General features: G+C 34.1%; 2 protein-coding genes and 1 pseudogene across 2 annotated transcripts; 2 read left to right on the top strand and 1 right to left on the bottom strand.

Moving 5' to 3' along the window:
* Window positions 1-11,998: 11,998 nt before the first annotated feature.
* On the bottom strand, window positions 11,999-12,922 carry LOC149534421 (DELLA protein RGL3-like). The gene has a single exon (XM_089806023.1). It carries the CDS (start codon window positions 12,920-12,922, stop codon window positions 11,999-12,001), a length of 924 nt encoding a protein of 307 aa, XP_089662149.1.
* A 47,873-nt stretch (window positions 12,923-60,795) lies between these two features.
* Window positions 60,796-94,891, top strand: LOC149534420 (cytochrome P450 94A1-like). The gene is made up of 6 exons (XM_089806022.1): window positions 60,796-60,904; window positions 60,987-61,186; window positions 69,721-69,814; window positions 69,901-70,123; window positions 90,979-91,147; window positions 93,908-94,891. Exons 1-6 carry the CDS (start codon window positions 60,796-60,798, stop codon window positions 94,754-94,756), a joined length of 1,644 nt encoding a protein of 547 aa, XP_089662148.1. The 3' UTR covers window positions 94,757-94,891.
* On the top strand, window positions 94,790-95,221 carry LOC149534419 (cytochrome P450 pseudogene; annotated as a pseudogene).
* Window positions 95,222-144,179: the final 48,958 nt, after the last annotated feature.

Here is a 144,179-nt window from a genome sequence, read left to right as displayed (position 1 = left end):
AGCAAGTGAATAAGAAGGATGAGTAGAATATCCTTGTTGAATTGCATAGATACATTCGATTAGTAAGGATCAAGTACACAAACTAAAATTTAGATCCATAATCAGCAATTTAGTTTCATCAGAAATCAGGTCATCTTATTATTACTCTCTAACTATTGTAGCAGTGATTTAAATATCTTAACAGAGTTGGCTTAAGTAGCTATTTGTAAATCCTCTAGCAAGGGGGCATTTCTATTGAAGTGTCTAAAGACCTCTAACAAGGCCACTCCTAATAGGGTGATTAAATCCTCGAATAGGGTCACACCTAACAAGTGTTGTGTAACCTTTAACAGGGTTGGCTCCTAACATGGCTCACGTCAGAAGAATGGAAATCAGTAATTAGTTGCAATTGGTAGCTTTTTCCAACTTGAGTTTCCATCTTAAATCTTGGTGTCAATTATTTTCTTGCTATTTCTTTTATGTGTATGTAACTAAGTTAAAGTAAGATTAACCATAGATAATATCTTAATATTTTCATAATAAACATTTGTTGAGTTATTTTAGTATTTATCGAGTTACAACATTTTGCATGTGTGTTTGTTGAGTTACAAAAAAGTTCATTTTTCATAGAGTTTTGATTTGTATTGTCATCTAAGGGATCTAGAATTTGTTTTGGTGGTAATTGATTCACCCTCCCCTCTCAGTTACTCCTCTTATATTTCCAACAACTTGAATGGATGTAACTTGTAGTATTATTTTATCTCTAGTACTAGGTTAATCATCATATAGTTGTACATCTATTCACTTACATAAAATAGGGCACGATTGTAGATAATTTGGTATGTGCCAAAGAATTCTCCACTAGGTACATTGTTCTCCTTGTTGGAGCAGTAGATTCAATAGGCTATCACCATTATATAAAAACTTGAATTTAGGGTTTGGTATGTCATTGATGGAAATTGATCATCCTTCCTTTCTTGCTCTAGTGACTTTTGTAGCTTCATCAAGCAAAACCTTACCTATTGTTAATTTTGTTCCAGAGTCACTAAATCCATTTATCCTCTGGATGACTTTCTTTGTGAGTTTATATGATCTTTCAAGCCACATATATTCACTTGTACTATGCTCAGTATAATTCTTACTTGATTATCCAAAAGTGAGACCACACTTCTTGTAGTAACCCATATAATAAGTGAACATACATTTTCTAAAGTATAGTGAGAACCATGAATATGCAGTAGAAAATGAAAGATCGAATGCACTTATACTATTATTTCCTTTCACTATTATAAGAATTATGATGATGAACTATATCTAATTCCAAGAAATTGTTAGCATCAAATACTCATGAGAAATAAATGATCAACATGTGGATTTTAAATAGAAAAACATATCAAAAAGCTATATCAAGGTCCCATGGTTTCTTTATTGAGTTTAGTTTATTATGGCGATACAAAGATATCAATGCTAAAATTATCAATTTTTGTTGATTATATTATTGTTACTCAAATCATTAAGCATGTCAAATAATAATGTTTTCCAAAACATTGAGTAATATTTAACCAATTTTCTGCTTCTATAAAATTACTTAGAGCAGATTGTTCATGATCCAAGAAGTGCAATAAAAAAACAAGAATGATAATAATAGTGATACCATATGAAATAGAGCTTCAAAATGTAAAGGTTCATTCATTGCTTAAGACAAGTAAATCATGCATTTAGAAAGTTATTGGTTGATCACGATAACTACGATATGAACATAAAGTAGAATATTTTGTGAGTTAATGAAAAGAAAAAGTATATGATCTCATATGTCAAACAAATGTGTCAATAATGCAAAAGAACCATGGAGAAGGTTAATCTGTAGGATTCCTTTTTCATATGGAATATAACATTATTTGATTGCATAAACACAAATAAAACATTAACAATATTAACACACACTTATGGAATAGAGAGTCATCTGGTCATAGAAGTTCTAGAAAGATAGCCATATCAAAATTAGAAAATAGAAAGATCTTTTCTATTTTAAACTCAATATTGAATCTTGTAGTACTAATGTGTGTGTGAGTTAGGCATGCAAGATGTACATATCTTTACAAATCATGATATTATACTTACAACTAAATACTTGTTGGAAGAGGTCCATGAACTCTTTTTAAGAGACATGCCTAGGGCTAAGAACACAGTGTATATATTGCCCTAGATCATACTTGCACTAAAATACCTAATTTTTTAATTTTTTATTAACAATTAAAGAAAAAGGCTTGTTTTATTACTTCAATAAAATGAAAAGGAAGATAGTAAAAATCAATGTTTTGGCTTCCTTTTAAAGGAGATGGCCAAATACTGAGAGAAATGTCGAATACCAAATTTTATGTTTCAACTATTCTTTTATCACTATTGGCCATTAGATATTTTTTTCCATGGGATGGAACTTTGAACCAACTCCAAGGTCCCTAACCAATTTACACTTTCTTCTATTTCTTTAAATTAGGCAAGGGTTATGTCGCACATAGGATTGGTTAAGCATCACACATTAAGGCTAACAGTCTTAAATAGTCAAAGTTGACTTATGTTTCCAAGCTCAATTTCTTCCTTAGTGTGATGTTTAAGGGTGGTTATTGTAGACAGCTCTTGTTATTTTAATACTATTTACTAATATCATTCTTCATAAAATCCATATATAAAATACCAATTTATTGTTCTATAAGATACATGAAATTCAAAAAATCCTAACATGCTAAACATAAAAAAATTATAAGTGACATGTAAAATAAAATGAACTACATAATATGTGATGTGCACACTTTTTGTATATGTACATAGAGAGAGAGAGAGAGAGAGAGAGAGAGAGAGAGAGAGAGAGAGAGAGAGAGAGAGAGAGAGAGAGAGAGATTATTGTTGCTTGGGCTTCACAAACTATTGACTAAAGCAATTTATAAGTGTAACCTGAAAGATTGTAGCCTTCAATTCCAAAGAAAATTCCTTGATATTTTTTCCATTATGTTTCATCGAAATGGGAATGTAAAGGGCACCAAATGTAACATCTTGAGGGGGATTGCGTAAAACTTAGTTTTCAAGTAGGTCCGTAGACATTGGCTGTTGTTAAACATCACACACTAAGCTTTGACTACTATGGTGGATGTGGGCCCAATTCTACTTACCCTCTCACTCCCATTTAGTCTTTTGTACTTTTTTATTAGTTATTTTGTTCCCCTTTCCAATCACATTTAACTATTACTATATAAGTTAAATAATCATGATCTACATAATATTTTTATATATGAGGCAGCAAAATAAAAAATGTTTAAGGTATGCAATCAATGTCACTAGATTTGTAAGCAATTCTAATGAAAATTGTGTCACATTATTAAAAAATTAACCATCCTTTAAATCATATAAGATAGGAATTTTTTACTAAGTGGAGAATTTTTTTATGAAAAAACATAATAATTTTGACTTGCGCAAATCCTAGAAGCTAGCGTAGAATGAGTTTGGCTCTAAAAGGAAGTCTCTTTTGCTCATTTTATGTGAATAAAAAGAATAATGTAGGCATGAAACCACACAACTTTTTTTCCCTATGCACCATCGCACTACATTTTTCCTTCTACACAAAAGACCTGTGATGTTGTGGAATCACAAAAATGCACTTTGATGAGAGATCACAAGATGAATCCCCTTCTTCACAACATACCTTTGATCATGTGCAAACACAAAAATGCACTTTAGCATTACATCACAAGAAGACTTATCTTTCCTCTCATAGGCCTTGCGATGTCGTACAACACAAAATTGCACTATAATGTAACATCACAACATAAATTTCCTTCTTGAACACATGCATGCAATCATGCAAGAAAGCACAAAAATATCCTAGAGTTTTGACCTAGACACGCATTGAATAAGAAAAATATGTCAAATGAGCATCATTATCTTCCTACAATGCCCAAATTCATTCAATGCACAAAAATGCACAACTATTTTGACTTGCACGACATCACACTAAGAAAGCTCCTCTAACAATTTGACCTAAGATCATGCGCAGACATTAAAATGCACTGTGGTTTTGACTTGCGAATGTCAAATGAGAAAGAAAGTTCTCATACGAAAAGTAAACTCATCGAAGAAACTCCTACGATGCCCAAAATTGAAGTGTATTTTCCTACTCTACACGATATCACAAGTCTTTTGTTCAAGAAGAGCTTTCTCCTTGCAAAGTTGTGCCATTGTATTTTTGTGTCTACATAGGATTGCAAGTCAATTGTGAAGGATGAAAAATCATGTTGCAATGTTGTACCAGTTCCTTTATGTGCTTGTGTGACATCGCAACGTCAATTTGAAGGGATGAATAGTTTAGTGTGATGATGCAAAAGTCAAAACTATGACCTTTTGTGCATGACCACAAAGCTGTGAGAAAGAAGGGAAATCTTGTTACGATGATGTAATATCATTTCCAACCACACTTAACTATTATCGTGCATTTTTAGGCATCATAGGAGTTGGTTGAATGAGTTTGGCACATTGTAGGAAGTCCTTTTTGTTCATTCGACATTTACAAGTCAAAAACATTCTGCATTTTTGTTTGATAAAATGTGTGACATACTGAACATAAAAAATCATCCATTTTGGCAAAACGCAGGGTACATGAGGTATTAAATGGTTCGATGAAAAATTGATATTAGCTAAAAATTATTTTTGGCTAAGGACATCTCTTCAGTGTCTATAATCACCCCTAGAATTGTCTTGGCTTCCCAATGTGGCTCACCAAAGAAAGTTCTTAAATCTTTTTCAGCAAACCAATTTTTTGCTAATATCCTACAAACATATGTTCCACTACAACAATGTGCCAAACAGTTCAGGTGCCCATATTTTGCATATGGTACTGTAATGGTATTATGTAAATAATTATTCAAGACATTAAATATTAGTTAGAGCAGGTGTCTTGTCTATGCTTCCACATTTTGTTACATGTCTGTAGCATCTGGGAAAATCCCTTCTTTTCGTAGAAGTCCATGCAACATTCAAAAACTTCCATTTTGATATATGGAGGGAGGATCCTAGCTAAGATTGTGACCTCTGGATTAACACCTGTCAATTAGATTAGAGAGAAAGTTTATGAATCCTTGTGCACAAACACATTTTGGGCATATCCTACAATCAGCCAGCCTTAAACATCACAAACCAAGGAAGAAATTAATCTTGAAAAAATAAGTCAAACTTTAACTATTTAACACTTTTACTTTAGGAATCAAGTCTTAGCGTGTGATGTTTAAGCCATTCGCAATAGCAGTAGTAAAAACAACACCCTGTCAAACATTTCTCATGCCTTGTCTACACTTCCACAGTTTGCATGCGTGTCTGCCAATGCATTTCCAGTAGAAATGACAAACGTCCATGCACTCTATTCCGAAGCTCCCATTTTAATACAGGCCACTCCAAATGAAAAATGTTAGGAAATCTTTTTGTTTGAGTTGGATATCTGATGGGCAGTTAAAAATCATGGAAACAAGTTTGAAAATTTCAGCGGGATTAAAGCAACTGAAAATGGCAATCTCAAACAGCGAACAAGATAGGGTTGGAGAATTGTTGGACTATGTAATTAAAACGTGAGGAGTGGTTTGGAACAGGTACACAATATGAAAAAGTTTAGGAGGAAGCTATGTCCGAATAAATGAAGACCATGCTGACCGAAGCCCGAAGAGTGGGTAAGGACAGTAGAAATACTATTTAATCAGCAAATTATTGTTTCATGGAGATTATATGATTACTGTACCGATTTCATACCTTTTCCACTATCATTCAATCTGTCAATGGGATGTCATTGTTTGCGAATTAAGTGTAAATTTTGCTGTACAAAGTTACGCAATTGTAACATTTTTGTCGATTCAGAAGCCAACGCAAAATATTGTCCCCGTTAAATATTGCACCATTAGGTAGTAGAAATATTAGCAGCGCTTCAGTCAGTCTGGATGTATTGAAGAGTACAAGCATCGAGAATTAGTATTTGGTATCTATATATATATATTACTATTTAAAGGTGCTCTGATTTCACAATCAAAACAGAAGTTCAGATTATACGCATACAGTCCGATGACAAGGAAGAATTGATCAGAACTAACAGTGTAATTACTTAATATTTTGGGACTTAAAGTTCTTTAAAAACCACGTCAAGTTGTGACAGGGGAGCCATCAGAAACTAAGGAGCAAAAATGAGACCAAAGCACAAACCCTAATTATTGGAACCGTAGATATTATGTAACCATACAATCTTATATATAAGAACAGCTTGGAATGTTACTTACTCAGGAAATAGAAATTAAAACCTGTACATGAATGCTAGAACACTCTAATTCTAGCATCTTTTCGCCTTCTGTGAGCACGACACTCTTTTAAAACTCTATTCTCTTTCTAGTTTTACCAACAGTCCAGGCCGAAAGTGCAAATAACGGTGTTCCTTTCCACCTTACAACGATGGCATGGCCAGTAGGTTCAAGAGTATAATAATTTCCGGAAGCATATTCCATCAACAATCTCGCCTGGTACAAGGCCTGAAAGCTGAAGTTCATTTGCGTGAACCCCGCTTCATTGAAGAAAACCCTCCACACGCCAGTTGTAACAGTCCTAACTCTCCTCTCATTCCCTTCGTAGACTATGATATTTCTTATCTCATTTCCTTCGATTAATTCTTCATTCCGTACCCTCCCATTTGAACAAAAACAGAGAGATTAACACAGCAGAAAAACTCAGGAAATGAGCCACAACATATCAATCCAAACTTGAGCGCTGAAAAACTCCAGGCCCAGCCAGTCTATTTATAGCTGAATGTACAGAGCATTCTAGAGAAGAGTTTGGTAATGTTTTTAATGAGAGTAGTTGGCAGTTGGAAGGATGGCCGCCTCTAGAAACATCTTGGTCGGTGCCGACCATACTGTGTGGTGCAATTAATTTATGTTGACATCCTCCCTAAATTAATTACAATAGCTATACTAGATATCTACTATGTAAATATCCCCCCATAATCTACATATGATGGGTCCCGGCCTAAAGCCTTGTTAGGTACCCATTTACAATCTATTATCTCTTAAATACAATGGTTGGAATTCATAAGAATCCCCCCTGAATGACAACCATGAGACAATTATGTCACTGCTCTTAAGCCCAAAAGATGTCGAAGAGATACAAACTTGGCTTCACTTAAAGCCTTGGTGAATAAATCAGCAATCTAGTCCTCTGTCTTGCAATATTGAAGATGAATCACTTGTTGTTGGAGGAGATGCCTGATATAATGATGATAAACTTCAATATGTTTGGTGCGAGCATGGAACACGGGATTCTTAGACAATGATATGGCACTTTGATTGTCACAAAGAAGTAGAGAAGGCCCTGCATGATGTTGCTTAAGAACTGATAGAATAGCTCGTAGCCAAGTGATTTATGTTGCTGCTTCGTTTGCCGCAATATATTCGGCTTCTGTAGTGGATAGAGCTATGGTAGATTGCTTTTTACTACACCAAGAAATGGGACCTGCACCAAGATAAACAACATAACCTGTAGTGGACTTACAATCATCCATGCTTCTTGCCCAATCTGAATTTGAATAGCCAATAAGGGAAATATCTCCATGAAATGAATAATAGATGCCCATTGTTAAAGTCCCTTTCACATATCTTAGTATTCTTTTAGCAGCTATCCAATGTGGGACTTTAAGTGAGCTCAAAAATTTTGAAACCACACTAACTGCAAAAGAAATATCAGGACGAGTGTGTGTTAAATATACAAGACTACCAACCAATTGCCTATATAAGGTAGGGTCAACATCATCACCTTCCATGTCTTTGCTTAATTTCAACCCCGAAGCAATTGGAGTAGATACACTTTTATAGTCTGTCATTCCAAACCTCTTCAATATGTCTAGGGCATACTTAGTTTGAGAAAGATAAAATCCATCATCCTTTTGCCATACTTGTATACCAAGAAAATAGTGTAGAAAACCAAGATCTGTCATCTGAAATGTATTTTGCAAGCTTAACTTTACCTTACTAATTTTATCCATGCTATGTCCTGTGATAATAAGATCATCAACATAAAGAGCAATGATTATGATATCACCACTAGAAAATTCCTTCACATACAAATTTGGATCATGAGGACTATTATGGAAGCCTTGAATTTGAAAATATTCATCAATTTTAGCATACCAAGCCCTTGGAGCCTATTTGAGACCATATAAAGACTTCCTTAATTTGCAAACCAAATGTTCTTTCCCTTGTATTTGAAATCCTCAAGTGGCTGAGTCATATAAATCTCTTCATCAATTTCACCATTCAAAAATGCATTTTTAACATCCATTTGGTGTAAAGGCCACTTAAAATGAGCTGCTAATGCTATAATAACTCTAACAGTACTAATCTTTGCTACTGGGGCAAAAGTTTCTTTGTAATCAATCCCTTCTTTTTGTGAATACCCTTTGGCTACAAGTCCTACCTTATGTTTTTCAATACTCCCATCTGACTTGAACTTGGTCTTATAAACCCACTTATTGTTAACCACATTCTTACCTTTTGGTAACTCTACCATTTCCCAAGTGTTGTTCTTTATCAAAGAATCATACTCATTTTTCATAGCTTCTTCCCATTCATGTTTTCCTTTGGCCTCTTCATATGTTTGAGGATCATTAGTTTTCATTATGGTGGTCATTAAAGCATAATTAATTTGATGAGTCCTTTGATAAATTTCTTGAATACTCTTGGTCTTTGGGGAATGACTAGATTCTTCATCCATGTCAAAGGGTTCCTTAGAACTTTCACCAGTTTCAAAATCATTAGGATCTTCATGATTCTTAATGGTCACGTGTGGAATAGGAGTGGATATTGGCATATCATCAAACCCCTCATTAGACTTGACATCCCTACTTGTAAACACATCTTCTACACTAGGATCATACAACCTATATCCTTTCCTTTGGTCATCATACCCCACAAAGATGCACTTAATGCTTTTCTTATCAAATTTATTTTCTCTAATCTCATTTGGTACATGGGCATAGGCTTCACATCCAAACACTCTAAAATACTTAACATTAGGTTTTCTTCCACTCCAAGCTTCTTTAGGAGTAATGTTTTGCAAAACATTTGTGGGAGATCTATTCAAAACATGAGATGCAGTATTAATAGCTTCAGCCCATAAAAATAAAGGAAGATTCTTAGATTGTAGCATACAACGTGCCATTTCCACTAAAGTCCTATTCTTCCTTTCAGCAATACCATTTTGTTGAGGAGTATATCTAATAGTCATCTCTCTTTTGATCCCATGATGCTCACAAAATGATTTGAACCTATTGTTTACATATTCTCCACCATTGTTAGTTCTAATTCTCTTGATCTTATTTCCACTTTCATTTTCCACAAGAGCTTTAAAAATTTCAAATTTGTTAAACACTTCATCCTTTTGTTTCAAGAAATAAATCCAAATTTTTCTTGAAAAATCATCAATAAATGTGAAGATATACCTAGCTCCTCCCTTTGATGTTGGATTCATAGGACCACACAAATCACTATGGATAAGTTCTAGACTTTTCTTTGCTCTCCATCTAGACCTCTCAAAAGTGTCTCTATGTTGTTTACCAACCATGCATCCTTCACACACATTTGTATTTAATTTTATCCAAGGTAATCCATCAACCATATTCATCTTTGAATGCATAGCCAAACTTTGATAATTTAAATGACCATACCTTTGATGCCATAACTCACTTAAGGATGATCTTGTAGTGATATAAGCCTTCTTAGCAACACTAGCTTGAAATTTATATAGTCCATCATTCTCAACTCCCCTAGCAACTATTTTGTATCCATCATTAATATTCTTGATTAAACACTTATCTGAATAAAACTCCACCTTATATCCATGTTGAGTTATTTGACTCACTGATAGAAGATTTTTAGCCAACCTAGGTACAAAATTCACATTAGTTATCTCTAAATTTTTACCATCATTACCTTTCATTGAAATTGTACCTATTCATTCTATGTCATGTGAACTATCATCACCAAGAAATATTTTTGCACCTCTTGTTGCTTCTAAAGAGCTAAAAATATTTTTGTTGTGAGTTAGATGTTGGCTAGCTCCTGAATCAATATACCATGCATTATTTGAATAACCTTGAGTAGCCAAAGAAGCTATCATTATATGATGATCACCCTCTTCTTGAACAAAATTTGATTGCCTTCTTTGATTAAATCATTTTTGCCATTTCTTAAAACATTGATCACTTTTATGCCCTTCTTTTCCACACTTAAAACATTTGATAGTATTTGCTCCTTTGAGATTATTATTGTAATTTCTCCCTTCATTTTGTAGCCTTTGATAATTTTGCCTATTTTGATTATCTCTTTGTTGAGACCATTGTCTTTGATAATTTCTATATTGATTCCCTTGATTAGGTCTTTGATTTTGATATGTTCTTTCTTGATTATAATTCTTGTATTTCCCTCTAGCTACAAATGCTTGACTCTTACTAGACTCACTTGTAAACTTGTGAAGCCTTTCTTCTTCATTTAACAAAGCACCATAGACTTCTTGCAATTTTATATTTTCAAATTTTTCAGTTAATTCTAAAGTGCGAATGAAATTATTATACTCCTCTGGAAGACTTTCAATTAAAAATTCTATGATTTCATCATCTTCATACTCAACCTTCATCATTGCAAGCTGATTTCTTAAGTTTTTCAATCTGGCAATATGATCATTAATGCTATCTCCTTCTTTCATTTTCAAATGAGTTAATTGCCTCTTAATATCCATTGTTTTTAACTTGTTCTTTCATACATTTTTTTTAAAGTTTCCCATATTGCCTTTGTTGTTTTTAGACCTTGAACATGAGGCCTAATCCCTGGACTAATTTGCCACAAAAGTGTAGCACGTGCATTCATATCCTTTTTATTCCATTTATCAAGTTTATCTTGATCCTCAGGTTCTTCTTCTTTGACTAGTTCCCATAAATCTTTCATTTGTAAAATTAACTCCATCTCACATTTCCAATTAGCATAATTTGATCCATCCAATTTTTCACTAACCACAAGACTAGACATCTCATTGGCAGCCATAGTTAAATTCCAATCAATTACCGAAAGACATGCACTCAATCACATAAGCATCAAGTATCTAGCAAAGACCATGCCTTGATATTGGCCTTCTTAAGAACCTATCAAAACAAAGACTTCTAAAATTACCACTTTCAACTTCCCACACAAATCTTTCAAAGTGCTCTTTATAATATCTTTCAAATGTACTTGAGTACTATATCACCAAACAACCATTAAACACAGACAATTTGTATCTTCGAATGAAACAGTCTCAACCACATATAGTATCTCAAAAGATTAGTAAAATAAAAAAAGCATACAACACTCGAACTGTGTTAAAAATCTCCGCAGAAGCTTAACAAATAGTAAAATTCTGCCCCAAATAGCAACTTATTTCTCCAATATTTTATAAATCAAACTATTCTCCAACTGCACCAACACACATATCTATCCATCAAAAATTGTTTAGCTGAAATCAAACGTACCTTCAACACTTTCCTTGATTCGTTTAATTCTCCCTCAGCTCACAGTGTAAATTGGTATTCACTAATCGCCAATGCAACTTTATAATGGGGGGCAGCCTTCTCACAGCGATCTTCCTTAACACAATCTCCTTTCTTCACACTTCTAATCAACCAGCATTTTTCAAAGCAAGATTTCACATTGATCACAATCTTTCAATCATGGCTCTGATACCATGAAGAAAAACAGAGAGATTAACACAGCAGAAAAACTCAGGAAATGAGCCACAACATATCAATCCAAACTTGAGCGCTGAAAAACTCCAGGCCCAGCCAGTCTATTTATAGCTGAATGTACAGAGCATTTTAGAGAAGAGTTTGGCAATGTTTTTAATGAGAGTAGTTGGCAGTTGGAAGGATGGCCACCTCTAGAAACATCTTGGTCGGTGCCGACCATACTGTGCGGTGTAATCAATTTATGTTGACACTATTATCATTTCTGTCTGGAATAGTAACATCTAACAAATCAAACAAGGCACTGTATTTGTAGATCACCTCACTCAATCTACTCACAAATGATGGAGAATTAAGCTTCGCTTCTCCTTCGACAGTCACCATAATCCGAGGCCTTAGTTGCTTGATAACAGATAGAACTTCTACCAGCAGAACTGGGCTATACAACAAATTTCTCAGGATGAGTGGAGCATAAACGGCAACCGCTTCGTTTGTCTGTACAGAAAATATACCTGGCTTGATTTCCTCCATGTTTTGGATCTCCAACATTTTGTAGAAGAAACGAATACCCAATGACATCGCCAGCTCTTGAAGTGTACTCCCAATTTTCCTAAGCTCTTCGCCATTCATTCCCACTGCTGTAATCTTCAGAATCTGAGGCCTACATGTAATATTATAACCACCTGCTCTGTGTGCAAGATATTGCATTAAAACTGTCCATTGTGACCCAGTTCGTATACCCAGATCAATTACATGGATTATCTTCTCATTCCCTACTGCGTCTATTATTGCCTGCACTGCAGTGAACTGCAGCAGTCTAACAATACACTTTCTGTCAAATTGAGAGTCGATATCGCGGAATCCAAAACGATTTGGATCTGATAGAGCTGCGTTCGTGGAGATGCGCAGGATTCTGTGGTGTAGAGCATCTGAGACATAATAGGCGAGCCTTTCCGTAGGATTTCCTAACTGGGAAGACAACTTCTTGCATTTACTCACAAGCAGGGCAGCGTGTTCATATTCCCCGTTGCCTATCAATCCACCGGATGCTAACATAAGCTGAACTAATTCCAGCCTCTTTTTCTCTTCGCCCCCCAACCATTTTCCGCCTTCAACAGCCCCGTGCGACTTCATCATTTGATCAGTCCAGTTTGGTACCATCTCATTAAAAATTTATGTTTCGTGGAAGGAATTTTCAGGCGCACCACTGGAATTATCTACTGCACAAAAATCTTCTACCTTCAAAGGCAAGATATCACTATTTACAATTTCATTGTTCAAATGAAATGTTTGAAATAAAAAATCCTCCATGGGATCCTCTCCGAAAGAAAGCATTTGATCGTCTGGCAGAGCAAATTCACGACCATCTCTTTCCACCAGAAATGGATTAACTGAGCAATCTGACAGAGCCCGTGGATTCCCATCATTAAATGCACTCATTCTTTCTCAACTCTATGCAATGGCTTTCCGAAATGCCCGTGGCTAAATAGCCGAAGAAATGCACCCGATGTGACCCTCATTTTAATTTATTAATTAATTTAAAACTCAGACCAATTTATAATAACGATGGAGTTGTGTCCTAACTTGATAACAATATAGTTGTCTTGAAATTTATCACTTAATTGAATGATGTAATCATTTCACATCCGGGGAATCCAGTCGGCTCATGGAATCCGCTGAAGACAGCTTTTTAAAGAACGTAAAGCAGCCACCGAGGAGATGACAAAGACACGATAGGTAAGACGGGAAGGTAGATAGCGTACAGCTAGTAGCTTAGGATATGAAAAACAATAACAATGTTTTCGTCTTTTGCTTGGTATAAAATAAACAAAATATTGTGATAGAAACAATGTTTTCATCCTTTCCTTCAAAGGAAATAAACAAAATATTCAGATGAGATAAATTTGATATCAGCTGGTTTATGGTTGGTTTAAACATCACATATTAAGTTTCATTTTAAAACTAAAAGTGTTAAGTAGTGAAAGTTAACTTATTTTTCGGAAGTTTAATTTCTTCTTAGTGTATGTTGTTTAAAAATAGTCCTGGATTGTTCACTGGCCACCATAGCTACATAATTAAGACCCGAATTTTATGAAGGATATTTATTAAAAAAACATGCGATGTCTATGATTGAATTGAATTTTGTAATGGTATTGATCTTATGAGTATAATACCATATTTGAATATAGATGATTGATGAGTTAGAGATATTGTTTTTAAATGTTAAGACAAGTTCTACCATTATAATAAAATTTGATTCTTTGTGGGACTTCTTGATGTTCAAAATTAGAAGCATAAATATTACTTGGGATTGCAAAAGTAAATATTCAAATTGTTAATATTTTTCACTCTGACTAACATGAAACTATTATTTATAGTGCACTCAGAGAATATATGACTAAAAAATGCACAGTCTATAATCCATTTCTACTTAGATTTTGGATCCATCTATTTTAATGTCATAATTATGTATTTCTATTTATCTAAATTTTGAATAATAATTTGAGATTTTTACAACTATTCTTTAAAATTAATTAATCTTAAAGTAGTAATTCTTATGACATTTAAAAATAACAATAGAACTAATAATACATTTTTAAAAATAAATAGTGAATTACTCGAATTAATTTCAAATTCAACTATTATAATTATTTGCTATAAAATTCATAACTCTTAATTATACTAATTAGGTTATAGTATTTTGTCTCCTCGCAAGAGTAAACAAATTTATTTTACTTTTCTTTACAATGTCGAATTGAGATTTTTGCACTTCAAGATGTTAACTTTCTCGAATTATATTATTTGTATTTAATATTCAATGGTCATTTGAATTCACCCTTGAACACCTTAGATAAAGTAAATATAACATATAAAAACCTACAACATCCATTAAGAATGTTGGTTACTTCAATTGCTAGTGTTCCCCATAAACAAGGCCTAGACTCTAGTTGATGCAACCAAGGATAGTTAAGCTCCAAAGAAGATGTCCAAGCTTGTGACTAGAGTAAGAAACAATGGAAATGCACCAACAAACTTACAAGAAATGAACATAGTTGAGGGAAATATCACTAGATTATTATCAAGTTCAGGTGCAAATATAGATCTTACATTGCCATTATTATTATTGAATAGCTAACTAACAATATACATTAACTATCCTCATTAACAAGTTCATAGTCGACCATCCATTAATTTTTTGTAATAGACTTCAGTTATTCTAGTTGCTTGCTAGACTAATCTACCTCCTAATCATGTAGCATGAGTGTCATTTCTTGTAATACCTCTCACTACCTAAAACTAGAACCTATATGCTAATTATGTACAACATCATCAACCACATCTCAACTTATCCAATGATTAAATTCCAAGATTAAAAAAATATATAGGTTAGGATAAAAATAATAAGAATGGCCCAAATGAATACGCCATGTTGTATAAACATATATGAGGGTCGAAGAAACTTATTATATCATAGAACAATGTTCCATTGCATGTTACATGTGGTGAATCTCCATCACAAGTTGTAACTTGTCATGTTGAACCTTAGAACAAGTAATCTAGTATAGGACCAAACCAATCTTAACATTACTTCATTTGAAAACATTAGTACACCATGTCATGCTAGACACATGATCACTATGATACCTAGACCATGCCATAAGGATCTCATCACAAAATGAGCCTGTTGGATCTATCATAACATAAACAATAGGAGAATTGCTCAAATGAATATTAAACATATAAACTAAAATTGAATTTCTTTTGGGTAATGCAATATTTCCGACAACACAATGATTCTTGTGCATTAGACACCTTCAGCAAATAGAAGATGCCCCATAAAAGGAATTTAACAACATCTAACAAGATTCAAAATGTAGAGGCCAAGTTCAATCTTCACCCACTTGTCTTTTCTATATGAAGAACTAGTACTAATCTAATTCTTGCCATGACAATTTATAATATGATTGATGAAAGTATTCCTAAAATTTTCAATATATTAGTTCCCTCTCCATTAAATATCCCACCATTGCTATCACTGCAGTGACCTCTACTATTAATTGTTCCATTTTCCTCTACCTCTTCTATCACTACAATAAGCATCTTGTATCTATATTATTTTTGGTTGTTTGGCTCAACCTTTGAAATTATTCAACTTATTCTTAGCCTTCAATCAACACTCCAGGTTATGCTACTCACCTAATGTAATACCCTTTTAACCCTAATAGATTATTGGTAGTGCCAAGAGTTGAAGTTTGAGACATGATAGGTTTTCTTGTTATTGTTGTTCCTAAATTTTATGTTCCTTGGTTTAACTTGATAGTGATATTTATAAAAGAGAAAGAGAATGTGCTACTATAAGATTGATTTTAGGTTTACTTATTTGGACCCCCAAATATTCTTGGCACAAAATAATCTCTTGTAGTATATACAAATTCTCGTATCTACTTGGTAACATTCTATATCAATGAAAGTATCTACAATGAGATAAACAATCATATTATTTTGTTAGGATTGATGAAATGATTAATAAATTAGAGATATGATCAGATAGTACACTCATATTCTTGTGATATAACATGCTAATAATTTAGGCATTACCCCTATCATTGATGCCACCCTTGTGCCACTACTATGTGATTTGAATTTGCATATGATGTTTGAATCTTCTTTTGTATTTTGCATTAGATAATGTTTTATATAATCCTTCTATGATGCTCTAATGATACTCTAATGAGCTAGTTATCTCATCATGCCTTATATCTGTATTCTCTTCTTGGTATGCCTTTGAGATGAGGGGAGGCCATTATAGTCGATCTAACAGTATATCTAGATGATGTCACACTCCTTCTTCCTTTCCTATCATTGTTTATGTGTGTGTGTGTGTGTGTGTACACACACACACACATATATGTATATATTTATATATGTAAATATGTATATATTTATATATACATGTATATATACATATACATATATGTATATATATGTACACACACACACACATGTATGTATGTATGTGTATATACAAATAAATATATTAATGTGTGTGTGTGTGTGTATACATATATGTGTGTATGTGGTATAAGTTGTTGGTTGGAATGGAAGTGTGTGAAGGTACCAAACATCAACTCCACTTATCTATACAAGTTTAGGATCTTCTTAAAATCCTTGCATAAGTTATTGTTGATAAGGAGATGGCATCAAGATCCATATAGGCATCTTTGTATCCTTAGAACTCTTATAGAAGTTGAATCAACTCGTCTAGGGGATTATGTGTTATCATCTTGTTTGATGGTTTCATTAGTGGAAGTTAGTGTCTAGGATCATGTGTTCATTATTATGACCATGGTAATTAGTTAATTTTATTATGATTTTGTTGTGTTAAAAAGTGTGTTAAATACTAAAATAATTAAAAATAATTTATAAGATAATTATTAAAATGGCTCATTATCCTATCCCTACAAGACTTCCATCACTAACCTCCAGATTGTCAAGCTATTAAACTATTAACATGATACTTGTACACTTTGATATTAGAAGTAAAAAAAGCTAGTTTTGGAGTAGGTATAGGGTAAAAGCACAAACCTATGTCACCTTTTATAAAGAAAAATGATCTCAGAACTTCAACTCTTCAACTTTAATGACATAAAAGTGGCATTTGTCTTTAGAATTTGAAGATGATGTAAATTGATGAAATGTGTAAAATTAGATGAAGTCTTCATCTCTAATTTTTTAATAAAAAAATAGAGTAATGTTTTTTTATTTAATTTTTTTTTAAAGGCTACATATTAATTATTTAAAAATATTGAAAATATAGAGGTTTGTTCCCGCCAAACAAATATATACAAATGATTTTTTGCTCCAATTTTGTAACATGTTATAGTTGACATGTATAGCTAGTGGTGAAAAAAAACTGATTTTCGATATATACTTATCATTACAAGTGTTCAAAGTCGAACTTATCAGAAATTGGCAATATTTTTACTACTTAACTTTTCCTATCAAATCTACATATTTTTAAAATCAAATTTTATATCCTTGAAGAGGACTCTCTTCCCTAGATGTATGTATAAATCTTTAATTGTTTGGACATGTTTTACTATTTTTTCCATTTTTGAAGTGACAACTTCTTGAATGTTAAAATACCTACTTCAAATATTTTAAAATTATAATATATTATAACTACATATTATAACTATAGATATTATAACTACATAATTTATAAATACATATATTATAAGTAAATAAATATCAATGAAATAAAATAACTAGACATTCTCACTTTACAACTTGACCCTTTAGCACCCCTATTGCCTTGCCCTTCAGTCCTCATTGTCTCTTGACCTTTTGTCCCCCCTTACATTCTTCTTTTGATGCCCCTTCAATTTGGCTGCCTCTCCTTGTCAGTCATGGGAATTTCCTAGGCTATCCTTTGGTTTCTAGAGACCTAGTTATTTCTGAGCTAACTTTTAATGCTCGCCCTTCTTGCAAGTCACTGCTAAAGAGAGACAATGTCTCTATTGGTGGTCAGTCTTTTGGTATTTCCTTTGTGGTTAAATTTTCAAAGGTTGGCACCTCTCCCCTAACCCCCTCAAGGAAAAAGGTTCCTATGTTGTTAAGGGAAGTACTATGTACTATTCTTGATGATATTATTGAGGAACTAGTGAATGATATTGAGCTCTCCCTAGTTTGCAGTTTCCTCATGTTTAGGTCATCCATCATAATGCCCTTGTTTTTGTCCCCCTTTTGAGCTTGAAGCTTGGAGTTTAATCTATGCAAATGGTTCTAATTTTTGAGTTTAGGTTCCCTCTTATGATGATTTCTTCTCATCAACCTTGTCCAACACTTCATGTAGGACTTATACAAATCAATTGCACCAAGGCCCTTAGTTGTCATAGTTGGCTGGGATTTTTGTAGAGTATGTTCCCAGATGAGAAGAAAATCTAAAATTCATTTTTAACATTAGAATTTTCCTATGTTTGCATCAAATCAGAACTTCCCCTATTCATCTTCTCTTCTGCCAGAAGCAAAGCTTGCCTAAGGAGTTTTTGACATGTGAAGAAAGGTCGCCTCCAAAAGAAGAGTTTCAAAGGAATATGAATGGGAATGTTAAAGAGTGCCATTTTTGAAGAAAAGGAGTCCCTTAATCTTCCCAAAAATGAAGAAGGACTTAGTATTTACACTGAGTCATAATTGTACTGCTATCATTGCTCCCTCGCCTAGATGAGTAACCTGGAAGACACTTTTTCAACACAGGAAATAGAAGCACATTTTTGTTATAGAATGAAGGAATATGATTACCAAGGATTCCATATAGTGCTCCTTGAAGAAGGGAAGAGTTTTTGAGGCTTCCCAAGGTGAAGAAGATACTAAGTGGTTCACGGTATGGAAAAGAAACTATTTTTGGTTGTCCTAGCTTCAAGCAAGGTGATTCTCCCATTTTCCAAAAGTACAAATTTGGAAGAATGCATATAGTATACATATAAAGATTTCACCTTTGAAAGGTACATAGAGGATTCTTGGACATAAGGTTCATTTAGATCAGAGAAATTTCATCTACATGTACGCCTTTTCAGAGTTTCACTTCTCTGACTATGTCTCTGACTGGAAAAGCACCCTAAGTGTTTCCTCTCTGATAAATGAAGATAAATTATTCTTTTGGGTAGTAACTCGATTGTGAAAAGGGATATTCTTGTGGAGATAATTATGTGATGCTTCCCAAGAGGAAAAGTAACCAACTATAAAAGAAGTGTGGAAAATAAGAAGGAAAGCTTCTCTAGTGCCAAAGTAGAAGCCCAAGTGCCACGATCCTAACAAAAGTAAAATAGATAAGTTCTTCAGCTTGTCAAAAGTGTAAAGGTGACACTACTCCCATGACTTAACCAAAAGCATGTATATTTCTCCATAAACCAAATTGTCCCATGAAGTGGATCTCCTCTAAGGATCAAAATATAGAAGAATTAGACAAGTGTATTCCTTGCTACTATGAAACTTAAAAGGCAAATTTCATAAAATCTATTGTATGACCTAATAGAAGTAAGTTTAATATGAATGAAACCAAAAGGAGTCATTAAGCTACCATATTAATGGTAAATCCAATCATTACACCATTAAAGGGGATTTCTATATTAATTGCTCACTCCTCACTCATGTGATGCAGGAAATTTGAAACCCAATGATTAGATTTGAAATCAATAAGACCAAATTCTTGGTGAAAGAAATGTTTCATTTTGCAATAGGAAATTTTATCTTGAGTGTGAATTATTTCTTTTTCTGTCCATTATATAGTGATGGCTATTAGAACTTGTATGCACAATCATTTGCCTAGTCTTGAAATAAAATTAAAGGATTTCATTGATACATCTTTTAGGTTTTATGATCTCCTTGACCTGCACAAGAGATTGGATGTGCAACCCATCCATCCCATCATATAGAATTTTAAGGAAAGTGGATTGGTTGAAGCTTCAAGGTTCCTAATGGTGGTTTAGGCACTAGAGTTAGTCCATGAATTCATTGAAAGATATGATCTAAAGACAATGAAAATTAAGATGCCAGATGATTTTGTCTTGCTCACTTTTGACAAAGGTGTCATACAAACTGCCTTTGGGCTCAAGGCCAAAGATGAATATTGCGAGATAGAATTTGGATCGTCTACCTCCATGTATAATGAAAAGAATACCTTAAAACAAGAAAACATCATAGGGACTTGGTTCTAGAGCCTTAGAAGAAAAAAAAGAAAAAATGTAAAGACTCTCTTTGGAACTAGATTAAAGATGGAGATCATACATATTATGGCCCTACTAATGAGATTGAAAGGAGAAGAAGTCATAAATTTTGTTGAGCTCCATTTCTTTTTGTTGCATGCGGTATGTGTAATGTATAGATGGGAAATACATTGGTTGGGCCCAGATTATCTATGAATGAATTTGGCCAAAGTATTCAAGCAGTTTTACATGTCCTTGTACCTAATATATGTTCTAGAAAACCAACATTTGTGGCCAGGACTACCTATCATAATAGATTTTGATGAGACAATGAAGGTTTATTATTTCTATCACTTTTGTCAACTCAAGAGGAGCTTTGGGGATTTCATAAAGGTTAATGATAGCTTCACTATGAGATTGTGTACAAAGTTGTAAAGTTGCCTGGAGAGGAGATTCTCACTAGAGGATATTTTAATGGTGACCTATTTTGGAAGTTTCTTTGTCCAATTCCCCTCCTTCGAATATATTAGAATTGTTGGTTTTGACAACTTCCTATGGAGGTTACAAAGGTATCTTGAAGATAAAATTGTATCATTTGAGATTTTTATGAAGATATTGGAAGTAAATACCTTGTGTGAAGTTATTAGAAAGGTTAGAATTGTCAGAAACAATATTCCACCAAGATAACTAAGAAGTCGGGGGTGGGGTGTGTGGGCGTGTTTGAATTAGTTATCCAATAATTAAATCATTTATCCACCTTAAATAATCTTAACCATTCAACCAAAGTAAATAGCAAACATAACAAGATGCTATTACACCTTCTCAATTAATTATTACAGGGCCCCATTAAGAACGCATTACACTTAGCGATAACATTAATCTTTCACCTTGTAACTTGAATAACTTTCTATACATGTAACATTATGACTAGTGAGCTTAGCTACACCATCTCTAGAATGTCTTTTTCACATTTTAACTTCGGATTCTCAGAATAACAAATTTTCTTAGAGATATAACAAGTTTACCAAAACATGCTTTTGTAAACTCTATTTAAGAATAGTCTTCACCAAAACTTACATAACTTCTTCTAGACTTAATATCTTATGCTTCCAAGGTTAGCTATATATACTAGACACTTAGTATTATCTCCCTTTAATCTCACTTAGTGAAAGTACTCAACAATTTGTCTGTACCAACTTGATCTTTTTCGTTGTTCTTCTGTTAGATACCATAGAAAACTGCTATGTTGACATCAATAAAAAACATAGTCATGAATGTAACATATCATCATGATAATGATCTAATCATGTTTCTAAAATACTGCCCCCAAGAAGTATCATTAGCATTCATGCTTCCAACAGGAATTCCTTTCATAGTCACTATTGGACCATACTCATGCACATCTAGGTTAGATGCCAAGAACTTGATCAAAGCCTTTGAAGGAAAATACAAAATAGAGGATTATGAAGTGATATATGCCCCAATTTGATGTAGTGGATTATGTGAAGAAAAATTTGTAGCTTTGTTTGAGCTATAAGCATGTGCCTAACATTAAAGATTATTGGGCTGACTGTTATGCTAAAGTCTAGACTAAGGATAAATTCTAGTCTAGGCTCACTATTTAAAAAATCAAATTGTATAAGGTGATTATCAATGTTGAGGACATAAAGGATGATGGTTCTTATTTGAGGTACTCTTCTTATGAAAGGAAATTAAAGACACACCTATTGTGTCTATTCCACTAAAAGGCCCTACAATTGACAAGATGGAGATCCTAATGGATAGTATCATAAAGAGGGCTAAAAAGTGGGTGGAATGGATGAGAGAAAGGAGGAAGAGAATTGGAGCTAGTGGTTCTTCTACTAGAGTAGCCTCTAGAGGAACTCAAACATCACATGGGGCCACTTTCAGCACTATAGCAACTACATCTACCTCTATGGGCCCCTCTCAATTAGTGGGTGGAGGAGGAGGTTACAAGCCTCTAGAAAAGAATGTTGAAGTCACTCCTACATGTAGAGGAGGCTCTCTACTAGATAATAGAAATGTTGGAGAGATGGAGAAAGAGAAGGAGAAAGAAAGGTAATAGTAAGAGGATCAATCTGTCGAGAAGGACTCCTCAACAATTCCAATGATTAACCTAGATGGATATAGTAATTAGGTGGAGAAGAACCCACCAAGTGATGGCCCTAATAGTGATGATCAAGCTTAGGGTACACCATTTCTTCAACGAAGAGGAAGTGACCAAGGTAATCCCCCTTCTCATTCAGTGATTAAAACTATGTCTTTTCCATTCACAAGCAACAATAAGGTGACTTCTTCAATCATGAGGAAGTTATTTGATGCCTCTGCATTATAATCTACATCAAATTTCCTCACAACCAAATCTTGGTTGGAAGACACCACTAAAAGGAAGAGGAGAAGAGTGGAGTAGAGTGCACCTCCAAAGAATCAAATTTTTGAGGCCATACAAAAACAACCCCTTCCTATGAGAAAAATAAGTTGAGAACTCTAGAAACTTTGGCTATAGATATGAACAAAGGACCATTGGTGATGGAGATTGCAGAGCCACAAAAGGAGGGGGAAATTCAATGAATGTCTACGGTCCTCCCTTGATTGAGAACCTAGGAAACTTGATAGTGGATGTGACAAATTTGAGAGAGACCATGTCTACTCATTGGTTCTATATGGAAATAGAGTCTGAGAAGCTAATAGAGTTTTTATCTCTATTATAGGAGGTAATTGAAATGAAGACTGATGTTTCCATTAGTCATAGAATTTTGACGATAGGAAATGAGTCATTGCTTCATTGGAAGAAATCTATGGAATTCAAGAAGGAGACCTCAATGAAGTCAAAGAAAGAGTTGAGATATGTATATGAATCTATGAGGAAGCTATACCTAAAGAATTTTCATACTCAATCACACGTGGCTCCAAAAAAGAAGTTGGTAGATATTGAGGGTAAAAGCACAAACCTATGTCACCTTTTATAAAGGAGAAGTGATATCAGAATTTAAAGTCTTCAACTTTAACGAAATAAAAGTGGCATTTGTGCTTAGAATTTGAAGATCATGTAAACTAATGAAATGTGTAAAATTGGAGGAATTTTATGTCTATAATTTTTTAAAAAAAAATTGAGTGAAAATTTTATTTATTTTTGAATTTTTAAAATGTATTTTTGAATTTTTTAAAAATACTAAAAATATAGAGTTTTTTTTCCCGTCAAACAAATATATGCAAATTTTCATATTTTGGTTTGATTTTGGAATATGTTAGAGTTAACATGTATACCTAGTGTACCGAAAAAGAAAAATTGAAATTCAGCTAATATTTTTGAAGTTATAATTGGTCAAAGTTAAAGTTATCAGAAATAGACAGTTTTTTTCTCCCGTCAAACTTTTTCCATCAAATCTACATATTTTTAAAAAAAAATTACATATTTTTGAAGAAGACTCTCTCCTCTAGTGCACCATAAAAAAAAATTAATTTTTTAACATGATTTAATATTTTTTTCTTATTTTTGAATAGACATCTTCCTGAATCTTAAGATACCTACTTGTAATATTTTCAAATTATAAGATATTATTCATAATCAAAACTTTAAAAAAAAATTTACAATCATAATCGTGACTCCGAGAACTACAAAAGCATATTTTTACTTTTAAAAAATACTTCAATTTAGAAGGTCAAATTGGCCTTCAAAGTGAGATGTTTATAGAAGTTCTAATTTTTGCTTGTTTGGCTGCCACATAGACTATTTCGGCCGTAACTATTTCGGCCAGAATAGTTACGATTGAAACAGTTCTAGTCGAAACACCTGTCAGTAGAATAAACCGCTAGCGGTTAATGTAACTATTTGATAAAAAAAATATTGTTTTCCCTTTTTTTTAAAATTAAATATACAGGGATAGTGAAAATTGGAAGATTTTCAAAAAACAATTAATTTTGAAGCAATTTTCAACAACTGTTCTGCAGATTTAATCAATATTACAAAGGATCGAATATTTTGAAGGTTCTTTTTTTATCTTCTAATTTTTTTTATCTTTATGTATTATATATTGAACCATTAGCTGATATTTAGTGAAATCTAAATTTTTTTAATTTATTTTTCTATAGATTGAAATATTCAATGGGTAGTAAAAGGAAAAGATCAAGGAAATATGATAGAAAAAGAGATGACAAAATGAAAGGCCATACAAAACATGCTCAAAACCAACCTACTGAAATTCCTGAATATGATGAGATTCATGAAGAAAATGAAAGTAATGAAGAGGAAGAAATTGGCAGTTCTATTGATAGAGACAAATTAGAAAGCATAAAAAATTTGATGAATTTGGATGAAGAACTACTTTTTAACCAAATTCCATCTAAAGATATGATAAATGATAACACTATCAGAAAGCATTGTCAGAACATGTGGGATGAATATTTCAAGCATAAAAGTATATTTGGATAGGCACAATTATTTGTCAAGTTATTTAGGAGAAAAGATATGAGACCTGGTTTAGAGTTGTTGGGTGTTGATAACAGGAAAAGCCATGCCCATAATATTAATAAAATAATAGTTGAAAATTTGCAAAATGCTTATAACAAAATTGACAACTCAACTCGAGGAGGTGATTTGAGTAATGCACGCAGAGCATTGATGACTACTATATCTAGTAGAAAATTGACACATAGAAAATAGGTACGTGCAATTTTTGATGTACTACATATATCTAGAAGAACTGTCCAGAGATACATCAAGAGGAGAAATATGCTAGATGATAACATTGAGAATAACTGGGTGAATATTTGTAGAGTTCCTCGAAAAGACAAGATTTCTGAAGAAGTAAAAAGACGAGTTATTGAATTTTGGACCGCACATTCTCGTGTTTCTTCCAACAGACATGATACTATACAAATTAAAGATCAAGAAATAGGGGCCAAAATTGAACATCCAAAAAATTTCGTAGATATAATTCAAAGTGAACTTTTTGAAGCATTCAAACAAGAATTTTCAAATGTCAAAATATGTCAGAGAATGTTTGAGAGTTTACGTCCTTCCTTTGTATGCATAAATAAGATGCGAGAAACTTGTTGTTGTAGAAATCATGTTGAATTTGGTCTACACTTGCAATCATTTAAAAAAGTTATGGCAATACTTGATCCTAATTTGGTCATCCCTAGCAGTACAACACAATTTGTGAGGTCCATATTATGTGATAAATTAGAAGATTCAGATGAATTCAAAGTGTAATGCATCAAAAATTAGTGTGAAGATTGTGCAGATTTACACAAATTTTTTGAAATTATGCAAGTTGAGAATATTAATGAATCCACACCAATTTCATGGATGAGATATGAATATGAGACATACCAAAATAATAGACGGGATGAATCCAAAAAAATTGTATTGAAGGAGAGTGAATTGCATTATGATGAGTTCATGGCCAAGTTCTGTCCATTGATATATCCACATATCCAACATTGTCATGGTGCACGATGGCAAGCTAAATAGTTTCATGATTCCAAATATTGTTTTCCACCTGGTTGTATACTTTCAGTTGTATATTTTTCTTAGAATTATACATTTACACCTCATACAAAGCTCCAAAGCCAATATTATCATTCTAAACAAGTTGCAATATTTGTGCAAGTGACCTATAGACATGCACAATTTGAGGTGGATCAGATAGAAAGATTGGATGAAAATGAACGCATCATCATCAAAGAGGTTCATTTCTATATTAGTGATGATAGAGTTCATGACAGGAGTTTTGTGGCTCATTGTTTTGCAATGTTCTCTGAAGATCTTAGAAATCATGGTATAAATGTTTCAAAGCACTGGATTTGGTCTGATGGATGTGCAGGTTAGTATACACAAAATAGTTACACATTTATTTAACTATATTTTAACTTATATTTATTTGGAAATGTCTATTTCTATTTGATATATGTACATGGATAATTGTAGATACTTATCATGTTTCATGTTCACAGGACAATTCAAATCTGCAAAAGCATTTAATTGGTTAGCAATGCAACATGCTAGAACCAATGTTAGGTTTTTATGGAATTTCTTTGAAAGTGGACACGGAAAAATGGAGCATGATGGAGCAGGAGCATGTATAAAACATGTGCTTCGACAACATGAACTTGCAGGTAAATATATGCATTTTTTAAATGTACATGTTTAATACTCTAATAGCATATATTTTAAATTTTATATATACATGCATATTGTATGTACATACAGGGAATAGGATAGCGAGTGCAAATCAAATTGTTGAATGGTGAAAAGTTCATTTTGCTACTCGAGATACTAAATACAATAAGCGTTACTTTTGGGAGTGAAAGGTGAACTAAGTTATATTTATTTTTAATACATTTTCAAATCAAGTTGAGTTTTTAATTAAATATTTATTTTGAAATATGACAATTATTTTTTGTATTTGTAATAAATATAGATCGATCTAATCTTTACAATTGTCAAACAATTCCTGGAATTAGAAGTTTACATCAAGTGATGACTACAGGAAACCATAAACCTCCAGTAATTAGAGTAAAAGAGAAAACATGTTTTTGTGATGACTACATTAAGGACAATGTAGTGAGTGCATGTGAAAATATTGAGAATGGATATGTTTCACATTGGGATTTGAAGGAGATAGTAAGAAAGCCTCATTTTGAAGATGTTGACATTGACATTGACATTGACATTCATGATCCTGTATATTCAGCTAATTATGAGCGCATTTTTTATTTAGTTATGGCAGGTTTGTGTGCATATATACATATATATAAATTAATATACATGTATATTTTTTAAAAATTAATTTATATTTATCTTTTTATATACATGTAGGAGATATTTTTGCAGTTCAAGCCTTACCAGATAGTGTGGAAAATGTGGACTATTATCTTTTAAGATGCACAAAAGCAAAACACAAGATGCTAGAAGGAACTATAGATGCTAATGAACGGACATATCCAATTGGATCAATTGTTATTGAAGGAACATAGTATCAAGAAACAATGGTAATTGGTAGTGGTATTGAATTTATTGAATACAAGCCTGGAGAAAAGGTTTTACACTACAGTAACCATGTTATAGCAACCAAATTACAATTTGAAGCAGTACAAAGAAAAGGACGTCATGGAAATCAAAAGTGGAAATTGCCTATTGAAGAACATGAAAAACTTCTAGAGATAATAAAAAGTAGAGAGGATCCTAACAATACAATGTTTTTGGAGCTCTAGTTTACCTATGTGCTTATTGTGGAGCTCTAGTTGAGTTATGCCTGTATAGCTCTTATACTTTCATATTTAATATTGACAGGATATTTTTTTTATAAATTTTTGTACATTGGATCATTTATCTTGCATATGCAAAATCAGACATGTATTGTTATTTTTATTTAAATTCGACATGGATGTCTCATTTAAGACTAGGTCTCTTAGGACCTCCCCTTAAGACAACCCTTTTAATATTTGTATGTATTTATATGTACATTGTTTATGTTTTCTTACATATGATTGTTAATGTTGTTATGTATTTATGTACATATAATCTTTATATGTTCTTATATGATACATTCTTTATGTTTGTATATAATCGTTATGTTCTTACATGTATATGTTATATGAACTATGTTACATATTACATACATTATATTTTATAAATTAAATGTTGTTAATTATAGTTAATTAAGAATGTATGTCATTAAATAGAGTTAATTATTAAGACATTAAATATAGTTAGTTATAGTTAATTAGGTTAAATATAGTTAATTATAGTTAATTAAGCATGTCATTAAATAGAATTAATTAAGTCATTAAATAGAGTTAATTATTAAGACATTAAATATAATTAGATTAAATATAGTTAATAGGATTAAATATAGTTAGTTATAGTTAATTAGGTTAAATATAGTTAATTATAGTTAATTAAGGCATGTCATTAAATATAGTTAATACATGATCTACATTAAATATAATTAGATTAAATATAGTTAATTATATAGTTAATTAAGACATGTCATTAAATAAATGTTATATTGTTATGTACATCAACCATTAAAATTATATAGTTAATTACACTTAGATTAAGGCATTAAGATGAATAACTATACATATACATGTAAACTTGAATATTTAAAATATGAATAGCATATAGAAACATGTGCATAACACATACATAAGTTACATAAAATATGAAGACATCAAAAGATCAAAAAATAGATGTCTACATTAAAAGATCAATAACATACATGTGCATATATCTGGAGAATATAATGTACCCATATCAAATGTATAAAAATAGATCATGTATCAAATGTATGGAAATAACATATCTAAAACATCAAAATCTCCATATAAACATGTATCTAGAAATAACATATAAAACATCATTTAGTGTCCATGATATAAACACGTATCTAGAAATAACATATAAAACATCAAAGTGTCCATATAAACCATGTATCTGAAAATAACACATAAGACATCAAAGTGTCTGGATATAAAATGTATGCATATGGAAATAACATATAAAACATCAAACTGTCCATATAAATATGTATCTAGACATAACATGTGTGTAATAAAATAAAAGGCCACATATGGTCTAATCAGCTACATCCCCCCTCCTGATCCTGAGCCTTGTCCCCAGAAGGGTCTATCAGCTGCATCTAAACCTTATGTCAAATGATAACTTGAACCATTTAATTATGTGTACAAACAAATTATATCAAGATCTACATGTATATGAATCAAATATATATATATATATATATATATATAAATTGTAACATGACATGTAGGATCTGTCGGTGTCTGCAAATCAGCAAAACGTAACATACTATCACTCAAACCCTATAACACATACACAAACACACACATATACATTAATTTAAACATATAGACACTATTTACTATAATAAAAATAAATCTAAACATATAGAGATATTTACCGTAGCATTATGTAATGCTTTGCCGATCTGACTGATATTTGAATCATGTAATGAAAAAATAGTATCAGCATCCAAGTCAATAGTGCAGCCCTGATCTGAAAGCATGGAAGTAAATAGACTAGGTTGTATGGTGCCACTGAGATCCTGAGTAGGGAGGTGTCCTGTAGGGTCTTGAGTAGCTGGGGCTGGTGCTGTAGCCTAGGCCTGTGTAGCAATAGGAGTAGTAGAAGGTGCAAGAATGTCCTCCTGCCTCTTTGAATCCTCTGGGACTGTTGTACATGACAAAATATGTCTAATCTAAGAGCTCATGTCATGAAGTGGAATCCCTGAGAGTGTAGATAATTCTTGATATGCATCTAAAAGATTAGATGCTAAATATGATGCCAAACGATGCAATGCATCCACCTCTAAGACTGCAAAAATGTCTACAGGAGAAGGTATGTCTACAACTCCATAATCATCATCAACAGGTGTGCTAGATGATGCAGCTATGGAAGCAGTACCTCGAGACCGTAGCATATATCGACTACATCGATCAGAAGAAATCTTGTGTAACTATGTGATGACGATGGCAATGCTCAAAAAAATCTGTGTCCTAATTGTGTCATCAGGAACACTCTAACCTGCAGTAGCCATCTGTGGACCTCTCAACATAACCAAAATGTTTGGACGCACCATTTCTTGTTTGTTAATGGGTGTAGGAGTGTCCACGGGTCTAAATCTATTAGAAAGTCTCCCTTGACCCTGCCCAACATGCCCTGGCTAATCTGAATAGTCAACATCATAGTGTAAATGAAATTTTGCAAACAATTGTTTGTAGAAATATAAGGGAACTCATCCTTCTGTGGCCATCTATGATGAGTAGCCAACCAATGAGGATACATCAATGGTGCGATGAGTGGATCAGTACACTTCATCGCAGAGTAGCCTCTGACTCTGCAATGATCTACATAAGATGGAAACATGGATTTCACCATGTCGGTGGAAACCTCAGTGTCAATCTGTGTGTACTTCATAGTGCCAGTGACACTATGAGATAAAGAAGAATAAAATGTCTCAATGCTCATATCATCAAAAGGGTTATATGATTCAACTGTCTGAATCATACGAAATAACTCCTCTCACATCGTTGTGACCTTCTCCCTATTACGGAGGGTGGTAGAAGAGGAAAGTGAGGTATCCAAAACCTGCATAGCACGAGATAATCTCGCAACTGTATCTCTAAATAACTACTGTCTATCATGAGTGGAGGAGGTCAATCTATGTGTTGTACCAGACTCAGCACTCTTAGCCCCATCACGAATACTGGCATCCCCTGAGGATGCAAGAGCATGATCCCCAGAATCGAATGCCATAATGTATATATGAAAATAAATATGAGGATATGAAAGTGAAGCTAGAAGAGTGATAAATATCTAGAGATCTGCACATGCATATATATACAAATATAAACATACAAGTGTATTTAAATTAAAATAATTTAAATTTAAATTTAATTTGAAACACATGTACATATAAATACACAACATTAAATGTATGGTGCTAAATTCAATCATGTAACATACATATGTATTTTAAAACAAATTATCTTAGAGACAATATATCTAATGTACATTGTAACGTGCTCATGCAAATGTGAAAAATAAATATTTGTACATGTGCATGTATATGCAATCAAAATAAAATAAAATTTCTTGATTAAATGATAACTAAGTGTACACATGTACATACATGCAATAAAAAAATATAATTCTTGACTAAAATCTAGATTTTGATGTAAATGCTTTGATGATTATGGGGAGTGTAGATGAGAGTTAGGACATAGGGATAGAAAAAATTGTTACTGGATAAGTAAATGAGTTTAGTTAGCAAATGTTAGTTTACAATTTAGAACTCGTGACTTAATTTAGTAGTTTGAATTAGAGTTAAGAATGTTAATAAAGTAAATGGGATATGGTTTTATTAAGGTTGATGGTAAGGTCAGTCTATTATGTGCTAGTAAACATATGAATACCTATTACAACCTATAACAAACATAATGACCTAGTAGGAGTCCTTAGGCCCCCTTAACATATATATGGATAAAAATACCTAGAAATGTATCATAAGAGGTCATTATGTGTCATTTGGTAATGTAAGAATCATCATTACCTAATAAGACCTATTATATCCTAATAATACATATTAAGACTTATTAGAACCTATAAAAAATAGTATGACCTATTACGACTCCTATGTCCCCTTAAGACACACATATATGGATCTAACGTATTGAAAAATGTAGTTGACATAAGTGATCTTAATGTGTTGTTTGGTAATGCAAGACTCATTATTACCTGACAATACCTATTATGTGCTAGTAAACATATGGATACCTATTACAACCTATAACAGACGTAATGACCTAGTAGGAGTCCCTAGGTCCCCTTAACATATATATGGATAAAAATACCTAGAAATGTATCATGAGGTCGTTATGTGTCATTTGGTAATGTAAGAATCATCATTACCTAATAAGACCTATTATATCCTAATAATACATATTAAGACTTATTAGAACCTATAAAAAATAGTATGACCTATTACGACTCCTCTGTCCCCTTAAGACATAGATGCATGGATAACGTACCTAAAAACATATCATTTAACTGATCTTAATGTGTTGTTTGGTAATGTAAGGCTCATTATTACCTAACAATAACTAGTTGTTAAAATGAGCATCATCAATATCTAAGTGTGGTTCATTCGATTAGTAGAGGGCCTATGTTATGGTTAGAATGTGGTATAGGTTATGATTGTATTTAATATAGGGTTATGTTAGAAGGTGTATTTAATGTCAAAATTAATTTCACCATATGATATTATTGTTTCACCTCTAGATCCATTAGGTTATGTTAGAAACTGAATAATGTCCCCTAAAGGTTTGCTACATTTTTTACTAATATTTTTCTATATTTTTTAACTAATTTTTTTGACATTTTAACCTAATGTTTTTCTATATTTTAACCTAATGTTTTTCTATATTTTAACCTAATGTTTTTCCTAATGTTTTTCTATATTTTAACCTAATGTTTTTCCTAATATTTTTCTATATTTTAACTTAATATTTTTCTACACTTTTAATTAATGTTTTTTTACATTTTTATCTCATGTTTAACTACATTTTTGCTAACAAATTAATTTAAATACCATTCTAAAACAGTCTAAAATAATTAAAATAATTTAAACATATTAAACAATAAATAATTTTATGCATTTCACTCACAAAATAGGTTAAAAACAACTATTTTAAGTACAATTAACATCTATTAATCAAAAAATATGTTTAAAAACTATTAAAAAGTAGGGAGGAAAAAACCACTAACCAATTATGGCCGAAACCCTTGACCCGCTCTCCAAAAATCCAAGAACTACAACAGTAACAATGATAGCCGCTAGAGGTTTGCGGTGATTTTTATACCGGCTCGAGGTTTCAGCCATAATCATTTTGGCCGAATGGCTTTCGGCCGAAATGGTACAAGCCACATAAGTGTGCAAAACAACCACGTATGTTCGGCTAGAGCCGTTACGGCCAAAACCATTACGACCGAAAGGCTTCCGACCGAAATAGTGAAAGATATCACAAAGGGTGGCACAGGTTTGTGCTTTTACCCTTGAGCTAATAAAGACAAACATCTTAGAATTCATTGAGGAAATGACCAGTCCATCCAACTATTAGGACTCAAAGATTTAGGAGCTTACTACTAGTGATGGCATTCTATTGAAGGCATTAGAGAAAATCCAATGTAAGGTAGCCACAGTGCAAAAATTGATAGAGGACCATGATTACTGGGTCGTCAGAGCTGATATTTTATACATCCAAGGTTTCAAGGAGCTTAGAATGGCTCTTGATTCTATAAAGGTGCATAAGGCCAAGTTAGTGACCCCAAAGAAGAAAAATAGATAGAAGCCAAAGCATTACATTCTCATCATGATGATTCCTCAACTGAATTTTGACAAAATTTGTGTAATGTTCCCTTTTAGGACATTTGGTTTAAAAACCCTGACTGCATAAAAATTTCCATTTATTCTCCCATGCCTCCTACCAATGTTTTTTTCAGTATATATTTTAATAGCAAGAGTTACAACCTTTCATAATAATAATATATAATTATATTAATAATATAATTATATTAATAATAAGATAAGAGTACTTATAAAATTTTATTATTTTAATATAATATTATTATAATATAATATCATTATTTTAACTATTAGTATTACTTTATATAATACTTATTTGAATTATATGTCGAAATAGCAACATCACATCCTCCCCTCTCAAAATTTGTTTGTCCTCAAGAAAAATCATTCATACACAACTCCTTCATAGATACAAACATATTTGCATATAAAGCCTAAAAGATTTATGAGATATACATCTTAATGAATGAAAACATGATGTAGACAAAAAGTAAACACAAGGCAAACACTTGAATAAATGAAGACATGAAGTAAACACAATGTAGATAGTTGAAGAGATGAAGTAAACACGATGCTGATAGTTGAAGACATGAAGTAAATATGATGCAGATAGATGAAGACACATGTTATGCAATTCTTTGATTATGAACCTGCAACCACAAAATATTATTAGTACACATTTATATATAAATTTTCCTTTTTATGATTTTCTTATATCAATCCTTGACAAGGTATTTATGGTCTCAATTTAGCGACTTGTTAATTAAAAGTATAGTTCATTTATTAACTCGTCATTTCTCAAGGGAGGAGAAACTATAATAGGGTGCCCTGCTACCCAATCATGGGCCTCATCATTCTCCCTCATTATTGTTATCTCTCTCTGATCATCATCTCCAAAATAGTGCCTTTGTATGATGTACCCTAGGGTATTCTCTCCACTATAGACCTTACCTAGTACCTTTGGATGATGCAGCCCAATGCCCATCTTACCGCAAGCCTTACCTAGTATTTCTGAGTGGTGTCACCCAGCCCATTCCACCACAAGCCTTATCTTATCTTGGAAGATGATAACCTTATTGATTTTACTTAACAATATTATTTGTGATAATGATTACAAACTAATCTCACTTAGATTTAAAATTTAATTATATTCAATCATTATTTAATGGTAAATATCTAATTCGATTATAATTTGATCATTACCTATCAACTTTAAAAATCAATTTCATTTCATTGTAACTAGTTAATTAAAATCATTGATAAGAGATATTAGACTATTCAATATTCATCATAATAATGAAATATGTCAATATTAAGAAAGTTACTAATAATTATATTTCATATTAATAATTTTTCAAAATAACAATATAAAAAAAATATCTAACTTACCTCATACCTTGTGTGATAGGGTGATGATTTAGAAATGCATGACGGTCTTGCTCTCTCATTCCACATTAAGGTGTTTATCCCTTAATCATATACCATTTTACCATTTTTTATATTAATATGTTTTTTATTTCCTTACAAAAGATCATATGTTGTTCACAAATAGGATCTCTCGATCTTCTGTTTTGCTCTCAAATTAAAATATGGTAGATGACTTATGAATGTGTTCAAAACTTCTTATATTCCTTCTTAGCTTTGCAAAGGTTAACTTCCTCGCATTTTCCTTTATATTAAAGTTTTTGACATAATTGTTGCTTAATAAATTTTGGTGGTGTTGAATATATTCCCTCCACAAGACTTTCATTACTTTATTTGGTCCCATGTCATTCAAATTGTTATATCCAAGATACTTTGAGATAATCAAACAAATATTTGAGATAATATAAATAACTTTAATTTCCTATATGTTGTGTTAGTTGTTTTAACTCTTGGTACACCTCACGTCATATCCAACTAAGGGGTTGGCTAGTTAATATGTTTCACACTGTGTATGCCACATATGATAGTATGAGAGGTCTAGGGTTAATCTATCTTTATTAGCTCATTTGAAGAAGAGGAATATTGAGAAAATCTTTATTACTTGGCAAATGACTCCACTGTGAAAACTATGTATAGTGCAAAGATTTTACTGCCATGGACATTGTATATGTAACGGGCTGCACATCTGTGTGTTACGAACAATGTTATTTTATGTAATAGTTATTAAGAGGTAGAAAAGTTTTTGTATAGAGTCATATTATTATTATCATCATGTCCACCTCTATTTTGTGCCATACATTAGAAGAATTTATTTATATCAATGTCCAGTGAAGCTTCTCTTGATATGCACCCCACTGAAGTTTAGAAGGCTGCACCAAGGTAGTGTTTTATAACTTTGACATTATAGATTTCACAATTCTAGATTTATAGCTTTCACATTAATAATCATAAAATCATTTTTGTAAGGGATACTGTCCATAACAAATCTGATTTCCTAATGGGTTTTTCTTCCTAAATGAATTTGTATTTGTAACTATTATGCAAAAGTTTGGAATTGTTCAAAATGGGAAGGTGATGCTAGTGTTCGGATATAGGGTTCCTTTTTTAATGTTTTTTTTCAAAGGTGAAACCATGCGATTCTAAATTGAAAGTTACCTTTCATTTGGCCACAGATGTTGTAGTTATTGACAATTGTTAAAAATCATGATGGCCCCTCCAAAATGTTGTACAAGCCAGTAGTCATATCTGTAGTTCATTATTGCCTTTTCAAGCTTTATAGTGTTGATACTTGCAGACCCCTCTCAATAAGATATGTTATTCCAATCTTCGAAACACAAGAAGAAAGCGTCACTTCGTCCTTCTTTACTTCAATATTCTCTGAATATAGAATCACATTCCTGTCATTCTATGTCAAATATGTTGGGAGTTACTGTGTGCTCTACACATTTATACTCCTCAAGGATGAACTTTTGATCAAAATTTATCATTATTAAGTCAAATGGTAAAATCGCTATGGTTTAGGCCTTTCTTTTATATGGTTCTTATTCTTCATTTTTCCTTAAATACTTAATTCACTGTGTAGAACCATGGGTCTACTATCAATATATTCTTCTTCATAAGAGTTTTAGCCTTGTGTTTTATTTCTCCTTGGAGCATTGGAGATGCTACCTTTTCCCTTTATTACGATAGGACGCCAACAAAGTGAGATTCTTCATGTCATATGATGATATTTTCGATAACCAGAACTCTTTCGTTGGTATGTTTTGAAGGTTAAGTGGATGAGAAATCCGTTAGTTCTTCATATATTGTCACAAACTCTTGTAGTCTTATGTTGATACAAATTCTTGTAGTCTTCACAGGTTGGCAATATTGAATGCTCTGATACTTATACTTGTAATGTCCCCTTTCAGGACATTAGGTTTAAAATCCCTGAGTGCATAAAAATTTCTATTTATTCTCCCATGTCTCCTATCAATGTTATTATTCAGCATATATTTTAATAGCAAGAGTTACAAACTTTCATAATAATAATATATAATTATATTAATAATAATATAAGAGTACTTATAAAATGTTATTATTTTAATATTATAATAAATATGATTATAATATAATATATTATTTATAAATCTAATATGATTATAAAATACAATATGGTTATATTAGTATTACTTATAAATATTATTTTAATATAATATTATTATAATATAATATCATTATTTTAATTATTAGTATTACTTTATATATAATACTTATTTTAATTATATGTCAAAATAGGGACATCACAATCTCTCTCTCTCTCTCGTTGTGTGTGTGTGTGTGTGTGTGTGTGTGTGTGTGTGTGTGTGTGTGTGTGTGTGTAGCATATGGGCATTCCCCTTGAATGTAATATTTTAATGGATGAATCCTCTCCTTATTCTTTCTATTGCTCTTCACCTTCTTTGCAATGATCAAGGTAATAGCCATACTCTAAAGAGGTTCTAAATATGTAATTTTGAAAGTTAATACAAGGATTGACAAACTTTGTTGTGAATTCACCCCTGTAGCTGAGACTATTGAGTGAGACACTGAGTTTACTCTGAAGTTTTCTTGTTCAATTAGTTTAATGACTAGAATGGAATATATTTAATGGTAAATTAATTAAGTTAGGGTGATCTAAGTGTTATTGTGGCTCGGCAAGGTAATTTGAGTGTTATAATCCTTTAGTATATATATTTTTCTTTATTGTTGTTTACATCTTTGTAGTGTAGCCATGCATATAAAAGTAGTGGAGTAAATGCATTGTAGGAGTTAGACTAAGAGTTGAAAATTGGTTTGCATGTATTTATAATTGTGGTTCTCTGGGCTATCTTTTCCATTAATCTCCCTGGGTTACTTTTGGCTATGGTTAATCTAGTAAATACCTTTTCTTCTCTTTGGTTAAGAGAATATCCCCATTTATAATTAGGATCTATTTAAAACATCATCCATTGTAAATCTTTGCACATAGGGGGGTTGTACCCTTCTAATCAAAGGGCAATGCTAGGGTCAATACACTAACCCATCTGCTAGTAATAGTCTATTTTCCTCACCGTATCAAAAAACTTAGCAAATAGGCCTTCTCCACTTAGTCCTCAAAAGGTAGTGTTTAGATCACTACTCTTGTCAATGGGTTGTTTGTTTTCTCCTTTGTTATTAAGGAAGATCTCACTTCTCTCCTTACTCATGGACCTTTGTCTTTGGGATCCAGCACTTAAAATATTCTTAATGTTCAAAAATGGAAACCTAAGCTAGACCCATGAATGAATTTAGGAGTTGTATCCCCCATGTGGGTTAGACTCCCAGGTTTTCCCCTAGAGTTATAGAATAACAAGGTTTTCAGAGGTATTGTAGATTATTTTGGTTCCCTATTGTCAGTGTGTAAATTTACCAAGGAAAATTCCCTCCTTATTTTCTTCAAGATCTATGTTAGTGTAAAAGTGAACAAAGTTCTTCCTACTTTTGTTACTTTAGGCTCCAAACTTGGCTCTTATGTTCAACCCTTGATCTATGGAAAAGGAGAATTATTTTGTATAAGGTGTAGGATATTTGGCATGTGGATCTATCTAGACCTATTATTTATGACTAGAAGGAGGATGTCTCAAATGGTTTAGAGAAGATCACTTAATGTGTTGTCCCTCTCCCTCTTTAGTTGGTAAAAAACTATTTGGTTTATCCCAAGTCTCACATGGAGAAAGGGAAGCCTCATGTTTTATAGCCCCATCTTAAGATTGGTAACAATTCACTACTTAACCCTACTCATAATTTTTTTTTGATGAGATTGTCTTTAGCTCTATTTCTGCCTTTGTAAAATAGTTACAGGCCTCCCATAATATTCCCACTATTTTTGGTACTAGGGTTAGTCTAGCCCATAAAGCTATGTCTAGGAATGTTGTGCAACCTAACCAACAAGAATACATTGTGGAAATTTTAGATTACTCAACTTTTGGCTCTTCTTGATCTACTAATTTGTCTTGAGCCCCTAAGAACTCCGCCCCTTATTATGTCCCCAACATACCCTCCACTTCCTTTTTATTACCCTTCCCTAAAACCCATCTTAGTTAGCATGATGATCCCCATATTCCTTGGTCTTCTTCTCCAATTTTTTTTCCCAAGGATGTTGATTGAGATATTGATCTTGAGGCTCTAGCCCTCAAGTCATGAATTGTGCATTTATCATAATAGACTAAAAGTTATTTCCAAGTGCCTTATGTTTTAGCTTCAAATAGAATGAAAACATATTAACAAATTGAAGGTTCTTAGTGAAGCTAAAAAAAAATGCAGATGACTAAACCAAAGGGAAGAGGGATGAGGCATTATGGGAAATGATAATATGTTTTGGGGAGAAGTTGGACACCTAGAAAATTTTAGAGTAGAAGAATTTGGAGATCCTATATTTCACTTTTCCTTTAGAGGAAGAGAAGAATGAGATCCACATTACACTAGTGTCTATGAAGGAGTCCCATGTTTATCTAGTAGATCAAATCAAGGATTCGACTATTGAGTGGAAAGAGGACTAGGAAAAAGTGGAAAAGGTCATTGGTGGGATTCAAGGTGAGCTAGAGGAAAGGAAACGATAAAGGAAAGGGAGGCAAAAATTATGTAACAAAGAGTAGGGTCTTCAAATGGTTCCTATCGATGCAACTTTTTCTAGATCTTCTAAGTAGCCCTCCTTCCTAGAAAAGATCAAGGAGTTGAGAAAATAGTAGACATGTGTTGTAGTGTTTTTATAGTGTAGGGGATCACTTTTTTTGTGTGTCTATTGGTTTTGATTTGTGTTGGTTGTTGATTTTTCTTCTAGTCCATTTATGTTAGTAATTTAATTTAGGGTTTCTAGTATATTTTGTAGGGTCTCTCTTCTTCTAAACCTTTATCTTAATCTCCCCTAGAATTGGTGTTTATTTTTTCTTTAGGATTTAGTCCTTATGCCTCTTTATATAATCAAAACATCAAATTTTTTCTATTAATAAGTAATTATATTTATCAAGTAATTCATATTTATTAGTTATTCTCTACTATGTATCACTTAATGATTAATGTGGATTATTTTTGGTGTAGAAATTATAAAATGCTACACTTTCATTGAATATTATTATTGATTAGACAATGCATGTTGTGGATTAAAATTCCTATTATTTGACATCTTTGAATATCTATAATATTTATCTTTATTCATTAATATTTTTATGACCTTTGATATCATTATTATTATCTATGATTATTATTACTATCAATAATATTCACATATTTATTTGTATTACTTGATTAATGTTGTTGGTTAATTCATTCAGATAAGGAATTAATTCATGTATTCATATTACCATACTTTAACATATGGTTATTATATTATATGACAAGTGCAAGGATAATTATGAGGGTCCAAAAATTGGGAAAAAGAGTTTGGACATGAGACACTATTTTAAACCTTATTCATGCTTATCTTGGGAAATATAAGTCATGTATGTGTAACACATGGAAACGATACATTTTGTATGGTATTAGGAAACCATAAGTCATTCCCAAGTTGTGAGAAACCTATAAAATAAGGACTTGTTGAGGTGGCTAAGAATCGAGTTTTGTTTCCAAGACCAGGTGTATAGTTTAGGGTTATTGTAAAGTTTATCCAAGTTTGAGTTGAGATGATACTCCTATAAGAACATGCATTACAAAACTTTTTTAATCTTCATTGATTTGATAATACACTATATAGTTCTTATAGTATGGTTTTTCCTATTGTAAGGGATTCACCATGATAAATCATTTTGTTATATGTTCATTTTTGTCTCATTTGTGCACTTGTTTAACTCTTGAAATATTTGTAATAGATAAGTTGAAATTTGCATTATTGCCTTCTTAAGATTAGTGTATAAAGTGATCTCACATATATTTTATTCATTACAATCAAGACTCTGATCACAAAAAGTGATTCTCATTTTATAATATGTGAGATCTGCATCATGAATAAAGACATGGTACAATCTATTGTATAGTTGTTTTGGTTAGTATACATAATTATGCATCATGTGAAAAGGTTATCATCGCATATCATAGATGGACAAAAACCTTACCTAATTTATATGGACTCATTCTTAATACCAAGTCCATGTTGAAAAGTTAGTGTCAATGAAATTTACATGCCTTGGGATTTATTTCATAACATGGATACTTTATTTTGTAAAGTAAAATCTAATCTTGAGGACCATATTATGTTTCAACACACATGATGGATCATTATTTAGGAATAATTTCTACATCCACATATTCTTCTAATCCTATAAGATCTAGATTTAGTTTATCTCATTCTACTTAATGATGTAGATTATATTTCTTACAATGACCCTAACATGTAGAAGATTAAAAATCTTGCATTCCTTGAGAGCTATGATCATTTAATTTCTCAACATGTTGCAGCTTCTATTGTAATTATTTAGAAAAAATTGGGGTGGGGGTTTGAATCTGTTATCTAAGGTCTAGATGTGTAAATTAAACTTTTCACAGCTTAGTGAACCCATATCCATAAAACATTTTCATCATGCATGCATCAATTAGATTAGGCAATCACTTAAACTTGTAGGTTAATGTCAAATCAATTTCTAGAAATGTAAACATGAATCATAACAAATTCAATGACACATTTGAAACAATGATTTAATATGGAAACCCAATTTGGGAAAAACCACCAATAACATGCTACTTATTCTCACTCTTCTAAAGTCATTCCCTATGAAACACCAACCCTATTAAAGGTTACAATGCACACTGTTAAATGTGACCTAGTTAAAAGATTTGAATCACCCTGTTAGGAGTGAGCCTTGTTAGAGGACTTCAAATCATTTACTTGGAATGTCACTTAGTTAAAGGATTTACAAATGACTATTAGGTCAACCTTAATCCAAACGATTTACCCAAGACTAATATAATGATTAGAGAGTAACATTAAGGCTTGATCTGATAACAACTTACAACACACTTGCATATTACAAATCTCTATTTTAGTCCTCCATTTTTCTAACCTTTCACACTTTTTAGCTTTGATAGCTTGTGTACCCTTCAAACATCCATACCCTTGATCCTTCTTGCTTTGTTTGCCAATGCAGTCTCCTTACTTAGGTCACTAAATGAAGCAATACCCTATGCTCCTTTTTTTCTTTAGGTTCTCACACATAACAACCCTTACTTCTGACTAGCCATCTCTATAAATAGAGAATTCAGATATTTTTCTATTCAACCTCTATTTTTCATTTTAGAGTTAGCTTAGATTAGGTAGGATTCAATGATTCTATCCCTCATTTCATTTTATTCCCTTCTAGAAACTTCTCCTTCAATCCTCTTTGAATTTTCCTAAAAATGGTTCACCAAGAATTCTAGGCCACCAGCTCATCAACCTTATCTTCCACATGGTTCGTATAATGAAATAAATTAAACTTGTTTTCTCAAATTCATTAAATTCTTGATCTTTCTCATAATGCTAACACTTACCAGTAACTAGCTTTTGATGCTCGACACAAACTATGTTTCTTGACATCCCTTATCAAATCACTCGGCATGAATTAAAATTTACTGGTGCTCAGCATCAACTAAACTTTACTCGGCTTACATTGTTTCACTTGGCTTACACTAAAATTGACTTTTCTCATCTCCAACCAATTTTCTACTTGGTTTGCACTAACTTTTCTTGTCACCCACTATGTAGAATGTTAAGCTTGGAAGACAAACTTCATTTAATTTGTTCTTCTAAACTTAATCAGTGTAACCAACCTTTGTGATCTTAAGTAGAGTATTAATGCACTATAATATCACTATCTTAACTAATTCTTGTACTCCTTTTTATCTCATAACTCAACCTTTCCTCTGGGGGCTACTGTTACATCATTTGATCAAATCCTCTTCATCAATAAAATAAATGATAGTACTTAAATCATGTAAGCAATTGTCTTACTAGCAACTAGTAGGTTTGAGATCAGTGACAAAACAATGATTGAAGCACATTTATCATACTTGTATCAATCTATTTTCAACAATCTCCCTCTTTGGTATTGATGTTAAACCAAACTGACTAGACTTAGTCAATAAGACCAACAAAATACCAAAAAGAAAATAATTTCTTGTATTGAAATCTCTCCCTCTATCAGCAACTATCATCTTATAAATAGGTTACAAAATTTCGTTCTGACCAATGGACAATCTGTCCACTCATCCTTATGAGTCCCTCTTGATTAGTTCTTATATCTCCCTCAACATCATCTCCCTCTTACTAGGTAGATGTAATCAATTGGTACACTTTCTCCCTCATCACACTTACTCCCTCAATAGTCAGGATTAGGCAGATCAAGATTTCTCCTTCATCTCCTTCAACTTTCATCTTTTAGTACACTTGAAGTCTAGGTACGCTTTCTCCCCCTTTGACAACAATGCCAAAGACTTCTCATCTTTATATGTAGCTATGAATATTTTTAGTTTCTCCCTCCATCACCTTGCTTGTGACTAATTTTTAGCTCTAGTTCTTTGATTACTTTTGGTAGCTCCTAAAGTAAGATCCATTTTATCAATGTGTAGCATATGTCAATCAACTTGTTTGATGTAGGGAACTTCTCATGCTTCTTGGATATCCTTTGATAAGGGTATCACCCCTATTTTACCTCTTAGATACTCATGAGCATCATTAGGTAATGCTTTTGTGAAGATATCAACTATTTTCTCTTTTGTGTTAACATATTCCATCTTCACCTCTTTATCTTGAACTAATTCTCTCAAGTAATGGTACTTGATTGCAATGTGCTTAGTCTTTGTATGCATCACAGGACTCTTTGGTGTAATTATAGCACATGTATTATCACAATAAAGTATCATAGGTTTAGTGATTTCCTCCTTTATACCTTTCAATAGTTGTTTGATCCATACAGTGTTTGTACGATTTACCGTAGCAACAACATATTCAACTTTAGCAGTAGATTGAGAAATGCAGTTTTGTTTCTTGTGAGTCCATGTACCCAACCTTTTTCCTAAGAAAAATGCTCCTCCACTCGTTCTCTTTCTGTCATCAATATTTCTAGCCCAATCAGCATTAGTATAGGCTCTCAATTCAAATTTCTCATTTTTATTGTAGTATAGACCATAGTCCTCTATTCCTTTAGATATCTCATTATTCTCTTAATAACCATCAGTAGAGAATCTTGCAACTATCCCTATACATTGTAATTTTCCAATCATAGACCTATATAATGTTTGATTCACCTCAATTGAATCATCATTCTTTGACAATTTATGTCATATCACCATAGGTTTACTTACTAGCTTGAAATCATTCAGTCCTAAAGCTTTTAGTACCTCCTTTACATACTTTGACTAAGTGATATATATACCATATTTCATCAAATGTACTTGCAAAACCACAAAGAACTTGATCTCTCCAAACATAGACATCTCAAATTCTTTTTTCATTTCATTTGAAAAAGCATTACATAAAGTATCTTGACCTCCAAATATGATATCATCAACAAAATTTTCAAATAAAAAAATTTCTTTCTCTGTCTTTAAGTACAAATTGTTTTTTTATCATCAGTCCTCTCAAATCCAATCTTTAGAAGATAATTATGAAGCCTTTCATACCATGCTCTTGGTGCTTATTTCAAACCATAAAGATTTTTATGTAGTCTACATACCATGTTTTTGTTGTTAGCATCAAAAAATCCTTCTAGTTGTTCTATATAAATCTCTTCCGCCAATATACCATTTAGAAATATAGACTTAACATCTATTTGATAAACTTTGAAACAATTGTATGTAGAGTAAGGAAGCAAAGTTCTTACTTCTTCCATTCTTGAAATAGGGGCAAATGTCTCTACATAGTCTATCCCTTCTTCTTGTGCACATCCTTTGCAGACTAGTGTTTTCTAATTCCTTATCACTTCACCATTTTTATCTAACTTGTTTCTGTAGACCCACTTGGTACCAATCACATTCTTGTCTTATGGTCTAGGAACTAGAGTCCATGTCTTATTTTTCTTAATTTTTTCAATCTCTTCTTCCATTTCTTTGCTCCAGTTCACATCTTCTAAGGCATCTTTCACTATTTTAGGTTCTTGCATGCTCAGCAAACATGTATCATTTCTCAACTTGTTCCTTTTCATTGGTCTAGTTTTTTTATCTCCAATGATTTGTGCACCAGGGTGATGTCTCTTGACATACTTAGACAATCTTGGTTCAACTCTGTCTTCTACATTTGGTCTCTCAACTTTTAAATCACTATGTACCTCTTTGTCAGGTAGTTTAGCATCTCTTTCATATACACTAATCTCAAAATCAAAATGTGCATCAACTTCATCTATAACTTAGCACCTAAATGTAGGTCAATTCTTGAATGCAACTCGGCATTCATAGTATGTGACTCGGTAGTCACTGAGACTTGATGTTAGTTTGCAACTTGATTTACAACATCTTAATTAGTACGCATACCTTCATAAAAGTATACAAATGATTTGTATTCTGTTGGTTCCTTCATAGGTTCAACCTCATATACTTCTGTATATTCATCAAATTTCACATTTGTACTTTCCAAAACTTTGTTGGTGTTAGTATTTAAATAGTTATAAGCTTTACTTCTTATGGAATAACCAAGAAATATACCTTCACTTTTTGCATCTAGTTTACCATTGCTGAAATCTTTGAGTATATAGCATTTTCTTTCAATACCTTAAAATAGTTTACATTGAGTAAGTATGAATACCGTAGTTCAAAAGGTGTTGAATGAGTACCTTTCTTACTTGTACATGGTTCAAGGTATAGAAAATTGTACTTACAACTTCTCTCTAGTATTTCAAAGCAACAATTTTCTCCATCATGAGTGTCCTAGCACAATCCATTACAGATCTATTCCTCCTTTCAGTAATTTCATTTTGTGGAGGGGTTATGTATATCTTTTAATTCCTCCTCATTACAAAACATCTCAAACTCTTTTGATGTAAATTATCCTCCTTTGTCAAATCTCAAATATTTCAATCTTTTACCTATTTCCATCTCAAATCTTTTTAAGTACCACTTAAACATTTGGAGAGCATCAGCTTTCTATTTTAGAAACATAGCAGTCATCATTCTAGAATAATCATCAACAAGAAACATAATGTACTTATATCCTTTATAGGTTTGCACTTTAATTGGTCCACATAAGTCAGTATGAACAATATCTAATATTCCTTTATAGGTATGCATCTTACTCTTAAAATTTCACTTTGTCATTTTTCCTAACTGACATTGTTTACAAATTATATTGTCAAGCTTCTTCAACTTAGGAAAACCTTTGTCTCTTCTCATGTTACTTATACTAACCAAGTTATCAAAATTAACATGACATAACCTCTTGTGTCATAGCCACACATCATCAAATTCTATAACTAAACAAGTAGCATCCTCTATATCAAGGTAGAATAGATTGCCTCTAGTTTGATCACCTTTTCCAATTAGTTTTCTATCAGTATCATATATCTTACTGTTGGTCTCAGATTGGATTTGATAGTCGAGTGTCAACACACTTAAGAAAATTCTAAGTTGATGTCTATTATAATATAGATGTTGAACTATAGTATGTGCCGAGCCAAAAATTCAACAAGTGTCGAGCAAGTTTCAAGTGTTGAGCAAGTTTCAAGTATCGAGTGACAATTGATGTTGAGCTAGTATATGTGCTAAGTAAAGTATATAGGTGCCAAGAAAGATAGAGTTACTGTAGGAGCCAAGCAAGATAGAATTCATATGTGTGCTAAGCATCAACAATCAGTAAGTGTCGAGTAACATAGAATCAACATAAGAGTGTGTGCCCTCACAAACTCAAATGTAAACCATTTTTGAGCTGACTCAAGATGAATGTTGAAGAATCTAAAAGATAAGATCGAATCTATTACATTCCATATGCAATCAACATGCAACCAATCAAAAAAATGGAAAGAATTAAGTAGGAAAAGATGGATGAATCTCAATCATAGTTCATACCTAACCCTAAGTCTTGAAACATTTTAAGGAAGTTGAAACCCCATAATTCAATGTCATATAGAGTCATGTGGATTGTATGGAATGCAAGGAGAGAATGCTAGCAAAGTTTTAAGGGGTGTAAAGACTTAGAAGAGGAACATCATTGCAGAATCAAGTTGATCAAAACAAAGTATTAGCACTTCAAGCAAAGTTATATCAGATCAAGAGGGATTACATTAGATTGGACAGAACAAGGATCTAGAATCAGCAATTGAAGATTGTAAGTCATTAGGTCAATACATTCTACTATACTTTCTAGCCATTATATTAAGAGAATGAAAATCCTATGATGATAGGTTGGTTTAGCGGCCATATTGTAAATCCTTTACAGGATGTTAAATCATTTAATAGGGTGACATTCCAAGTGAATGTTTCTACATCCTTTAGATAGGTCACTTTTAATAGGGTGTAGAGCCTTTAATAGGGTAGGTCTTTCATAGGGTAGACCATTGATGGTGGTCAAACTTTGTAACCTTGACAATTTACATATTGCTGCAGTGATAAGTTGTGGGTGTCATCCCCACCCCAGTTTTACCTTCTCATTTTGGAGGGTTTCTAGGTGATCAAATCTTGTGTTATCTATTTTCATGCATGTCTTTACTTTCATGTTGATTAGATGTGTTAGATGCATGTGATTGATTTTAGTTAAATAAGTTTTAGAGGTTAAAGCTTGGTACTTCTGATTCACACCCCCCCCCCCCAAGCCCCTCTTAGAAGTATTCTTCCCACTTATAAATTCCAACAATTAGTATTAGACCTGAGATCTCACAAGGAGAAGCCCTAAAGCTTAGAGAAAAACATCTAGAAATAGAAATCTACAAACTTGGGAAGATAATAGAGAATCGAGAAATCAAGATATATCTAATTCTACATTCTCTGGAAGAAGCCACTGAAGAATTGAGGAAATCTGTAAAGAGAAGAAGAGAGATTACCATAGCTGAAAATGATACACAGTACAAGGAGATTGAGACCTCAACAGTGTTTGTAAATGGAGATTCCAAGGAGTTTGATGTAGCAATAGAAGACTTAATGGAGAAGAATAGAGCTCAAGCAAAAGAGATTAGAACTCTCAAGATCAAACAAGAATCTCAAGCCATGACACTTTATGAAGTGATTGAATAGAAGAAAAGAGATATTGAAGATCAGGATTGATAGAAGAAGACAAGAGAAACCTTGCTAACAAATTGGAGAAAAAGTCAATTGAGCTTGCAATAATTTCCAATATCTAGCTAGACACCCTAAGCTAGATGATGAATGCACATCATGTGTTGAATGTCAAGGACATTGAGATCTCCACACTGAAGATGCAAATTGAACAACTACAAAATGACTTGAGAAGAGAGAAGGAAATAGTAGAGAGCTTCAAAAAACCTAATGAAGCCATCAAGTACTTTAAATAGCTACTAAAATCACCAAGATCCAATAATGATACTTTAGGATTAGGATATGCCAGCACTAAGAAAGGAGAGTCATCCAAGACTATAGAAGAAAGAAGTAACAAAGGTAAGACTACTAAACCTACTTGTCATTTTTGTGGTGAAAATGGACATACCTCTAATGTGTGCAGGAGCAAGAATGCTAATCAGCGTAAAAGACCCAAAAACATGGGTCCCTGTCACAAGTGCAACAAGCAAGGACATCAGACACCTGACTGGAGGAATCGAACCATCAGAACACCAAGATTTGAAGGTCACTACTAAAATTGCAAGAGGTATGGACATAGAGCCTTTGAGTGTAGATCAAAGCCTATGTGGACACCAAATTAACTAGCAAAGACCAAAAGTCATGGACATCACTACATTTGGGACTACAATACTAGGAAAAGCTATCACTACTATCAAGAGTATGGACACATCCTTGAAAATTGCATGAGAACACATTTTAGTGGAAGCTACAGTAGATGGTTGAGTCAAACTACATGCTTCAGTTGTTTAAAGACTAGCCATATCAACAAAAATTGCCCAACAATGTCAAAGGCACCCAACTCAGAGTTCAACAAAGGAAAAGTGAAGGTAGATGTTGAACACATCAGAGGAGAGATGAATAAAACATGGAGAAGGAAAGATGGAAGTAGCACATCCAATGGAGGGATCACTTCACTTAAAGGTTCAAGTGGTCACACTACAACCAACTAAGAAAAAGAAGGTATGTGGAACTGATATACAATACCTTATCATACATTAGTTCCAAGACAAGTTAGTACTGAAAAGGAGAGATCAACATGAATAAAGATGAAAATTTAAAACTTCAAGTTTTTACAAGTGTTGTCGAGTAAGGAAAGTTGCCTTCAGATACCCAACAAAATCCTAGTATATGCTAAGTTGTCTATCAAAGTCAGTAGAAGCCGAGTAATTAGTTGTAGCCGAGTTAGTAGTGGATGTCGAGTGAAAAGAAATTTGTATTGAAGCTGAGTAAGGGAAACTACAGTGTATGTCGAGTGTTGGAAAGATAATGGAAATCTAGTAAAGCATAATTGCTTAAGGAGCTGAGTAGACAGCTATAAATGTACTAAGCATTAAATGCTATAAAATAAGGGTATACGATCACATTTTGAATCATTTTTCACCATTAGTTGTAGCTGAGTTAGTAGTGGATGTCGAGTGAAAGGAAATTTGTATTGAAGCTGAGTAAGGGAAACTATAGTGTATGTCGAGTGTTGAAAAGATAATGCAAATCTAGTAAAGCATAATTGCTTAAGGAGCCGAGTAGATAGCTATAAATGTACTAAGCATTAAATGCTATAAAATAAGGGTATACAATCACATTTTGAATCATTTTTCACCATTAGTTGTAGTCGAGTTAGTAGTGGATGTCGAGTGAAAGGAAATTTGTATTGAAGCTAAGTAAGGGAAACTACAGTGTATGTTGAGTGTTGGAAAGATAATGGAAATCTACTAAAGCAGAATTGCTTAAGGAGCTTAGTAGACAGCTATAAATGTACTAAGCATTAAATGCTATAAAATAAGGGTATACGATCACATTTTGAATCATTTTTCGCCATTGTGAGCAAAGAGCAAAAGATGAGAAGAGAGCATAATGATTTCCAAGTAGAGTTTGAAGCATTTGAGCACATTTCAATAGAGATTCAACATATTTTCTTCGAATTCAAGGCATGTTAGTTGTGTCGAGCTATGTAGTTTCAAAATTTCTTTGTGTTGAAACCCTAGATTGCACAAATGGCCTCTAGTTCTAGAAAACTCTAGGAAAAAGAGCTGTTTGAAGTTCAATTAGTGTTAAATGAATTTAAGCAACCTAGTTTTAGACCTATCCCTGAAGTTGCATATAAAAATGACCCTGTCAGAGCCTTGTTCATAATTCTTCCTAAAGTCATAATGGTTCAAAATGTTAGGAGATGCTACAACTACAAAATTGGTGCTATAGGAGACATAAAAATCCAAGAAGTATATGATAAATTGTGCGAGAATGAAGTCTCAAAAGAAGAGTTCCAAATCATTGAGAAGAAGGGCTTAACCCATGCCCTAGATTTTCCTACCATGTTTAAGACTGAATGGATTAGAATTGTGCTAAGTAGGATACATGATGGTAGTTTTTGGTTAGAAGATGGGCCAGTCAAAATATCAAAGAGGATTATTCATAGAATAATAGGGTATCCAACCCTAGAATTTCCTAAAACCCTAAGGAGTGACTCCAAAGAAGCAATTGAGAAGAATATTGCAGCTAAGTGGAATAAGAGAGCCATGACCATTGATACCATTAAGGATCCTCTTGTTGATTTTTTTGTCAGAGTCATATCCCAAAAATTCTACCAATCTAGTAGACTCGACAGTGTTCCCTATATTGTAGTGGATGTTAGTTATAAACTTGTTAAAAAGGATCATACTTATGATCTAGTTGAACTGCAATTACAAAAAATCAATGAGGATTTTGAAGCTATAAGAAGAACAAAGGGAGCCCAATGCAAATTTGGAGCAATTTTGATATGTATATTCTTTTATGTACAAAATGAATTCCCTTCTTGTGGAAAGATAAGCTGGGAAACTGATAGGTCTATAGTAGTTGAGGTGAATGAATACATAGAACAAATGGGAGCCAATTTTGAGACTATCATGACCAGATATTTTGAAGACTCCAAGAAATCAACAAAATAAAGTCTTAGGATTCCAGTCTCACTTATGGAGCAACATATAAATGATATTTGTTTTCTTGTTGATATTGATTACACCTACATCCAAGCAACCATACCAAGGGTAAGATGGCTTAGGCCACTTGGTTATGAGATAAATATTGATGAGCCATTTGTAGCAATTACAACACTGCTTACAGAAGAAGTAGATAAAAGTTCCCAACACTTTGGCACTTATGATGTAGTAAGATCCAAACTAGATATGGAATTGAAGACTCCTTCTACACTCAAGAAAAAGGACAAATTAGTCAAAAAGCTTAAGGCTAAATTTGGAGAAGGCACAATAGGAGTAGAGGAAGAAGAAGATGATGAACAGGAAGGTGAAGATGAAGAGAAATAGGGGCAAGGACCACTAGCACTAACTCAAGGCATGGGTGAAGATGCTAACGAACAAGAAGGTGTCAAGGAAGAAGAGGAAGCACCTAAGCCACAGCCCAAGAAGAGGAAAGCACAGAAACAACCTGCTACATAATTTAAAGGAAAGAAGAAAGCTAAGCCAACCCCAACAAAACTTACCACTAGGGTAGATACAAGGGCTACAACAAAGGTGGCCAAAGAACAAGAATAGAAGAAAGCCACAGAGCAGGGAGGACCAACAAAGAAGAAGCAAAGGAGAAAATATATGGCACCTCCAAAGTCAGATGAGGAGAGAATTGAGTCTGATATTAACAACTAGTTTAGAGTGGTAAGTCACAGCATTAAATCTAATTTGGAAAACATTTGTGACAAAATTATAGATAATGCAGATTTGTCAGGACTCAAAGGTATTGATTCCAATAAGTTGACAAGAGAGGAGCAAAGTATGGTGGAAGAATCAATATACACCATGATGTCAAAGGTCAAGAATACTCCACTTGAACTTGATAACACTATGCCTAAGGAGTTATACTCTATTATAGAAAATAAATGGCATTATTGCATAAATATAGAGAAGAAAATAAGAGAGTCAACATTGGCTTGTGTGATGCCTGAACTCACAAAGGGTCAAATAAGCAAGGCTAATAAAAAGCATGGGAGAAAATTTGCACCCAAATATAGAGCCCTTGGCATATTGCAAAATAAAATTGAGGATGTTGTGAAGAAGTCCACACAAATGTGGAAATTGATTTATGGGCTATCTATAGTGAAAGAAGGATAAGCAAACCCCTTTGAGGGTAGAAATAATAAAGAGGAAGAAGACAATGATAAGGGGGAGGAAACAAAGAAAGACAATGAAGAAGTTACAGTGGAGAAAGACACATAAGAGAGTGAAAAGGCAGCTGCTAAGGAGCAGCAACAGGAACAGAGTATGCAAGACACACAAATGCCACCACCAAGTCCTCCACATGTAACACCCACACCTGTAGAGACAATAATTGTTAAGGATGTTCCTGACAACTCTCGTTAGAACATCAACCCATTGACTATAGAGGATCTTAAAAATATCCTTCACCAAACTACTTTACAATCATAAATGTGTACCAATCTAGTTTTGGTGAGTGTGGAGGAACTTCAGAAAGTTGTAGCTAAGATAACAATGGAGAAGGTGAATCCACAAGAACCACCTTTAAAATTTCCAATAGCTACAAGTGGACAACCAAAAGAGAAAGAAGCACAAGATGCATCAGCTATGGTTGATTCCACAGTTATAGTCACAGTGACTTCAACTACCAAGGAGCCAGCAAAGGAGAAAATAGCACTGAAGTATACCTCTATCATTACAGCACAAGGACAAGGTGCACCTCCTCAAGTCACAATTATTGATCAAGGAAGAACTAAAGAAAACAAGGAAGAGAGCCCTAAGGAGAAAGAACAAGAGGCAATTCCAACATTGATAAACATTCCTACAATAGGGAATCCTATAGGAACAAAAAATAGCCAAGCACTGGTGTAGTACCACTTCAAATATCAGCTCTAGGCTTAGGCTCTACCAAGGTTGCAAGGGTGCTTCACTATGGAGACCCTACTCTTGATGAAGAGATAGTCATTCCAAGGTATGACTATAAAACTATGAATATTGATCAGATTAATGATGTGTAAGAGGCACTAGAGAGGAACAAGAAACAAGAGATACTCAGGAATGAGTATAGGCAAAGGAAAGCATTGATAGAAATTAAGGACATCTTTCTTGATGCATTCATCTTGCAAGTGCCTAATGAGACAAAGCCCATAATAGAGAAATTATCCAACATAGTGGACCAAGTATAGAATGAAGACCTAGACACTAATGCCAAATTTCTTGAATCGTCTAAAAGAAATTCCAGATGAAGGTAAATTAGAAAATATCTGGTGAGATGGCACTTTCTCAAGTAGAGCTAGCAAAGAAGATAGAGAAGGTAAAAGCAGTACTTGAGAATATATTCTCATTGTATTCCAAACTTGTGATTCCTTGTACTTCACACAATAGACCAGCTAGAGGATATTGAGCTTGGAGAGGAACCTTAAAGTATCTAGCATGTAGCTTCCAAAGGATCCAACTCAAAGTGAGAAGCATTTTGCTACAATGCTTCACACACAAAAGGAATTAGTTGTACTCGCATAAGATGAGGAAAACACCAAGGCCAAGCTAATACAAATTCAGTCTACTATAACCCCTCACATGGAAGTTTTGCACAAAGAACTAGCCTATGTAGAGAATATCTTGAAGAAAGATCCCAATCTTTCTACATTAGAAAGCCTAGTACAACTTGTAGTAGAGAAAGCCATCCAACTCAAAGCATTGGAAATTGCATTAAACAATTGGGATGTTGCTCTAAAGATCATAATGGAGGTAAACAAATCCTTTTTGGCTAAGTATTCAATTAATTCATAGAACCCTTTGAAATAAGTATCAAAAAGGGGGAGATAATAAATAAGGAGACCCAAAAAGGGGGAGATACCAAAAGTGGGAGATATAAAAAATTGGGGGAGATAATAAAATTTTGGGTTTTGAGGAGATAAGGAGATAAAGCCAAAAGGATACAAAAACTACAAGGGAAGATGTGTGCAAGGGAGAGTAGAAATAGAAAAGAGCAGAATGATAAGGCAGAGCATGGAAACAGCATGAGTCAAATCCAGCATAAGGAGTTTTGAATATAGAAATGGCACATTAGCTCAAGGGAAGTTACAAGTTTTGAGGTATATAGTCTTATACAAAATTTTGAACAAGTTTTTGAAGTTTTGTACATATGCCAAACAAGATGTATATTATACTCATAGAGATCAGATTCATAATGTTTAGTTAAGTGTTTTTGACACTTATGTCAAAGGTGGAGATTGATGGTCTCAGATTATTTTCGAAAATCGAGTGTCAACACACTTAAGAAATTTCTAAGTTGATACTGACCTACAATATGTGCCGAGCCAAAAATTCAACAAGTGTTAAACAAGTTTCAAGTGTTGAGAAAGTTTCAAGTGCCACGTGACAATTGATGGCGAGCCAGTATATGTGCCAAGTAAAGCATAGGTGTCAAGCAAGATAGAGTTACTATAGAAGCTGAGCAAGATAGAATTCCTCTATGTGTCGAGCATTAGCAATCACTAAGTGTCAAGTAACACAGAATTAATATAAGAGTATATGCACTCACAAACTCAAATGTAAATTATTTTTGAGCCAACTCAAGATGAATCTCGAAGGATCTAAAAGATAAGATCGAATCTATTACATTCCTTATGCAATCAACATGCAACCAATCAAAAAATGGAAAGAATTGAGCGGGAAAAGATGGATGAATCTCAATCATAGATTCATACCTAACCCTAAGTCTTGAAACCTTTTTAAGGAGGTCAAAACCCCATAATTCAATTTCATATAGAGTCGTGTGAATTGTAAGGAATGTAAGGAGAGAATGCTAGTGAAGTTTTAAGGGGTGTAAAGAAATAAAAGAGAAACAACATTGTAGAATCAAGTTGATCAAAATAGAGTATCAGAACTTCAAGTAGAGTTATATTAGATCAAGAGGGATTAGATCAGATTGTACAAAACAAGGATCTTGAATCAACAATTAAAGATTGTAAATCATCAGGTCAATAAATTCTACTATACTTTCTAGACATTGTATTAGGAGAATGAAAATCCTATGATGATAGGTTGGTTTAGCAGTCATATTGTAAATCCTTAACAGGATGTTAAATCCTTTAACAGGGTGACATTCCAAGTGAATATTTGTAAATCCCTTAGACAAGTCACTTTTAACAATGTAGAGCCTTTAATAAGGTAGGCCTTTCACAGGGTAGACCATTGATGGTGGTCAAACTTTGTAGCCTTGACAAGTTACATATTGCTGTAGTGATAAGTTGTGGGTGTCATCCCCACCCCAGTTTTACCTTCTCATTTTGGAGGGTTTTTGGGTGATCAAATATTGTGTTATCTATTTTCATGCATGTCTTTACTTTCATGTTGATTAGATTTGTTATATGCATGTGATTGATTTTATTTAAATAAGTTTTAGAGGTTAAAGCTTGGTACTTCTGATTCACCCCCCCACCCCCCTCTCAGAAGTATTCTTCCCACTTGTAAATTCTAACACTTAGCAATCTTGTTTTCAAACTCAAGCTTACATCCTAAATTATTCAGCTGTGACACACTCAACAAATTATAGTTAAGTCCTTCAAAATAGAAAGAACTGTCACATAAAATCTTTTTTATGAGATTGATAGAACATTTTCCTTTTATCAGACATGGTGCATCATTACCAGACCTTACACTATTTTCATTATAATAATTCAGGGTAACAAACTTACTTTTATCTCAAATCATGTGATGTGAACACCCACTATTAATGATCCATCTATCTTACTTGTTCACACAAGATACTAATGCAATTGCCTCATCCTCATCAAATTTATCCTTCATTGGAGCATACACCACTTCATCATCATGATCATCAAATCCATCTTTTGTGTCATTACCAAACCTTACATTATTTCCATCATAATAATTCAAGGTAATGAACTTACTTTTATCTCAAGTCATGTGATGTGAACACCCACTATCAATGATCCATCTATCATTCTTGTTCACACAAGACACTAATGCAATTGCCTCATCCTCATCAAATTTATCCTTCGTTGGAACATACACCTCTTCATCATCATGATCACCAAATCCATGTTTTGTTTCCTCTTCAGCAATGTAGCAAGACTTCTTGCCTTTATCTTTGTAGTTATTGTTGTCTTCACCTCTTCTACTTTTGTACTTGTCACCACCTATGAAATTCTTCTTCTCTGGACATCTAGTAGCAATATGACCAACTTCATTGTAATTGAAACAGATGATAGGTAACTTATCATTAAGCTTATCTTTACCTCTATGAAATCTCCTTGCTAATAATGCTTCAAGTTTATCTACATCTTCCTCATCTATATCACTGTCATTGGACACATATTTTGTCTTTTTTTTTCTTCTTCTTCTTATTGGGCTCCTTTATTAATAGCTTAGCTTTTAAAGTAGATTCAATATTTTCAAGTTTTTAATTATCTAAGTTGGATAGCTCAAAAGTAGTAAACCTACCTACCATACCTTCAAGAGTTAGATCATTCCTTGGCATACATCTAAATTCTTGTATTGCAAAAACTTTAATAGCATAAGTGGGCAGTAGTATTCTCAAAAAATTACTTAATACAGTATCATCATATTTTACTAGTAGCTCCTCTTATTGCATTAACAACATCTTTTATCCTAGAGCAATATTGAGCAATATTCTCACATTCATGCATTCTCATATCATCAAATGCACCTATGAGACTTTCAGCTTTGGCTCTTAGAACATTCTTGTCACCCCATAGATAGTGTGTAGATCATCTCACAATTTCATCGCACTATCACAACCTTTGATATCATCAAACTCGACATAGCTTAGGGTAGAGGAAATCTCCAACATTTCCTAGTTGTGTTCTTTCTTCTTTTTCAGATCTTCAGCAGTTAGGGCTCCAGTAGGATCAGCATGCTCAATAGAAATGGTAGATTGTGTATGATCTCCAAGACCTCCTAGGTGTAGCTTCATCATACTTTTCCTTGCAATAAATTTATCTCTATTAAGCTTGGGTACTTTTATTTTTGACTTCTTGATCTTTTTCCTTCTAGTACCTTCAAACTAGTCCTCTTAAGAAGATTGCTCTTATACCAATTGTTGGAATTCTTTAGAATAATTGAGAGTGGGGGTGATTCATTTAACCAAGGTCCAAATATACAAATAAAAATTTTCATAGAGTAGTGAACTCATATCCATAAAACATTTTAATTATGCATGCATCCATTAGATTATGCAATCACTTAAACTTGTAGGTTACTATCAGATCAATTTGCAAAAATATAAACATGAAACATAATAGATTCAATAACACATTTGACACAATGATTTAACATGGAAACACAATTTAAGAAAAACCACCAATAATATGCTACTCATTCTCACTCTTCTAAAGTGATGCCATGTGAAAGGCCAACCCTATTAAAGGTTACAATGCACATTGTTAAATGTGACTTGGTTAAAGGATTTCAATCACCCTATTAGAAGTGAGCCTTGTTAGAGGACTTTAGATCAATCCCTTGGAATGTCACCTAGTTAGAGGATTTACAAATGATTTTTAGGTCAACCTTAATCTAAAGGATTTACTCTAGATTGATACAATGATTAGAGAGTAACAGTAAGGCTTCATCTGATAACAACTTACAACACGCTTCCAGATTATAGATCTTTTTTTTAGTCCTCCATTTTTCTTGGCTTTCACACTCTTTAGCTTTGATAGCTTGTTCACCCTTCAAGCATCCATACCCTTAAGCCTTCTTTCTTTTCTTGCCAATGTAGTCTCTTTACTTAGGTCACTGAATGAAGTAATACCCCAGACTCCTTGTCTTCCTTAGGTTCTCACACATGACAACCCTTGCTTCTAACGAGCCATCTCTATAAATAGAATAAAGATATTTTGTATTTCAACCTCTATCATCTATTTTAGGGTTAGGTTAGATTAGGTAGGATTTAATGAATATAACCCTTATTTCATTTTATTCTCTTCTTGAAACTTCACCTTCAATTCTCTTTGAATTCACCTCAAAATAGTTCACCATGAATTACGTGCGACCAGCTCGTCAACCTTATCTTTCACATGGTTCACACAATCCAAGAAATCAAACTTGTGAGCTCAAATTCATCTAATTTTTTTATCTTTCTCATAATCCTAACACTAAGGACTAACTGGCTTTTGATGCTCAACACAAATTGTGTTGCTCAACATCCTCTATCAAATCACTCAGCATGAACTAAAGTTTATTGGTGCTCGACATCAACTAAACTTTACTTGGCTTATACTAAAATTAAATTTTCTCAGCTCCAACTAATTTTTTTCTTAGCTTGCATGAACGTTTCTCATCATCCACTATGTAGAATGTTAAGCTTGGTAGACAAACTTCATTTAATTTGTTCTTCTAAACTTAATCAGTGTAACCAACCATTACAACCTTAAGTAGATTATCAATGCACTATAATATAATTCTCTTAACTTATTCTTGTACTTCTTTTAAGAAGATTTCTCTTATACCAATTGTTGGAATTCTTTAGAATAATTGAGAGTGGGGGTGATTCATTTAACCAAGGTCCAAATATACAAATAAAACCTTTCATAGAGTAGTGAACTCATATCCATAAAAAATTTAATTATGCATGCATCCATTAGATTATGCAATCACTTAAACTTGTAGGTTACTATCAGATCAATTTGCAGAAATGTAAACATGAAACATAATAGATTCAATAACACATTTGACACAATGATTTAACATGGAAACCCAATTTGAGAAAAAACACTAGTAACATGTTACTCATTCTCACTCTTCTAAAGTGATGCCATGTGAAAGGCCAACCCTGTTAAAGGTTACTTGATGCACATTGTTAAATGTGACTTGGTTAAAGGATTTCAATCACCCTATTAGAAGTGAGCCTTGTTAGAGGACTTCCCTTGGAATTTCACCTAGTTAGAGGATTTACAAATGATTTTTAGGTCAACCTTAATCTAAAGGATTTATCCTAGACTGATACAATGATTAGAGAGTAACAGTAAGGCTGGATCTGATAATAACTTACAACACACTTGCAGATTATAGATCTTTCTTTTAGTCCTCCATTTTTCTTGGCTTTCACACTCTTTAGCTTTGATAACTTGTTCACCCTTCAAGCATCCATACCCTTAAGTCTTCTTTCTTTTCTTGCCAATGTAGTCTCTTTACTTAGGTCACTAAATGAAGTAATAGCCTAGACTCCTTGTCTTCCTTAGGTTCTCACACATGACAACCCTTGCTTTTGACGAGCCATCTCTATAAATAGAATAAAGATATTTTGTAGTTCAATCTCTATCATCCATTTTAGGGTTAGGTTAGATTATGTAGGATTCAATGAATCTAACCCTTATTTCATTTTATTCTCTTCTAGAAACTTCACCTTCAATCCTCTTTGAATTCACCTCAAAATAGTTCACCATGAATTTTGTGCCATTAGCTCATCAACCTTATCTTTCACATGGTTCACACAATCCAAGAAATCAAACTTGTCAGCTCAGATTCATCTAATTTTTTTATCTTTCTCATAATCCTAACACTAAGCACTAACTGGCTTTTGATGCTCAACACAAATTGTGTTGCCCAACATCTTCTATCAAATCACTCAGCATGAACTAAAGTTTACTAGTGCTCGACATCAACTAAACTTTACTTGGCTTATACTAAAATTAGATTTTCTCAGCTCCAACTAATTTTTTGCTTAGCTTGCACAAACTTTTCTCATCACCCACTATGTATAATGTTAAGCTTGGTAGATAAACTTCATTTAATTTATTCTTCTAAACTTAATCAGTATAACAAACCATTACAACCTTAAGTATATTATCAATGCACTATAATATAATTCTCTTAACTTATTCCTGTACTCCTTTTCATATCATAAGTCAACCTTTCCTCTAGGTGCTATTGTTAACTCATTTGATCAAATCCTCTTCATCAGTCAAATAAATGATAGTACTTAAATCACATAAGCAATTGTCTTACCAACACCTAGTCGGTTTGACATCAGTGAAAAATAATGATTGAAACACATTTATCATACTTGTATCAATTTGTTTTCAATAGCTTCTATTTCCCCAATTGAGATCACTCTTATAGTTTCTCTTGATGATGCTAGTACTACTACAACCATAGTTTGTTGTGATTCAGTGAAGTAGGATACTGTTACCACATTTTGTTTGCCCCGCCAAATTTCAAATTTCAAATTTTCATCTCATCCAACGGCTAATTTCCAAGGATAATACTATTTTAATGCCAAGCCTTATGATATTTTTTGCGGCCTGCAAGTTCGTAATCATCAGATCCAATGAAGATCTACAGTTGGTGCTATCTCGCCATCAAAAGCTACATGAGATTTACATTTGTGACATCGCACCCTGTTGACACATGTTCGGTGGGTCCAGCTTGCCAGGCAACAGGTTTGGCGGGTCAAAAAATTTCTACGGCGTCGTAGGCGCTATGTCGCTATCGCGTGTTGGCCAGGAAATCTTCATAGCGACATAGCGCCCGATAGAAAGGTTTGATGACGGGCAAGTTACATCATCAGAAAGTTCCATGGTGTGTCAGAAATTTTCACGGGCCTAGTGATTTCAAAGGGAAGGACGTGTAGAGTACGAGGTGGTCCTGACCGTTAGATTGAAGTTGATCTACGATGGGCACCATCGCGCTATGGAAAAGTTGCGCAAGATTTACAATAGCCCCATGTGTCCCTTAGTAGGGTTAGAGCGGTATGGACCCTCCAAGTTGGTGCCTTTTCAAACTAGGGTGGTGTTTCATTAGCCCAATGGGGAACAGCCATGTATGCCAGGTCAGAATACAGTCAGCACATGGGACCAGATCTTCAACGTCATCATTGTCGTCAAAGGTTAAGATCTCCACCACCGGATCTACAGAGATCAATGGCAGGTGCCATCGCGCTATGAAGAAGCTGCACGAGATTTATGTTAGCGAGATGGTTCCCTAAGGACACGTGTCTTCGTGGGTCCAGGGTTGGAGCCGCAGGGAATGCAGACGGTGATACGTGGTCAGTTCCTATTGATCAATGTACTGAGGAGCAGTATCTTGCTTGCTGTCGGATTAAGTCAAATCAACGAAAGGTGCCATGTCGCCATGGTGAAGTTGCATGATCTTTACCATAACAACATGGAGCCCTTTCGCCATGTTTCAACGGGGCCAGGTCTCGCTAGGGTATGTAAGTCAGGCACTGCCAGGTGTCATTTGAGCATAGTGTGGTTGCTGAGGTGGTGCCAAGTATGAGGGGCCCATGGTAAGAAGCAAGTACGACACACATGTGACAAGTCTTCACAATCGTCAGATCTGCAGAGATCAACGAATGGTGCTATATCACTATGAAGAAGCTACATGATGTATATGTTGGCGACATAGTGCCCTGATGACATGTGTCTCACTGACCCGGTCGAGATTGACAGTCGACGACTGACAATTAGTGTAACCATCATAGTTAGTATTAATATTTGAAGGGTGACACCATTAGTTCAATAAAGGTGGTCAACCATGAGAGGACTTCCAGGGTGGCAAAAAATAAAGAGTATCATTGGCCCGCATGGCCTAGCTGTCTTGTATAGCTTGCTTGACTGTTTGACTTCAATGGATTCATGAGACCAAGAACGATAAGAGATCAGAGTTTTTCCATGAATCTGATCGTGTGATTAATTGCCACCAACTCAGAATGAATACCAGGTGCAGAAAGACACTCCATCCGTCTAGTTGATCTATCTGCTATGTCAGGAAATGTTGTGGCGGCATTTCTGTCTTCTCTAGGCTCTCTGTCAGAGAAATATCAGATATTTCTTGGTACACAAACCATTCTCAAATCAGATCCTTGATTGGATTCCCAGGGTGAGAAGTTAATGCCAGTAGGTGAGAAGTAAATGTAATGCAAAAAATCCTCAGTTATGCCTGAACTATAAAGGCAATTTTGTGATCTTTTTCTAGGGTTGACTCTTTTTTATTTCTCTGCTACTGCTTGCAGATCTGTAGTGTAAAATTCCCTTTGTCTCTGAGCTGTATAACATTCTGTATCATCTCCTTCAGCCATCAATGTGTATGTGCATTCATCTTGCCTCTCATTGGTGTATTGTTGAGATTTGTGACTGGCATACTATATCTATTTTTGACCTATTGGATAATATATAAGTGAATCTTTTTCCTTGTGCTATTCAGTTGGTTTCCTGATTTGTATGTGGTTATTGATTGACATAAGTCTGGGTGTGTATGTCTTTTGGATGTTATCTTGGTTTTGTAGTGCATATACAGGTAGAAAAGAAGTTTGAACACTCTATTTTGGTCCATCACCTCTTTAGATTAGACTAGGTAGATTTTCTTTCATGCTCTTCTTCTCCCTTTTCCTCTCCAAGAATAGATAGGTGTGCCCTGATAGTAAGAGGAAGTCGGCCTTCTCCAGAGACTCAACCTCGTAGTTCAAGTCCCATAGCTTGGAGGTTGTTTCCATGTTTCACTAGGTTGTCCTCATGTATAGGCCTTGGACAAGGGTGCAAACTTAAGTGACAACAGTTTTTGGCACGCCCGATGGGACACTTTTTCAAACAAAATTTAAATTCTACTGGTGTCAAGAAGAAAGAGTTTTAGAGATTAATGGTGAAGAGGTAGTGTTGGCTTCAGTATTCAAGCCTTTAAGAGGTTGATCCTTCAAAGTACTTGGCGACTCTGAACATAAACAAATCTAGTTCTAGGCCAAAGTTGCAAAAATTCATGCCCAAAGTTGAAACAAGGGCGTCTTCTAGAGGTAAATTTCAATATCAAGAGCTTTCTCTTTCAAACCCTAGAAGGAGGACTAGAACTTCATTATCACCAATTAGGGGTGTAATAATACTTAATATACCTATAAGATCTATCTCTACTCCTCCTATTGCTCGAACTCAGCCTAGATTTCCATCAACACTCATCAATAGAACACTTGTTTACATGGCACAGCCAATAGTTCATGCTTTTGCCACCTTTAATGGTGGAAGTCCTCTGTTGTTAGCCCAAAGACATGATATACCAGTATCTGCACTAAAAAGTATACCTGATTTTATTGGTGAAACTTCCATCTCCCCTTTAGAGCATATCCAAGAAGTAGCAAATGTCTGTAATATTCATGGTATCACAGAGGATGATGTTGTTGTCAGACTTCTAGCCTCATGTTTAAAAGGAAAAGCATTACAATGGTATAGAGGCTTAGCTCATGGTTCTGTAACTGATTGGGATGGACTAGGAGCAGGATTATGCAAACATTTTGAGGATAAGAGTGACTATCTATCACTTTTAGAGCAATTGACTACAATAAAAAGAGCCCCCCATGAGTGTATGACCGATTTTAACTATAGATTTCAAAAGACATGGGATAGAATACCTACTACAGTGAAACCTACCCCTGGTAATGCCTTCTTCCATTACCTTAGAGCTTCTAACAGTGATATTGCCACTACAATCCAAACTATGGGAGGAGATACCTTGCCTAATGCTTATGAGATAGCCATAAAAGCTGAGAACATCTTGATACAAGGAGGAAAGTTGGCTCCAAGGCCCCCTATGCCTTTCTTTCCTTATGTTCCCAACCACCAACTAGAAATAGCCCTTCTTCCTACAACTTCTACATCACAAGCCCTTACTCCAGTTCCCCAAGCTTCCACATCCTCAAATGGGATAGATGAACTCAAAGAGATGCTCCAAGGTCTAGTGTTGAATACAGATAAAAGAGAGAAGACCCTAGATAAAAAATTGCAAGAACAGGGGAGGGAGTTGAAGGACCAAGGGAAGAGATTAGAGGATAGTTTTTCTATGATACAAAAAATGATTAACAAGGTGGTGGCTTTAGAAAGGCAGCAAGCTCAAGGTGGCAAGCCTCCCCAATTGCAATATCAAGCTCCAAATGGTGGTAGGTCTCCTAATCAGTGGAATAGCTCTTTTGATCAGGGTAGGCAAAATAGTCATGCCTCTGCTTCAAGCTCAAATCAGAATAGAGCTATAGTCCCTCAAAATAACTTGGCCCAAGATCAAGATTTCTGTCCTTCCTGCAACTATTCTTATACCTATTGCATGTGCCAAAAGGCAGAATCTTATTTGGCCCTGACTGACCAAGAACCTACAACAAAGCAACCATACAAGGAAGATCACAAGGAGGCCTCATATATTCAAGGACGTGATGATTTCTCTTTCATGAATCATCAGATTGGGGAGCATTGTAATGTAAATTAGGATTTTGTTGCTCATAACACAAGAAGTAAGAAGAGAGCTATGGAACATGCTGCCCCTCCTCCTCCTAAGCAGGCCTCAACTTCAAGTGCTACACCTCATGCACATGCAGCAAATGAACAAACAAGTACTTCACAATAGCAAAATCAAGATTCTAGAAAGAAAGATGCAAGTGATCCTTATGTTGCCCCATCTCAACCTCTTATAGGTGCAGCCCCCAAAGTTTCTACCAAAGTTCCTAATACACCATTCAGTGTGGTAGAGAAAATAAAGAAGACCAATGTGAATATTTCTATGTGGGATGTCGTTGCTACCATACCAATGTAGAAGAGGATGCTGCAGCAAGAGTTAGAGAAGATTGAACCCAAGGATCAACCATCTATCATAGAGAGTGCCACAAGTCTAGTACAACCAGAAAGGGATGTGAAGACAAATAAAAAGGTTAGACCTCCTCCATTCTATGTTTCTCTGATTATAGGGGGAAAATTAGTCCACAATTCCATGATAGATTCAGGGGCTAGTAGCTCAGTAATGCCTAGGTGTGTTGCTGATGCTTTAGGAATGAAATATGAGCCCATTATTAGGGATGTGTTACAATTAGATGGTAGTACTATCAAAACTATAGGTATCCTTAGGAATGTGGAAATGGCCCTACATGCATGCCCTGGTTGCACTGTGGTTCAAGAAATATCTATTGCTGAAGTCAAGCCTTATTTTGCCATCTACCTTTCAAGAGACTTCACTGCTCAAATTGGTGGATTCATATCTGTTGATTGGTCATATATGTCATTTAAGACTAGATATGGAGCCAATGCCTCAATCAGAGCAGAACCTCAAGCCCTTCATCACACTGAATCTTACACCCCCAATCCCATCAACATGAATTGCCCTATTCTAGAGATGGATGAAAATGACCTAGTAAATAAGCCTGTCACTTCCATAGTAGAGATTTCTAATTTCTTCTTGGATGAGTGGGCAAATACATATCAATTTGAGCCTATGTTAGAAACTCTTGAGACAGGTCTTAGTACATATTGCATAATAGAGAAAGATGCTCAAGTTTCTGATCTTGTTGGGACCAATGATGATATAAATGGAATATGGAGTACGTACTTTGATGGCTCAAAGAATAGAAATGGAGTAGGGGATGGTGTGATGCTGATCTCTCCTACACAAATAAGATACTACTTCTCCTTTAGGCTCCAATTCAGTTGCACCAATAATGTGGCCAAGTATGAATCTTTGATTCAAGGTCTCCTACTTGCCCAAAAGAGAGGAATTCAAGCATTGAGAGTATATGGGGATAGTGAGTTGGTAGTTAATCAAGTGAGAAATCAGAATATCACCAAAAATGGCCTACTTTACAAACACAGAGTCTGGGATTTGCTTGAGGGCTTCAATGCATTTAATATTCAGAGCATTCCTAGGAAAGAAAATAAATATGCTGATAGACTTGTAGCAGTGGGTGCATCTCATGATGTACCAGGAAATCTTGAGGAAGAGAAGAAGCAACAAATAAGGGTGGTAGTGAGGCTTGCCATCCCTAATAACAACACTCATTGGCAGGTGTTTGATTCTGATGAGAAAATTGTGAGTTTCTTGCAGAATGAGGCAGAATTCTCAAATAGAAACTAGTCAAGACTGCAAGATCAGTATGGTGATCAGATCATTCATCTCAGTTCTAACAAGTTTCCCAAGTGTCTCATTACCTTGGAGAGTTTCTTTAATCATGATGATCAAACAAGAGGCAAAGGAATGAATCTAGCTGCATAGAAAGATGATTATGCCCCAGTTACAATTGCTGATGGAAAATCTCTAAATGTGGGGAAGGTATGTTCTGAAACTGAGCAAGAAAACTTCATTCAGTTATGTCAATAATTTAATGATGTATTTTCTTGGACATATGATGACTTAAAAAGATTTGATCCTAGTTTTTTTTAGCATACCATAGATTTAGTTGATATTGCCAAACCAGTAAGGCAAAAATAGAGGCCAGTGAATCCTAAGGTTGAACCTCTAATGAGAAAAGAACTATCCAAGTTGATAGAGGCTAATATAATATTTCCTATCAAACACTCATCATGGGTAGCTAACCTTGTCCCTGTAAGGAAGAAAAATGGAGAAATTAGACTGTGTGTGGAGTTTAGAGACCTCAATTAGGCTTCTCTTAAAGATCACCATCCTCTCCCTTCCATGGAGCATATTCTGTCCAAGGTCAGTAGTTCAAGGAGATTCTCTTTTCTTGACGGATTCTCTGGTTATAATCAAGTGCTGGTTAAAGAATCTGATAGATATAAGACTGCATTTACTACTAAGTGGGGCACCTATGCTTATTGCAAGATGCCATTTGGACTAACAAATGCAGGTGCCACATTTCAGAAGGCAATGGAGATGGCCTTCAAAAAATTAATTGACAAGTTTGTCTTGGTATACCTTGATGATATAACTGTATATTCAAAAAATGTAGAAGATCATTTTAATAATCTAAGGCAGGTATTTCTAAGATGTAGAGAGTTTGGGGTTTCCCTTAACCCAGCCAAGTGTGTCTTTGCTACAAGCCAAGGAAAATTATTGGGACACATTGTATCTAAGGATGGGTTGACCATTGATCCAGAAAGAAAAAAGGCAATACTTGCCCTTCCTCTTCCTAAACACAAGAAGGGGCTGCAAAGTTTCCTTGGTAGGATAAATTTTGTAAGAAGGTTTATTCCTAACCTTGCTACCATGGTGAAACCTCTTACGACTATGCTTAAGAAAGGTATGGTCTTCTCATGGACCAAGGAAGGGAAGGAGAGTTTTGAAGAGATCAAGGCAGCCATAGCCTCGGCCCCTACTCTCATGAACCCAAATTTTGAGAAATATTTCATCCTCTACACTCTAGGTGGTGAGTCAAGTATCTCTGTTGTCTTGACTCAAACAAATGACAAGGATGAGGAGCAGCCCATAGCCTTCTTTAGTGAAGGGCTCAAGGAATACGAGGATAAGTACAGCTTTGTAGAGAAGCAAGCCCTTGTAGCCATCAGAGCCTTGAAGAAATTCAAGCACCTCTTATCCCACAATAGGATCCATTTGTTGGTGCCCCATGCCAGTGTAAAAGACTTCCTATTAAGCAAGGATATCAGTGAAAAGAGAGCTGGATGGATCACTAGGGTAATGGAATATGATGTGGATATTCATATTACCAAGCTGGTAAGAGGGAGAGGATTGTGCAAAGAAATGTTATTAGACCAAGATTCAGATGAAGAGGCTGCTATGGTAATAACAAAGCAGCAGGAGGAAGGAAATGTTAATGGTCCAAGGAGTTGGATAAATGATATGAAGAGCTTCTTATCAGGGAATGGATACCCACAAGGATTGGACGGAGCTAAAAGAAGACAATATAGACTACAGTCTATTTCCTATGTTGTAATTGATGGTATCCTATTCAGAAGAGATTTTAATGGGACCCTGTTGAGATGCATTGAAGAGGATCATGCTGAGAGGATGATTAAGGAACTTCATGATGGCCCTAATGGTGGCCATTTCTTTGCAAGAACAACTGCCATGAAGATCCTGAGGGCTGGTTATTATTGGCCATCTCTGTTTCATGATTGTTATGGATATGTGAGGAAATGTGAGAAATGTGCTTTCTTTTTAGGAAAACAAAGGCTTGCAGCTCTCCCCCTTCATCCTATTTAGGTGGATCAGCCCTTTACCCAGTGGGGGTTGGATTTTATAGGCCCCATTAATCCTCCATCTAGTGCAGGTCATAAATGGATTTTGGCTGCTATGGATTATTTCACTAGATGGACAGAGGTAGTTGCCTTGAAGGATGCCACAGAACCATCAATTGTTGAATTCCTTGATGGAATTGTATCTAGATTTGGTGCTCCTTCTACTATCATTTCGGACAATGCCAAGTCTTTTGTTGGAACCCAAATTTGTGCATGGGAAATGAATCACAATATCTACCTGAGCACATCATTAAATTACTATCCCTAGGGTAATGGTTTGGCTAAGTCTTCCAACAAGAATCTGATCATAATCATGGAGAGGACAATAGAAGACAATCAGAGGGTCTGGCATAAGAAATTAAGAACTGCTCTGTGGGCTGATAGGATAACACCCAAGAGATCTATTGGGAATTCACCTTTTGTGCTGGTATATGGTAGGGAGGCCAGACTCCCAATTTCATTGGAATTCCCATCCTTGGAGTTGGCTCATTAGCTGGAATTGATTGAAGATAATGCCATGTCAGTAAGAATGACAGAGCTGATTGAACTAGAAGAAAAGAGAAATAAGGCTATGCAAACCCTAAAGATACATTAGCAGAAAACGAAGAGGAGTTTTGACAAGAAGGCTAGGGTTAGGACCTTCAGAGAAGGAGATTTAGTTCTAAAGTGGGATTCTGACAGAGCAAAACTAGGAAGACATTCCAAGTTTGATACACTATGGAGTGGCCCCTATTTGGTTGCCAGTTGCAAGCAGGCTAATGCATTTCAGTTGAGTAGGCCAAATGGTGAAATTCTTCCCATTCCAGTCAATGGTATCTATTTAAAGCCCCATTTCTAAAAATTTGGGAATCCATGTACATAAGTAGTTTAGTTTCTTTTCTGTTGTTCCTGCTTTTCAAGAAGTGTGCGTGCACATGGTTCTCACTTTGAGTTGCTAGCTTCTGAAGTTTTGACAGTTTTGAGGTTGCAAAGGCAGAGCTAGGGTTTTCAATGTTTTGTTCTCCTCATAGAGGGGTTAGGGTTTTACAGTTCTCAGATTCCCATTATTTTTTACTCCATAGCCCAATGGATACATGAGGCCACTGGTCATGCATCGAGTAGGCGCATGTCCCCTGTGAGTCGCCAGAATGTTACCACATTTTGTTTGCCCTACCAAATTTCAAATTTCAAATGTTCGGCTCGTCCAATGGCTAATTCCCAAGGATAATACTATTTTAATGCCAAGCCTTATGATATTTTTTGCAGCCCGCAAGTTCGTAATCATCAGATCCGATGAAGATCTACGGTTGGCCCGCTATCTCACAATCAAAAGCTACGCAAGATTTACGTTCACGAAATTGCACCCTGTTGACGCGTGTTCGATGGGTCCAACTTGCCAGGCATAAGGTTTGGCAAGTCAAAAAAGTTCTGTGGCACCGTAGGCGCTATGTCGCTATCGCATGTTGGCCGGGAAATCTTCATAGCGACATAGCGCCCAACGAAAAGGTCTAATGGCGGGCAGGTTACGTCATCAAAAATTTTCGCGACGTGTCAAAAAGTTTTACAGGCCCAGCGATTTTATAGGGAAGGATGTGTAGAGTACGAGGTGGTCCTGACCATCAAATTGAAGTTGATCTACGATGGGCACCATCGCGCTATGGAAAAGCTATGAGAGATTTAAAACAGCGACATAACGCCTGAGCGCCATGTGTCCCTCAGTAGGGTCAAAGTGGTACGGACCCTCCAAGTTGGTGCCTTGTCAAACTAGGGTCGTGTTTCATTAGCCCAATGGGGAACAACCACATATGCCAGGTCAGAATACAGTCAACACATGGGACCAGATCTTCAATGCCATCAGTGTCGTCAAAGGTTAAGATCTCAGCCATCGGATCTACAGAGATCAATGGTAGGCGCCATCGCGCTATGAAGAAGCTGCACAAGATTTATGTTAGCAAGATGGTGCCTTGAGGACACATGTCCTCGTGGGTCCAGGGTTGGAGGTGCAGGGAATGCAGATGGCAATATGTGGCCGGTTCCTATTGATCGATGCACTGAGGAGCAGTATCTTGTTTGCCGTCAGATTAAGTCAGATCGATGGAAGGCGCCATATCGCCATGGTGAAGTTGCAAGATCTTTACCATAATGACATGGCACCCTTTTTCCATGTGTCAGCGGGGCCAGGTCTCGCTAGGGTGCGCCAGTCAGGCACTGCCAGGTGTCATTCGAGCATAGTGTGGCTGCTGAGGTGGCGCTAGGTATGAGGGGCCAAGGGTAAGAAGAAAGTACAACATATGACGAGTCTTCACGATCATCAAATCTATAGACATCAACAGATGGCATTGTATCACTATGAAGAAGCTGTACGATGTATATGTTGGCGACATAGCGCCCTGATGACACATGTCTCACTGGCCCAATTGAGATTGATGGTCGGTGACTAACAATTACTGTAATTGTCACAGTTAGTATTAATATTTGAAGGGTGGCACCATTAGTTCAATAAAGGTGGTCAACTGTGGGAGGACTTCCAAGGTGGCAAAAAATAAAGAGTATCATTGGCCTACATGGCCTAGCTGGCTTGTATAGCCTGGTTGGCTGTTTGACTTTGATAGATTCATGAGACCAGGAACGATAAGAGATCAAAGTTTTTTCATGAATCTGATCATGTTATTAATTGCCACCAACTTAGAATGAATACTAGGTGCAGAAAGACACTCCATCCATCTAGTCGATCTATCTACTATGTCAGGAAATGTTTTGGCATCGTTTCTATCTTCTCCAGGCTCTCTCTCAGAGAAATATTAGATATTTCTTGGTATGCAAACCATTTTCAAATCAGATCCTTGATTGGATTCCCAGGGTGAGAAGTTAATGCCAGTAGGTGAGAATTAAATGTAATGCAAAAAATCCTCAATTATGCCTGAACTATAAAGGCAATTTTGTGATCTTTTTCTACGGTCGACTCTTTTTGATTTCTCTGCTACTGCTTGCAGATCTACAGTGTAAAATTCCCTTTGTCTCTAAGCTATATAACATTTTGTATCATCTCCTTCAGCCATCAATGTGTATGTGCATTCATCTTGCCTCTCATTGGTGTATTGTTGAGATTTGTGACTGGCATACTATATCTATTTTTGACCTATTGGATAATATATAAGTGAATCTTTTTCCTTGTGTTATTTAGTTGGTTTCCTGATTTGTATGTGGTTATTGATTGACATAAGTCTGGGTGTGTATGTCTTTTGGATGTTATTTTGGTTTTGTAGTGCATATACGGGCAGAAAAGAAGTCTGAACACTCTATTTTGGTGCATCACCTCCTTAGATTAGACTAGGTAGATTTGCTTTCATGCTCTTCTTCTCCCTTTTCCTCTCCAAGAATAGATAGGTGTGCCTTGATAGTAAGAGCAAGCCAGCCTTCTCCAGAGACTCAACCTCATAGTTCAAGTCCCACAGCTTGGAGGTTGTTTCCATGTTTCACTAGGTTGTCCTCGCGCATAGGCCTTGGACAAGGGTGCAAACCTAAGTGACAATAGATACTCCTTGTGATTCAATACAAACGGATAATTTTTCTCTTTCATTTATATTTCCTCGAGGTGACTTCTTGATATATATTATAGGTTTATTTGTGTAGCCCTATATTAAGTATTTTGGAGACATCATGGATGATATTTATCCTCTCTTTGTTGAGGATGATCTTTGGAAAATCAATGTAAAAAATAATTTATTTGACACCCATGTTTTGGCAATATTATAAATTTTATTTTAACCTTTTATTATTTTTCTTGTAATTGTTATCACCAACATTAAATACATTTAGATTTTTTATTTAATAACTTAGAGGATAATAACTCCATGAGTAAGGCTATCACTAGCTTTAAGAAGAAACCCATTGTCAACCTTGCTCTATGTGAGGGATTGTTGCTGCTAATACACGAGTACTTCAAATCTCAAATGATCAGCAACAATCCTTCGCTGGATGCAGAAGAGGAAAATGGTAGCTCTAGCTACTCTTTTGACTCTGATGAAATTCATAGCATAAGCTTGGAGGAGGTGGGGAATGTTTCTTTTGGAAAGAAAATTAAGGGTCATGTTAAGAAGTAGTCCTCTAATTTAACCCCTAGAAGAAAGAGCCCAAGGGACCACAGCCAAACCTTTGGTAAAGATGATATGGATTATAATGAGGATGAGGAGGACATGACTTCTGATGATGAAGACAAGGAGATGGAAGAGGAGATTAAAGAGGACCATGCTCGGAAAAAATGGAGGAGGGATGATGCAGATAATGAGAGGGTTTTGAACCAGGGACTGGATGTTTTGATTCTCCCCCTTTCCCCTGTTCATCCCCATCCTCAATCTCACTCTAAGGAAAAGGAAAAGGATAATATTGGTGCTAAAGAGGGGGAAGTACTTTTCAAAAATAGGAGAAAATATTGGAGGAATTTCAATGTTAGGACTGCAATATTGGGAATTTATAGAGAAGCTATGAATCCTCAGATTTTGGTGGAAAATTAGGAAGAGCCCTAGCTTGAAGAGCTCATTGATCTAGCCATTGTGGCCATATCTAATAATGCAAGGGAGATGGGTATGAACCTTCTAAACAACACTCCTAATAGCATGATTGATGATTTCAGATCAATCAAGTGGCTATAACATGAGCTGGAAGAGGTCAGAGAGAAGATTTGTCAGTTGGAGGGCAACAATAGGAAGACTAAAAATGAGAACCAGGAGGATCAAAGTGATAGAACCAGTCTAGTTGAGAGTTACATTAAGAATCTTGAAAACTATAATCATAATTTGGCTAGTCGGATGATCTCTCTCCTGAATTTGATCAATGACAATATTCTCTCTTTAACTATTTTTTTCAAAGACAAAAGCCTGCTGGTAGGTGAGGACAGAAAGGATAGAGAAAGAGTCAGGTCTGATGATGATATGGCCATTGACATCACCTTTACCAGTTTGGACCAAGAAATAAAGAAAGTATAGGAGCAGAAGGCCGAGGAGCACCAAAAGATTACAAGGCTGCCCAGAACATGCAGGGCTTCGAGAAGAAGAATGAAGAGTAGCCCTCTTGTTCTATCTTTTTGTGTTTTTGTTTTTTCTCTTTTGGCTTTTCATTTTGGCTTTTGCTTAGTTATGTTAAAGATAGTTTGATGTGGCCGTTTTGTTGGCCTTTGTTGTTTGCTAGGCCTTGTGCTTATTATCAGCCAATAGACTCATTTTTTTTGGTTGGGCTTATTTGCTTATTATCAACCTTGGTTTGTAGCTACTTCTGGGTTTCAGGGTCCCTATAAAACCTATTTATCTTATCAAAAAATTAGAGGATAATATAGGAAATATGAAGATAATGAGAGTTACCAATAGTTAATCATAGTTGGATAATGTTTATTATTATGTAATAATCATAACCAGTCATACATATTATACCAATATTCCCCCTTTAATACCTTGACCTTATCATCATAAAACTCACCTTGTCCTAGGAACCCCCCCTTATGGGTAATAGAAAATGAATAAAAATATTGATTACATAATATGAATATAGGTATTGAGAAACTATGCCATGGAAGAAAAAAAAAATCAAGTGGATTGCCACATCTCCAAAATATCATAAAGGTGACGCCTCAAGATGAATCATTGATCTCTCATTCAATATCATCAAATCATAGACTTTTAATTATTCTTGACCAAATAATTCACAGTAAAATCCTCACACAGAAAGCTCCATCATGGTCTCCCTAACCTCATTAGTGTGCCAATTTTTTTAATATCATAATCTACTATTCTCTAGAAAATCATTCACACTCAATCTCTTTGTTGAAGCCCAAACTTATATCCAAATATAATATATTCATAAGACATACATTTTTCAAATAATTCAACATCAACAAAGAAAGAAAAGATGGAAAACAAATCTCAATAAAGAATTATGTCTCAAAGAGAGAAGCTAACTTGATATGGTTGGAATTTATCTATCCTCTAGTGTTATCAGCCTCCAATCCAATTTTTTCAACCTCAAATTTATCCCTATTACTAGATGAAGTGATGTAGTGTCAAATAACCCAATAAAAGAAAATCATAGGACTCTTCCCTTAAATAACCTTAGTGACAATATTAAATTAGGTCTAAATAAAAAATATAATAATTTCTTGATATTTATCAATATTTAAAACTTTAATTTGAACTAAGAAATATCCTTGTCCATTTTATGAAGTATAGATGTGTTAATATTAAGATTTTACAATTCAATTTTCATATATAGTATCTCCCCAATCCATATTATATTTAAAAACATGACTAATTGTTGAAGATGTTTTAAAAGTTTCTCCTTAAGTATTGAAGGATATTCAATTCCATATGCAGTATTAGGACCTTTCAAATGTCACATTGATATATTCCCACTATTACCAAAGATGTAAAATAAATGATACCTTCCATGTTTTCCCTAGCTAAAATATTCAGGCATTTCCAAGAAGGGTTTACCAATTCATGAACAATATCACCTCACTCCTTGGTAAATTGACTAACTCCAAAGGATAAGTCTAGAATATATGAAGCCTTGTAAGGAGTGGAAAAAAGATTGAGAGTCACCTTCCTATGAAATGAATCCTCATAATTATTTCTCATGCCCATATATTGGCATTCTTGACTCGAGAGAAGTGACCAATCTAATGCATTAATAAAGCTTGCAAGTGAAAAATGAGTCATGTGAGGGAACACTATTATTATATTATAAGTTTTGAATTAACAAGTATAGAAAAATATTTTTAATGATGTCCTTGATATTATATATAAAATGTCTCAAATGAAATAAAATATTTTTTTGTTACCCACATAAATAGTCTCCATGAATGACTTGCGGTCTTATATATAGTTCTCCATGGTAACCTTATATAATATTGTTTTAGTTCACCATTTGTTGGTCAACCAATTCTCTTATTGTAGCTTGTATGTTTTCATTTTTTCTCCATTTTTGAAAAGTTATTTTTATATGGAGCCTAATTGATATCAAAGGTTTTGTCTTCTCTACTTTTATTTGCTTAGTTTGGGTTTTGGTCAGCATCCCTTATAGGGTCAAGATTCTTTGTTTAGTGGATGTAGCATCAAATTGGGTGAACCATGTTAAATTTTGGTATCCTCTTGTTGAATTTTTGTGTATTTTTTATTCCTCTACTCTATTCATTAAATTTTCATTTAACTATTAGATATTTTATGTGATAATATTTGATGACAAAGGGAAAAAATTGACTTTTTATCTACATCAGTGAATAAAAAAGGTAGCCTATATCTAAAAATTTCTAGGCTATTCTCCTAAATAGATTCAAAATTGTTTACGGAACTAGGATTTTCTTTAAAGAAAAAAAATATGATTCTTGATTTTGTTTCTAATATTCTTGAGATAACTTGTAACGTAGCTTTCATATCATTAACAAGTTAAATGATAATATTAGTCTCAATATTTGTGTCATCAAAGGATACACTATCACTCAAAATTTGATGTTTTTGATTAGAGGAGAAGAAAAAAATTTAAAGGGACGTGAAAACCCTTACAAAAATATTTTAAAAGGGATCAAGAACCCCAAAAAGATGAAACTCTAGTGTCAAGTAAATAAAAAAGGTGTAGCAACCTAAAATAGATAAACACACAATAACCAAGAAAGATAAGATAGTAGAAGAGCTAACTTCCAAAGAGAAGACAACATCCAACGTTGGCCTCACTATAAGAAACAATTCTCTACACAAGAGGGATCATTGGAATTTTCAGGTTCCTAAAACCATAACTTAGAATGATCATGGATCATTGAGACATTATAAAAAGTTATGAGAGTCCCACAAACAGGTTATGTCAAAAGAACTAGACTGCCACTTGGAGATAGAACATCCTAAAACTTTCCAACAAAAAAAAAATTAAAATAAACATCCTACAAAATGGGTCCTTCAAAAATATCAGCATCCATTTGGTTAAAAAAAAAAGAGCTTAAATAGGCTCCAAACTAGAGAGTATAAATAGAAGAGGAGTAAAGATCAGAACTCTTGATCAATGAAACCTTTCAACTATCTAGAAGGTAGATGGTTCTATCATTAAAGGATGGATGAGGAGAGAAAAGAATAACCTAAGAAAAATCAAGATCTCGCTCAACCTCCATCAAATACAATATGCTAAAATAAATAGGATTAAAATCACCAACATAGAACTTAGGTTAGTAAGAAATACCCAAAACCAAGTCAAGGTCAAGAATGACACCCCAAACTAGCACATAGGTAGTCACAAGATATTGTTTAGAAAAAATAATACAATGCTAGCCTCCAAACCAAGGAAGAGGGAAACCACCAATAGCTAACAACCACCACATTCCTTGTGTAGCAAGCCTTGTAGGATATAAGAGGGGTCTCCAAACCACACCTTTGGGTTATACCATGGGACCCAAAAGATGAATCCATAACTACCTCAAAATAATGAAAAGGAATTTACTTCTAAGATACTCAAAAGCATCTTTAGGTAGTGCTTTTGTGAAGATGTCAGCAATATGTTCCTTTGAACTAACATATTCCATCTTCACTTGTTTGTCTTCCACCAATTCTCTTACATAGTGATACTTGATTGCAATGTGTTTAGTTTTGGCATGCATCATAGGGTTCTTTGATATGTTGATAACACTTTTATTATCACAATAAAGTATCATAGTCTCATTCACCTCTTCCTTCATACCTTGCAAAAAATGTTTGATACATACAATATTGGTGCTTGATTAATAGTAGCTACAACATATTTAGCTTCTGAAGTAGACTGTGAGGTACAACTTTTCTTTTTACTGGTCCACGTAATCAATCTTTTTCCCAAGAAAAGTGCTTGTCCATTGGTGCTTTTTCTATCGTCAATATTAGCTCCCCAATTTGCATCAGTGTAGGCTCTTAGCTCAAACTTTTCAATCCTCTTTTAGTACAATCCAAAGTCATCAGTTCCTTTTAGATACCTTAGTATTCTCTATTTCCATTAGATGATTTTCTCTTAGATTTGCAAAAAATCTTGCCACTATTCCAATAGCTAATGCAATGTCTGGTATACTATGTACAACATATTGCAACTTCCCAATCATTGATATATACATTGTCTAATTCACTTCAATTGCTCATCATTCTTTGATAACTTATGTACTATTTCCATTGGTGTGCTAACTGGTTTTGAGTCCAACAGTCCAAATGTCTTGAGTATCTCCTTGATGTATTTTGATTGGGTCAGAAATATGCCATGCTTTAATTGATGTACTTGTAATACAACAAAGAATTTGATTTTTCCAAACATTGACATCTCAAACTCATGCTCCATTTGATTAGAAAAATATTTGCATAGAGTGTCTTTTCCTCCAAATATTATATCATCAACAAAAATTTCTGATATCAAAATATATTTACCTTTTTTAGCTTTGATATATAGGTTTTTGTTGTCATCTGTTCTCTCTAATCCAATCTTCACAAGATATTTGTCCAGTCTCTCATACCATGCTCTACGTGCTTGCTTCAAACCATAAAGTTCTTTGTGCAGTTTGCAAACAATGTCCTTGTTCTTGTCATCAATAGATCCTTCTAGTTGTTCAATGTAGACTTCCTCTTCCAGTATACCATTCAGAAAAGTAGACTTCACATCCATTTGGTAGACTTTGAAACCTTTGTAAGAAACATATGTAAGTAATGTTCTTACTCCTTCCATCCTTGAAACAAGGGAAAATGTTTCCTCATAATCCAATCCTTCTTCTTGTGCATAGCCTTTACAAACTAGTCTGGCCTTGTTCCTAGTTATCTCACCATTCTCATCAAGTTTGTTTCTAAACACCCATTTGGTACCACTTACATTCTTATCAGTTAGTCTAGGAACTAGGGTCCAAGTTTTTTTCTTCTCAATTTGATCTATCTCCTCTTCCATAGCTTTATACCAATCATCATCTTGTAGTGCATCTTTCACTATTTTAGGTTCAACCTTGCTTAGTAGACATGATTCATTTCTTAGTTTGTTTCTTGTTATTGGTGTTGCATCCTTGTCACCAATGATTTGATCTATAAGGTGATGTCTTAGATTGTAAATTATTAATGCATTCCTTTTTATTATAGGTTTTATTTTCTCTATTGGGCACTTAGTCTTGACTTGTCTCTATGGCTTGTGTAAGATGTCTTCTTCAACTTGGTAGAAGAATTCTCTTCCCAAATGTTTTATATTCTTTCCTGATGATCTGACTATTTATTTAAAGATTTGCAAGCTCCCACATCCATGCTAAAAACTCATCTCTTTAAACTTGATGTGTCTCCTAATCATATTTTTTTGGCTAATCATACTAATGCTCAAAATTTTAGTCACCTTCAATTTTTGAATCTCAAACTCTTGAAAATTTTATTTCATCTTCTCACTATATCCTTTACATGATATAGTCGACCTTTATAGAGGCCTTTTTCATATGGTATTTCTTTCCTCTCTTGTTTAATGATACATCTTTGGATGGTTGATCTTAGACTAAAGTTCATAGAAGGAAGAAAATTCATCCTATGTTGGACGAGCTTTTTGCATCTCACAAATCTTTGAATTTGAAGTTGCATAGATTGTAATCAATCTCTCCTTTAACTTGATTTGTGAATTTTTTATTAACTTGTTTACTACACCTCATATTTCTTTTTTAAATTTTTGAAATAAGATCACTAGATCCCTATTAAAATCTAAAACTTTATTATTTAAAAAAAAAAATTCCTTCTAGATTCAATTGTGTAAATATTTGATCAAGCTTTTTGATCTATCATAATAATGAAGAGGAAGCATTAGACATAAATACAGAACACAAAAATACATTGACCAAAAGCGATTCTCATTTAAAATTGTATTATATATTATTATTTGGATTGAAACATTGATTTTATCTACTACACAATGCATAATTGCATAAGATATGTATTAGATTTGACCTTGTTTGAAAAAGAGATGGTACATGCAATAACAATTTTTTTACTTTTCATTTATTTAAATATTCAAATAATTTAATCACATTATCATCTATTTAAGATATATATGTTATACATGAATTGTAAAATATATTTCCAAAGAATAATATTTGATAAATTATAATTATAATTTTATGTGTGTGTGTGTGTGTGTGTGTGTGTGTGTGTGTGTGTGTGTGTGTGTGTGTGTGTGTGTGTGTGTCAATTGAATGATAATATAATTATATTGTTTCTATATTTAATTGCATTAGTGTTTAATTTTAAATATTTTATTATGTATTATAATAGTACATAATTAAGTATTCTATTACATTTTAAATCTTTAAAATACATTGATATACAAATAGGTAGTTGTCATGTTGTAAGATTTTTGTTTTGATAGAAGGGGGCTTTATTTTTGCAAGTATTAATCTTATTTTTAAATTATTATTTTGAAAGTTATTTTATTTTTATTAATTGTGTTTATTTTATTTTTTGAACTTTTATTTTGTTAATTTTTTCTCATTGTTTGTTATTGTTATCAGTATTTACTTTTTTCTTTTTATGTTTTCCTTTCACGTGCCTCTTTCTTTTTTGTTTTATTTCTCATTTTTAATGATTGTTTAGTTATAAGGTTTTCTTGCTTTTTTTTGCTTCCTTTTTATTTTGAACCTTTCCTCCTCCTATTTTCTTGATTTTTCATGCACTTGTTTTTCTTTTCTAATTTTTAGTGTTATTCCTCTCATTTGTCTTAGTCAACTTTTACTCTTTGTTCTTTTCTCACTTTGTGTCCCTGTGACTTACATCTTCTCACCTTTCTTTATATCCTATTATAGTTGCAATAAAACCATCTTTCATTATCTTTGTGCTCTCTTTCTCATCCTAATGATAGATCACAAAGTGTGACCCAAAATGTTTATACAAAAATTTATACATAATCAAATATAGAAACATGAGCAATTAATTCATAGATTGTGGAAATTTGATGAGATTAATATAAGCCTATGATATTATTAGATGTTAGTATAAAAGAGTAATTATTATGTATTTATTTATATTTGTTTGTGTGACTAATTATTAGTGATGAAATTTTAGTCATTTATTTGATCATTTATACTTGTGAATTATTTTAAAAGAGTATAATTTGATTAGTTTTAGTCATGTGACTAATTATTTTAGTCACATATTCATTTATTTGCCAAAATTCTACAAGTGCACCCATTTTTGACTTATTTCTAATATCCAAAACATTTATGAGTGTTAAAATATTAAATAAGTTAATAATAAGAAAGTGTTTACTTTCAAGTTGTTATCATATGTAAAAATCAAACATTGTGATTTTCTTTGTATATTATACAAAAACTATGTTGTATGTTAGTTTTGTATCAATTTCTTAACTTTTGATATACATGTCCATTACTCAATAAAAAAACTCATTCTAAATAGAATTGTAATGCCACGTACTTATGAATGCACTTAACATGCATGTTGAAATTACATAGAACTAGAAGCTCATATCCAAAAGACTATTTAAGAAATCTTATCTTTAGCAGACAAACAGTGAGAAAATTGCTCCTTCAAAGGACTCATATCACCTTTCCTTATATAGATGTCAAGAAATGTTGGATCTTGAATATATAAAAAGGAGAAAAAGATTATTGGAACTGATTTCGTTAAGAAGGGTCCAAAATGACTTTTGAGTTTCTTATTGATTGAAATTTTGTATTGTAGAACTTACAAAATTAATTGACTAGTAATAATTATACAAAAATAAATTAAGAGTAGAAACAATAATGCAATCAAAAATTAGAATCCTTCTAGATCACCTGGCCTAATTAAATCTACATCTATTTTAAGATTTTGAAAGGGCTCATCTTTATATGAGTCATATTTAGCTAGATTATGTTAAACTTACAATGAAAAGGAATGATCTTTTTACAACATTTCGTTATTTTGAAAAGTCCTAAAAGTAGTGCATGCAGCAATAACTCCTCCAAAGAAAACTACGAGCATGTGCAAGCCAAGTAGCTATAGTCTAAGCAATGTACATAATAAGATAATAGAAGAGATTATGAATCCCTTGGCAAAAAAAATTATCCACAATAGTCACAATGAAAAGAGAAGTAGCATGAATAAATTTGTATCGATTTCAAAGTCCACATGCTTTCATTACAACCCATCAATAGCTAGAGCCAAAGACATCAATAGGTATGTGGAACCATTAAGTATTGGGCAATGGATAAAGAGACAACTTAATGAAAATATAACACGTATTACAATGACTTTCCATGGGTCCCTTGCCCTTTTTGTTGCAAATATTTTGATGAGAAAAATTAAAAGACAACTAAGAAAGAGGAGTTGTTCTAACGAGAAAATGGAAGTTCTAAACTTGAAAAAAAAAATTAATAGGGAATAATTAAATTGCCATTATTTTTTTAATTTTTCATGATTTCCTAAGGAATATGTATTGCCAAAATAAATGCTTGAAAATATTAGCTCTTTCCTTAGAAGTCACAAACTAAAAATTACTATAATGAGTGATGATAATTACTCTTTTGATATTATCTAATTATTTGAAAAAAAAGATATATTGTATATCCTTTTTAATATTTTATGTGAACATATGATATCTATTAAAATCCACAATTTTTACTTATGAATTTGGAACTTATTAATGTTTTCATGGAGGATGACTAGTTTGATGAAGATGCAAATGATGAGGATTTGTTCATAGAGGATAGTTAATATTCACTAAGGTGATAACAACCTTCTCCAACTACAAATAATCAAAAAATGATTTAGAGAGTGATGATAACAAGTCTTTGAAAGTTCAAATATTATATTTGAGTATTTTTTTGTTTATGAAAAGTAAAAAAGTAAACCTATTTATTCATTTTTTAATAACTACATAAGTAGTAGATTACTTTATTAAATAATATAAATTATTTTTCAAAACAATAGTGGAAAATGGGAATGGGTATTAAATAGAATTAGGGAGTGATTTTTGGATGCAATATTGATGGCAAGGAATAATTTTGTATAGTTCAATGATCTATATTAGTTTTAGTTTATAAATATTTTAGTATTACTTTATTTTATTTTATTTTATTTATATATCTTTTGTTTCATATTTTTAATTAGATTAAATTGAACATTTACATTTGAATTATTTTATTTTATCATTTTATAGAAAATGTATAGTGGAAATTTGATTTTAATTTCTTAAAGAAGAAGAATGGATATTTGAAATCTTGTTGGACATTTCACCTATGTTCTTAACATCATTTTTCATTATATGAGTGACTTTATTCTTACATTCTTTAATGCACGTGTCTAATAGGAAGAAATGGTTCTGATACTAAATTGTAAGTAAAGAATATATTGATGGTGATTATTAATGAATGACTTGATTAATAAATGACTTGATTTATATAAGATACAAGATAACACAACTTATGTGTGAAAATTAACACGATTGCAGTCACTAATTATTAATCTCCTATCTTAAATGATTATTAAACTACTAGAAATAAATTCTTAACTAATATTGAAAAGTAATACAATTGCAACTTCACCAATAAAAATATGGAAATAAATTCACAACACAATGAACACAATATTTTTGAACAAATGGTCCCTGGAAAAACCCCTAAGGGAAAACTAGTTCTATAGATGAGGAATTATATTAAACTTCAGCAAATCAAGAGATACAAAATTCCTTGCCCCTCACTAGTAGAAATTTGACAACCTCCTAATTTCTCCCCCTGATATTCCCCACTACTATTCCCACACTAACATTGTACCCTTGCTAACACTACAAGATAGTTTGCTATCACTGCAAAATGCTTCTCCAAAAAAAACTTGTCTTTCTAAATGACCCAATGACCCCTTTTTATACTACTCTGTTGAAAATCCAATGGCTGAAATTAAATCAAACCAATGGTTGAGATTAAGACAACTCAACAGCCAATAGTAGAATTGGTTGCAAGGTTTCCAAAAGGGAATCACTAAATTAGTAAATAATTATCCTTGGAACAACCATTTACTAATTCTCGGCAAGTGGACAATCAATTGTCCAAACTACCCATAACTAATGTTGCTATATATAGATAAGGACAAACAGTTCTCCAAGCTACCCGTAAATACTACTGCTATTTTTGGGTCAAAAATAATAGTTTTCCAATTAACAATAATTAACACTTCCTTTTAGCAAGGAAGTTATTTTGCATGACACCCATCTTATCTCTGAAGAAGATAAATTTGGCAATTCCCAAAACCTTTGTCAGAATGTCTACTACCTACTCATCTGTAGGTATGTATTGTAGCTAAACAATACCTTGTTGTACACAATCCTTAATGAAGTGATACCTAATATCTATATGTATAGACCTATCATGAAACACTAGATTCTCAGACAACTTGATGCAACTTTGATTTTCACAATGTATCACAGTAGTCTCAATCTTCTAACCAAACAAGGCTACTAACAACTTTTGAAGCCATATAGCTTCACATGTTGCTATTCTAGCTGCTATGTATTCTGCTTCTACTATACTCAAAGCCACATACTTCTGCTTCCTACTGAACCAAGATACAACTCCTGATCCGAAACTGAAACAACACCCTGAAGTGCTCCTTTTGTCTATTGTACTTCTTGCCCAATCTACATCAGTATAGTCTATCAACTTGATACCTTCACCTCATACATATCTAATCCCATACTCAAGTGTACCATGCAAGTAACACAATACATGCTTGGTCGTTGTCTAATGCATTCTCTTTGGTTCTAACATGAACTAACTAAGAGAGTTTACTGCAAATGTTATATTTGGCCTAGTCTTGACCAATACATAAGTGAACCAATCAACTATCTATATAAGGTGGGATCTACATCCTTCTCCTTAGTTGTATCTACCTTCCTCCAATTCCTGATAATGGGTGTAGACATGGCTTTGTAATCATCCATCCCAAATCCCTTCAAGATTTCAATGCAATATTTCCCTGACCAAGGAAAATCTCTCCATCAGTCTACCACACCTCCATGCCTAGAAAGTAGTACATAAGTTCCAAATCCTTCATCTCAAGCTCTTCAGCAAGATCCCTCTTGAAATACTCTATGAGCCCTAATAAACTTGTAAGAAACAATTCATCCACATAAAGAACAAGAACGAGAATCTTACCCCCAACCACCAAGTAGTAGAGGTTAGCATCCGCTTTACTCTTCACAGGGCCCATTCTCTACAAGTATGTATCAATGCACTCATACCATGCTTTAGGAGCCTACTTGAGTCTGTACAAGGCTTTCTTTAATCTACACACGTGGGTCTCTTTGTTGTGTGCTACAAAACCTTCTAGTTGCTCTATGTATACCTCCTCCTTTAACTCACCATTAAGAAATGTTGTCTTGACATCCATTTGATGGATCTTCCATCCCATTTGTGCTGCAAATGAGATCATAGCTCTTATAGAAGTATACCTATCAACTAGAGAAAATGTCTCCTCATAGTCTATTCCCTCCTTCTGAGAGAACCCCTTGGCCACAAACCTCACCTTGTATTTCTCGATGCTACCATATGCACCATGCTTTATCTTTTAGATCTAGCATGATCCAACTACTACTCTATCTGCTAGTCTAGGAACTACCTCCCACACATCATTCTGTATTATTGAGGAATACACCTCAACCATAGCATCTTTCCATACTTGATGCTCTATAGCCTCTTGATAGGTAGAAGGCTCACTATCTACCAATAGACTAACTAATGCCACACAATCATTGAGTCTGGTTGGTTGTCTCCACTATCTAGTACTCTTCCTAGGAGCTCCCACAAACTTCTAAGTATCTCTTTATGTATTTGGAATCTCATGGTTCCTACTGTTAACTATAGAGGATGAAATTTCAAACTCTAAATCCTTTAGATACATTTTCTATTGCACCTATTGCTCCATACTTTATGAATCTTCACTACCAGAGCCTACACTTGTACTAGTAATTATACTTGAGCTTTGTTGCCCTTGGAGCTTCTGTTGGTTGCTCACTCTGATCATTTGAAGGAATATCTGTAGATCTCCTGAATTCCTTGTCCTCCATGAACTTGACATCATGTTTGGCAATAATTCTTTTAGTCCTTGGAATGAAAATCATATATGCCTTTGAGGTCTCACTGTACCCAACAAAGTACCCCCTCTCTGTAGTTTGATCTAACTTCGTACATGCATCTCTAGGAATATGACAATATGTCAAACCCCCAAATATCCTAAATTGACCAACATCAAGCTTCTTCCCTGTGAAAGCCTCCTTTAGTGTCATCTTCCCTAGCACCCTTTGTGGAACTCTATTTTGAATGTAGACTATTGTACTATATGCCTCTACCCATAAGTAACGAGGCATATATTGGTCATGTAGCATAGCCCTTGTTGCCTCCGATATAGAATGGTTCTTCCTCTCAACAAGTCCATTCTGTTGTGGATTGTAAGGAACAATCCATTCTCTCTTGATTCCTTCTCTGGTACATAACTCTTGGAAGACATTCCCTTTGTACTCACCTCCATTTTTTGATTGAAGAACCTTTATCTTCCTTCTTATTGAATTCTCCACAAGAGCCTTGAACTCTTGGAATCAACTAAAATCCTCATCCTTGGTCTTCAAGAAGTATATCCAGGTCTTCCTAGAGAAATCATCAATAAAAGTAACATAGTACTCATATCCTTTGAGAGATTTCATTGACATCGGTCCACAAACATCTGAATGTACTAGATCAAGAACACCCTTGGATTTGGTGTCACTCCTTGTAAAAGATGCTTTTGCAAACTTCCCCAACACATGTCCCTTACATACATCATCATTGGTTGTACTCATTTTTGGCACACCTGTCACTATCTCATGAAGCAATTTAAGTGCTCCATGATGAGAATGGCTCATCTTCCTATGTTATAGCTCTCCACGATCTCTAGGATTATTGCTGCTTATGAGTGCCTTAGGAGTATCAAACTGCAACCTATAAAGGCAACCATTCCTAACTCTAATAGTTATGGGTGATTTCCAATCCTTGTGTTTAATCAACACATTTTTCCCTCTAAAGAGTAAATTATATACCCTATCCTAACGAACAAATATAGAAATCAAATTCATACCTAAGCCTAGCACATGCAACACATCATGAAGTAGAATTATCTTTCCATTCTCCCTCTAAAATAAAATAGTCCCTTTCCCAATTGGGTTGAGTTTGGACAAGTTTCCCATAGATAATTAAATGTTGGTTTCCTCCTCCTTGTAATTGGAGAAGTACTCTCTAACTCCTATCATATGAAATGATGTCTCGCTGTCTATATACCAAACACACTGTGAGGTTGAGCTAACCATACAAGCTATGAGTGTAAACTCATCTTCTACTCTACTGGAGAGTTCTTCTAAACTTGTTGAAGCTTCCACCTACTTCTTACCCTTCTTCCTCTCTAGGAAATCACTAACATAGTGGCCAAACTCATGACATCCAAAGCACTTGACCTTAGAAAGGTCCTTCTTCTTCTCACTTTGTGAATTCGATCCTTTGCTAGATCCCTTCTTTTCTTTCGCTTTACTTGCTAGGGCAATGTTTTCATGTTCCACCTCACTTTTTTGACTCTTGTTGGCCCCATTGATGAGACTTAGTCTAAACTCCTCCTGAGTGAAATCAATCCATAGTCCATTCCAACTCAATAAAGTATCTCATCCACTAACAACTTGAACAAAGACACTCCATTGTTTAGAAAACCCATTCAAGGCTATTCTCACTAGCTCATCATCATTGAGACTATCTCCAACAACTACTAACTCATCCTTGACAAGTCCAAGCCTGGTGAAGTAACATGTAACGTCTTCTCCCTAGTTCATTTAGGTATTCTTTAGCTTCTATCTGAGAATCATCTTCCTATTGGTGGTAGCATTCTAGTACAGATTTAGAATGGTATCCCACATCTTATTCATTGTATCTAGCTCTATGATATGTGGAACAATATGATCCTTGACACCATCAAGGATAATCCTCCTTGCCTTGGCATCATCCTTCTTATGTGTTGCAAGCTTTGTTGCATCTATTGGTATAGGTACAAAATTAGTAGCATGATCCTTGATACCATTCTCTTCTAACAATTAAAAAAATTATGGCCCTCTAGACACAAAAATTCGAGGCACCAGCCAATCTGCCTTGATCTCCCAAACTAGCTGAAGCCATCTCAAGGGATTAAAGCAATAATAAATCTAAAGAGATCAAAATTTATTTCCTAGGGAAAAATTGTTCTACCCTCAACACTGCTCCGATACCATGTAAAAATTAACACTGTTCCAATCATAATTATTAATCTCCTATCATAAAAAATTATTAAACTACTGGAAATAAATTCTCAACTAATATCAAAAAAATAAACAACTACAACTTCACCAATAAAAATACAGAAAGAAATTCACAACACAATGAACACAATATTTTTAGACAAATTGTCCCTAGAAAACCCCTAAGGGAAAACCAATTCTACGGATGAGGAATTATATTATTCTTCAGCAAATTAAGAGATACAAAATTCCCTGCCTCTCACTAGCTAACATTGTTATTCCCATGCTAACATTGTGCCCTTGCTAACACTGCAAGACAATTTTTTATCACTACAAAATGCTTCTCCAAAAAGAACATGTCTTTCCAAATGACCCAATGACCCCTTTTTATACTACTCTACTGGAAAACCAATGACCAAGATTAAATCAAACCAACTGCTAAGATTAAGACAACTCAACAGCCAATAATAGAATTGGTTGCAAGGTGTCTGAAAGGGAATCACTAAATTAGTAAAAAATTATCCTTGCAACAACTATTTACTAATTCTCAGAAAATGCACAAATAGCTATCCAAACTACCCATAACTAATGGTACTATATATAGATAAGGATGAATAGCTATCCAAGCTACCCATAAATACTACTGCTATTTCTGGGTCAGAAATAACAATTGTCCAACTAACAATAATTAACATTATGGAACTATGTAACTACCTTAACTAAACAAAATTGAACATTGATAAAAATATATGTTGCAATCCCTAAGTTAAAATTAGAGAATATTTTAATTAGGTTCTTCTAAGGACTTGATTGTTGAGATATACTAGGTAAGCTTCTAAGTCATTGAATAGATAAATGGAATTATACGCCATAGAAATAATAGATGGTTGTAATGTTTCATTGAATGTTTATTTCTCATAATCATTGTAAGATTGTTTTGACACAATAATTATCAATGTGAATATTTGGATCAAGGTACTAGTATTCTAATTATTTACTTATATAAGCTACAATTGATTATTCATAGGTTTTTTGGATCTAATGAATCATGTTGAATGGTAGTCCCCATATAGTCATGAGAAAATTTAGGATATCCCATTATTATCAATATAGGGTAATGAAATGATGATTGCATAGTGAAATGATGTCCATATTATTGTTAATTCCCCCTTCCCTAGTTTTTAAAGTGTTATTTATAACATGAAGTGTAAAATGAATAAGTTGTCCTTTGGACCTTAATAATAAATAGAGATAAAATAGTTTGCAAATTTCTATTCATTACCACTTGAGAAATAAATTATGGTTTGGAGAAAATGAACAAAAACCATAAAAGTTCATAAGATTTCATAACTATGTATGTCATCTATTAGAACTTCGACTCTAATTCAAGAGAAGTAAGGATTAAGCAATGTTATAAAAAAATTTAAATAATGAAAATTTGGTTATGATCATATAATATATCATATACACACTGAGGAAATCCTTGGTATATAGTTGTTAGGGTGAGAAACAAGAAAAATTAAGATAATTGCATGTAATGTTTTAAACATATAGTTTGAGAAACCAAAATAAAATTTCATGGACAAAATTAACATGCTAATATTCTAATTATACACTTATATAAGCTACAATTGATCATTGATAGGATTTTTTCGATATAACGAATTGTGTTGAATGGTAGTCCTCATATAGTATGTGAGAGAATTTAGGATATCCCATTATTATCAATTTAGGGTAATGAAATGATGATTGCATAGTGAAATGATGTCAATATTATTGTTAATTTCTCATTCCCTAGTTTGTTCAGTGTTATTTATTACATGAAGTGTAAAATGAATAACTTGTCCTATAGACCTTAATAATAAATATAGATAAAATATTAAGTGTAAAATGAATAACTTGTCCTTTGGACCTTAATAATATATATAGATAAAATATTTTGCAACTTACTATTCATTACCAAATGAGAAATAGATTATGGTTTGGAGAAAATGAACAAAAACAATAAAAGTTCATAAGATTCTAGAACTATGTATGTCATCTATTAAAACTTCCACTCTACTTCTAGAGAAGTAAGGATTAAGCAACATTATTAAAAACTTAAATGATGCAAAATTGACAAAGATAACTTTAAGAAACCCTCTTTAGAAAAAAGTATAAAATTTTGGCAAATCGAACATTAGTTCAGGGGGGGAAAAACTAATTTCTATTGGCAAATTTTTATTTTTAAGTTGGAATTTTTTTAATTTTATTGGCTATTATTTTTCAATCATATGAAAGTTCTATAAAATCCTTGTGAATCTTTCATTATTGATGAAAATCATGGGAAAAAAATACACAAACAATGATTTTATTATTATTATTATTATTATAATATGGAGCCTAATTAATTATCAAACTTTAAGGTTAAATTTAGCCCACTATTATCATTACAATTTTCCTTCAAATTATTGAATGATAGTTTGGGGGAAACACCTCTATTATTTTTAACCATTTGATGATCGTAGAACAATGGCCTTTCTATTTCAAGTCAAACTTTTAAAAGGATACCAAGTTTTAAAGAAAGTTCCCAATGTAAAGACATGCGTCCCCCAATCAAATCTATTTCGTAGAAAAGTGAAAAAGGATAAAAAGTTTCAAGAAAAGTCTTCTGAATAGAGAAACATGTCAAATATACATACTTAATCTGTAGTGTAACTTAAATGTTTTCCAAATGTTGGTGAATATGACCATCAATTAAGATAAGCATTGAAAATTATGCGAATATATATAAATTACTACATAGAAAAATTAGATTCCATAGGCGAAGTCATCACTAAAATGTAAATATTTTTGTACTATTATTAGCAATTAGCGTTAGCTTGGGACCTAATTTTGGTAAAGTGCAGGCGACATGGACACCCCAAAAGTGCAAAAAAAATTTGTCAAATCTAAGGTCCCTAATGAGTGAGATTAGTCAATTGGTGAATATTAGCCACTAAAGTTATCCTTGAAAATTGGTAATGATCATATAATATATCATATGTACAATGAGACAATCCTTGGTATATAGTCGTAAGGGTGAAATCAAGAAAAAATTAAGATAGTTGCATGTAATGTTGTAATCATATAATTTGAGAAACCAAAATAAAATTTCATAGATAAAATTAATTACACTATTATGTATAATTCTTCAAATTAAACTAGATAAATAGACGATCTTATTCATACCAATACTCCTATTATGTTGAATTTGAAGAGAATGAAAAAGAATAAAAGATGCACACATCGTACCTAGTCAATGTACAAAATATTTTTATATAGATAAAACCAAAAAAAATAAGTAAGAAAGAATTCTATTTTTAAAAAAAACCTTGGGGAAAAAAGAGAAAGGACTTGTGTTCAGTACACTTATTAAGGTAAAAAGAAGATGGGCCATCTAATTTGTTCCATATAGAATATATTACACTATTGCTAGATGCTCAACAAAGAATGCATAGATGTATGTAGGAAAAAACTAGAAGCCTGAGGGGAGGTAAGTTTGAAGGCATTCTCTAAATTAGTATCCATGTAGGTACCCATGTCGGTGTCAAAAGAATAAAACATAAATATACCAAAAGCAAATTATAGCGCAATGTTGCCCTATTTTACTAATTCAGGACACATATATACATCTTTATACGTCACCACACAGTTAAGCTGGGTACGTGGCCTCCTCAACACCTTCGAAGGTTTATCATGTTGTACAATGAGACCTTGGGGCAAGGCAGGCATCCAAGGCAATGGCGATCTTGATTAGCTTTCTCTGCTTTTCTCTAGGCCTCTTGTGGGTATTACATTCGAGTTTCTCAGAGACCGAAATAGATTCCTTGAATGGGCAACAGATGTTGTTTCCAGAACACCTTCCAAGACATTCATGATCTGCCGCCCACGAGTCACGAGCTTCTACACGGCAACGGCTACCCAGCCAGTTATTTCAACTGGCTGGGTATACCATGCCCTCTCGGTCCATCTTCCTTCTGTCTCTCCTGTACTGGACCGGTTAACGTCAATTTCGAGATTTTTTTGAAACTTTAAACTTCCGTATAATACCGTGGATATTCGTGTATTTTCAGCCTATCGTTATTGAAGTGGTTTTTTTGTCCACATTGTTTTGGAATGTAGGTTGACCAAGGGTTTGGTATCCCTACAATCATAAGTGGTAACATCTTTATCCTCTTTCTAATTAAATATATGATAGGGAAAATGGAAGAATATTTTTTATATTCATTCATGAATTATTATAATTTTAATGATGGTTTAACTATGACCATTTTATATCTTGATAAAATTGCCTTATGTAGTAGGTGTTGTGGCAGAGCATGGAAGACATTAACATGCAAGATGAAGGATCATTTTCTTTGATAAGTCAAGCTCATGACAACTCATATCAATTACAAATAAGTCATCTTAGTTATGTATGAATGTAGGTATAAATAAGTCAGGCTAGCTATGTATGTATATGGATGTTATTATAAGAAATTGGCTAAATAACAAATTTAAACACTGATCTTTTAAAGATAATTTTAAAAAAAAGTCTCCTTGATAACACGTTTTAGTTTGTTGCTTAAATATTTTTTTTATCATAGTACATTTGTCCATAGTGTATGCTATAAGTTAGATGTTGTCATAAGAGACAAATGCAATGTAAATGTTCAAGTTATGTCCCAAACCAATATGCATTTATTACTATGTACTATTTTACGAGCATTCAATTGCATTCATTTTTACCATTCATATATTTATTTGAACATCTATCACATTACAATAAAGCTTCAACTTGGTACACTAAAATGAACCTAGATGCTCTCAGTCGTCTCATTATTGCCTATGTTGCTAACACATGCTATCTTCAACCCTTTTTTTTTTTTTTTCTAGAATTAGTCCTAGTAACATCCATCTCTCTCTCTCTCTCTCTCTCTCTCTCTCTCTCTCTCTCTCTCTCTCTCTCTCTCTCTCTCTCTCCTAGTACATGTTTTATTAGCATGTTGTGAAAGACCACTTATTAAAAGAGTGCAATTATTAAGTTCTTAAGAACAAAGACAAATTTGACCAAATGAGTATTCATGATACTTTTAAGTATATGTTTCCTTAGCATGTTGTAATCAACTATTTATTTGAAGTATTGGTATTAAGTTATTATGGCCAAAGAAAAATGTATCTTCTCGTAGTTAATTAGCTATCTAAGGGCATAAATATTAATGTTAAGGTGGATGCATCAATTAGAAATTGATATGTTCTAAATAATTAAGATTGGAGATGAAAGCATCCTTTATTTGTTTCTATTATAAAAATAATAAATTATTCAAGTGAATTGCAAACAAATTCTAATGATTCAATAATTAATGTTGAATCAAGAAATTGAATACCAACTTAACTCAATAATCAAAGATGTTGAAACTTGACAAACATTTTAGATTTTATTGACATTAGTTTAGAAAATGATAAATCTCTATCAATGTAATGACTCATACCTTATGCAAGTTATGTATCTATCATCAAGTTTCGACCTCTAGGCCATTTTTCCTATCCACAAATTTATTTTTCATTTTATAGATCTAGTCTACATAATGTGCACCTTTAGTATACTTTAAACTATGGTTTTATATATATATATATATATATATATAAAGAGAGAGAGAGAGAGAGAGAGAGAGAGAGAGAGAGAGAGATGTTACTAGGACTAATTCTAGAAAAAAAAAAAAAAAAAACAAGAGGGTTGAAGATAGCATGTGTTAGCAACATAGGCGATAATGAGATGCCTAAGAGCATCTAGGTTCATTTTAGTGTACCAAGTTGAAGCTTTATTGTAATGTGATAGATGTTCAAATAAATATATGAATGGTAAAAATGAATGCAATTGAATGCTCATAAAATAGTACATAGTAATAAATGCATATTGGTTTGGGACATAACTTGAACATTTACATTGCATTTGTCTCTTATGACAACATCTAACTTATAGCATACACTATGGACAAATGTACTATGATAACAAAAATATTTAAGCAACAAACTAAAACGTGTTATCAAGGAGACATTTTTTTTTAAATTATTTTTAAAAGATCAGTGTTTAAATTTGTTATTTAGCCAATTTCTTATAATAACATCCATACACATACATAGCTAGCCTGACTTATTTACACCTACATTCATACATAACTAAGATGACTTATTTGTAATTGATATGAGTTGTCATGAGCTTGACTTATCAAAGAAAATGATCCTTCATCTTGCATGTTAATGTCTTCCATGCTCTGCCACAACACCTACTACATAAGGCAATTATATCAAGATATAAAATTGTCATAGTTAAATCCACCTACTACATAAGGCAATTTTATCAAGATATAAAATGGTCATAGTTAAACCATCATTAAAATTATAATAATTCATGAATGAATATAAAAAATATTCTTCCATTTTCCCTATCATATATTTAATTAGAAAGATGATAAAGATGTTACCACTTATGATTGTAGGGATACCAAACCCTTGGTCAACCTACATTCCAAAACAACGTGGACAAAAAAACCACTTCAATCACGATAGGCTGAAAATACACGGATATCCACGGTATTATACGGAAGTTTAAAGTTTCAAAAAAATCTCGAAATTGACGTTAACCGGTCCGGTACGGGAGAGACGGAAGGAAGACGGACCGAGACGGCATGGTATACCCAGCCAGTCGAAATAACTGGCTGGGTAGCCGTTGCCCTTCTACACTGCCAATCCTGCAAACGTGGAACACAATCTCAGCACCAACTTTGTCAACTACCCAAAAGGAGAGCGCTTCAATTTCCTCCTCCACGATTTCCTCGGCAGCGGAATCTTCAATGTGGACGGCGACCTCTGGAGGATGCAGAGGAAAGCTGCAAGTTATGAGTTTAATACCAAGTCTCTCAGAAACTTCGTGGTGGAATCAGTGCAATTTGAGATTCAGAGCCGCCTGATGCCGCTCCTGTCCCAGGTAAGCCAAACGTCCGCCTCCATAGACATGCAAGATGTTTTGCACAGATTTGCATTTGATAATATATGCAAGGTTGCATTTGGTGTGGATCCTGCGTGCCTCCAATCTTCTATGCCTCGCTCGCCCTTCGCAGACGCTTTCGACGACGCGACCCACATCAGCTCTGGTCGCTTCTTTTACGTTTTCCCCTACTTGTGGAGATTCAAGCGCTTTCTCAACGTGGGCTCTGAAAGGCGGCTCAGGAAAGCCATTCGCGTGGTGGATGACTTCGCCATGGATATAATTCGTTCCAGAAGGAATGAGATGGGGAAAAAGGAAAAACAGGATCTTCTCTCCAGATTCATGGAGGCTGTTCACGTTGTGGGTAATCCAGAGCTGCAGAGGACTTTCGATGAGGAAGATTTGTTTTTAAGAGACATGGTGGTGAGTTTTATAATGGCCGGCAGAGACACGACTTCCACGGCGTACTTGACATGGTTTTTCTGGTTGATCTCTTCTCGTCCCTCCGTAAAAGAAACCATTCGCTCTGAGATTTCGAAGCTTCTCGCGGCCAGAAATGGCGGAGCAAAAGAAGGAGATTCGAAATGATGGGTTGTGTTTAGCTTTGAGGAATTGAAGGAGATGCATTATTTGCATGCGGCTCTGTGTGAATCTCTGAGGCTCTGCCCGCCTGTGCCTCTTGATACCAAAATCGCTGCAGCCGATGATGTTCTGCCCGACGGTAATGTTATCCAGAAGGGCTGGTTTGTGAGCTGCAGTATTTATTCCATGGGCAGGATGGAAAGCATCTGGGGCAGCGACTATCTGGAGTTCAAGCCGGAGAGATGGCTGAGAAATGGTAAATTTGTTGCAGAGGATCCGTACAAGTTTCCTGTGTTTCAAGCCGGGCCTCGTATTTGTCTTGGTAAGGAGATGAGCTTCATTCAGATGAAGTCGGTTGTGGCTTCCGTTCTACACAGGTTCGGTATCAAAGCGAATGTAGAGTGGACTCCCTGTAATGATAAAGCGTCTCTGAGTAATTTGTCTAATCACTGGCTTATAAGGTCTTGTTAGTTGCCTCCAGTTCAGAAAAAGGACTAATCTTCCACATCTTGTCATAACGTGAACCGCTCTCTGTGTTTGCTGGAGGTAGTATTATTGTACTCATTTGTAGCTTCATAAAGTTAAAATACATGTTTTAAAATTTACTAATTTTTTTTATAAAAATATAACTTTATTGACTGATGGCATTTTGTGTTATAGAGCTCTTTTCACGGGTTAACTATTTTAAGGATGGGATTTAGATATTTTTTATCTCTGACATTTTAGAAATAACTATTATGATTTGTAATTAAGTCGATAGGCTTATATGTGGGAGCTTTGCTCCCAATTTTTACATTTTTTGTCGGAAAATTGTCAACCTCAATCGTTAAAATTTATTTCCGGCGAATTACAACTATTTTCTGACTATTTTATTTGTTTCCGATATTTCTATCTATTTTTTTCTATTCTTGTGCCACATAAATTATAGAAATAAATTAAATTATGGAAATAAATTCATTCTATCTTTTTCGGTTTCTATTTCTGTTGGATTTGCTTCATCAAATAAATAAATTAATAATTCCTTTGTTGTTTACCTCAATCATGTTTTGGGTATAAATGCAACAACACAAGAGAAGGTGTCATAGAGAAGCATTTTTTCATATGTTCAAGGATACAACAAAAGTAATATGGGCTCTATATTCCTCAAATTTGTCAATAAGAATATCCAGGTGGAGAAGGTAACTGCTCATTTTGTTTTATATTTCTTAATTAATAGTATGTTGAAATTAATATAGAGGATTTTTTATTAAATGCAAAAGGAGAAATAGGGAAGGTGCAATATAGAGTGGTTTCAAGGTCGTTGATAGTTGTTTTCTTGCTTCAATAGATTGGTCAGATTTGGTAACCATAGTGCATGCATAAAGCTTTAAGATATGCTCTATAGTGTGTCGTTGTTGCATTCCATTAGCTTGTATATTTGAAAATATAGGATATAGTTGAGATTTTAATTTATCACAATGTAGATGATTCGTTCCAGAGAGAACACTCATTCCTCATTTCTGTTCTAGTACTTTATTATCTTTTTAGAGGCTTGCATCTTAGTTGTTTTGATCCATAGGGCGATTTATTATTTATACTTCAAAATAAGATTGTACTGTGAAGCCAATTTATGAGACAACTATAAAATATATAAGATGTTAGAGGTCTACAATTGAATTTCTAAGTAAGAAAATGGACTGCTCTAGCTTTTTAAAAATATTTGATCTAAAAACTGTGACTTTGATCCAAGATCGAGAAAAAATTAAATTTGATCTTAGAATGAAGTCATACTATTTAGATGAGATTTAAAATGGAAATGGATTAATATATGTAAGAAAGTACAATTGTTTTTAAAAATACACATTTAAAATTATTAATGTTTTTATTTTCCATTTTTTAAATTTTATAAATTAAATTTAAAAAGAATACAAATGCTTCTTAAACATGTAAAAATTATAGTAAGATTTTATTAAAAAAATTATTGAAATGTTTCTATTAATTATTTAGTAACTTAAATTTAAAAAGAAAAAGAAAATCTAAAACATATGAAAAAGTATAAAAAGTCTCTATTAAAATCTAGATTATACATAAAAGTTGTTTGTGGGTCAATAAATTTTTAATAAAAATATTTAAATATGTTTAAAAAAACTAAAAAAAATTAGCATGTATAAAATTATAGAAATATTATATTAAAATTTAGATTTTATCATTTAAACATGCACATATATATATATATATATATATATATATATATATATATATATTAATGTTGCTATTTTCTATATAGAAATTTAAATTTTTATGCGCTTATTTACCATTGAATAAATTGATTTTTATGATGCTTTACGCATAATACATTACTATCTTACAAAATAACTATATAGATTTTACTATCTTATTACTCTAAAATTTAATATTTATACAAATTACAAAACTAAATATATTATTAAAAATATCTTGATTCTAATAAATACCTTGTTTTTCCATTTGGTCAGTTTCGATAACCATAGTGCATGCATAAATCTTTAAGATATACTCTATAGTGTGTCATTGTTGCATTCCATCAGCTTGTATATTTGAAAATATAGGATATAGTTGAGATTTTAATTTATCACAATGTAGATGATTCATTCCAGAGAGATCACTCATTCCTCATTTCTACTCTACTACTCTATTATCTTTTTAGAGGCTTGCATCTTAGTTTTTTTTATTAGTAGGGCAAATTATTATTTATACTTCAAAATATGATTGTACTGTAAAGCCAATTTATGAGTTAACTATAAAATATATAAGATGTTAGAGCTCTACAATTGAATTTCTACGTAAGAAAATGGATTGCCCTAGCTTTTTAAAAATTTTGATCTAAAAACCGTGACTTCAATCCAAGATCAAGAAAAAATTAAATTTGATCTTAGAGTGAAGTCATACTATTTAGATCAGATTTAAAATGAAAATGGATTACATCAACTTTGGATTAGTGAGTTTCTTTCACAATTGTTATAATTTTTTTAAAAGTTTAGCCATTATGTATGAAGATTAATAGGTTGTAAGAAAGTACAATTAGCGCATAATATTTCATATTTCTACAAGTAGTTATAAAAATTCATTGAAAAAAAATTATTGGTAATGAATGATATAAATAATTACTATTGATAGTTACAATTGTTTTTAAAAATACACATTTCAAATTATTAATGTTTTTATTTTTTATTTTATAGTTTTATAAATTAAATTTAAAAAGAATACAAATACTTCTTAAATATGTAAAAATTATAGTAAGATTTAATTAAATTTTTTATTGAAATGTTTCTATTTATTATTTAGTAACTCAAATTTAAAAAGAAAAAGAAAATCTAAAACATATGAAAAAGTATAGAAAGTTTCTATTAAAATCTAGATTATACATAAAAGCTATTTGCGGGTCAATAAATTTTTAATAAAAATATTACAATAAAAATATTTAAATATGAAAAAATAAAATTAAAAAACTAACATGTATAAAATTATAGAAAGATTATATTATAATCTAGATTTTATTATTTAAATGTGCATTTTAAAAATATATATATCTATTTATTAACTAAAAATGAAAAAAAAAAATTTGGTAAACTAAGATTTCAAGATGTTTTATTAAAACTAATGTGTCAAATTGTAAGATGTTACATTCTTTTAAGGGATCACTCATTTATTATGAATAGAATACATGTATAAATTCATTCTTCTCATTCAAACGTATAGAAAAATATTGCACTTATTTACCATTGATTAAATTGATTTTTATCTATGCAGAATACATTACTTGTCTTACAAAACAACTATATAGATTTTACTATCTTATTATTCTAAAATTGAATATTTATATACATTACAAAACTAAATATATTTTTGAAAACATCTTAAATACCTTGATTCTCCATTTCCAAATGTTAATATATCAACAATTTCTACAATTCAACTATCACTTAGAATTTTTTTTATTAAGCAAAACTTTCTTACTCTTCATCTATTTTAAGGAATTAGATTTCAAAACTATGCTTTACACTAAACATATCACCTCTATTGGCTTCCCATTGCATGTATGAAAATGTGCAACTACTAGTTTATTTTTGCTCTTTACAGTAATAGACATGTTTGAATAGACATATTTGTTTGTTAGTTAATTTCTATTTTCTCTGAGTGTTATTTAATGTGGGTATTATTGAGTTGATCTAGTGTTTTAAATTGAAGAATAGCATTTGTTTCTTTAGCATACATTGTCATTCCTTAGTGACCTCAATAGTTTTGGCATTAACGATTTGATAGACAAAAATTGATTCATATTAGTTATCCCTTAGTTATTTGATAAGCACATGCAATCATTGTTTTCCAATTTCATCAATGATATTCACAATTATGTTTATTGACTTCATTGACTCGGGTGAACTACATTTGACATAGTGCAATTAATTCATCAAAAGATCGTCCACTTTTTTATGTTGTGAGTTATTTAATAGTCCACAATACATTATAATATACTAGAATATATTACAATATATCATATTTTATTACAGTAGCATATAGTAGTATTTATTTCCTTTTTATGAGACATAATTTTTATTCTTTAGTGTGTGATAATTCATCAAAAGATCATCCACTTTTTATTGTTGTGAAATATCCATTACCAAATACTAATCACAGTGTCTAGTTGGTTAGAAAGATAATTCTATAGTAATTTTGTTGAAGGCTTATCAATCAACCACTTAGCTTTTCCCATTTTCTATCTTAAAATTTTCAAAGGTATGCAATTGTTAGCTAGAATTGAAATCAGTATTACTTATATTGTTACTGATTCTCCATATTCTATCAAAATGTGTTGGCCATTTAAGCTTGCGATGGCTCCAGAGTGAAGCAAGGAATTTACCAACATCTACAATATCAATATGGAATGACCAAATCATATAAATAAGAGCTATAGCCAATGATGGCTCATTTGTGAGTCTCAACAAATTTAGTATATCATTCACTACCTTCTCAATCACAACTCTTAGGGTAAAATTCCAAATTTGTAGTTGAACGATTCTAGTGTTATCTGTTTCCATTTGTATGAACTAATTTCCATTATATCTTATTTTGTTAACTATGATCTTTGATTTATGTTGTCTATTGAAACCTTGACCAAATATTCTCTCTAACCTATACTAGTGACTTGGGCAATAGCTAAATTCGTTGATTGTGCATGTATGACATGAGCAATGCTTCTTCAATTTCAAATCACTCACATTCAAGGGTTTAGTGATCTATGTGCCTTGCATTTTTTATGAGTTTTTAAATATATTTCACATCAACAGAGTAAGAATGTAATTTACAATGTATATCATTATACTCGAGTAACCTGAAATGCATAAAATATTTGTTATAGTAAAGGGTTAATTTAATTTAATTTATTAAATTACACCTTTACTCCCTTTGTAAGATTTCTCTTTATGCACTTGCATTTTTATTTAATAATTAAATATCATTTACCTCTTAGGGTTTCCCTTTTAGGTTTTACGATCTCTTCTATAAGGATTTGATCAGTTGTAAATTTCATTCATTCTTTTTAGTCTAATAATATAATTTTCCATATTTTCAGAGCCAAACCCTTGCCTCTTCTTTGTATTTTCTTCTCTATGGTAGTTTCGTTCATGCAGGTGTTCTTCAGACTTTGTGGATTTGTATTGCTCAAATCCTTCATGGTATCAGAGCCAGATTTGTGGTAGCTTGTTTATTTTTTGAAGAAAATGGGATTGTGGGTTTGTTAAATTAGATCTAGCTATTTTTTTAGCATTTTTTATGCAAATAGGGGGATATTTGAAAATCAGAGCTCTTTGAGGATAAACAACCCTCGTGGTTGGATTAAAAAGATGTCAAAACACCTACTTTCATATAAACTTTGTCGATTTTTGACACTCGAAAAATCCAAAGAATTTTTTTTTTCGCTTACCAAGGTCATATGACCCTCAACACCCATTCTGAGGGAATTTTTTTTTTTTTAAATTATAAATTATAATTGTGATTTTTAAATGCGCCACCACTATTGGTGTTCACTGCCCGCACACCACCTTGCCCATCTCTGCCCACAGGCTACCAACAGTCACATGGGGGTAAGGGGGCTTAAACTTTAGCCTCAATTTCATTTCTTTTTCGGTTTGCAAATCTAACTTTTCTTTCTAGAGGCCCTATCAATTTTTTGGTTCGAACTTAAGCATACAGAGGCATTTTTTGGAAAACAGAATATCATTGGAAAGATGATTCTAAGACGGTCATGATGGTGAATGTATTTTTTGGATATTTTTCTAGTTTGGTACCTCTTTGTTTACTTGAAGTCAGATGATTCTTTCTATCTTCTAGAGGGCATAACTTTCTTTTTTTATCTCTATTTTTTGATATGAAAGAAGTGTCAAAAATCTCTTCTCAAGCACTATCTCGATTCTCTTTTATTTTCATCAATATTTGTCAAAGGTACATGTGATTCTCAAACTGAATCTTTTTTTCTCTCTTCTTGTATATGCATTCCTTCTACCAGTTGGGGTTCGGTTTTTTGTATTTTGGGGGGTGTTTTCTATTATTGTTTATGTTATTTACATCTAGTAAGCCAGAAATTTTTCAAAAAACAATCCAACAACTTCTATAACAATGACTAAGACCTCTTCTTGTCTAGAACTTCTGACCCCTCATAACTATCACACATGGAAGTCCCTAATGACACAGCTTCTCTACTCAAAAAGGTTGTGGTCTTGTTTAGATGTAGTGCAACCAGTTTTATAGAGGCCTTTTGAGGTCATGCATCATAGGAACAAGATGGATGAGGCAATGGAGTCGATTACTTTACACCTATCTGATAGTCTAAAATTTTATCTCGATGGGTGCAATACCCATCTAGCTATTTGGACCAGGCTTGACGACTTGTTTGGTACAATGAATGAGTTCAAAGAACTTCAAATTAAGGTAGATCTTACCTCTCATGTACCAGATTATTTTCCTTCCATTGAGGACTTCTTGATTAAGTTCAAACAAAAAAGATCTTTATTGTAGGGTTGTGCATAAACCAAGACTGACACTAAGTGCATTTACCTAATTCTTTCTAAGCTTCATGGAAACTTTTAGATTTTTTCTTCTACCTTCCATTCCACCATGGATGCTTTGGGTATCAGATTTACCATGCCATCCATCGAGGTTTTTTGTGATCACTTGACTTGAGAGAAAGCTAAGCTCTCTTAGTTAGATTCTCTCACAGGCTCATAAACTTATGTATTGGTGGCTCAAACATCTTCTAGAAAGAAGGAGAAGAAATAGAAGTCACATCCTACAGAGTCTTAGATTGATTCTAGCCCTTACATCACATCAAGCCCACCTCCTCCTAAGGGGGATAAACCAAAGCCAATAGACCAAAGTGTGCTTATTGTAATAAGCCCAATCATGATGAGTGACATTGCTATGAGAAGAAGTTAGATGGCTATGCCAAACAAGTTTCAAATTTGACAACTTTCCTTCAGAAGTGCAACATTGATATTCCTTCTACTCGTAATGAAATAACTTGCACAATAGAAGAAATAATATGAAATATTATATAAATACTTGATAATAGCTGAGAGTAATAGACCACTTCGAGGGGGCAACCTCCAAATATCTCCAATGAGAACACACCTCACAATACAATGATGAAATAAAACTCGCAACCTCCTATATATACCTAATTAGGCTTAAGTTGAATAGACACAACCCTTCATAACACCTAGGCTGACCTACCTACCTAAATTATAATATAATAATGATAACATGACTTAATTAAGGATTAAGATAGCCACAAGTTGAGTATTCATAACCCTATATACAATAATATTAAGGGCATAGCACACCCCCTCTCTTGAAAGAAGCATTGTCCTCAATGCTAACCAAGTGTGGATTGTTTTGAATAAACTCCTCATCCTCCCATGTGGCCTCTTCAACTAGTAAATTCTTCCATTGGATAAGATACTGAGTCAGGGTTTTGTTCCTTAGCTTCTTTGTGCATGTTTGAAGAATGCACTCTGGTTCCAAAATTATTCTTCCTTCTTCATCAAGTTCTGGTAGTACTATTTGAGTAGGAATATTCTGGCCAATTACCTTCTTCAAACAAGAAACATGAAAAATTGGATGTATCTTTGTTGTTGTTGGCAACTCAAGCTTGTAGGAAACACTACCAATCTTTTACATGATTTGGTATGGTCCATAATATCTTGGAGACAATTTATTATTCTTTTTTTGTTGCTTCATTGAGATTTGTTTATAAGGCTGCAATCTCAAGAAGATCCAGTCCCCAAATTCAAAATTTCTTTCACTACGATGTTGGTATGCTTGTTGTGGCTATGTGTAGGATCATGGTGTACCAAACTATGGCCTTAAGTGGTAGTGAAAAATTAACAAATCTGGGTTATGTCAACTTGACACATAATTTTGAAGTGGTTATGGACTTTATATCAAAAAGTTGTAAGAAAATAATTTGTAGGAAATTGAATGTAGTTTCTAAACTACTAGGCCTTATTAGGAAAAAAAAATAATTGATTGGTCAAAAGTTTGAATTTTAATGCAGTACTAGAAAAATTTTAGGCCAAAAATAAAAAGTAGGTGTATGTCTGACCACCTTAATCAAAATCAAATGATAATATTTTTTTAATATAATTATAGATATGAAAAGTAGACTCATGCCAAGATGTGATGCATATTGGTATTTTTATTCCAAATAAATAATTAAATATGAATTTTCTACCAAAACTTTTTTGGAAAAAAAAAGTCTCGTGTCTAACCAACTTAACTAATAGAAAAATTCACCAATTTTTATTTTTATTTTTATTCTTATACTAGGCAAAGCATAGAATGTGATGCAACTTTTAGATTTAAAAAATGTTATACCATTTGAAAGTTATAGCTATTTTTCAATCAGTATATCAATCAGCACTTTATAATAATCTTCATTGATAATTAACTAATAAATACTTATCGAACTCAGAATTTGACAAAAATTATATTGAATGAATCTTGAGAGTGATATTAAAAAACTCTTTTCGTTTCATTCAATTTTGATCAAAATAACATTGTCAGACGGTTACCCTAAGTCTGAGTATCACTAAAACCCTCTTCAAACACATCTTTTGGGTTAACTGGGTAGGCTTGGTAAATACCAAGCCTAATCGGATATCCAATTTCAAAATCGGATATCCGATATTACTCTGTGAACTTCTGAGAAATTTGAAATTCCAACCCATTTTCGAGGGAAAATCGAGTTTAAGAGTTATAGTTTATGATTTATAAATTATTTCAGTTATATATATATATATATATATATATATATATATATATATATAACGTAATGTAAAGATATAAGATATAATCTATTAATATATAATAATATATAATGTTATTCTTATTATAATATATAAATATAATTATTATTATTATTTTGACTAAATATAATAACGTAATATATATATATAATCTATATAATATGTATTATATATTATTATATTAATATGTATGTTATTAATATATATATAATAACGTAATATTTTCATTAAATATAATATGTATTATATATTATTATATTAATATGTATAATAATATAATATATGTATAATAATGTAACATATATATATATAATATGTAATATATATTATTATATTAATATGTATGTTATTAATATATATAATAACATAATATTTTTATTAAATATAATAACGTAATATGTGTGTGTGTGTGTGTGTTATTAATATATATTATTATATTAATATGTATGCTATTAATATATATGAGTCAAAGGGACCTATGACCTCCTTTGACCCATTAAATGATGACATATGTCCCTAGATGTCCTACAACCCCTAGCGACATATTAGAATCGTTCTTATGAGTTGAAGGGGGTCATAGGTTGACCTATGACCCCCTTCAGACTATTACATGACCACATATGTCCCTAGGAGTCCTAGGGACATATTAGAATCATTCATATGGGTCAAAGGGGGTCATAGGTTGACTTATGAACCCTTTCAACCCATTACATGATGACATATGTCGCTAGGGGTCCTAGGACCCCTAAGCACATATTAGAATCGTTCATATGGATTTCAACCCATTAAATGATGACATATGTCCCTAGGACCCCTAGGGACAGATGTTGTCATGCAATGGGACCCCTAGGGACATATGTCGTCATTTAATGGGGTTGAAGGAGCTCATAGGTCAACCTATTACCCCCTTTGACTCATATATATTAATAATATACATATATCTTAAAAACATACATATTAATATAATAATATATAATACATATTATATTTAATGAAAATATTACGTTATTACATATATATATATATATTAATAACATACATATTAATATGTATAATAAGAGTGATTCTCATATGTCTCTAGGGGTCCTAGGGACATATGTCATCATGTAATGGGTCAAAGGGGGTGTGGGTCAACCTATGACCCCCTTTGACCCATATGAACAATTTTAATATGAGGACCCCTAGGGACGTATGTCATCATTTAATGGGTCATCGGGGTCATAGGGTGACCTATGACCCCCTTTGACCCATATTAACAATTTCAATATGTTGTCATTTAATGGGTCAAAGCCCTTTGACCCATAAGAACCAAACATATGTTGTCATGTAATGTGTCCAAGGGGGTCATAGGTCAACCTATGAAGCCCTATGACATATAAGAGTGATTCTCATATGTCCCTAGGGGTCCTACAGACATATGTCATCATGTAATGGGTCAAAGGGGGTGATATGTCAACCTATGACTCCCTTTGACCCATATGAACAATTATAATATGTTAGTAGGGGTCCTAGGACCCCTAGGGACATAACTCATCATTTAATAGGTCGAAGGGGTCCATAAGTCAACCTATGACCCCCTTTGATTCATATGAACAATTCTAATATGTCCCTAGGGGTCCTAAGACCCTAGGGATATATGTCATCATTTAATGGATCAAAAGAGGTCATAGGTCACCCTATTACCTCCTTTGATTCATTTAGGACCCCTAAGGACATATTAGAATTGTTCATATGATCAAAGGGGGTTAGAGGTTCACCCTATGACCCCTTTTAACTCATTAAATGATGGCATATGTTCTTAAGCATCCTAGGACCCCTAGGGACATATTATAATTGTTCATATGGGTCAAATGGGGTCATAGGTTGATCTATCACCCTCTTTAACCCATTAAATGATGATATATGTCCATAGGGGTCCTAAGACCCCTAGGGACATATTAGAATTGTTAATATGGGTCAAAGGGGGTCATGGGTTGACTTATGACCCCATTTGACCCATTAAATGATGACATATGTCCCTAGGGGTCCTAGGACCCCTAGGGACATATTAGAATCATTCATATAGGTCAAAGGGGGTCACAAGGTGACCTATGACGCCCTTTGACCCATTAAATGACGACATATGTCCCTAAGTTTCCTAGTACCCCTAAGGACATTACAATTGTTCATATGGGTCAGAGGGGGTAATAGGTTGACTTATGACATATTACAATTGTTCATATGGGTCAAAAGGCATCATAGCTTGACCTATGACCTCTTCTGACCCATTAGAATTGTTCATATGGGTCAAAGGGGGTAATAGGTCACCCTATGACCCCCTTTGACCCATTAAATGACGACATATGTCCCTAGGGGTTCGAGGACTCCTAGGGATGTATTAGAATTGTTCATATGGGTCAATCGAGGTCATAGGGTGAGCTATGACCCCTTTTGACCCTATGAACAATTCTAACATGTCTCTAGGGGTCCAAGGACCCCTAGGGACATATTAGAATTGTTCATACGGGTCAAAAGGGGTCATAGGGTGACCTATGACCCTCTTGGACTCATTAAATGATGACATAGGTCCCTAGGGTCCTAGGACCCCTAGGGATGTATAAGAATTATTCATATGGGTCAAAGGTGGTCATAGGTCTTTTGACCCATTAAATGATGACATATGTCCCTAGGGGTCCCCTGGAGACATATAGAATTGTTCATATGGGTCAAAGGGGGTCATAGGTCCCCTTTGACTCATTAAATCATGACATATGTTCCTAGGGGTCCTAGGACCTCTAGGGACATATTATAATTGTTCATATGGGTCAAATGGGGTCATAGGTTGACCTATGACCCCCTTTGACCTATTAAATGATGATATATGTCCCTAGGGGTCCTAAGACCCTTAGGGAGATATTAGAATTGTTAATATGGGTCAAACCGGATCATAGGTTGACCTATGAACTCTTTTGACCTATTAAATGACGACATATGTCTTTACGGGTCCTAGGACCCCTAAGGACATATTAGAATTGTTCATATGGGTCAAAGGGGGTCATAAGGTTACCTTTGATCCCCTTTGACCTATTAAATGAAGACATATGTCCCTAGGGGTCCTAGGACCCTTAGGGACATATTAGAATTATTCATATGGGTCAAATGGGGTCATAGGGTGACCTATGACCCCCTTTGACTCATTAAATGACAACATATGTCCCTACGGGTCCTAGGACCCCTAGGGACATATTAGAATAGTTAATATGGATCAAAGGGGGTCATAGGGTGACCTATGACCCCCTTTGACCCATTAAATGATGACATATGTTCCTAGGGATCCTAGGACCCCTAGGGACATATTAGAATTGTTCATATGGGTCAAAGGGGCTCATAGGTTGACCTATGACCTCTTTTCACCAATTAAATGACGATATATGTCTCTAGGTGTCCTAAGACCCTTAGGGACATATTAGAATCCTTCATATAAGTCAAAGGGGGTTAGAGGGTGACCTATGACCCCCTTTGACCCATTAAATGATGACATATGTCCCTAAGGGTCCTAGGACCCCAAAGGACGTATTAGAATTGTTCATATGGGTCAAAAGGGGTCATAGGTCATTCATTAAATGATGACATGTGTCCCTAGCGGTCCTAGGACCCTTAGGGACATATAAGAATTGTTCATATGGACCCATTAAATGATTATATGTGTCCCTAGGGTTCCTTGGAACCCTAGGGACATATTAGAATTGTTAATATGGGTCAAAAGGGGTCATAGGTTAACCTATGACCCTTTTTGACCCATTAAATGATGATATATGTCACTAAGGATCATAGGATCGCTAGGGATGTATTAGAATTGTTCATATGGGTCAAAAGGGGTCATAGGGTGACCTATGACCTCGTTTGACCCATTAAATGATGACGTATGTCTTTAGGGTTCCTAGTGTAGACACCTAAATTTGATTACACTGCTTTGGTAATCTAATTTAGCCACCTCTAAAGGCATCATTAATTAAGTTATTATTTAATTAATCTTTTGCCATCCCCTAGTTGATTAATCTAATTAATCATCTATAGTCCTAATTGATAAATCAAATAACCTATCATTTATCAATTAAATCCTATTCTCCTATCTAATTCCAAAATCTCCATTTATTAAATAAATCTATTTGATAAATAAATCTCTCAAATCTAAAAGCCCCTAATTTATCCCTAATCCTCCATTTAGCCTAATTCACCCCATCCACCCATACTAACTAAGCTTAGCCACTAACTCACCCAACCTCATTAATGCCATCCACTTGCACATCTCTAACATCCATAATCTAATCCTAAACCCAAGCCTAATCCACTCCTTAATGTTGTCACATTCCCTAAACAAGTTTAAGACTTTCCTAAACTAAACCAAAGTCTTCCCTCAAAATATCCCAAACACAAACTTGATGAAGCCCACAAACCCACTCATGACTCTTACACCTCTCCCACTAATGACTCTTATATCCCTTTTACATACTCAACCTCCCTCATCAAGCCTTTAACCAACCCTTTATCCTATTCTCTCACACTCATTCTCCTTGTGACAAGTGTCACCTTCCCATTGGTGTTAAACAAGCATAATCCATGTGCTCTCCTTTGAGTGCATCCTAGCCCTCCTTAAGCTTTCATCTCTCCTTGCATCTAAGCCATCCATCCCTCTACCCCTTGGCCTATAAATTGGATCCCGTCCCAAGCCATTTCATCACAATCTTTTTAGTAAAGTCATAATGCTAGTTTGAGAACCAAAGCCATCAACCATACCCTTATAATGCCAAATTGAGAGCTCACAAAGCTACCAATTTGTCATTACCCATCTCTACCATTGAAGCAATTGAGCAAGCATATTGAGCATACATCCACATCAAAGGACACATCTACCAAATCAAGGAAGCATGGGGTGTTTCCTCTCTTAGGTTTGCATTCCTTAATTTTTTTCTTTGTCTAAACTTATATGTGAATTTAGTTTTAGTTTGTGAATGTTTCTCTTATTTTTAATATTCTTTGCACACTAAATCTTGTTCTACACCTAGGACCCCTAGGGACATATTAGAATTGTTCATATGGGTCGAAGCGGGTCATAGGGTGACCTATTACTCCCTTTGACTCATTAAATGATGACATATGTCACTAGGGGTCTTAGGACTCTTGGGGACATATTAGAATTGTTCATATAGGTCAAAGGGGGTCATAGGGTGACCTATGACCTCTTTTGACTCATTAAATGATGACATATGTCCGTAGGGGTCCTAAGACCCTTAGGGACATATTAGAATTGTTCATATGGGTCAAAGGGGGTCATAGGGTGACCTATGGCCCCTTTTGACTCATTAAATGACGACATATGTCCCTAAGGGTCCTAGGACCCCTAGGGACATATTAGAATTGTTCATATGGGTCAAAGGGGGTCATAGGTTGACCTATGACCCCTTTTGACCCATTAAATGATGATATATGTCCCTAGGGGACCTAGAACCCCTAGGGACATATTAGAATTGTTAATATGGGTCAAAGAGGGTCATAGGTTGACCTATGACCCCCTACGACCCATTAAATGATGATAAATGTTCCTAGAGGTCCTAAGACCCCTAGGGACATATTAGAATTGTTCATATGGGTCAAAGGGGGTCATAGATTGACCTATGACCCACTTTGACCCATTAAATGATGACATATGTCCCTAGGAGTCTTAGGACCCCTGGGGACATATTAGAATTGTTTATATAGGTCAAAGGGGGTCATAGGGTGATCTATGACACCCTTTGACCTATTAAATGACAACATATGGCCGTAGGGGTCCTACAACCCTTAGGGACATATTAAAATTGTTCATATGGGTTAAAGTGGGTCATAGGGTGACCTATGATCCCTTTTGACCCCATTAAATGACGACATATGTCCCTAGGGGTCTTAGGACCCCTAGGGACATATTAGAATCATTCATATGGATCAAAAGGGGTCATAGGTCAGCATTAAATGATGATATATGTCTGTAGATGTCCTAGGACTCCTAGGGACATATTATAATTGTTCATATGGATCAAAGGAGGTCATAGGGTGATATATGAGCCCCTTTGACCTATTAAATGATGACATACGTCCCTAGGGGTCCTAAGATCCCTAGGGACATATTATAATTGTTCATATGGGTGAAAGGGGTTCATAGGGTGACCTATGACCCCATTTGACCCATTAAATGATGACATATGTCTTTAGGGGTCCTAGGACCGCTAAAGACATATTAGAATTGTTCATATGGGTCAAAGGGCCCTTTGACTCATTAAATGATGACATATGTCCCTAGCAGTCCTAGGACCCCTAGGGACATATTAGAATTTTTCATATGGGTCAGAGGGGGTCATAGGTTGAGCTATGTCAATAAGCTCAGTGGTGTAAATAGTAGCTTGATCTTGCTTAGGAGAAGACTTAAGACATGGTGGAATAAATGAGAAAGGTCCTAGAGGATCAAAAGAGCCATGACATGGATCAGAGACATCGTGAAAATAATTGGATGACATGGAGGGTTATTGATCTTGATCTTTCTTTATATTATTTTCTTTATCATTTTTAGAGTCCTCTTGACATGAAGCCACTCCTAAGGAGAAGGAAGCATGTTGGAATTATATGGAAGACTTTGGAATAGATGATGAAGGACTAGTTGGAGTAGGAATTATAGTGCATGAAGGCTTGGGTTCTTTAGGTTTAGCATTATCAAAAGTATTCGTAGCGAGGTGAAGGTTAGCTTGAGTTTCTTTAAGAGGTAGCCTTTGAGGATAACTATAGGGAACCACATGAAAACAATTAGGATCTACGTTGGATGAAGGATTGGTAGAAGATTTGAGAGACTCAAAATCTTTAGGGGATGTATGGATAGTGGAGGAAGTAGAAGATGGAAGGTGAGCATCAGAAGAAAAAAGTTCAACATTAACATGATCTTTCTCAAGAGTTTAATCTTTATTTTCAGCATGAAGGTTCTTAGAAGAGGAACTCTTATGCCATTAATGTTTTATTTCAGTGCAAAAAAATGCTTTCTCTTGCTCAAAAAATACAGATTTATCATTTAGGTATTGTTCACAAAATTTATCAATGTTGTTTTCAATATTTGACATATGGATTACCATCAATATCTATTTGTGACTCATCCCCTTTAAGCACAAGCATAGGACTAGGATGACTTTTAGGACTCATAGGAATATAATAGCCATCGTCATCATAATCATTGTCATTATAGGCATTATAGATAGGCATATCGCAAGACTTTTCATGTTGTTCATTATGGTATGTCTCAATAAGAGGAATAAGACTCTTGGTAGAAGTAGAAAAAGAATGATATTGTGAAGAAGAGGTAGGTAAAGACCTACATGAATGATATTTAGAAGAATCATGGTAAGACTTGGAATATGAAGAATGTAAATGATATTTAGAGGAATCATCATAAGACTTAGAAGATGAAGAATGTGAATGATATTTAGAAGAATCATGATAAGCCTTTGAAGATGAAGAATGTGAATTATATTTAGAAGAATCATGATAAGACTTAAAAGATGAAGAATCTAAAAAATATTTAGAAGAATCATGATAAGACTTAGAAGATGAAGAATCTGAATGATATTTAGAAGAATCATGATAAGACTTAGAAAGATAAAGAATTTGAACAATATTTAGAAGAATCGTCATAAGACTTGGAAGATAAGAAATATTTGGAAGAGGGATATTGTGATATGATATTGTGTATGATCCTATCAAGAACATTTGATTTCTTCCCTTTTTCCATCATTTTTGTCACAAGGTTGGGATCCATATATCTATTGGAGTAACAACACTTTTCAAATTCAATAAGGAGGTCAAGTTCATCTATGCTCAAACAATGGTCCTTAAAAAGATATTCAAGATCCATGGTTATAGAAGAAGAAGAATCAAGAATGGAAGAAGAGAAAGGATGAATAGAAGAAGGTAGACTATATGATAATGGGAGGAAAAGAATCAAAAAGACATGAAGAAGAGGAAGAATGGAAATGGGAGACTAGAAAGACATGGAAGATGAAGAAGAAAGAAGACCAGGGGTCATTTTGTAAAATTTGATACCATTTGAGTTCATTTGAGTGTTGAGCAACATGTAATAGCACTTGTAACCAACATGAAAGAAAAGGTACTAGTTGATAGGATAACCCTAAGTAACGTTGGTACCAAACTAGGATAGAAAAAGCACACTTGTCCAAGAGAGAAATGATAAGATAAAATATTGCAATAGGCATAAACCAACACTACCATAGAGGTGCCCGCAACTATGGGTGAATACCATAGCACATATGGACCAGGAGGATGATTTACCCAAATTTTAATTAATTAAAATTGAATTTTGATCAAAGTGGATGGACAAGAGATTACTAAGACTCTCCAAGAGTAATATCAAAGAATCCAAGGTATATCTTTCTCAACAAGGATGGTCTCTAACTTACCAAACCAAAACAAGGTCTCTTGTGAAATGAATGGTTACTAATTAAAGAGATCAAAGCACAATAACCCAAGGTGCAAACAAGCTTTTAACAATGGGCTAATTAGCATAATCTGAACTAGATCAACCTAGGGAGAATGAAAATAATAGGACAAAAAAGTAATTTGATTGTAAAGTCTCGACTCAAGAACTCAAATTTTGTTCATTTTAAATGTCTAACTAGGTGTATCAATAGATTTTTAATTGTGAACCAGGCACGCAAGAAAAAAATCTGGGATTTCAAGAAAATGTCTTCAAACAATGAGCAAGGGACAAAGAAACATTGCACATGAACATGAATTGTGTCATAGTATCAATCTAATCCCTAGAACCACTACTATGTATGTTCTCAAAATTATTTTCAATCACATACATAGTCCTAGAAAAGATAATTTGGCATCACTATGGTTCTTAGTAATGTTCAACTCTGTAGCTTTTGTAATCTAGAGTAGGCGAAATCCAATCCCAGTGCACTAGGGTTTTGACATATTCTAAGAATTTAATCAATCAGAGATACTAAGGAGATTGTACAACCTAACAAAATACTACACCCATGAAGATTTCCTCCACATGGACATTTATATGGTGGTCTTCTTTTTTATATGGATTCTTGAATTGCTTATTTTTCTTGTATTGAACATTTAGGCTACTTCCAAAAGACTTGGGACTTGTGGAAGAAGAGGGATGATATGACTAGTTTAAGTAAGTGGGTGGATGAAAATTATTCAAGGATATGCATATATTTTGATCTTGAGGAAAGATAGGAGAGTGAGGGATGTAAGGACCCAAGATGGATGATGAATTAGGAGAGTTGAGAGGGGAAAGTGAAGGGGCATAAGGACCCAAGATCCTTCCCTACATACAAGGGGATCCATCTCCAAGAGGAGCTTCACATGTAAAGAAAGTGAATGAAGCTTAGTCTCTCAAGATCTCCCAAATTATGTTTATAGGGCCTAATTACTATGTGAAACATAGATGCATAAAAACATAACTAGATCTAATTTTAGAACACCAAATGAAGTGTGAATCTATAAAAGCATGTAAAAGCACTCAAGCCAAACACATGAGAGGGTTCATTTTACTTCCAAATCCAAATGTTATAGAGATCTAAAAAAATACCTAGTAATCCTTGCAACACATCTTTTCTCTATTGTACCTTTTGTTTACGTTTGAACACTCGCTCACAATGAACAAAGCAACAAGCAAAACAAGTAAACACAAGAAATGCAATATATATCCAACTTATGCAAAACTAGGGTTAGATCTAAAAATCTAATTTTTAAGGGTGATAATAATCAGAAAATAATCCAAATAAAAGCTCACATCATGTATTGATCCATTGTAAAAATTAAATGCAGGCTATTCATTAAATGCCTTTTTTATTAATTTTTTTGACCTATTCATCAAGATTGGACCTATATGATATGAATTTGGATCCAAAACCCTAAATGCAAAATAGTGAACCCTATAAAAAATCAGAGAGCTTTCCAAAAATGTCAAAATTTTGAAAATATCTTTTCATTTGTGCCCTAGGGAGCCATTTTGTCAAAAATAAACAAGTTTTTTGCAAATCAAATTATTGAGACCTAATATGTTCTCTAAAATCAAAACACAAAGAACCAACTCTTTTTAAAATTTAGAAAGCTTTCAAAAAATGTAGACTTTTCCAAAAAATTTGCTAATCTTCTCCTTAAAATGATTTTTCATTAAAAATAAAGACAAAAAAATTTGAAAATACCTCAGAAAAATCTGAAAATTGGATTAAATCTTTTCCGCTATGTTGTCACCTTGCAAAAAAAACATTCAAATTAAAATACCTAGCTGTTTGCGAGATATGATCAAATCTTTCAGATCTAGGGTTTTTTGTCTCCAAACAAATTTGCACAAGGGGGTTAACTCCAAAAATATCTAAAACCAGAAAATAAAGGTGGGTTGCCCTATGGTGGGCACCAAAAATGTATGCCTAAAATGTGGGCACACTTCTTTGAGTCATTATATCCAAGATTATTGAAGAATGAGGTCTTGAATGGCAGCTCATAGCTCTCTGTTCATGGAGTGCAAGGGTTTGTAATGGAGGCCCTCAGTTTGACCTAGTTTGTGCCCATGCAAGTACACCATGAAACAACATATTCAAGGATCCAAAATGCATGCAAATGGAGATGAAAACTAATATATATATGATAACAATGCAAAACAATATAAGAAAGGAAATGTAATAACAATGCAATACTAATCTATGAAAACAAATATGACTCTAAGATAATATGAAAATGCAAGGATGGATCATGATGATGGAAGCCATGTATGCATGAGAGAAGAAGACAAGAAGATATAAGTTCTCTACAAAAAGCTTTAGTATTCAAACTCCTTCAAAAATCGCTCTCCAAACCTACAACATACAATAGCATAATAATGGATGTCAAAAATGAGGAGAGGACTCTCCCTTATAAATAAAAATGTGAAACTGGGAAGCTTCTCACAACCAATATGGGATAATAGAGTTTGATCCATGTGAGACAAAATTCCACCAATGAGAAAAGAGGAGAAGAATTAAATGAGGGAAGGAAAAAGAATTTATTTAATTTTTATTTATTTCATTTCCTTTTTTATGTGGGATTTATTTATTTATTTTTAAGGGGTAAACACTTTGACCTAGAGCTATGAACCAGTGAGGCCACAAATGGGGGACCTCATTCCATTAGATTTGAACCTTGATGGCAAGGATAACAATGCAACAACTTAACCATCACAACATGCCAATATTGGCGTGAGATTTATTTAATTAAAAGGGAGCAAGTTCTTTTAATTAAATAAGAAATATTTAATTAAATTAAAAGAGAGATTTTTCTCTTAATTATTTAAATGTGGATCAATTTAATTAAAAGGGAAATTTTCTTTTAATTAAATGGGGACTTATTTTATTTAATTAAAAGGGAGATTTTCTTTTAATTAAACAAGACTTAGATAAAATGATCAACCTTAGAAAAATAAATAATCAAATTTGATTAAGGAAATTGATTTAATAAAATATTGCAAACCATTGATTCAAGAAATTTGGTAAATTGATAAATTGAATAATGGGGCCCCATAGTCTAGGTGACCATTTTAGGGTGCATACACCCACCACACATTCTCTCTAGTTCCTCTTTTCCTTTGAATAATTTTCATAGGCTAGCTTCCTCATTGACCTTTGCTTTCCTCCACTAGTTCTTTCATTCCATCAAAAATTCACCAGCCCTCACAATGGTTTCTTCTGAAATATCAAAGCTCGTCCCATTAACAGTCACCTTCCTATCCTTCCAAGTTTGGAAGAATTGCATTGATATAACCTCATCACACTTTACCATATCCTCCTTATAATATAAAAGGCCACCTTCCCGCAAGTGCACTATCATTGCCTCACTGCTATAAATTATATCTTCCACACCCACCAATTCTATTTGATCACCATTTCCCATACTGTCTTCTAGATCAACCACTAATTCATTAGATGACATAGCCTTGTTGTGCTGCAGTAGTAGAGCGAAAAATATGATAAGTAATATTTTACGTTTTGTGTGTTTTTTAAATTTAAATGTTTTAAAATAATGTCCTATGATGTGGTGGCATAAATGGAGGAGTGAAATGATAAACTCTCCAAATATAGCCACTTAGGACCATGTGTGTTTGTTTTAGTGGAGCTAGTAGTGTGCAATGATTTAAGAATCTAATCATATCCTAAAAAAGGATAGATAGTTGGTAGCAAGAATATTCATAATTTTTGAAACAGTTTCCTATTCTTGGATAGGGACATTTCATATTCATTATTTAGGGAGTCAGTTTTTAGAGAGGAAGAGAGAGGAAGAAGACAAGTTATTATTTTTGGGTTGAATTCGGTATGTTTGCAGAAATCAGTCTCAGTGCATTTGTAATATCTTCCAAATGCACCGTTGGATTTTGATGAGCTTTGGATATGTTGTTATAGGCCAACTTACGCCCATCTTCACCAGAGCGATCGAAGAGTTTTGATCTGGTTCAAAAGTTATTCATGTCTGAGTGCAGATCTATCTAGAGATAGCAAGAAGCAATATTTTGCAGAAAAATGTACTCTGATGCGTGGTCAATATCTCAAGTTTGAACCGTTAGATTTCTCTCAAATTTTTATATGTTGTTTGAAACTTAGTTATGCCAAATATCAACGGTTGGATTGAGTAAATATTTTTTGGTTCAAAATTTTTTCATGTCTGAGTGCAGGTCTATCCAGGAGGCAGCAAGAATTTATTTTCTAGGCAATTTGTTTTAAAACTTTTGTTTAATGGATTAAGTGGATGGAAAAGTATATAGAATGGATTTAGAGAGTATATGCATTTTTTAATGTTTATGAAGAAACTCAATTAATACATTGTGATGTTGGATTTTAGTGCGTGATCCTGAAGGATGTAGATGCCCCTTGATGCAACTCAGTTGAGTGTCTGATTCCTCCTGAGTTTTCCAAGGTGTGGCTCTGCATCATTTTTGGTATTAGAGCTTGAGAGTTGCAGGTTGTGAAGTTATATGTTGAATGCCCCTGATCAAGATTCCTCAATAGGGTCAAGCAAGATGGTGACCAATGCAGAGTTAGTGAAGAAAGTCGAGGAGCAAGAAGAACTTATCCAGAAAGAGAATAGAGAGTTGAAGGGGATAGTGGCAGAACTAGCCAGTAAGTTGGAATATATGCAGAATATAGTTGAGAAGAAAGAAATGAAAGAAGAAATGGAAGAAGAAGAAGCAAAAAGACAAAGCTATAGCCAAAGAGATTCTATATTCCGAACAAAGTGCAAGTGCAAGAATAAGGTATGCAAAGTTATAGTTGACAGTGGTTCCTTTGAAAATATAATCTCAGTAGAAATGGTTGAGAAACTGAATCTTCCAAGAGTACCTAATGATTTACCTTACAGAGCTTATGGGTTAGAAGATGAACAATGGATTGATCTCTTTGAAAAGTCATATGTTTCTTTTAATATTGGACCATATTTTGATACCATTGAATGTGATATTATGCCTTAAAAAGATTGTCACTTGATTTTGGGAAGAGCATGGCAATATGATAGGTCAACCATATATGATTGTAGAGAGAACACATATACCGTCAATAAGGATGGAAAGAAGATGGTGTTGTTTCCATTGAAGGATGATGAAACATGGAAAGAATCAAGAAGTATAGGTCTTATTGATAGGATAGCATTTCCAATGCATGATGAAGTGAAAGAAGTTTTGGTAGAGGCAAATGAAACTAAAGAGAAGGCAGCCATAAAGAGTGCAGATGTATGTGAAGTTGGTACAAAAATCTCAACAATGATAGATGTAAGTTGTCCTTTGGAAGGGAAAGAACCTAAAGAGCAGAAAGAAGATAAATTGCAGCAAGTAAATGTTGATGAGAAGAATAAAGAGAAAAGTCCTATGGGATTTGAGTGTGATAAAGTTATGGTTGGAACAATAATGTGTCCTTTGAAAATAGAGATGAGTACAATGCTGAAAGGTACTCCTATGAAAGAGAGTTTGGAGGAAAATAATGAAGCCTTCAAAATGCATAATGTAGTGAAATGTCAAGAGCAATGGCATGAGGATGAAGATAAAGATTGTGTAGCAGCAAGTTCTGAAGAAGAATCTGATTTATGGGAAGACTTTACAGCCATCATGGGAGAATGGCAAAGCAATGGTGGTAGTATGGAGACTCAGCATGAAGAAGTTTCCAAAGAAGAGGTATCAGATGATGTTATGGACAAAGAAGATGAGGCTGGATATATTTATGACAGGGCAACAAATTATTTTTGGGACATAAATTTCAGAATAAAAATTCAAGTGTATGTAGCAATAATAAAAATTCAGAATGTGATGAAGTTACAAGTGTATGTAACAGCCATACAAATTCAGAATATGATGAAGTGGATGCATAGTGAGCAGTAAATAATTTTTATCTTACCAATGGAAAACAAACTAAAGGTAAAGATGAAGGAGAAAGAGAAAATTCAAATGATACAAGTTCAAGAAAGGCCAAGTTTTCTAATGGAGGAAAGGTACAAACCAAAAGTCAAGATGAAGGGATCCATATATTTTTCTAATGCTTTTTTTTGCAGGTGTTTCCAAGGGACTTGGAAACTTTTGAAATTTGGGAGTATGCTGCAGTAGCAGAGCGAAAAATATGATAATTAATATTTTACGTTTTGTGTGTGTTTCAAATTTGAATATTTTAAAATAATTTCCTATGATGTGGTGGCATAAATGGAGGAGTGAAATGATAAACTCTCCAAATATAGCCACTTAGGACCATGTGTGTTTGTTTTAGTGGAGTTAGTAGTGTGCAATGATTTAAGAATCTAATCATATATTTAAAAAGGACAGATAGTTGGCAGCAAGAATATTCATAATTTTTGAAACAGTTTCATATTCTTAGATAGGGACGTTTCATATTCCTTATTTAGGGAGTTAGTTTTTAGAGAGGAAGAGAGAGGAAGAAGACAAATTATTTTTGGGTTGAATTTGGTATGTTTGCAGAAATCAGTCTCAGTGCGTTTGTAATATATTCCAAATGCACTGTTGGATTTTGATGAGATTTGGATATGTTGTTATAGGCCTAATTACACCCATCTTCACTAGAGTGATTGAAGAGTTTTGATCTGGTTCAAAAGTTATTCATGTCTGAGTGCAGATCTATCTAGAGACAGCAAGAAGCAATATTTTGCAGAAAAATGTACTCTGATGAATGGTCAATATATCAAGTTTGCACCGTTAGATTTCTCTCAAATTTTTATATGTTGTTTGAAACCTAGTTTTTCCAAATCTCAACGGTTGGATTGAGTAAATATTTTTTGGTTCGAAAGTTATTCATGTCTGAGTGCAGGTCTATCCAGGAGGCAGCAAGAATGTATTTTCTGGGCAATTTGTTTTAAAACTTTTGTTTAATGGATTAAGTGGATGGAAAAGTATATAGAATGGATTTAGAGAGTATATGAATTTTTTAATGTGTATGAAGAAGCTCAATTAATACATTGTGATGTTGGATTTTAGTGTGTGATCCTGGAGGTTGTAGATGCCCCTTGATGCAACTCAGTTGAGTGTTTGATTCCTCCTGAGTTTTCTAAGGTGTGGCTCTGCATCATGTTGCAGTTTTTTGCATTGATGGATATAAATTAAAGAACCTCAGAAAATAAAATTAAAAGGCATTGCATGACCATCATAAGTCCCCAATGTTTCCTAAAAACCAAAAACTACTCTTCTCAGTATGTGTGAGAATTCTCTTTCCTTTTGTAAACAACTGTTACTAGTTGTATCTTCTGTAAGAATTCATTAACCTATCATTTTGATCATTACTAGATTTCTCACTACAACTTGCCAAATCCACCCTTTGTTTCCTTTTACAAATTTAATTAATATTCATGACAATTGAAATCACAATGCAAATTAGTAAACAATCATGCCAAAAACTCCCTTTATGAAGTGTCCTGTTCATATGCCCACATGGAGAAAAGAAGGCCTACTACCTATTTTGGTTCTTCATATGGAATTAATGATGGTACACTCCCTTTTGATCACAACTTGAGTTGATGATGGTAACATTTTGACATCATACCCTTCCATAAGGCATGTGACACCATGGCCAAATTTACCTAGTCTATCTTCCATGCCATTTCCCTTACGATATATATGGGCTATGTGGATCTCTTGGAAATATTCCATTAACCTTTAGATTTCCTTGAAGATAACTTTAATGGACCAGTTACTTTTTTCTTCTCCCTTTGTAGCATTAATTATTAACATTGAGTCTCACTCAATATATAGCTTATTGACACCCTGAGCTCTCGCAATTCTTAGCCCCTAGAGAAGTGCCAATGCTTTGGCTTCATTGTTAGAGCCCCCTCATAGTTTCTCGTGTAGGTAAAAACCATATTTCCCATACTATTATGAAGGATGCCTCCTACGGCAATACTACCTAACACTACCAAACCATCAAAATTTAGATTGAGCTAGGAGTCAGGAGGGGATGCCACACCATCTTCATTTTGGCCAAAACTCTAGAATTGTCAAATTGAGCCACAATTGAGCCAACATTCCAACACAAATCCTACATTTTTTTAGAAGCCTAGTAGTGATCTGGGCCACCCCCTAGTTGGTATTAGCTTGGAACCTAAAAATCCCCTTGTTCCTCTCCTTCTAGATATTCCATGAAATTTGTGGGTGTAGAATCATCCATAAGATTTTGAGGTATGGGTGTTTAGCCTGACTATCCCAATGAGCAAATTGTTCCAGATCTCTATCCATGCACCACTGAACCTTTCATAAAGTAAGAATCTCCCTCCAAATTTTTATAGAAAAGGGGTGGTGAATAAGCATGTGAGTAAAAGATTCAGCTTCATTGAGACATAAAATACAACAATTAGCAAGTTGGCACCCGCTACGTTGGAGGTTGTCAATAGTGAGAATTGACCCATGCAAGGTTGTCCACCAAAAGAACTTTATCTTGGGAAGAATACAAGGGTGCCAAACTTTACACCAAACATCTTGTGCCACTTCTTCCTAGATTATAGAGGTAAGCAGACTTAACTGTGAACTTTTTTGAAGGTGTGAATTTCCAAACTAAAGAGTCCTGCATAGGGGCAAAAGGAATCCTTGAATTCTATAGGAGGTCTTGTAGCTCACCAGCAAGGCCCAACTCCTTGGGTTCAAGGTTCTAGAAGGAAATCCATTTTTTGTTAGGGGTGATAAAGTTTCAGTCTAGTGCCATACATTCTAGTATAATCCTCCAATAGAGATAAAACTTAGTTTGCATGAGGGGTTTCTCATGAATCCATTGATCCTCTTAAAAGTCAATAGAATTACCATTCCCTAAAATCCAGTGACACTTTTCTCTTAGGATCTTACAGGTATTAACAATATTGTGCTAGATTTTGGACCCCTAGGGGAGAGTCTGAGCCCAAGGGAATTAGTGAGGAAACAAACCTTTGAGATATTTAGCCGATATGAAAATACATGTTTGTTAAGAAAATATCTCTTTTGAATAGATTGTAAAAATTAAAGTTTTTTTTTTTGAAGAGCCATCCAATGGAAGATGTTGATTTTGGTATGAGAAGTTTAATCCTAATAGCTTCCCAAATAGGGGAAAAAAATATAGGATGTTTATGTGCAAAAATAATCAATTCTACTGAGAACTTACCACTAACATTGTCATCCCAAATAAGTTGACCATCCTTTGTACTTCTAATAACTAGGGAATTAAGCTCAAGCACTAGTTGGGAGAGAATAAGATCAATCATTGAAAGTTTGACCTAGTTATCATTCTGCTAGTAGTCAACCATAGAAGACCCAAAAACATGGACACATCTCTCCTTAAAGGAGGCAAATTCCACATAGGTAGAAATAGGTTTCTCAAAAATCCATTTATCCTTCTAAAATTCAATCATTTGACCATTACCAACTTTCCATCTAGATTTTAATTTAATAATTGACTTTTCCTATTAGATGTCATTCTAGTTCAACTGAACCCATGAACAAACACATGACCGTCTATTAGATTTGGAAATACAAACTTTATCCCAAGCCACTAAGGCTAGTCTTTGTTTATCCTCCACTCTTGTCCAAAGAATATTGGACTTTAAGTTTTTTTAATAGCTTTCACAAACTTGCCAGCCATCTTAAATAGTCTTAGAGAATACAATAGGAGATTTTTAACAAAAGAATAAATTAGCTAACATTGAGTAATGCCCCTTTCTAACCCATTAATTTATGATTTAATCCATCCACTAGTGCAACCTAGAAAGAATCTTGAGGTTTTAGGCCTATAGATTGTTAATTTTGGAACCCAAAATACTTGCTATCTTAACTTGTCTCTAAACCGAGGTATTGATGAAGTAAAGAGAGATATTTCCAAATTGATGAGCTAGCCTAAAGCCTTGGTGTAGACCAACTGGATGAAGTGATTATCAAAGTCAAAATTCTTCATAACTTTCATCAAGAAGTCTTGATCCACCCTATCATAAGCCTTTGATAGGTCTAATTTTAAAAGAATACCCTGGATCTCTGAGGTATTTTTATTGATATTATAATAAATTATAATTTAAAATATATATTTTTTATTTACTTAACTTCTTATTGATATTATAAAAAATATATTATATAAATGAACTAAAATATAAATTACTTAATATATTTTATCATATACTTCACATCTATAATGAATAAAGTTGACACATCATGTTTCTTACTCATCGTAGTTAGCAACACTAAAGGTTAGTATAGAGGCCATTGTCATGGTTTATGAATCAAACATGAGAAATAAATTTTGGACCAAAAAGTATAGTTGCACCATGACCTTAAGAGTTATGTGGTAAGGTGATTCTGTGTGTGTGTGTGTGTGCGCGCGCGCGCGTGCGTGCACGTGTGTGTGTGCGTGTGTGTGTCCGCATGCGTGTGTGCGTGCCTCTATGTGTGTGTGTGTGTGTGTGTGTGCATGTGTGTGTGTGTGTGTGTGTGTGTGTGTGTGTGTGTGTGTGTGTGTGTGTGTGTGTGTGTGTGTGTGTGTGTGTGTTTGTGTGTGTGTGTGTGTGTGTGTGTGTGTGTGTGTGTGTGTGTGTGTGTGTGTGTGTGTGTGTGTGTGTGAGAGAGAGAGAGAGAGAGAGAGAGAGAGAGAGAGAGAGAGAGAGAGAGAGAGAGAGAGATTTTATATGTGTAATTAAGAAAGATATATAGGTAGGGATAGAAAGATAGGTAGGGGGAGCAACAATTGACATTAGGAAAATAAAGAGGCAAAGATTGACATCTATAGTTCTATTTAGAGTAAAATCTCTAGATGTTTTATGTGATCAACCCATGTTTACTTTTGAAAAGTACCCCAAAATAACGAATAATCTATATACGATTATACAAAAAATAGTGGAATCTATCCTAAATCAAATGGCACTCAGAACAAAATGTAATTATCATGTATGTACAAATCAAAAATATGAAATTATCCCATCAAATATTTTGGTGTATAAAAAAACATATTATGAACAAACCTTCTAGATCATCAATATAATGAGGTCATTTAATATATATAAAACTATCAACATAACTCTTACAAGCCTTAAAGATGTGAATACTAGTAATATTGAGTGCACAATAATAATATCATCATCGATTTATTATTATAAAATCAACTAATTGTTAAAATTGTTGTCTAAATCCTTGATTGTATTAATATTACATAATGACATGAGTCATGATCCAAATAGGTATTACTACAATGTGGAAGTCAGAACCCAAAGGGTTGTGACCCCACACTGGAGTCATACCATTGGCATCAGGGCTTCTAACTCCTCACATATACAAGGTGTGAGCTCTGTGAATTTACAAAAATACCATCAATGAACACATTAAGGGCCCATTTGGTTTCTGGAATATGATGTGAATAGGAATAAAAAATTATATTATGATTCATATTCTTTTTTTGATGCATGGAATAGGAATGGAGAATAGGATTACAAATTCCTATTTTAGCCCAAAATGGGCTTTTATCCATTCCAAATTTTTTTTTTTATTGGAATGGGTTATTCCCATTCCCAATCTCACTTTCCAAAAATTTGGAAAAATGTATAATTGGTTGGTTCTATGGGAGCCTTTTACACAAGTCAAAAAAAGCTCTGCTCATACTCCATGGATTCACTACAACATTTTAGGAGAATGATTTCGTTGTGATCAACGATAGAGTGAGAAGGCTATTTTCCTTGCATTTTTCTTGTATTGAAAGGTATGCTATTTTTCTTTATTAGCATATTTTGTATTCTTAGTAGTTTTATGGGTTATTTGTATGCTCGTACAACTCCCAAGTCAAACGTTTTACTATGAAAATCACTGCCCAGAAAGTGCTACAAAACTTAGGTTACCACATGATGCAAAACTAAATCTGTTGTCCAATGCTTAAGAATATTTTGTCTATTTATTTTTTAAATTCTTTTAATAGGATTTTTTTGTATTGGGAAAAGGAATAGTCAGAGCTAGCAAAATAGGAATGTGAGCTTTAAACTGATTTGAAGTTTTATAGAGGAGGAACAAATTAATATTTGGCTTTAGTGAAAATGTTACTCGCAGTTCTAAATAGTGGTTAGGTGTTCACGACTTCATATAGATAAAACATTTTTTAGGGAATTTATTAGTTTCTCTCTCTCTCATATACCCTAGAGACAAAATAACAGTAGTTGTAGATATTCTAGGGTCTATTTATATTGGATAGTGTAGAACAAACCCTAGCACATTGGATATCATTTCATAAAGATGTTACCAGGTGTGTGAGCTATTTTCTATTCATTTTATTTCTAAGGAATGGCTAGGTCTAGTGTAATTTGGTTTTTAAAGGAAATGGTTGTGTAGTCTTTGCTAGGGAGTGCTTTTTTTCCTAGATCTTTAGTTGTCACATGAAGCTTCTCATTCCATTGCCCTTGGTATGTTAAGTTGCTTGTACATTATCTCCAAGTTCTCTATGCTGACAGAATCTATTCTAAACATGCAGGTATTCCAAGAAAATTTTTTTCCATTATCCTTCTAATAAAAAATTATCATATGTAAAGAAATAAAATGTGATCAACCTAATATTGAGCCTGGTCAAGCAAGGCTACTGTATTCCCAAGGGTACAAACTAGTGCTTAGTTCATATTTCAATCGTGTGTCTCAAGGGCCTAGAATTTTTAGTTGTCTTTAAAAAGGTTTACCGATCATTTCTCTATTGATAGAATCTATCCATTGAAAAATTTTCAAACCTTGTATAACTGTCTTCTATCAACCACCCATTTTCATGGCCTTTTATAGTAGTTGATTGATTCTCTATTTCATCATTTGGACTCATTGAACAAATATATGAGTTTAAATCATTGATTGATTTAACTCTCAAGATAATACGGTCCATAAGCACAACTCAGGAATCTTCTACATAGTGGAGTTGTAAGTAGAAATTTTTGATCTCTAATAAGGTGTACTAATTAATTATGATATTAAAGTTCTACTATTTAAGTCTTAAAAGATCAAGATTTGAGAACTTTATATTTAGATAAATTTAGTATCATTTGAGAACCTTAATTTGGTGCCTTAGGCCAACTTAGCCATCTGAACATATGTTGATACTTGTCTTAATTATTTAATGTTATATCATAAATATTAAATACTAGCCATTTGTTTACATTTTTCTCTAACTAATAACAGTTTGAAAATGTAGTGATTCCTCTTCTTTTTATAGAATCCCTACTCTATAAGAAATAAACTTTGGTCAATAGTCTTTTTAGTTTCCTTATTTCTCACTTGTCAACTTTAGAAAACTTAAAAGGTTTAAGTCATGAGTTATGGAGAAATATAATATTCATAATCTTTTAAACTTCATTTATATGTTGTTACTTTTTCTGCTTACATATAGCTGCAATATTTTATTGTTGTTGCAAAACATGGTGTAGCTTTTCCTTTGACCCTTTCAATCGTATGTGTATATTCTTCATTATCCAATTCCAAAGTAAATGGAGCTTGTGTTTTTCTATAGGAATTTTTTCTTTTGATTTTTCGAGCCCAAAAGAATTCACATTATTTTATTTACAGGACAAGTTATGAAAATCACTAATTATGGGTCTATGTTTTTCAGTAGTATAGAGGTCACTATCTTTATGACTAGTGTTCCATTTTAGCACTATTGTAGAGTTGGCATATAGAACTACTAGGTCCTATTGAAATACATGTTACCCCCTAAAAATCTTCCGTAAGATGTGTAATGCCCCGCCAAGGGATCCAAAGAATTAACCTAGAATTTCACTAAGTTTGGTAACATTTTTTTTTTTAATTACATGAAAGTAAATACCACATATAACTTATCCACAATAATGGAAGCAATAGCAATGTCCATCTAGAGAGTAAACATAATATGCACAACAGGTTACATTCTTTAAGATCCCTTAACAATGGATTACATACATGAATCCATCTAGTACAACATCCACATGAAATAATATTGATAAGTCCAATGTTCAATTATTACATATCCAAATGCTCATTCATCCTCTGCACATGCCACAGGGTATGAAGGCTTAAAAGAATATACATATGTAGAATAAGGTACATCATTCTATTCTAATCCATGATACATCAAAGTAAAGATAATCACATGATACTCATGATACATCATCATAAAGTCATTTACATCCATCATAAAGATCAAATAAAATAAACTAAGTGCACGGTTCCTCCCAACCGTTAATAGCATCATTAGACCATCGTGGGCTCTAGCCATCCCTCCGTGCATAACATCCCAAATCACTGAAGAGATCATCGGTATTACATAGTAGGAATGTCACTCCTAATAAATACAACATCATATGTAGAAAGTAATCTAACATGCAAATATAAGCATAAGATAACATCATCTAACATATGCTAATCATCAATGAAAGGATACATATCCACCATCATGAAGGACGCATCAGCCACGATGTCTCAAAGAATCTCAAATGATAAGAGTGGAATATACACTACCACCCGACCACGTGGTACCTAAATGGTCCACTCCCACTGTGCTAAGGAGATAATCTCAAGTCCCAAACAGGCTATCAAAATCACATAGAACAAGTCTCTAAAGTCCAGGAATCCTAAAAGTATGCTAACTCAAAGGTTCCAATCACAAAATAGACATCTACTTCCCAGAGGCACACAATGACATGTAGGAACCTACTATGCAAGCGGGAAAGTGTCATCGCATCATAATCATAAAGAAAGTCCATAAAATCATCAAATATCCACAATAAGAATCATCAAATATCCATGATAAAATCATCAAATATGCATAAAAGCATCAAATCTCCATGAGCAATATCCATAGAAAATCATGACTACAACAGCTCTCTATTGGCAACTGAAGTATCAATAATAATCAAAGTATTCATTGGTTCTTAATAACCAAAATATATCTCAAATAAGTCACCATATCCATTGGTTTGCAACAAGCAACCAAGAATATCTCAAAATCATACTGATCGAAGACTCCAAAATTGTTGAGTCATACATGTCACAACATGACATTATCAAGAATAAATCGACATATTAGTCCCATCATGGCGACTAGAATATAACCAGGGATAACTGATCGATGACCAAAAATATTGGTTAAGTCAAGGGTCTCAAACATAAGATTCTCAACTTTAACAATCAATAATCACAACCAATACATAGAGCATTCCATCACATAATCATGGTTGGGTTTATAAAGATTGAGAAATAAAACATCATCATGACATCACAATCACATAACCCCAAAGCCTCTGGTAGACGTCCTATACTGGTCAACACTAGTCAACCCAAAACCCAAAACATTAGCATAAGGAATACACAATGTAAACACATGTTTTGGTTTTGCTAAGTTTGAATTTAAATTCAAATGCCAAATTTCAGTTTATGTTTCCAAGTTTAGAGAAATAATTTAAAGGAACATTTTGTACATTTTTTCCCATGTACTTTTTTTTTTTGGATGGATTAAAAGTTCCCTCTAAACTTCAATTTCCAATTATATTATTTTTTTAAAAACGTATCCCCACTAAATTTTCTTATACTTACATATTTTATAATCTAAAACTATTAATTAAATCTTAATAGCTAAAATTATAAAATTACAAAACTATTCATCATTATAAAAGATGAATTCTTAAATCTTTTATCAAACAATTTTAAATCTTTTAATAACATATTTATATATTACATATATACATATATATATATATATAGATATATATTTAATTATATACATACATACATATATAATATATAATATTTTATTTTGCATTTAATAAAAAAATTGAATATCAATTTTGATTCATATCTCATAACAATCAAAATCAAATAACAAATTTCCTTTTAACAAGCCGAATTGCCTTAGCCGTCGGCTGTCACCGAAGTGACCCCTGTCGCGGGTACCCTGCGACTATTACTGTCGCGGGTACATTACGTAGCAAGTACCGCGCAACCACTCTGAGCACGGGTACGGAGTGCAATTCTGCCCCCACCCAAATGTGCATTAATATATTTTTTTTTTAAACAAATAATCGCAGCATCATTTTATAATTGCGAAATACGTTTATTAAAATGTTTCTGCCCACAGTAAGGTATCCGACTTTTAATTCATATGAATATATTATATATATACATATGTATGTATATATAAATAATAAGGTATATGTATATATATATATATATGTATATATATATATATATATATATATATATATATATATATATATAATATACAGAATCATAGTATATGATAATTTATAAATACAAGCTTTCATTTTCAGAATCTCTCTATGAAACTTGTTTATTTTAAAATTTTCTGATAACTAATTCTAATAGGTTTGTCCATGAATTGCAACCCTAGCCCATGTCATTTTCAGATCTAAGCATATAGAATCCTCAAATAAATTTTAACTGCCCAAATTGAAAATGCATAATGAAGACATATGGAAAACACGAAGAAGACAGGGGAAAGCAAGATGCGGAAATAGCATAAGTGAAAACACAAGAATCTACCTGGATTCTGATGCTATATCGCCCTCTCGCAGAATAAGCTCCCTTCTATAGAATCCTTGAATCCTCCAATGCTTCAATTATTCTCCATGCTATCCACACTATCCACGCTATCCACACTATCCACGCTATGTCCAAGCTTCTAAGGAATGCCCGAATATAAAGAGTTCTCAGGAAACCTCTAGAATGCTTCTAGAACCAGCTGGAAGGTGTCACCAACTAAGCATGGGCCTTTTCCAACCTTTTTGATAAGCCCTAGGGTTGTAGACACCATGTGCTCTATTGAGGCACTAACCCCCATGTTGTTGACACATGAAAAATGGAGAAATACGTTAATTTCCAAGCAAGCTTATAACTCCAATTAATTTCCATTTAAATATTTATAACTCCCATTTTAATTTAATAAATTTTATTATTATTATTTGTTTATTAATTTATTAGTATTTTATAATTATTATTTATTTTAATTTTCTAATTTTCTTTTTATTTAATTCTTTTCTCTCAATTAATTATCCTTGAATTAATTATAATCAAAATATCAAAATCATGATATTTAATCTTCTCAAATAATTAATTTATTAATTAAATCTATTTTTTAGGATTTAATTAACAGAAAATTCACCATAGACCTTCATGATAAAATATGAAAACCCATCATAGGACAATTCATACAAAATCAGTCTAAAGGATTAAAAATCACAAAATATGTCATCCGACACATTCAATGGGTACTCAACTCTGATACTTGTTCTAACTCACTAGGACAAATGGTTTTAGGGTTTGGGATTTGGACTTGAGAATTTATCTCCCTTCTCTTATCATTGAGATAGTATTATAGGGTACGCTCATCCTGGCAATTCAGGGAAGTCGATACCCAGTACCTGCAACCTGCAGAAAACCATGCATGTACATACAATATATATATATATATATATATATATATATATATATATATATAATGCTAAACTAAACAGGCAATGGTAGGAAGTGGTGCATCGTGTAGATCCCGACTAAGTAGGTGACTACGACTCCCTTCCTTAACCACATCAGAAACGCCATACAATAAGAAAACACACACACCATACACATGCAAGTATGGGGTAAGTATCCATAATAAAACACATGAAATAATAAACCATCTAACTAATTATCAACAATAACTGAAAACAATATAATGATCATCATACATACATGAAATGTAAAGTCTAAATGATCTCATCATATAACAACTGAATCCATAACATAATGTCTGATAGTGTCAAAACAATACCACTAATCCATCAACATAATACTAGTCCATCAAAGTCTGATAATAATAGCAACAATGGGTCTAGAAAAGATGTGAATGAGGGTAGGCACTACATCCACCCCCCCTTGGATTAGGCTTACTCCTGGAAGCCTACAAACAAGTAGGGATATAACTCCCTCAATCTAGCTGCATCCTTCCAAGTAGCTGAAGAATCATCAGTAGGGTCCCATTGGACCCTTACCTGCTCGATGGTTCGACCCCTGAGGGTCATCTCCCGCTACTCTAGAATACGAACCGGCTCCAAAGCCAGCTGCCTATCCTCTACCTGCAACGCATTCCAATCAAGGACATGCACAATATTAGGAATATACTGTCTAAGCACTAAAACATGGAAAACATCTTGAATGCGAGCTAGGCTGGGCGGTAGAGCAAGGCGGCAAGCAACCAAGCCAATCCTCTCTAGAATCTCGAATGGTCCCCAAAAATGAGGTGCTAGCTTAGAACCCTTTCCATAACGGACCAGACTCTTTCACGGTCGCACTCTCAAGAAAACCTTATCTCCCACTGCAAACTGCTTATCAATCCTATGAGCATCAGCATACTTCTTCTATCTATCCTGTGTTGTAGTCAAATGCTCGCAGATATGCACTACCTGTTGCTCCATATCACGAAGCATCTCAGGACCCAACAGAATGTGATCCTCAAGGTTGTCCCAACTCAAGGGTGTATGACAAGGATGACCATATAATGCCTGAAAAGGTGCCATGCCAATAGAACTATGATACCCATTGTTACAAGAAAACTCCACTAGATAGAGATAGTCCTCCCAATATGTCTGCCTATCCATCACATACATCCGTAACATATCCTCCAAAACCTAATTCACCCTCTCTGTCTGACCATCAGTCTTTGGATGATATGCTGAACTGAAGTTTAACTACGCTCCAAGCTCATGCTGCAACGATGTCCAGAATGCAGAGGTGAATACAGGATCCCTGTCAGAAATGATCTTTCTAGGAATACCATGTAATCTCACAATGTCATGCATGAAAACATTAGCTACAGAAGCTGTTGTGTAGGAAGACCTGATAGGTGAAAAATGTGCCACCTTAGTCAACCGATCAACGGTGACCATGATAGCATCATGACGACGAATGGTCATAGGTAATCCTACAATGAAATCCATGGAAATGATATCCCACTTCCAAGAAGGAATGAGATTTGGCTGCAAAAGTCCAACCGGGTGCTAATGTTCTGCCTTGACTCTCTGACACTCAAGAAACCTAGCCACAAAATCAGCAATATCTCGCTTCATTCTGGACCAAAAGAACAAACGTCTCAAGTCAGCATGCATCTTCTTGACACCTGGATGTGCTGAGTATGGTGTACGATGGGCTTCTGCTAGAATCAACGTGTGAAGCTCATCCAGTAATGGCACATAAATCCTCCCCAGATGTCTCAAAAGACCATCTGATTCTTGAACGTAGCCTGCAAACTTTCCTTCCAAGGGTCTTCCTGAATCTATCTCTCTGCACACTTCCTGATACCATGAATCCGTAGGAAATGCCTGAAGAATTCGACTCCTCAAATTGACACTAAGAGTCATAGATGATACCACATGTCTCCTGTGACTCAAAGCATCCGCCACTACATTCTCCTTACCTTGTATGTACTTAACCTCAAAATCATACTCGCATAGAAACTCCATCCATCGTCTCTGGCGAGCATTCAAATTAGGCTGAGTAAAAATATACTGAAGACTGCAATGATCGTTGTGTAGCTCAAATCTGTGCCCCAACAAGAAATGTCTCCATCTTGTCAAAGCATGAACTACTACTGCTAACTCAAGATCATGCATAGGATAATTTAACTCATGATCCTTGAGCTTGTGTGATTCATATGCTATCACCCGTCCATTCTGTATCAACACTGCCCAAATCCCTTCAAGAGAAGCATCTATACACACCATGAAATCTCCCTCTGGATCAGGTACTGCTAAAATCGGTGCACTAGTCAAAAGCTCCTTGAGCTTCTGAAACGCTTCTTGACATTTCTCTGTCCACACAAACTTCTTTCCTTTCCTCTGAAGAGAGGTGATAGGATGTGCTATCCTAGAGAAGTTTTGGACAAATCTGTGATAATAACCAGCTAAACCCATGAAACTATGAATCTCTGACACGTTAGTTGGTTTTGGCCAATCTATTATTGCCTGAATCTTTGCAGGATCCACTGAAATACCATCACCTGAGATGACATTCCCTAAATATGGAATCTCTGATTTGAAGAATTCGCACTTACCTGCTTTCGCATAAAGCTGGTTGTCTCTCAAACACTGCAATACCAACCACAGGTGTTCCTCGTGCTCCTTCTGATTCTTAGAGTATATCAATATGTCATCAAGGAACACAAGTACAAACCTATCAAGATATGATCAAAATACACCATTCATCAAAATCATGAACACTGATGGAGCGTTAGTCAACCCAAAAGGTACCACTATGAACTTATAATGCCCATAGTGAGTTCGAAAAGTGGTCTTGTGAATGTCAGCTTCCTAAATACGAAGCTGGTGGTATCCTGACTTAAGGTCAATCTTGGAGAAAACTGTAGCTCCCTTGATCTAGTAATATAAATCATCAATCCTAGGCAAAGGATACCTGTTCTTAATAGTCACCTTGTTCAACTATCTGTAGTCGATACAAAGGTGCAAGGAACCGTCTTTCTTCTTCACAAAGAGCACTAGAGCTCCCCATGGTGATACACTAGGTCAAATACTCCCTTTGGCCAGAAGTTCCTCTAGCTGAAGACGTAGCTCTCCCAGTTCCTGTGTAGTCATGCGATAAGGAGCTTTAGAGATAGGCTCTGCTCCAGGAACCAGATCAATGCTAAAATCGATATCCCTCTTTGGAGGCATGCCTGGAATCTCACTTGGAAAAACATCTGCATACTCCTGCAAAATCGGGTGATCTAAAGTCTTCCTCACAGGATCTTCCTCATCAAGATCATTTACCATAACAACAAATATTTGACATCCCTTATGGAAACTTTGCTTCATTTGCATAGCAGAAATCATCTGTAGAGATATAGGCCTTGGTATCCCAACTATCTTTACATCATTCTTTTGGTCATCTTGGCACATAATTATCTTCTTCCTGCAATCTATACTGGCTTTATGAGTTCCAAGCCAATCCATGCCTAAAACCACATCATAGGAACCAAGGGGTATGACTCGAAGATCCACTATGGATATAAAGCTTCCTAAGCTAATCCCACATTTATGAACTACAGAGTTCGTGGAGACCTTGGTACCTAAGGCTAGCTCCACTTGCCAACCATGATCTTGCTTCATCGCATCTAGCTTACACTTAGAAACTATAGATGGTGAAATAAATGAGTCTGTAGCTCATGAACCAAATAATATTGAAAGAGATATACCTCGAATAGCACCTATGGTCTCAACCACTGTACCCTGATGATCCGCTTGACGGTGATCAACTGCTGCAAATACTCTGTGAAGTCTACCTGCACCACCAACTGTAGGCTCTGAAGCTGTAGGCCTAGGTCCTGAAAACTGAGGTGCTCACTTTGGACACTGAGCTGCATAATGACCAATCTGTCCACATGAAAAACATTCTATATTCCTGCCAGATCCTCTACCCACAGGTGGTATATTTGATTGTTGTCGGTTGTTCCTACTGACAAACGACTGACTACTCTGAGCTGGCTGATTGGGCTGATTTTGTTTATTGCGTTGAGTATTGCAGTTGTTCTTAAAGTTAGAACCTTTGCCACCACCTTGAGCCTGAGAATTTGATCCCTTTTGTTGTTGCGTCTATTGAGAATGTTGCTGAAATAGTTTTCCCTTAGAAAAGAAAGGCTTCTTGTTACCACCTGAATTGAAGTTGCCTTTAGATCCTGACGCTGCTGGCGCCCCTATAAAACCACCTTGACCAAGGTTGATGTTTTTCTCAACAAGGATTGCTCGATGTACTACATCCTTGAGGGTTTTTGGCTCAAATACTTTGACACCCCCAATAATACGATTGTTCAATCCCCTAATAAAGTGTTGTGTCAACTGAGCTGAATTTTCACTGAACCCTGAAAAAGACATGAGCTCATAAAACTTACGCTCATACTCGGTCACTGACATAGTCTGTTGCTTGAGATTATGAAATTCATCTGCCCTTTTCTGTTTCCATTCCTTTGGTAGGAATCGTTCACGGAAACTCTCTAAAAATAGTTCCCAGGTGACACTGCTCATATCGATCCCTAGCTTCTTCTCCTCAATTGTCCACCAAGTGGCCCCAAAATTCTCTAAATTGGTGATCTCAAATCTTGCCTTAACATTGCTGTCAAAGTCCTGCATAGCAAAAATCCTGTTGAGAGAAATAAGCCACTATTCGGCCACATAACCATATCCTTGCCCATTGAAAGGCTTAACCTTGGACCTTGAAAGATCCTTCATCTAACTGGACACAATGGACCTCTGACGATCCTTCTAAGGACTTCTAGATCTAGGTCTATGCTCTTGTTCGGTCTGATGTACTTTAGGCTGTTCTTGAACAGGAGGTAGACGTTCTAGAATAGTCTGCATCAACTGTCTTAGACCAACCTCTTCAGACTCAGCTTGGTCCTCTCTACGGCTCTCTTCCTACTACCTATTAGAGTGCTCTTCCCTACTCTCTATACGAGCCGATTCCTCATGGGAAGACTTATGAGCACTAACGGTTCTGCCACGACCACGACCTCTTCCACGGCTCCTACCATAGCCTCTAACAGAAGACCTAGTTCCAGATACCATCCTGCAATAGTATAAAGTACTATTACAATCGAAAGACACATGTTATAGTAGACTAAATTCAGTTCTATGTTTAGGTCTAAGTAAAATTTCAGTTCACCTAGTTTCAAGTTGAAGAGATATACTTATTAGTTCAAGTTCTAGTTGTTCCAAAATACCCAGAGCTCCTAATGTAGAAACTCGCGCTCTGATACCAAATGTAATGCCCCGCCAAGGGATCCAAAGAATTAACCTAGAATTTCACTAAGTTTGGTAACATTTTTTTTTTTTTAATTACATGAAAGTAAATACCACATATAACTTATCCACAATAACGGAAGCAATAGAAATGTCCATCTAGAGAGTAAACATAATATGCACAACAGGTTACATTCTTTAAGATCCCTTAACAATGGATTACATACATGAATCCATCTAGTACAACATCCACATGAAATAATATTGATAAGTCCAATGTTCAATTATTACATATCCAAATGCTCATTCATCCTCTGCACATGCCATAGGGTATGAAGGCTTAAAAGAATATACATATGTAGAATAAGGTACATCATTCTATTCTAATCCATGATACATCAAAGTAAAGATAATCACATGATACTCATGATACATCATCATAAAGTCATTTACATCCATCATAAAGATCAAATAAAATAAACTAAGTGCACGGTTCCTCCCAATCGTTAATAGCATCATTAGACCATCGTGGTCCCTAGCCATCCCTCCGTGCGTAACATCCCAAATCATCACAGAGATCATCGGTATTACATAGTAGGAATGTCACTCCTAATAAATACAACATCATATGTAGAAAGTAGTCTAACATTAAAATATAAGCATAAGATAACATCATCTAACATATGCTAATCGTCAATGAAAGGATACATATCCACCACCATGAAGGACGCATCAGCCACGATGTCTCAAAGAATCTCAAATGATAAGAGTGGAAAATACACTACCACCCGACCACGTGGTACCTAAATGGTCCACTCCCACCGTGCTAAGGAGATAATCTCAAGTTCCAAACAGGCTATCAAAATCACATAGCACAAGTCTCTAAAGTCCAGGAATCCTAAAAGTATGCTAACTCAAAGGTTCCAATCACAAAACAGACATCTACTTCCCAGAGGCACACAATGACATGTAGGAACCTACTATGCAAGCAGGAAAGTGTCATCGCATTTATCTCGTGCAAGTTACCATGGCAGTTAGCTAAACTCCACGAGTCCATACAGATCTCATGCGGCCACCAGTATCCTTTCATACTGACAAGGTATACTATGGAATGCAAGGTCGCAACCATGCATTCTCTCTACTCGCATCCTAGCCTATACAAGCACTCAAGGCATGGGCGAGAATCAAAACTCTTATCTTTTTAGGTTCATTCAATTAGTATTAAGTGTGAATGTTATCACTTATTAATCCAACTTACAATGAGTTACCCTGGCAGCCTCTTAGGGCCCCGGCCCCCATTGCAAGCCACTTCCCGACACTACATGCAGATATCCTACCCTAATGCTCATGGTATCATAATCATAAAGAAAGTCCGTAAAATCATCAAATATCCACAATAAGAATCATCAAATATCCATGATAAAATCATCAAATATGCATAAAAGCATCAAATCTCCATGAGCAATATCCATAGAAAATCATGACTACAATAGCTCTCTGTCGGCAACTGAAGTATCACTGATAATCAAAGTATTCATTGGTTCTTAATAACCAAAATATATCTCAAATAAGTCACCGTATCCATTGGTTCTCAACAAGAAACCAAGAATATCTCAAAATCATACTGATTGAAGACTCCAAAACGGTTGAGTCATACATGTCACAACATGACATCATCAAGAATAAATCCACATATTAGTCCCATCATGGCGACTAGAATATAACCAGGGATAACTGATTGATGACCAAAAATATTGGTTAAGTCAAGGGTCTCAAACATAAGATTCTCAATTTTAACAATCAGTAATCACAACCAATACATAGAGCATTCCATCACATAATCATGGTTGGGTTTATAAAGATCGAGAAATAAAACATCATCATGACATCACAATCACATAACCCCAAAGCCTCTGGTAGACGTCCTATACTGGTCAACACTAGTCAACCCAAAACCCAAAACATTAGCATAAGGAATACACAATGTAAACACATGTTTTGGTTTTGCTAAGTTTGAATTTAAATTCAAATGCCAAATTTCAGTTTATGTTTCCAAGTTTAGAGAAAGAATTTAAAGGAACATTTTGTACGTTTTTTCCCATGTACTTTGTTTTTGGATGGATTAAAAGTTCCCTCTAAACTTCAATTTCCAATTATATTATATTTTTAAAAACGTATCCCCAGTAAATTTTCCTATACTTACATATTTTATAATCTAAAACTATTAATTAAATCTTAATAGCTAAAATTATAAAATTACAAAACTATTCATCATTATAAAAGATGAATTCTTAAATCTTTTATCAAATAATTTTAAATCTTTTAATAACATATTTATATATTAAATATATACATATATATATATATATATATATAATTATATAAATACATACATATATAATATATAATATTTTATTTCACATTTAATAAAAAATTGAATATCAATTTCGATTCATATCTCATAACAATCAAAATCGAATAAAAATTTTCCTTTTAACAAGCCAAATTGCCTTAGCCGTCGGCTGTCACCAAAGTGACTCCTGCCGCGGGTACCCTACGGCTATTACTGTCGCGAGTACACTGCGTAGCAGGTACCTCGCAACCACTCTAAGCACGGGTACGGGGTGTGATTCCGCTCCCACCCAAATGTGCATTAATATTTTTTTTTTTAAAACAAATAATCGTAGCGTGATTTTATAATTGCAAAATACGTTTATTAAAACGTTTCTGCCCATAGTAAGGTATCCGACTTTTAATTCATATGAATATATTATATATATACATATGTATGTATATATATATATATAATAAGGTATATGTATATATATATCTGTATATCTATATATATATAATATACAGAATCACAGTATATGATAATTTATAAATACAAGCTTTCATTTTCAGAATCTCTCTATGAAACTTGTTTATTTTAAAAATTTTTGATAACTAATTCTAATGGGTTTGTCCATGAATAGCAACCCTAGCCCATGTCATTTTCAGATCTAAGCATATAGAATCCTCAAATAAATTTTAACTGCCCAAATTGAAAAATGCATAATGAAGACATATGGAAAACACGAAGAAGACAGGGGAAAGCAAGATACGGAAATAGCATAAGTGAAAACACAAGAATCTACCCGGATTCTGATGCTATATCGCCCTCTCGCAGAACCAGCTCCCTTCTATAAAATCCTCGAATCCTCCAATGCTTCAATTTTTCTCCACGCTATCCACACTATCCACGCTATGTCCAAGCTTCTAAGGAATGCCCGAATATAAAGAGTTCTCAGGAAACCTCTAGAATGCTTCTAGAACCAGCTGGAAGGTGTCACCAACTAAGCATGGGCCTTTTCCAACCTTTTTGATAAGCCCTAGGGTTGTAGACACCATGTGCTCTATTGAGGCACTAACCCCCGTGTTGTTGACACATGAAAAATGGAGAAATACGTTAATTTCCAAGCAAGCTTATAACTCCAATTAATTTCCATTTAAATATTTATAACTCCCATTTTAATTTAATAACTTTTATTATTATTATTTTTTTATTAATTTATTAGTATTTTATAATTATTATTTATTTTAATTTTCTAATTTTCTTTTTATTTATTTATTTTCTCTCAATTAATTCTCCTTGAATTAATTATAATCAAAATATCAAAATCATGATATTTAATCTTCTCAAATAATTAATTTATTAATTAAATCTTTTTGTTAGGATTTGATTAACAGAAAATTCACCATAGACCTTCATGATAAAATATGAAAACCCATCATAGGACAATTCATACAAAATCAGTCTAAAGGATTAAAAATCATAATATATGTCACCCAACACATTCAGTGGGTACTCAACTCTGATACTTGTCCTAACTCACTAGGACAAATGGTTTTAGGGTTTGGGATTTGGACTTGAGAATTTATCTCCCTTCTCTTATCATTGAGATAGTATAATAGGGTACGCTCATCTTGGCAATTCAGGGAAGTCAATACCCGGTACTTGCAACCTGCAGAAAACCATGCATGTACATACAATATATGTATATAATGCTAAACTAAATAGGCAATGGCAGGAAGTGGTGCATCAAGTAGATCCAGACTAAGCAGGTGACTACGACTCCCTTCCTTAACCACATCAGAAATGCCATACAATAAGAAAACACACACACCATACACATGCAAGTATGGGGTAAGTATCCATAATAAAACACATGAACTAATAAACCATTTAACTAATTATCAACAATAATTGAAAACAATATAATGATCATCATACATACATGAAATGTAAAGTCTAAATGATCTCATCATATAACAACTGAATCCATAACATAATGTCTGATAGTGTCAAAACAATACCACTAATCCATCAACATAATACTAGTCCATCAAAGTCTAATAATAATAGCAACAATGAGTCTACAAACAAGTAGGGATATAACTCCCTCAATCTAGCTGCATCCTCCCAAGTAGCTGAAGAATCATCAGTAGGGTCCCATTGGACCCTTACTTGCTCGATGGTTCGACCCCTGAGGGTCATCTCCCGCTGCTCCAGAATACGAACCGGCTCCAAAGCCAGCTACCCGTCCTCTACTTGCAACGCATTCCAATCAAGGACATGCACAATATTAGGAATATACTATCTAAGCACTGAAACATGGAAAACATCATGAATGTGAGCTAGGTTGGGCGGTAGAGCAAGGCGGTAAGCAACTGGGCCAATCCTCTCTAGAATCTCAAATGGTCCCACAAAATGAGGTGCTAGCTTAGAACCCTTTCCATAACGGATCGGACTCTTTTGCGGTCGCACTCTCAAGAAAACCTTATCTCCCATTGCAAACTGCTTATGAGTCCTATGAGCATCAGCATACTTCTTCTGTCTATCCTGTGCAATAGTCAAATGCTCGCGGATACGCACTACCTATTGCTCCATATCACGAAGCATCTCAAGAACCAACAGAATGTGATCCTTAAGGTTGTCCCAACTCAAGGGTGTACAATAAGGATGACCAAATAATGCCTAAAAAGGTGCCATGCCAATAGAACTATGATACCCATTGTTATAAGCAAACTCCAGTAGATAGAGGTAGTCCTCCCAATATGTCTACCTATCCATCACATACATCCGTAACATATCCTCCAAAACCTAATTCACCCTCTCTATCTAACCGTCAGTCTCTGGATGATATGTCGAACTGAAGTTTAACTGCGCTCCAAGCTCATGCTGCAACGGTGTCCGGAATGCAGATGTGAATACGGGATCCTTGTCAGAAATGATCTTTCTAGGAATACCATGTAATCTCACAATGTCATGCATGAAAACATTAGCTATAGAAGCTGTTGTGTAGGAAGACCTGATAGGTGAAAAATTTTCCACCTTAGTCAACCGATCAATGGTGACCATGATAGCATCATGATGACGAACAATCATAGGTAATCCTACAATGAAATTCATGGAAATGATATCCCACTTCCAAGAAGGAATGAGATTTGGCTGCAAAAGTCCAGCCAAGTGCTGATGTTCTGCCTTGACTCTCTGACACTCAAGACACCTAGCCACAAAATCAGCAATATCTCGCTTCATTGCGGACCAAAAGAACAAACGTCTCAAGTTAGCATGCATCTTCTTGACACCTGGATGTGCTGAGTATGGTGTACGATGGGCTTCTGCTAGAATCAAGGTGCGAAGCTCATCCAGTAATGGCACATAAATCCTCCCCAAATGTCTCAAAAGACCATTTGATTCTCGAACATAGCCTGCAAACTTTCCTTCCAAGGGTCTTCCTGAATCTATCTCTCTACACACTTCCTGATACCATGAATCTATAGGAAGTGCCTGAAGAATTCAACTCCTCAAATCGAAACTAAGAGTCATAGATGATACCACATGTCTCCTACGACTCAAAGCATCCGCCACTACATTCTCCTTACCTTGTATGTACTTAACTTCAAAATCATACTCGCATAGAAAGTTCGTCCATCGTCTCTGGTGAGCATTCAAATTAGGCTGAGTAAAAATATATTGAAGACTACGATGATCGCTGTGTAGCTCAAATCTGTGCCCCAACAAGAAATGTCTCCATCTTGTCAAAGCATGAACTACTGATGCTAACTCAAGATCATGCGTAGGATAATTTAACTCATGATCCTTGTGCTTGCGTGATTCATATGCTATCACCCATCCATTCTGCATCAACACTGGCCCAATCCCTTCAAGAGAAGCATCTGTACACACCATGAAATCTCCCTCTGGATCAGGTACTACTAAAATTGGTGCACTAGTCAAAAGCTCCTTGAGCTTCTAAAACGCTTCCTCGCATTTCTCTGTCCACACAAACTTATTTCCTTTCGTCTGAAGAGAAGTGATAGGATGTGCTATCCTAGAGAATTTTTGGACAAATCTGTGATAATAACCAGCTAAACCCATGAAACTACGAATCTCTGACACGTTAGTCAGTGTCGGCCGATCTATTATTGCCTGAATCTTTGCAGAATCCACTAAAATACCATCACCTAAGATGACATGCCCTAAATATGGAATCTCTGATTTGAAGAATACGCACTTACCTACATTCGTATAAAGCTGGTTGTCTCTCAAACACTGCAATACCAACCACAGGTGTTCCTTGTGCTCCTTCTGATTCTTAGAGTATATCAATGTGTCATCAAGGAACACAAGTACAAACCTATCAAGATATGATCGAAATACACCATTCATCAAACTCATGAACACTGATGGAGTGTTAGTCAACACAAAAGGTACCACTATGAACTCATAATGCCCATAGCGAGTTCGAAAAGAGGTCTTGTGAATGTCAGCTTCCTTAATACGAAGCTGGTGGTATCCTGACTTAAGGTCAATCTTGGAGAAAATTGTAGCTCCCTTGATCTGGTCAAATAAATCATCAATCCTAGGCAAAGGATACCTGTTCTTAATAGTCACCTTGTTCAACTATCTGTAGTCAATACAAAGGCGCAAGGAACCGTCTTTCTTCTTCACAAAGAGCACTAGAGCTCCCCATTGTGATACACTAGGTCGAATGCTCCCTTTGGCCAGAAGTTCCTCTAGCTGAAGATGTAGCTCTCCCAGTTCCTGTGTAGTCATGCGATAAGGAGCTTTAGAGATAGGCTCCGCTTCAGGAACTAGATCAATGCTAAAATCGATATCCCTCTTTGGAGGCATGCCTGGAATCTCACTTGGAAAAACATCTGCGTACTCCTGCAAAATCGGGTGATCTAAAATCTTCCTCACAGGATCTTCTTCATCAAGATTATTTACCATAAAATCAAATATTTGACATCTGTTATGGAAACTTCACTTCATTTGCATAGCAGAAATCATCCGCAGAGATATAGGCCTTGGTATCTCAACTATCTTTACATCATTCCCTTGGTCATCTTGGCACCTAATTATCTTCTTCTTGCAATCTATGCTAGATTTATGAGTTCCAAGCCAATCCATGCCTAAAACCACATCATAGGAACCAAGGGGTATGACTCAAAGATCCATTACAGATATAAAGCTTCCTAAGCTAATCCCACATTTATGAACTACAGAGTTCGTGGAGACCTTGGTACCTAAGGCTAGCTCCACTTGCCAACCATGATCTTGCTTCACCACATCCAGCTTACACTTAGAAACTATAGATGGTGAAATAAATGAGTCTATAGCTCCTGAATCAAATAATACTGAAAGAGATATACCTTGAATAACACCTATGGTGTCAACCACTGTACCCTGATGATCCGCCTGACGGTGATCAACTGCTGCAAATACTCTGTGAGCTCTACCTGTATCACCAACTGTAGGCTCTAAAGCTGTAGACCTAGGTCCTGAGAACTAAGCCGCTCGCTGTGGACACTGAGCTGCATAATGACCAATCTGTCCACATGAAAAACATTATGTATTCCTGCCAGATCCTCTACCCATAGGTGGTATATTTGATTGTTATCGGCTGTTCCTACTGACAAACGACTGACTACTCTGAGCTGGCTGATTGGGCTGATTTTGTTTATTGCGTTGAGTATTGCGATTTTTCTTAAAGTTAGAACCTTTGCCACCACTTTGAGCCTGAGAATTTGATCCCTTTTGTTGTTGCGTCTATTGAGACTGTTGCTGAAACTGTTTTCCCTTAGAAAAGAAAGGCTTCTTGTTACCACCTGAATTGAAGTTGCCTTTAGATCCTGACATTGCTGGTGCCCCTACAAAACCACCTTGACCAAGGTTGACGCTTTGCTCAACAAGGATTTCTTGATGTACCGCATCCTTGAGGGTTTTTGGCTCAAATACTTTGACACCCCCAATAATACGATTGTTCAATCCCCTAATAAAGTGTTGTGTCAACTGAGCTGAATTTTCACTGAACCCTGAAAAAGACATGAGCTCATAAAACTTACGCTTATACTCGGTCACTGACATAGTGTGCTGCTTGAGATTATGAAATTCATCTACCCTTTCCTATTTCTATTCCTCCGGTAGGAATCGTTCACGAAAATTCTCTAAAAATAGTTCCCAACTGACACTGCTCATATAGATCCCTAGCTTCTTCTCCTCAATTGTCCACCAAGTGGCCCCAAAATTCTCTAAATTGGTGATCGCAAATCTTGCCTTAACATTGTTGTCAAAGTCCTGCATAGCAAAAATCTTGTCAAGAGAAATAAGCCACTGTTCGGCCACATAACCAGATCCTTGCCCATTGAAAGGCTTAACCTTGGACCTTGAAAGATCCTTCATCTGACTGGACACAATGGACCTCTGACGATCCTTCCGAGGACTTCTAGATCTAGGTCTATACTCTTGTTCGGTCTGATGTACTTTAGGTTGTTCTTGAACAGGAGGTAGACGTTCT

This window comes from Cupressus sempervirens, chromosome 10 (genome assembly GCF_028749045.1).
Source record: "Cupressus sempervirens isolate cs-2001-9-10 chromosome 10, ASM2874904v1, whole genome shotgun sequence".
Classification (NCBI taxonomy): Eukaryota; Viridiplantae; Streptophyta; class Pinopsida; order Cupressales; family Cupressaceae; genus Cupressus; species Cupressus sempervirens.
Note: the sequence above shows the minus strand (reverse complement) of the source record. Positions and strands in the feature narration are given on the sequence as shown.

Coding starts and splice junctions, on each gene's coding strand:
- LOC149534420 (XM_089806022.1), top strand. CDS start 60,796: ATGTATGCCAGGTCAGAATACAGTCAGCACATGGGACCAGATCTTCAA. Junction 69,815..69,900: donor CGGATCTACAGAGATCAATG/GTAGGCGCCATC, acceptor TCGTGGGTCCAG/GGTTGGAGGTGCAGGGAATG. Junction 91,148..93,907: donor CAGTTATTTCAACTGGCTGG/GTATACCATGCC, acceptor CTGGCTGGGTAG/CCGTTGCCCTTCTACACTGC.
- LOC149534421 (XM_089806023.1), bottom strand. CDS start 12,922: ATGGTACCAAACTGGACTGATCAAATGATGAAGTCGCACGGGGCTGTT.